Below are 109,457 nucleotides of genomic sequence, written 5' to 3'. Positions count from 1 at the left end.
GAGGACCCAGCTGCCATGCCCACGCATGCAAGATGGGGCCTGGACTCTCACTCTGGGTACCCTGCAGAGGGGACTGTGGGGACAAGGTTTTGGTAGAAAAGAGGCAAAGACCCCAGTGGGGAAGGAAGTAGCCTTGGGAGGGCCTGTGGTGATTGGCCCAGGCAGGAACAATCACCTACAGTTCTCAACTTTGTCCTTGTCCTACCACCACCCTCACCTGGCCCAAGGAGGGTTTGGAGAGACCTGGGGGAGGCAGAAAGCAAATGGGGGCCTTGCAGCCCAGTCTCAAGTCTCCAAGAACTTCAGAGACACCTCCCCCCCCACCCCGTCTTACAAGGTCCCAGACCCTGAGACTATAGCAAGATGCAGCCATGCTCTTTCCTAAGCCCACAGCCCTACTTCCCCAGGGTCCCAGGGAGGAGCAGCACTACAGAGAAGAGCCTGGAATTTTCCCCACATACATACACTACCTCCCATACTGCCCAGCTTCATGAATTTCCACTTCCTGGTGCAGGCTCCCTGTTGAGATACCACAACCTAGAGCAGGCATGAGGCCAGAGCAGGTCCCAGCCCTTGGGGGCCTCCCCTGACCTGGAGGGAAGCCAACAGGGAAATAATATGGGATGAGGGTTGTGCTGGCCCAGTGGGCAGCATGGGTCTGGGCTTGTCACCCAGGGCACTGCCCAGTCCACCACTCACTTCCTGAGCTCCATCTCCTAAATCTGTCCTCCCTGGCACATACTCACATCTCAGGTGTCTCCTGGACACCTCCACACTCCTGTGACTGTGACCAAGATCTCACCCTCTCTGCTCGCCAGCTCCCTTGTAGCTGACAGCAGGATCACCCTGGCCTCCAGGGGTGTGGCTGTGTCTTGCCTGGTCAGAGAGTGAGTGATAGCAAGGCTGCCAGCATCGTGAAGTGTGGGAAAGCTGGTACCAATCCTTATCAACCCTGAAAAAAGGTGTGGTTACTCCTACCGAACTGGGCATCTTGAGCCTCAAAAATGGCCACACAGCTAGTTCTGGATGGGGTGGAGGGACATCTGTGGCCACAGTCAAGGGAGTATGTGGCCACAGGCAAGGGAGGGCACGTTAGTTCACCAAGGCTGGGGTCTCCACATGCTGCTGAATGAGGCTTGGGGCCTCAGGAGGAGGATAGGGATGCAGCTGTGCCTGGGGTCCAGGCTGCAAAATGGCCTGGAAAGAGCTGCCTGTCTCAGGCCCAGACTCCAGGGCCATGGCCTGGGGCAGGACCTGGGGTTCCTTCAGGGTCTACAGACACACATCAGCTGGATTCAATGCACGCCAGCATCTGGGCCTCTCTACTCAGCCAAACGGCACTGAGGGGCAAAGCTCCATGCTCCAGGCTGATGACAAAGACTCCTTTGAGGATCTCAAGTTTCTGCAGTTACTGGAAAATCCGTTGCCAGCTCCAGCTCCCCCAGGGGTCTATGAGGTGCACAAGCTACTCTCAGTTGCAGGCCAAATCCTGGGTTTCTCCTTTTCTCCCTCCCTCCCAGTTGTGAAATCTGCCCTCCCTGCTGGTACCTCCTCTGGCTCCACTGGCCCTCAGCTGATCTGTCTGAATCCCTGGCTCCAGGGGGCAAGGAAAGGAAAGGGCTCAGTGATAAGCAGCATTATGACATTAGAGAGGGAGAGAACATCCTGTGGGGGTCTCAGGGGAGTGGGAAAAAAGGATTTCCAGAAGTGACCCTTGTGTGGTGGGCAAGGGGGAATCACATGGGCAAGGGTTAGAGGGCTGGTGGGCTCAAGCTGGAGGAGCTGCACATGAAGGAGAGGCAGAGGGCACATGAGGGCACTGAAGGCCACACTAGGAGAGGGCAGGGGAGTCATCAAAGGGTTTTAGCACCCTGCTTTAGAAACCAGGGTCCAGACCTCAGAGAAGGGTGACTGGGTGGGGTCAGCCAAGAGGCAGGATGCAATGTGCTGCTGAGATGTGGGCATGGGTCCTGTCGGGGAGAGAGAAAGGGGACCAGGTGCCAGGATGTGGCAGCAGCAGGCTCTGTGGTGTGGGGTGACAGACTGGACATGGGGGTACCAGAGGAGGAGGTTGCCTGCTGAGGTCCTGAGCACCTGCCTGTCAGGTTTTCCTGCCCAGGGTTTGATGACCTCACAGTCTCTATAAGGCTGGGCAGACTCCAGAGTTTGGCTGCTGGGGGAATGAACTGTTTCCAGATCCCATCATCTTGCTTGCTACAGAACCCACCTGGGCTTTGCCAGGTGCAGACTGCTCCATGGAGAGGGTAGGGTAGGGAGCAAAGCTGCCCGGAGAACATCTGCAGAGGCTTTAGTGCTGGGTCCAAAGGGCATGGCTAGAGTACCTTCATGATGTGGGGAGGGGTGACCAAGGAAAGAGAGGAGAGGAGGGTCAGGCAGGACTGGAGCCTCCCCACCAGGGACCAGCCATGGGACTGACAGCTGGAGAGCCCCTGGTCTACTGGCAGCCACCAAGGCCACCCAACACTGGCAGAGACCAAGGCAGGGGGCAGGCTGGCCAGGGTCCTATCTGCTGGCCTTATGTTGGACCCCCCTCCACCTCCCACCTCCACACCGACCCCTCATGCACTCAGTGGGAAACATGGGGATTTGAGACAGTCCCAAAGCTCAGGCTTGGCCCCAGGTCCAGACTTGCACAGCAGCAATGAGCTTGTAGCCCAGGACCAAAGCAGGGGAGGAGAGGGGGGAAGCCGCATGGGTGCAGGCAGCTAGGTGAGACTGGGCTGGTCTTAGCCAAGTCTGGCCCTGGGTCTTATCCAGCTCAGCTTACCCTCCCGCCCATTTCCCCAATCCACACCCCATCCCCAATATGAAAGATAGGTTAAGCTGCACCCTCATACTGCTCTCCCAAGAAAGTGGCCCCAGTGGATGTGGAGGAGGCCCTGCTTGTGTCCCCACCCCAAAGTGTGCACTGTCTTCTACCAACCAATGCCCCTGTGCACCAGCCCTGAGGAGCATACGTGGGGTTGGGGGGAGACCCATGCATGAGCCGGAAATAGCTCCATCCCTGATACAATGGGTCCTGAGTCAAGGGCCCTGGGTCCTCCTCTTCATCCACCACCTAGCCGGGTGACTTTGATTTCACTACGTGCACCTAACTCTGCCTCCCAAGGATGAGCCATACTCTCATGGGCTTCGTATGAGACAGCTCCACCAACTGCTAGTCATGCTGGGAAAGCCAGTGGCATGAAAACTGCCAGGAATCCCAGTTTGGCTAAGAAAGGGCAGCTCCGAATCAATAACAGGCTTGCTGGAGGACCTCAGGTAGGAGTGTGGAGAGTGGAAGAGCCTCTGGCCACCAGCCCACCTCCATCTCTCCTAAAGGGCAGATCAAGGAAGGGCAAGGGAAAATCAAGTGCCCCCAGGATCCAGCCCAGAGAGAAAAGGTTATGTCTGAGGACCCTGGGCGAAACCAATCAACCCCTGGAGAGGTCCCCACAGCATAATGGCTCCCTCCCACCTCTCCTTCCAGCCTTGCATATCTACCCGCTGGTACACCACTTCACCCAGAGTAAGGTGGCAGTGGCAGGGCCAACACACAGTACCGGTGGTCCAGGGGCTGCCTCAGTGTTAGAAACCTTACCAGCCCCCTGGAGATGAACAGTGCAGAACCTCTCTGCCCAGTTTCTGGGTCCTGCCAGGCCCAGAGCAGAAATGGGGCAGGAGACCAGGTCTTGGAAAAAACCCTGACACCCCTTGCCCCACACTACCATGCCTCTGGACCTGTTCTTCTCTGCTTTACTAAGAGCACCTGAGCCTCCTGGCAGTTCACTCTGGAAATTCCTTGGTGGCCACCCCTGACCCAGCCTTCACAGGATCTGGCAGCCAAGGCCTGGAGCCAGGGGCTCGGCTCCGCCCTGCTGCATAGGTGTTCACCTCTGTTCCTGTTACTTCTCATAACTGGCTTGTGTTGGGCACCTGCTAGCTGCCAATCACTCCTTAGTAGCTTAACAACTGTGCTGCTAAGAGGCAGCAGAGGATCACAGTTATGTTTTCAGCCACTGGAGTCAAATCTGCCTCAGTTCAAATACCCATTGGGCCACTTCCTAGCAGTAGGACCTTGGGCAAATTACTAAAGCTTAGCTTCTTCCTCTGCAAAATGAAGCTGACTATATGAATTGCTACCTCTGAAGTCTTTGAAGTGGTGCCTGGAGCACACAGTAAGCACCCAATACTGGACATTTTTATGAGGTAGACTGTATTATTCCCATTTTACAAATATGGAAACTGACACTGCAAGACTAATGAACTTGACAAATTATGCCACAGAACTAGGACATGGTAGGATAGGAATTCACATCTTGAGCACTTATCCCTTCTGCTGCTAACAGCCCTTCATTTGAAAAATGACAAACATTGCAGGGTGGTATCAGAGAGTCAGTAGCCACTCTAAAGCTGATCTTGGATTCCTAAATTCAGGTTTGATTGTGCAGTGGGCAACCAATCACTCCTCCCGTGTCTGATTAAGCAGCTCTACACTGGGACATGTGAAGGGCAGAGACAGGTGCGTGCACTCCCTAAAATTCCTGACATGATTCTAGAGTAGAGCCCTGGGTGGCCACCATTCAATTCGAAGTTATGCGCATCTACCTAAGAGTGTAGGGGATGGCAGAGTGGTCAGCAGAGAAACAGCACATGCAAAGGAGGGTGGGCCTGTGACACAGAGGCTAGGCGTCGATGCCCATAGAGGTAGGCTGAGAGGCCTTGTTGCAGAGAGCCTTGAATGCCTAAGAAGGGTGGGGGCTGGCTTCAGTGTCCACTGGACTACCAGGTCTGACCCTACCTGACCATTCCGTCATGGGGCCAGCGTATGAGGTGATGGAACCCGACAGACCCAAGTTGCCACCCGCCTTTAGGCCCTTCCAACCGAGGTGTGGGTTGGGCCAGCTGTACAGAGTCGCCTAACAATTAGTAGGAAGGCAAAAGTCTCAGGGGCCCCCATGGACATAAGGATGACTCTGTACGACCAGCAAGGGCCTGGCATGAGAAAGACCTTCAGTAGTGGCACTGATCCCAGGGCAGGTGCGGGTAAACGCTTTTCTTCCCACACATGAGTTCATGAACGTCCTTTTGAAAGGAAGGGCTTCCTCTAAAACAACGCATACCTCAGGGGCTGGTTCCAGAATGAGAGAAATGCCCTTAAGAAGGCAAAGCAAAACTGCACGAGGCATGAGAGGTCGTGTCTCCGTTCAAATGAAGAAAACAGCGGGGCAGGCGAGAAGCCTGGGGTTCCGCTCTCCCACACTGGCTCCTTCAAGCCTCCGCAGCGATGGACAACGCCCAGAGATGTCGCTAAACGCCCTATATGGCGTTACAACGCCTGCTTAGCCCAGACCAGGTCACTCCCGTGACAAAGCAGCGGGCGGAGAGCGAAGAAGAGGCAAGGGGGACCGGTGAAGAGATGAAGCCCGGCGGGAAACGAGGCTGGGTAGGGAGCGGCGATGGGCGCTGCGCAGGCAGATCCTCTAGCAGTGATACAAGCCCTAGCAACAGGCCGACCATTGGAGGAGCGGGGCACACTGGCCTGTGATTGGCTCTCGCTATTGCCTGCGATTAGAAGGAGGGTCGCGTCCCCGACCGGTTCTCATCCGGGTGTCTGGCCTGTCTTGGAACTTTCGCGATCCGACGTTGTTAGAAACCTTAGGCTCGTCAGAGAGCCGGCGCGTCTAGTCCCGCGGCCGGGCTGTGGGGCAGGCACTTACAGCGGTGCAGAGACTCGCTGCTTGGGGCGCGCGGACGTGCGCCCGCAAACTGAGGCCGGCGCATACACGCAGCCAGGCAGATCCTCTGCCTGGGGCCTGGGTGCTTGGGGAGAAGTCCGAGGACGGAGCTCAGGCAGTGGCTAGCGCGCGGGTGGCTGGGTTCGGGGGCGCTGCTGCTGTCCAGGGGCTCTGAGCCAAATCTGGGAAGTGCGGAAGCCTGCGGGAAGCAGAACCCGGTTGAAACCGGCGGCCCGGGCCTGCTGCAGAGCCACGCGGCGCCCAGCAGGAGGCAGCAGAGGCTGCACCACTAGAGTCAACACCTCGGTGAGGGCGGAGACCCAGACCTGGGCCCGGGTAGGTGCGCAATACCCACTTCCAACTCCAGAGCCCTGCGAACCACGCTGTAACCCACGTAACGGGAGAGCGGCCAGACCAGTTGTCTGTCTGGTGCGTTCCTGGATGCTGAAACCCTTAAGGTTGGACTAAGGTAGTTTTGTTTTGCTCTCCAGGTTCGTTTTGGCCCCATCACCATTAAGCTAAAGAAACCTATTTCTCAATATGCCTCGGGGAGCAATGATTATTCCTTTGCTTTCGCCCAGCAGTGGGATGTGTTTCTGATTTTGTGGAGATCTGGACAGTTCTTAGGTAGGTTACATGCAAAGAGCCTCACTCAGAATGCTGGCAGCCAGCCACAAGCTGCTCATCCTTTATACAGGGTACCCAGACATAGCCAGTTTCCTATATCTTGTCTCTGCTTTGAATGTAATCCAATTTAGGGCAACAGTATTCTGTTCACTACACGAACCTCTCCAGCCTAGAACTCACCGCTAAGGGACCCCAACATTCCCCCAAATGTTTTTAAAACAGCAGTTTCCAAACTGAGCAGGCAGAAACACCTTAGTACTTGGGGAGGCAAGGACTTTTGAAAAGAAGTGTGCTTTGATTAAAAACCTAATGGAATCCAAAATGAGCTTTCCACCAGGCACCAATAGCTCATCCCTAAAATCTGGCTTCACCCTGAGTGAAAAAGTGGTGGGTTTCAGTGTCTCCTCTTGGCCCCTAAGAGCAAGTAAGTAGTAGCTATAATTTGTCCATCACGGTGGAAAGAACAGTTAACACGAAGACTGTATGAAAACAAGTCACATTCATTCTCCTGATGTAGATTAAGTATGAAGGCAGGCTCTCGGGCGTGCCTGCTTGTTCCTGAGGAATTGCTGAGAACGTGGTGGGCTGCACTGTTTTGCCACCTCCCCCAGGCACAGGGGCAGAACAGCTGCAGACCCCCCAGGCCAAGTGAGCACATGTGCAGACCTCTTGCTGAGTCAAAGCAGTGATGATTGGGCACCTAATACTTTTTCCATCCAGGGGAGGCAAGAGAGGTTGTGAGGAGGAAAAACACCCTAGCTTAGAAGACCCAGAAAACTAGACGATCCCCATGAATGGCAGGCACTCTCTCTGGCCTGTCCTTTAGATAACAGCTTCGTCCTTGCAGGCCTGGTTAACAGGCCCTGGTGCTGGCCACTGCTGAAGACTACCTGATTCTGGGGGAAGAGTGCAGGCTGGGCCTCCATTCAATTCAAACTCAAGTCCACATGAAGCACTGAAGAGGCTGGATAGAGGGACAGAGCAAAAGCTTTATGCAAGATAAAAAATGTCTCAATAGGAATGGGAAAAATTATGACATAAGAGGAAGCAACTGGACAAACTCAGAATGTGGGGCCTTCTGTAAGACCATCTAGTAGCTGGGTCTCTTGAAATCAGACAAGAGGTGGAAGGAACCGAAGCTAAAGAAACCCAGTGAGGCAATCCAAATTAGTTTTAATTAAATCTTAGGTGAGGGAGGAGTTAGAGCTAGAAAGGCATTCTGGGGACAATCTGGAGAAATTGGGAGATGGATGGCTTTAAGGGAATTTTATGGTTGATTTCCTTAGGTGTGGTGGTTAAGAGAATTTCCTTATTTTTAGGAGAAATGCGAAGATAGGAAGTAAAATGTCATTACTTTAAGGTTTTACAAGACAGAGAAATGGAAGGCAAATATGACAAAATGCTAACTGCCCATATCAGGTAGTGGCTATTTGGTTAACACTACCATTCTTTTCCAACTTTTGATTTTGAAAATTGAAGCAATTTGGGGGCAAAGTTTCCCAATACCACCTAGATTCCCTTTAAAAGTGGTTAAATCTAATTCAGGAGACACTTACAGGGACAACCAAATTTTAATTATCTATATTTAAAATCACAAGGCACAATCTTTTGTGATCCAGGAGTCACTCAGTGCTCAAAAATGGCAAAAGTCTTTCCATCCAAAAGCCAGAGTCAAGTCTACTGTCTCAAACTGAGCCAAATAAGGAAGAATAGAGAATAATGGTTACTCCAGGAAGGGGAAACGGGTGGCTGGCAAACAGGCACAGGAGAGCTACTGATAAACCAGGGGTCACCAAACTACTAGCCAGACAGTAAATACTTTAAGCTTCATGGGCAACATACTATCTCTTTGAAGTTTTTTCTTTACAACCCTTTAAAAATGTAGAAACTATTCCTAGCTCAAAGGCAATACAAAAACCTGTTTTAGATTATACTCTTTTGTATTTTTAACATGCATGATGAACTACCTACTGAAGTAAAAAACAAAAAATTCTAATGTTCCCCCCAAAGTAACTCCTGTTGACTTTCCTCTCCCATACTACGGATAACTGAATGCTATTTCAGAGTAAACTGGGAAATCCTGACCCATTTGTCTAGCCAGGCTGATTAAGTATGAAGATGAGATACCAACAAGCTTGACCTGGGACTGAGGACTTGTCCATGTTCCCCAGCTACTCACCCCTACTCCTCACTGACCACAGGTAAGCTGTGGCTAATTGGAAGGAGGGTTTGTGGCCATTCAGATTTAACCACAATTATCTTTCCCCATACCAGAATTAGAAAATTCAAACCAAGCAGGCTATTGAGCAAACTGGTATACCACATTTCAATACTCTCAGGCTGGTACTCACTCCTAGAAATAGAGCAGGGTTATCCAGCCAGTTTTTAGGAAGTTGCCGCTCAAAGCTTGCTTTGAAAACTGTGCAATGAGGAGGTAGCTGCCATTCTTAGTCACTCAGATCAGCAGGCAGTGTGACTCAACATGCATTTTCAGCTGACCAGTGCAGAGGCCAACGCATGTTGTAATTACACATAAATAGAGTGGAGGAAAACGGCACTCATACTGAGCAGCAACTTAATTGCCACAGTGAAAGGTCCCCTGCCACTAAATCCCATTAGATGGCCCCTCCTCTCCACTCCCAAAATTCTTGGAATGAAGAACACCGCTCTGTGGATGCCCCAACCAGAGTGGATCACTCACTCTTTCACAATTACTCTCCTACCCCTACCCATCGCCTTTAATTGTCTCACACTGTCAGTTACTTTTAAATTCCAGAGTGCATCGAGGAAGAGGACTCTATCATTGGTCCCTAACCTGGGGCATCAGTCAATTCCTGAATGAAAACTTTCTTGATCTGAACTATTTAGGGCCATCCTCTTCCAGCTACTTATGGGTGATATCACATTTTTTTTCAAATACTCCAACTCAAACAATATATCCCAACAGATTAAGTGCAGCAGCAGCTATGAGAGACCCGCTGGCCTCTGCTAAGAGATCAGCAAAATTACAAAACAATGTTAACTCTTCCATTTTTTGTTTTGGAAAACCATTACTTTTCATGAAATTGTTACTTAACATGTAAAGAGTTTTCAAATTTTCTTTAAACAAATTAGTATTTGTAATTTCTATTTTTTGATACAACCCATATAAACAAAAGCTTCTAAAAGCTGTATAATAGGGCCCTGGAATGAGAAACTTTAATTACTGTTGCAAAAGGGACTTTTAAAACTGGACATAAATGCAGCAAGAGACAGCATTTTATCTCAAGAGCAATTTAAGTGTATGTGGAGATCCTCTGTGCAAATTCCAGGCACTTGTAACAGGGAGTTACACAGAAGGAACAAGAACATAAGTAATATCAGCAGCTTCTGGGGTGAAACCTGATACTTCAAACAAGACTGTTCTGAAATTGCCCAAATCCACACTTTCCTATTGGTAAAATGGCTGATTCCTCTCTCTGCCCCCAGTAACTACCACACTAAAGAGCTCAGTTGATACGTGCCAACTGCTGGCTGCTGCTCAGTTTCTTGGCCTCCTCGCTGAGCAGCAGCAGCAGCCCAGGTTGAGCAGGCAAAGCTCAGGAGGGGCAAAGACTGGCGCTGCAACACAGTTACCGGTGAGTCATGGGATCTCGGGCACACCAGTCACTTCTTTTCCCAGCTATACTGACAGTGACCCAGGGTGGCTGAGTGACAAATGAGCCAACACAGGTGAATTCACTCGGAATTTGGCAAACACCTAGTCACACAGTATCATTTCTAAAATGTGAGTTAAAATTACTCCAAATATTAAAAAGCTTTCCTCTTCTTGCGTAAACGAACCCCACCCCTCTGCCAGAGCACTCCCCTGCTTAGAGGAATCAGAGGGATCTCCTCACAGGTCACGGCAGGGTGCCCCCCCACAGCCAGGGACATGGTGCAGGTGGTGGGCACATTCGCACAGCTGCCATCTGCAACAGCAGGCTATTGAGAGCTCAGCCCAACCCATTGAGGCTGCTGACCTCAGAAGGATGAACAAACCCAGACAATTTGTTTATGAATATTTTTAAGTGGTGAACCACCTCATCTGAGACTGGGCTTATTGACCTTGAAAATTCATTGCAATTTTTTGTCCAACAATACGGGCACCTAATTGAGATACTGAGCCAGGCACATTATCCAGTTTTCACTCAGACCTACACACACAAGTTTAGGTCTTGTCAGAAGTTTAGTACTTGTCCAAGGACCAGAAGGAGCCATGATTCAAACTCGGGTCTGTGCACACAAACTGTATCCCCAAGAAAGGCTTCAGAGATGCAGCTGAACACTCACTAAGAGAAACAATGGAAGCCCAACCAACGCAATGGCTTTGCAAGGTCAATAAACCGAGGTCTGATTCCCAGATACGGGTCCTTTCCCATGTATACTGTCTGACCCTCGTCCCGATCCAACCTCATTCTTTGAGCAGAAGCGGACAGAGCACCTGGGTCCAATCAAACCTTCAAAAGCAAAGGGAAAATTAACTCATTAAATAAAGCTGAGTAGCACTGACATCAGATCTGTAAGTTTATTTGCTCAATGTACGACAGCTACATAATGACTCACATCCATGATATTCCATCACTGAGGAAAACTGCTAAGAATGGTCCGTGTGTGAAATAATTCCTTAGAGAAACACGGAGTTGGAAAAATAACGACTGATTAGACCTTAAAAATAGTTCACTGCATAACATGACAAAAAGCACAAAGGCTCATTCAGAGAACATAGTCATTGTTCTCCTACACTGTAATAGTTGTAATTTCACCATGACAAACACCAGACATTAAGATTAAGCTAACACTGGTGTTTCTTTTGCTCCCCCCCCACCCGTGAAAACAAAATATATAACTGCATGTCACTATAGCAACATCCAAAACAGATCAATTTGTTACAATCACTATTTGGTAGAGCAAACTTTACCTCCAAAGGAAAATTTAAAAAAACAAAAAAACTTTAAAAAATTTGAAGACTTAATTTTTTGTCATAGGAATACATAACACCTACAGTATAAGTTAATAAATTTCAAGCTACTGTATAGAAATACAACACTAGCATGCACAATATTGTATCAATAGATAATGGAGTAATCATTTCACTGGAGAGACAGTATCATAGGCAAGTGCATTTCTTTAAAAATAAAGAAAAAAAAACATTCAAGCTGCTTAAATATCACGTCTCCTATTCCCTCTTCTTTTTTTAGCCCTCAGGTATGATTTTTTTCTTGCATTATTCTAAAAAGCAGCCAGAGCCAAAGCTGAAATTTAAAAAGAAAAATAGGTTTTGTAATTCCAGTAAATCATTTCCAAATGCTACAAGGACACAACGCTGCTCACTGGATATGAAGATAAGTTAAGGGAAGCCCCCCTCCCCTCCTCCCCTCTCTTCTCCCACTGACTTTAAGCCCCTGCAATGCACAAGAGCTGTAAAGCTTTCTACTGTTAGTTCTTTTGGTTGGGTTCAGTTAATTGGGACTTTTGCTCTAGCATAGGGAGGGACCCTTTCTAAGGAAAGTCATGCTGGGTAAACTGTGCAATGTTAGAGTATCCTCATCGTTCTATCTTCACTGTCACTTGGATCCTGTAACACAGGTTCATTTCTTAATTGCGTAAGCTCAGTTTTGGTATCAGCAAAAGCAACTGTCAGGTTTTCCTCAATTACTACTTTTATATCTCTCCTTCCTAAATAAAACAAGTCTGGTATCATTACCTATCTCAAGAGTTCACACTGTTACTGATCTTACAATAAAGGCTGAACATATATATACACAACAGGTCATGATTTCAGACAGATTTATCCAAAATGAGAATGAAGGACCTAAGGTGAACTGAAAACAAACTTGTGGAAATAGCTAAGGAGTTTCCTTCAGTTCCAAAATACACACTGACTACACGAGAGAAATGAACTTCCAGCTTCTCTGCTTTTGTTAAGAAGAGAAAAATAGGAAAAGTTTGGTCAGGTAGGGGTTAAGTATTTATTATGTGTTAGTAATTTCAGTTATCTTCCTACAACAGTTACCTGGGGAAGGAGTGTTTTCAGGGAGGAAAAACTGACACACTTACAAGGTTCCCGGAACTGGACACATGTTTATGAACAGAGCTCTTCCTTCTGGATTTGTCCACCAGTAAGTGGCTAGCACCTGAATTTTCACACACTGCACCACAGCCTTTCTCATCTTGACCGCCCAGCTTCTCCAGCCCAACAGCTTCTCCACCCAACTGAGCGCCTTGCAGTGGATGCAGCAGCGAGACTCAGGTGAGGAGTGAGCCGGCAGTGGAACCCGAGGAAGGAGCTGGGGCAGCTTAAAAATCAGGATTTCTCTGAGTATCTCAACACAATAAATGACATACAGACCTGAATTTTCTCTATTTTTGTGGTGTTTAACGTTTCTATTAAAGTCATTATAATCATTTTTGTGGTGGATTTAAGAGGAAGGAAGGCCAAAAATCCCACAGCCACCTGCCAAGCACCTATTAACCAAAACTTAAAGAAGCTTTGATTCTCCTCAGGTAAGCCTTTTGGCCTAAGGGACAGGTAACAGCAAAACCAACCTAGATAAGGCTGAATAAGGATGAAAGCCAAAATAGCTAGCAAAGAAAAATGAACAATCAATGGCTTGGTGTTACATATGGCTGCAATGTAGAAATACTGTAAACTGCAATTTAGTGTTAATACTGTCAACTAATCAGAAACTTCGGAAAACTGGCAAGGCCTAATCATAAGGATAATAATAATATACCTTATGTTCTAAGTCTGTCAATTTGGGATTTAAACTATTCCATGTCTTGTAGAGTACACTCTGAAAAAAAAAAAAAATGCACAGCTAAACAGATGAGCCAGAAAGTACCCAAAACTTAAGAGCTTATGTACATAAAAATTCTTACTGGAACCACAGAACTTACTGACATGAGGGCCATTCTGTTTGTTTTCTTTTTCATCTTTAAACCCTATTATCTAGCTAGCAATAAGTTAAATTAAAGACAGACAGCTCCACTTGCATTAATCTTCGGAACAGTCCATATGCCAATGTGAGGCTGCTATTCCAATACCAGCACAGCTAGCCTGACTTTCCACTAGTGGTGTTTTGGCAAAAATGTCAAAGAGGCGATCAAAGACAGGACAGGTCGTGGGTTTCTCCCTAGGAAGGCCATCCCTCCTTTTCCCTCCCCCACCCGACCCCCAACTCATGGGAAAAAAATAAAGACTGCAGTAGTAGCATCAGCGTGCGCTGCCAGTCCACTTTGGGCCTTAATTGTTGCCTTCTCCACCATCGTCGTCTTGCTGATCACTTGTCCAGAGCGTTAGGTTGTCGCGGAGGAGCTGCATGATGAGAGTGGAGTCCTTGTAGGAGTCCTCGTTCAGAGTGTCGAGCTCAGCAATGGCGTCATCGAAAGCGGTCTTGGCCAAGTGGCACGCTTGCTCTGGGGCATTCTGGATCTCATAGTAGAAAACGGAGTAGTTAAGAGCGAGGCCTAATCGAATGGGGTGAGTAGGCTGCATGTGCTCCTTGCTGATCTCATGGGCTTCGCTATAGGCCTTCTCAGATGACTCCACGACAGTCGCCCTTTTTTCTCCAGTAGCTACTTCAGCCAGGTAGCGATAATAGTCCCCTTTCATCTTCAGGTAAAACACTTTGCTCTCATACTGGGTCTCACTGCAATTCTTGATCAGGTAGTTATCCAGCAGACTCAGGACATCCTGACATACTGCTTCCAACTCCTTTTCTATTTTTTCACGGTACGCACGGACCATCTCAATCTTCTTCTCATTGCCATCTGCAGATGTCTTCTGCTCAATGCTACTAATGACCCTCCAGGAAGAACGGCGTGCCCCAACTACATTCTTATAGGCCACTGAGAGGAGGTTTCTTTCTTCATTGGACAGTGGCTCATTCAGTTCAGTCACCTAATGGGGGAAAGAATGAAGAGTTGTTATGGAACAGATGCTGTCAGGTGGGGTTAATTATATCTTTATGCCACAAAAACACAAACAGATCTATCAGTTGATTAAAGTGATTAACAGAATGAGGGCTGTCTGGGTGTATGGAAGGGGGATGGATGTGGAATGGACAACAAAGGAAAAAAACTGAGGCTGGACCAATGGCGCCTGAACCCCTCTTCGTCCTTAGAAAAAGACACATGCTCATCACATAGCTGTCTTGTGAAAAAACTGTGAGGTCTAGCTGTTAGATGATCCATCACATTTTGATCCGAACTGCAAAAGGTCAGCAGTTCTCTCACGTAACATTACATACACACCAATCCTGGGGATTTTAAGTGTGGATGGCTTTTATACTACAACATTCCAGTCCCATCCCTTTTGGGTGAGAATGCTTTTGAGTACTGGGTGAACATACTGAGTCAGCTTCAGGTAGATTTCTGAGAAAGTATGCTTTTCTGCTCATGTGTTAAGATTATCTGAATTACTTCCTTTTTGAGGAAGTCAAAATCGGGAGCATGGAATTTGGATCTGACCACTGCGATACTGTGGAATCTTGGGGTACATATATTTATTGCAGTGTTTGGCTGAATACAATTAGCAATATGGAAGAATGCTGAGAATAAGCAAAGTACTTTTGAGCTGAGGTGACCAACAGACCTAATACTTCTTTCAATACGGGCATTTCTAAGGTTTCTGTCTTCATCAGCCCAAAGACTACCACTCACCTTGAGGAAACTAAGGCAACATCACACCAAGGTTCTGTAGTTTATGACTATCAAGCAAACAACTGCTTATAATAAACAAACGATATCAAGTCACTAACACTACATTTTAAAATTCCTATTAGCTGGCTTGTGGTATCAGGGTGTGTGCAATAACATGTCTGACAACCACATGAAATAGAAGATTTTACAGAAAGGTAAGTAAGTGCTCTTACTTTTTATTCCTATTCCAAGGACACATTTTAATTTGGCTAACTAGCATATCTAAATTAGAGTATATTAAGTCAACAACTAGGACACAACCGGAATCACAGATGAGCCACAGTATCTTACAGAGATGAGATACTTTCCTCATCTAATCCTCTTGGGTTCCTGTGCTCTAGTCATAACAAGTCAATTGAAAACAACTTCATATTCCTGCCCTTTGTTCTTCTGTTCCTGCCTAGAATATTTCATTTTCCTATCTGGAAAACACTCACACAACCATCAAGAACCAAGTTAATATTCACTATAGAAACCTTCCCCAACCTTTCTTCCACCCCCAGGTAACGGAGTCTTTACTGTTCCCTGTGTAGATCAACGAGAGCATCTACCTAACACTGCATTACTGACTGACAGGGGTGAAGAGAGAGGGATACTATCCAAAAAGAAAGAAAGGGGGGTTGGAATAACGAAGACTGTTTCTACATATGAATCATTTACATTAAGTATCTATTCCATTTTTATAAATTGGGGAGTGGGAGAGGGCTATGCTTAGTTAAAGTGGTTGTATAATTTAAATAGTATCTCTCAGAGATAATTAAATCAGAATGTAAACCAAATCACACCTACTAGTTTATTGAAAGCAATAAAAATTCATTCTTTGAATGAATTGCTCATACTCAGCTTACTAATTCTCACAATATCTAGCAAAAATACACATGTAAACATTTCTTACACTGATGGCTAGTTTTTCTTATGCTGACCTTCGCTATTCATTACTGATTCTCCATTATAATACCTATACTAGACATGGCCTAGGTGAAACAGACTGCAGAATGAACAGGGATTTGGGACTACTGGGCTTTAGAGCAGAAGGAAACCAAGACAGAGGTGCTTTCTGCTCCATGACCCCTCCCAACTGCTCTGGAAACACTTCTCCCGAATAGGGAGGCTTATCACCCCACCTCCAGTTCTTCATATTCTAGGTTTGGGAGACACTATCCTCAGCCCCCAGACCCCTGTCAAACCTGTTAATTTCTGACGCATATTTAAATAATCCAGAAGACTAGGATCTTCCCAATTCCACCCTTTACTAAGTGACCTTGGAGGCAAGCCATTTAAATCCCTCCAGACCTCAATTTCCTTACGTTAAAAGAAAAGAGAAAGAGACAGATATTTTCTCTTTCCTAAGGTTATAGTAAGGGTGTATCAGACAAACTGCTACAGACATGTGAGTAACAACTTCCGTGACTATCTTTAACAATTTGCCTTCATTCTCATTCTCACCATAAGTCTCTAATTTTCTTACGTAACAATCTCCTAGCTTATCTTCCTCCATCAAGTATGTCTCTATTGCATCCTGTTTTCTACTCTAAGTTGAAATTTCCTTAACTACCCTACATTACTTCTTTTCCTTACTTTAGTATCTATAGTCTGAAAAAACTCCCAGACTGGCTTTCAAACATGCTGAGGCCTCTGTAGGCCTCAGGCACTTGCACCACAGGGAGATAACTCTATCCATTGCCTGTGCAGACACCAAGACTAGAGCTCCTTAGTGCACCTGGTAACTGCCTCCAAAGCAAGTGGAAGCCAGAGTGCCTAAGGCCACTGAGATGAGTTCTGGCCTTTCCCCTAAATCAAGCTGTCCTTCTCTGTCAAGAGCCAGCAGCTATTTAAAGCTCAAATTACCTCATCAGTACAACATACTGTTAAGTCTACTGCAAATGAAGTTCAGCCACGGAGTCCAAAGGCAGCAATCTGTGCTTATGTAAAGTCTGCCTAGCTGCCTCAAACAGGGACATGGAGATTATGAAATGCCAAAATCACCTTTAGATACAGTAACTCAGCCACATTTGGAACAAACCCTGATGTCCTCTGCCACTCTAAAACTAAGTTAGAGGGAAAACCTTTAACTCTCTAAATTGTCTCCTCAAAGGGAAGCAAGCTTTCTCTAAAAACCTTAAATCAGAATTTTAAAAAATCCTTAATATCAAAATGACTTATGTGAGAAATAATCTATGATTTTTACTTTAAAATAGAGATCCCAATGTAAACTGATGCAGCCACAATGGAAAGCAGTATGGAGGTTCCTCAAAAAACTGAAAATAGAAATACTGTCTGACCCAGTAACTCCACTTCTAGGAATTTACCTGAAGAAAACAAAATCTCTGATCTGAAAAGGTATACGCATCCCCATCTTATTGCTGCATTATTTACAAAAGCTACGATATGGAAGCAACCAAGTGTCCACCAATGATGAATGGATAAAGATGTGGTACATATACACAATGGAATATTATTCAGCCAAAAGAAATCCTGCCATTTGCAACAACATGGATGGACCTGGAGGGCATTATGCTCAGTGAAATAAGCCAGGCAGAGAGAGACAAATAGCAAATGATTTGACTTGTATGTGGAATCTAAAAACAAAACAAAATGAACAAAACAGCAGTAGATTCAAACACACTGAGAAGTGACTGGTGGTTACCACTGGGGAGGGGTTGGGTGGGTGGGTGAAACAGGTGAAGGGGATAAAGAGGCAAAAAAATAAATCATAATATAAATTAGTCACGGGGATGAAAGAACAGCATAGAGAATATTGTCAATAATTCTGTAACATCTATGTTGACAGTAACTATACTAGTTGGGGTAAACTGCTGAATCACTGTGTTGTATACCTGAAACCAATAAAATACTGTATATCAACTATATGTCAATAAAAAAAACTTTTTTAACAATTACACCCTTAAAGATTTAAGAGGGTAGATCTTATGTTTAGTGTTCTTATAATATAATAAAATTTAAAAAAGAGAGACCCCCCAACTATGCTAGTTTTAAAGGTCAAAAGATAATTTTTCAGAAGGACTAAAAAATTATTCCCATAGTGTCCAAAAAAGGTTAAACCAAGACACAATGACTGTTCAGTGTGGGAAGATGTGAGATATGTACCATTGGGGAAGGGAAGAAACAAAACAGTCACTGAGTTGTTTCTCAGATTGCAATATTTGTAAATACAGTCCACAGGATTTACTGCCATGGCTGCTGGGAAATGCAGAAAGTCCATATTCTCCAGCATGTTGTATTCTGCTTAAAAACAAATTATGGCTTTTCTCAACTCCTATGATACAAGCTCAAGTACAAATTTCTTTTAGTATGAATAGAAAGGTTAGAAAAACCTGTTATTCTTACCAACAGTTTAAGAAATAGAACTCCCCAAATCCCAGATACTAAGGAATCAGATGTTAATTAGCGCTGATGAGGACAGCAGTAATTTCTACCTATGATTAGCAACCCTTGAGATTCTTGGAAGCTGTTTAGAAGCCTTTCTGACCCTAAGACTTAAAGTACCAGGTCATTCACAATTTCTTCATCTATCAAGAATCTTAAACTGTAATGAGAACAACTTCAAATGTTTAATCTTCCTAAATAAGAAAAAACCTGAATTAAGCTTATTGTATTTAAAATTTAGTTTGTCTTGTAGAAACCTGTATAGGAGTTACAAAGAAAGTTATGGTGGTGAACCTAAGACACAATAAAATAAATAAAATAAAATAAAGTTTAAATTTTAAGATTTAAGAAAGCTGAAAATCTCCACAAAGGACTGAAGTTTCCATCCAAAAGCTAAGATAGGAAAGGTGAATAGAAAAGAGAACTTTAAGGGCAATGAAACTATTCTGTATGATACTCTACTGAAGGACACATGTCATTATACACCTGTCAAAATCCACACCAGCAAGAGTGAACCTTAATGTAAACTATGGACTTTGGGTGATAATTACATTGGTAATAATCAATGTAAGTCCACTGATTTTAACAAATATACTGCTCTGGGATGTTGACAGTGGGAGAGGCTATGTGTGGATGGGGGCAGGGAACTGCTTTCGGCTCAATTTTGCTCAAAATTGCTCTAAAAAATTATCTACTTAAGACAAAGCCAGCAGACACTAGGTGTAACACTTACCCCTGTCATAAATTTTGTCCTCCTAGGTTGGGAATACTCACTTGAAAGGGCCAAGAAGCTATGAAAAAGCAAAGTGCAGTGATTGCTAATACATCAACACACTATACCAAAAATATACGAAATAAGATGATAAGACACAAGATGGGTATCAATGTCCATGGGATGGACACAGTATCTATATACTGTCCAGGCAGTGGAATAAACCATTTCAAATAAATGTGATACTGTTCTGCTAAAGTATATAATGAATCATGTATTGTAAAAATGAACTACTAAACAACAAAATAAAAATTTTGACAACAATCTGAAGTTACACCTTACATTTCTGAGTAAAATGCCTTAAACTTGAATTACAGTCTGTGCAGAAAAGAGTTAAACAGGACAGGCTCAAAGCTACTACCTTTAGAAGGTCTGCTAACAATGTTGACCCTTGGCTGGCATCTGAGACCTTGAATTTTGGAAGGGTTCCCACCATTCCCAGATAGGAATGGCTAACTGTCCCTAAACTGTTTGTGCAAACAATGTGGTTTACAGTAAACACCTGTGTTCTTTCTAGGAGCCTCAAATTTTCGTATGTGCTAGGCATAAAGTGCCTATGTGACCAGCCCCCGGTAAAACCCGTAGGCACTGGGTCCCTAATGGGCTTCCCTGGTGGACATTTCACACATGTACCCCGTATGAGTCCCCTGGGAGAGGACTCTTGGAAGGCTGCACCTGGTTTAGTTTGATCTTCACTCAAAAACCTTTTCCCTTTGCGGACTTAGCTTTGTCTCCTTTCACTGTAATAAACCATAACCATGAGTACCCCTACATACTGAGTCCTAGCAAATCACTAAACTGGGGGTGAGTCTTGGGGACCCCAATACATAATTCACTCTCAAAAACGTGATGTGACATGTCCCTTAAGGTCTGATGACCAGGAAAATATACTTAAAGGCCACTTGCATCAGATAACTCATCAGGCATTCGCTGAGCACCTACGCATGTGTCACACTGCACCCTGCTGTGCTAAAGATTGAAAATTTAGTGAGATATGCTCAAGGCACTGGTCCCTGAAGATGAAACACAAACTTATCAAGTTTATCAGTCACACAGGTATTAAGGTAGCAAAATCTGCTGGAAAGCTTAGAAAAGATTTTAATTAGAAAGTAACAGTGTTAGCTGCATTTTAAAAAACCAGCAACAATCACCTTGGCTAAATATTATACACAGCGGATACATTCCAGTAAGAGGAACATCCTAGGAGAGTCATGAAACTTCCGTGGCGTACTCAGGGCCAAGCTCAAGGTCTGAGATGACAGAAGAGCGGGCTGAGAATCTGGGTTTTTCTGACAGCTACCAAGTCCTATGTTCGTTTCACAACTACTTACAAAGTGAACAATATACTTACTTTATAAGTGTGAACCAAAGAAATGCTAAGACTTTTCCACTAACACACAACAGAGCAGGGACATAAATTCAGGTCCTCTGGCTTCAAATCCTGTGCTCTTTCTCCCATCCCGACTCTCTCATGATGTAAACATTGCCACACATCACAGAGAAAGGACCAACTTCACTAATACACAGACCTCCTAAAAAGAATGTAAGACCAACCAGCAACAGAAAACATAAGCAAAAGAAAGAGACAGTTTAAAGAAAAAAATACAGGTAGAATACCCAAACTCTTTCATTATAAATATTAAGTTTTCTGATCAGAATAGCAAAACTTTCATTCCTATAAATTGATTCACAGCGATATTTCTAACAAAGTATGGAACCACTTCAATGGTCTTCGATGCGAGACTAGTTAGATTATGATATATCCAGCCATACAATGGAATTCTAGCTAGCTATTAAAGAAGTATTTGTGTACTCTCAGGGTATTTCTAAATATGTCTGAAAACAGAGTGGCTGAGAGGCAGTCATGGCTGAGAAGGCTGATTTTTTTGACCTGTTATACCAGTAGTACCCATTCAAACAAACCCTCCCCATAATTCACCGTTAATCACCTCTACAGTTAAAGTGGAAAGCCAATTTCAAAAAACAATTTTAAAAGCCTAAAGCCTGTAGTTTTATATAAACAAGTTTATTGATGTAAACAACTCAAACTCACACCTGTTGTTTTGTGCTCACCACCTGACCTCCATCAATACCTTTAAGAAAAAAAAAAAAAACTTACTTATACAAAAATCTTTCATCATGTCTTTAACAGATTAGGGCTGGTATATGGAATATAAAACTATAGATTTCAGCTGTTCTGTTGAATTAGTAATCCTAATATTTTTTCCAGTTTATTCCCTACATACATAATCATGGTTTCCAAACATCACACTTTCCTTTCCCAATCTTAATGCATGGACAAGGACAATGTTAACAATGCTTATAATTAGCACCTTTGTTTTGTTTTGAATTTAATTAAATAGTTCCAATGTTTCATTATTAAATACTGATCTTAGTTCAAAAGACATTTCTCTATCATGGTAAGTATCCATCTATTCCACATTTTTCTAAGTAAAACTTTTAATATCAGAAATGAGTTCTTCATCAAAATTGCCATTCCTTGGTTCTCCAGATAACCCTTTATGATTTAGTATTCTTATTTTTTTAACTGAAGTATCATCGACATATAATCTTATATTGGTTTCAAGTTCTTACTCCCATTTTAAAGCTGAGAAAATTAAAGCTCAGAGCCACAGAATAGAAGCCAAATCAGATGCCTCAAAATCCCTTATGCTTTCTACCAAATAACCAATTCATAACCAAGGAGAGAGCTTTTTGTAAAACACTCTCCCAAGCAGCCCTACCCCTTAAAGATTCAGTATTGCATAGGATCCCTTGTATCTTCTCCAGGTTACAAACTATATAGGCCCATGTTCCTCAAAATGTTGAGTTACCACATAACTCAACAATTGCACTCCTAGGCATATACAAGAAATGAACACATAATGTTCATACAAAACCTTGTACACAAACGTTTACAGCAGCATTGGTCAAAACAGCCAAAAAGTGTAAACAATCTGAATGTCACCTGATGAATAAACTAAACTGTAGTATTAGCCATACAGTGAAATATTATTCAGGCATAAAAAGGAATGATGTACTGACCATGCTTCAACATGAATGACACTGAACATTATGGTAAATGAAAGAAGCCTATCACTAAAAACCACATATTGTATGATTCCAGTTATATGAAATGCCCTAGAGGCATATCTACAGAAACCAAAAATAGATCAGTGGTTGTTTAGGCTGGAAGATTTTGGGAAAGGGGGCTGAACAGTGAGACTGCTAATAGTGCAGGATTTCCTTTTGGGGAAAGAATGCTCTGGGATTTAGATAAAGGGGATAGGCAACTCTCAACATATTAAAAACCACTGAACTGTACACTTTAAATGGGTGAACTGTATAGTACGTGAATTGCACCTTAACAAACCTACTAAAAAATCACTGTGCTCAACCAGTGTATATACAGTACTTTCACTCATACCAGCAATTTAATAATCACTCACATCTGCTTGATGAGTTCAGAATGTCAAATACTTCATACTTCATAACATGGGCTTACACAAAGGAAACTCACTAAAATAGAGAACAGTCCTCTAGTTCTGATATCTAATACACCCCATGACTCAAATTCCTACGTAGGTCTTCTACAGGTTACCATTTCTCAATATTCTCTCCAAAACCAAAAACAATGTTGTTAATGTTTATTTGCTCAGGTATAGTTAAGCAAACTTGAAAAGGGCTAAGAAGTTTACATTCCGTAACTACAGGTATTTTTCATTATGCAGCATTCAATCCTTTGACTACGGCTGGAGGGGAGCGGTGTCAAGACAAGAAACATAGTAAGATAACAATTCACACCACACCCACTGAACCAGTGCTTCATTAAGGTCTTCCACCCTCTACCTGCATACCTTCAGTGAGAAATCAGTGGAACATTAGCAAGCCTCAAGGAAAGCGAAGGCTTGAAAAGTGCTTATGAATCTGGACTTCCTACTGGGGAAGCTTCCATGCCCACTGGAGTTCACCCATCCCCAGTGAAGCTGATGTAGACGAAAACTACTTGGCCAACCAAAAAAATTGTGAGAAATAAGAAATGTATATTTTGGGGTTTTGAGTAGTTGTATATAACAAAAATTAACTTAATATGCTATTTTTTAACATCATTTTTACCTAAAAATTTTACTTAACTTCTGCAAAATCAAATCGTACTCAGGGCCCCATGTCTCTTTTCCCCAAGAGCTGTTGTTAAGTGCTATTTGCACCAAGTATAATGAACAGCTGAATCTGGGGGCCAAGGTACAGGACATCAAGAAAAAATAAGGCCACCTCATTAGCCAGACTGCACCCAATGCTCCAGTCTGATACCACTTTTTAACAATCAGGATGTAAGTCAGTACTTCACAGCTTGCCACTTAACCCCACATTTCAGGAAAACACCTCACCAAATGTCTTGAAAAAATTAAGATATGCTATGTTCTAGCACTCCCTTGGGAGTCAAATAACCTTACTCTAAAATTTAGTTAAACCGAAATTAGTTAAAAAGGTTCTTATACAAACCCATATTGACTCCTTCACCATCATATCCTCTTTTTAGGCCTTTTCTTTGCTTCCACAATTTCTTCTGGAATCAATGTCATGTTCACTTTTCTGGGATAGTTTACCTGTGTCCAGACATCCACATCTGGTTCCACTTCCATTATCTAAGGCTAATCTCCAAAATTCATTATAAACAATAGTTGCATTATCTTATCACATCTGACAATTTGGCCCCTAACTTCATCCTTGACCTCCTTCAAGTCACTTTTAAAATCAAATTCTTTTAACTTCTTCTAATACCAGTCTTCACTCCCACCTACTAGACTTGCTCTCTACCCCCATCCTTGTTCTCTCAGAACTTTCCCTTTAGATTTTATTTCTTCTAAGGTTCATCAAAATTCATCAGTTCAATTATTTTTCCATTCATATAAAGTTTCCTATGTCCTCTGCTTCTGCTCCATCAGCTCTAACACACCTAAATGCTCAATCTATCCAACTACCCTGCCTTTCTACTCTTATACCCTAAATTCAGGTGAGGGCAAAGAGACCCAGGAACTACTGATTGCAGTCACAAGTTAAGGTTTTTTAACCTCAGCTGGGCCCTCAGCACTCACTGTCTGGGCATCCTTACTATCCCCTATTCAGAGGAACATGCCCACCAGATAAGCCAATTTTCAGGCCTTTACTTAACAAGTGCCGCATCTTTGCCTCCTTGTCTCTCAAAAGATTCCCATCAGTTACTCTCTTTGCTGTATTTTCCCTTCTACTCTCCTGCTCTTTTCCATTTACATAAAATCCAAGTTCAGGATTAAAATAAATTAGGCCTTTTAATCCCATCTTTCTCCAAATTTCTGAAGATAAGCCTGTAACTGTTCCCCCTTCTTCCCCTTTCATTCACTCCTCACCCCACTGCCACTGCGCCCACTCTAAAAAGCTATCAACATCTACCTCACTGACTCAACAATGTTCTCTTTTGTTGGAACCTAACACTGCTGACTACTCACCCTTTCTTGACACTCTTTTCCCTTTGTTAGCAGTCTTCTCTGGTTTTCTGTTTACCACTACAAACTCTTTTCTTCTGCACTTCACTACTTTTCTCCAGGGTTTTGACTTCATTTTGACTTCAACTCTCCATTTTAACCTAGGTGACCTTGTTATTCCTGGTGTTAACTGCCACAGATAAGACTCCCACTACAACACCTGTTCCATGAGGGCAAGGGATATGTTTTTCAGCTCTTAAACCAGAGCCTGGTCATCAGCGGGTCCTAGGTAAGTATTTGTTTACTTAATGAATGAATAATATGCAACACTGAGTGCTTACCTTGTGCCAGGTACTGTTCTAAGTACTCTTCATGTATTAACTTTTAGCCATGTCGTCTCCATTCACCTCCACTTAAATGTTTCCTCAAACTCAGGACAGTGAATTCATCTCCTCGGCTCATTTCCCTCTTCATCTTTCTCTGGTCATCAGATTCTCTTTCAAATCTGCCCTGTCTTTGTCCATGTAGGTGCTCCCCACTTCAGATTGGTGGCCCCCTACAATACTCTAGTCAGTAGTCTCTCTCCTTCCACCTCACCATCCTCCCATTCCATGTTCACAGTGCTGCCAGTGATCTCTCCACACCAAAAATCGGGTTACGGTCCTCTTCTGCTGAAAACCCTTCAATGACTCTCCATAGCTTAAGAGCAAGTCCAAATTCCACAAATCCCCCCTTCATGACTTGTGCACATTTCCATCTTTAGACTCACTTCCTACTTCCTCACACACGCTACTGCAGCATTCCCCGAGAGCAACCAACAGTAAATCAATTAGATTCTGCTCCCTGGATATTTTGAAACTAAACATACTACTCCTTCAGCCCAGGCACCCCTTCCTTCAGCCTTCCTTCCCCTTCCCCTCAAGCCTAACCACCACTCCAGCACACTCGTCTAGGCAATCTCCCGGTGCACTCCACTGCTCTGAGCCCCCTTTTCCTGTGTTTTGTGTGAAATAGATATTCCCACACATGTTCAGTAATCCCCATCACAAGTCCATCTTCCCTGTGATTCTCATCAGTATCCTTCACTTCTTATACCTGCCTATAATGTCTACAAAATACTCAAATTAGCATCTTTCCTTCTTTCGAACTTCCTCCAAATCCCCTCACCTGTTTTCCACACTCCAGTTAGGGATTTCCACGGAAGACGGTATCACTTTTGATGTCCAACAAGGCTACAGTTTCCTGCCATTTTTTTCAAATGAGGTATACTCTTCCACTCAGTTCTGAGAGGCGTCCTTTCACTTTCTGGCAATCCCTGTAAGACTCCAATGGTAAAACTAGTGTACTTACCTCTTCCTGTTGAAAAGCTCTCCTTTGTTTAGTGCTATTTAAAACACACAATCATAGGATCAATTGCTTTTTTAAAAGAAACCGGACTGCATACATATTAAGTAATAAATTTTCACACTGTCCTAAGGGAAATTTGTTCTGTATTTAAACCTGACTACATACCCATCCTCTCAAGGATAAGTAAATGGAAAGATGTTAAATATGCAGTAGTTGGAAGAATTTTCAATGCTTCCGCAAACAATGGAACATATACTGAAAGTACTGAAACTAGAAAAGTAAACAAAGATGTTTCCCAAGTGAAAGTGTATGTAAACTACATGACAGTATTTTATCTGAGAGTCTACAACTCAGAATCTCCTGTCTTCCCAAAAAAGTTTGAAGACAGTGCAGGAATCTATGGAATAGTTTTGTTTTAACTCATAATAAAAAGTACCCTTAAATTTTCCACTATGGTCTAGATGCTTAGTTTTATTCATCAATCCTTTAGAATGTATGCTGCAACAGCTTGGTAAATAATGGGACTGACTTGATTCTCACAAAAGATGTAAACATTCACTAAAAAGTTAGCCTTTAGTCAACATTTACTTAAGAAGTGTGTGTGTATGTGTGCACATACATATATATAACCACCCAGATTATGAAGAGAAAAAAATGATCAAAATCCAAGAGTACCTTAAGTTCAAAATAAGAACTAGTTGCAATTCAGGCAGTTTTTGAGAATCTATACGCTAACACATAGTTCTAAATAAGTAATGTCAGTAGAAACACATTGTATGCCAAGATTTAAAATTCAAACCATTACTATAGCTGTTTCAAGTTTACTGTATTGTTTTCCCTTTCCTCAGTAAATTTATCTAGTTCCAAAAATCTAATCTTTTTAGGCAGGACCTTCAAACACTAAATAAATAAAATAGCAGCATATCCATCTTAATCGCTGATACCTTTAAATTGATCGGCTCCATACTTACGAGCACGGATTCAAACACAGGTTGTTTATGCCTAGACAGCTAGTACATATACTACTTATTTGTATGTACACCCAATTGTACGCTGACTTTAAAGCAAACGTGATTAAAAAAAAAAAAAAAATGCTTGGCAAGCAACAAAACCAATCAAAAGCAAAACCTGCTTACTCACATGGTCCTTAACAAACCAACTGGGTTTTAGCTCTTCTCTATCAGATTAGTGATAAAAGCCAGAATAACTGACAGAAGACACTCCGTTCAGTCCTTTTCCAAAAGAAGGTAGTAAAAAGGAACAGCCCTTGAGTGCTAGAACTCCTTAACTGCGCATCTGCATCACACGACCCATCCAGCCTTCATCCCCTTGTGAGAGCGAAGGCTGAAGGTAGGCATGCCTCTTAAAATCCAGGAAAAAATTATTTACTATCTGGATCAAATGCTTTAAGAAACTACACTCTGAGGTTGCCTAATTTGGATGTAAAGAGATCTTGCTGGTTATTTGAGCATTTGTGGCAAATAAGAGCATTGTTAGGTCAGTAGGAAGCCATCCTCCAAGACAGTAAATCCCAAGAGGGCTGGAAGAGTAGCTAAGTATATAGATACAAGATTGGCAATATGCTGACAACAGAGAAGCTGGTTATAAGGGAATTCGTTATACCATTCATCTTCATTCTGTATATGTTTGAAAGTTTCCATATTCAATTTTTTTAAGGCATTCATTCCAACCACAAGAAAGCAAATGGGAGGCTTAAGCTAACAGTCAAGTTTTCTCTAGTCTCAACCTCATTTTATTTTATTTTTGGGAGTAGAAGGGCAATAGGGTATCCTTGAATTTTGAACCATGTGTAATGCCTATTCAAACAATTAAAATTTTTCAAAAGTTTTAAGGAGATAACTCTCAGTACTAGAGATGGTGTCAAGATCCTTAAGAATTCTTAGCTAATTCTTTCAGCAATTCCACTTTTGGGCCTCTGCCCCAATATATAAACTGTATTGGAAGCTTTAACCAAAAATATTTATGGCAACATTATTTATAAGTATAAACTTGGGAGCAACTTAAATGCTAAATATTTAAATTATGACACATCCGCAGGACTCTTCAGCCTTTGGAAATACGAGTGATAGAAGAAAACATCCTTGAAATAATGTCTAAGGGAAAGGGCAAGGTACAAAAGCAAGCCTAAACCCTGAAGACATGATGAAGGTGTTCCTGAATGGGGATGTGGTGATGACACTTGTCAAACTTTCTAGCATCCTAAAGGACAGACACTTTTGTCATTAGTAGTCAGTCTCCCTGATCACAGCCTTCCAAAAGCCAGACTCCCTTAGGAAATCACAGCATCCCAAAACTCAAGATATTCTAGAATATTCCTTCCCTACTCACTTGACCCTACTAGCTTTTCTTGCCTCAAGATGCTCTTTTCTGTTCTTATCTTCAAATCCTAATTCTCCTTGCCCTTCTGAATGGGGTTATTTCCAACCTAGCAGGAAAAATCTAGTGTCTGAATTTTAAAATCTATTTCTATTATATAGATGTAGTTAGAAACAACAGATACAGGTCATACATGAAGAGTGGAGTAGGATGTGAAAATATCTACCCACCACAGCCTACCGATGCCAGAAAGGCCTTCAGGTAAAAATGTGCTGGCATCGAGTATGGGATTGTTTGCAGGGCTACTACATACGTGGGGCCTCCAGGGCAAAGTCATACTCCTTCATGACGTCACCTCAGACTGCTACAAAAGGGGCACCATGTTGAACTGCACAGTACCAAATTCAAATAACTCAGTCAAAAAACAAACCTCAAACTTATTTCTACACCCTTCAAGTACTAGTACCATCAGCAACTTTGTTTCCGAGACCCAGGTTATTTAAATACAGTAGCTTAAGGATCATTATTTCTTTCAGAGAGCTGAATAAATTCAAATGGTTTTAAAACAAATCTGCACTTCTGAAAGCGGTCCTGCTGTTATCTCTTCTCATTCTCTCACTTCTCCAGACACCATGGCAGCTGCTTTCACACTCAGCGGTGGGGGAGGGTGGCTAAGGGATTCCTCTGGAGCTACTGTCATTACAGGTTCAGCTGCCTACTGCCGTCACTGTCACATTCCCAGCTCTGACACCCCTGTTCTAGTAACAGATTAAGAGGGGAAAGCTGACACTACACCTGGGTCCTACTCACTAAATCTGGCTTTAGACCTCACCAAAAATATCACTCCAAAGATTAAGAGGGTAAGACCAATGAGTTTATTTGGAAATTTATTTAACATGATAGTTAAAAACTTGCACATGTGAGAACACACTTCTATTACCTTATTTGCAACCCAACTAAAGCTTTGGGGCAGATTAACAGCTTTCAACTTAAAGAAAAATCTACTTCTGGTGGGACACACCCTTACAAGTGAAATGCTAGCAAAAATTTCACTTCCATTTCAACAGTTCTTTAAAACGGAGGAAAAAAATAAGACTTGTGCAAAGTCTTAAGATTTACAAATTTTTATTTCTGCAAAATCATGGGACCAAACCAACTATTTTAACCATTCTCTTAAAATTAAAGCTTTCTTTTGGGAATTTTTAAATCATTTTTATCATTTAAATACTCAAACTTCTAAATTAGTAATATCAAAATTTTCAGGATCTCTGCCAAGTGTCAATTTAAAGAAAGATGATTAAGGTCTGGTAGTCAACCAAAATGATAGCTGACACCTAAGAAGAATTTGGGAAAGAAAATAGGAAACTTACTGAACAAAGGCCATAAGGTAGCTTGCCTTATAAGCCACCCGAAGCCTTTATAATCTAGAGGCAAATGCAGCCTCCCATAATTAGTCTTGAATATCTGGCTAAGCACTAAGAAACAGAAAAGACAACAGAAGATAAAACAATGGTCTATATTTATGTAATTCTTTTCTCTTTGCCGGTTAAACACACAAGTGTTCTTTGCTTCTTTTCTTCTACATCCTATGGAATCTGGTAGGAAGACAGAGATAAACAGATGCCCTGCCAGATAAAAGTGTTAGGGCTGGTGATAATGGGGTGAGCAGCAGCTCCTTGCAGCCTCAGAAGCACCAAAACAATGTACCCAACATCTCCTCTACAGGAATGCCATCAGCGTAGATCTCATGCTGGCTAGCTCACCACCACTCCCTGTACTGCAGTGGTCACTGGAGCACTGCTGCCACACAGCAGTGAAGTCATGTACAACAAAGTCAGTCTTGGGGTGGAAAGTGAGTCCTAAGAATACCACCAGCAAGGTTTCTATAATCCCCTGTCAGTTAACAGTTTGCTCTGATTTCAGATAAACCGTTATTTTACTTATTTGGGTGAGCACTACATAGTTTTTAAGATCTAACTTTTAAATAGAAATACAAACCTAGCTAAGTCCCTTTTATCCATGTATGCTGAGAAGTCCAGATGTTAGGAAACAAAGATAAAAGGGATACCAATTACCACTGGCTATGAGCTGTTGTGGGCACTTCGTCATTGACACATTCCTCAATCAGTAATGTCCTGAAATCCAGCAAATTATGGCCAAACCACCATCATTTCTTTAAAAATACCATTTTCTCATTTTTTCAACTAGAGGTGATGGCTGCACAACATTGTGGATGTACTAAATGTTACTGAATGTACACTTGAAAACAGTTTGTATTATGTGACTTTTACCTTAATAAAAGCAAAACCCTTTTCTCTACTTTTTAGTAACTTCAAGTTCGGTTTAATAAAAAAATTAGGCTTTCCCCCAGAACTAGGGGAGGAAATCCTCTTCAGGGTCTGCAGTTAATCCAAAGTACTGTGATGAGGATACACACTTAGCAGTGTCTTTTATCTCAATATAATTTAAGACATGAGATTTTCTAAATAATTAGAAAAAGCACTTGTCATTTCAGTTACTGTAAAAATAACAGATAAAAAGCAAACTATTATCTGTATTCTTTCTACCCCAAAGAGAACAATTGAAACCACATGACTTAGAATAATGGCTGGCAGAACTCCACCTCTGGAGAGGCTACAGAGGTATCATTACTCCATTAGTGGTAATGGCTATTGATCTAACCTCCTGGAAGGGCTAGTAGGAAACACAGAATACTTAAGATAGTAAGAATTTTGAAGTGTATTGATTTCACCAGAAGACTTTTTTATATAATTAAGTAGACTCTTGCCACCAATGACCCCTCCAACCAGAGTTAAACTGCTTAACCCAGTCATCTCAACAAAAGTAGTAGCCTGCAACCTTTTCTCCCCACCTGAGGACAAGTACCAGTGGCCTACTTAGAATATTTTCTCCAGAGACTATTAAAATCCAAAGAATAGAGTACTGTCTAACAGGTAGGAAACATCTAGGTATGCACTCTCTCCTTAAATGCACAACTACACATTTTCCTTCAGACTCAATGTCCCCTTTCCCCCCTTTTCTAGATACTGTTTATTATTTATAGTCTGGTCACCCACAAACAACTATCATTCTGTACAGGTCCCAACAGTGTTAAAACTAGGATAATTTACTTAAATTCAAATAAAGGTAATCCTATCAGGATGATCTTAGAAAAGAGCTCACTTGAGTGCTAAGACTAAATATTTTCTTTGCATATTCTTTGTATCTTCCTGTGCTTTCCAAAATTCTTCCTGATGAGAGGATTCATAAACAGAGGAGGTAAAGTTTTAGTTACTATTTTTGAGCACCTACTACATTTCTCATTTAATTCTCAAAACTTCTTCAAGTAAGTACCAACCCATTTTACAGATGACAATGAAGGTCAGAGATAAGCCTACTCCCTTTAGTTACAGTAAACAGGTTCAATACTGCCAAGGAGCATAAGCACAATTATGGCAAAAGAGAATCTTTTCAATCCCAACCTAAAGTGTTTTGTAATGGTCTCATTCCCTAACGTTTACTGAAATGTCCCAGTAGGAAGTTGTAATTTTTTAAGGTTTTTATTAAAACCTGCTGAGTTAATAATTTGCAATAAACCCAACCACACAGCCCACCTCTGAGCCACGATCATAAAACATATTCTTTATTATAACTTCTACCTTTATGCCACCATTGCCTAATTTTAATGAGACGAAGTATATAAAAATACAAATTATCTTTAAAACTTTGTGAGAAAACTATAAATAGGGAAGCAAACAGGCCTATCTACAGATCACTGATTTGCATACTTAAGGGTAAAGGAAATTCTCATTTTTTTGGACCAATTCTTGTCTGGTGGAAGATGAAGTGCTCAACTCCACCTGCCTTATCTGTTAATTTCTGCATTACCTTGGACAAATGCCATTTGCATACTCCCTATCAGCCCTTAGGTGCATTGCAGCCTCTGTGTCATTGTGTGTGACATCACTGGGTTGCTATGGATATAGGTGCGAGGTCACTCACTTTCCTGTGAAACTGGAAATATGGAAAAATTAGGAGTCTAACACAAACTAAAGATATTTTCAACATTCAAAGCTCAACTTACATCATATGAGCTTTAAGATGTCTTTAGATAGCAACTGTGACACTGTATTAATACAGCAGTATTCCCAATGTCAGAACCAATTCCCTTCCTTAATTAGATGTTATCTTTTTGTTATCGTAGCTGGCTTAAACATAAAGGCATCACCATTGCCATTTTTATGAACTGGTAAAGTGATTAAAGAATGTATCTGTTAATAGCTATACTGCTTCATTAAAAAGACTTTAACATGCAAGGTACACTCCTGAATCCACTTCACACAGAAGATGGCATTTTAAAACCTTTGTTACATAAGGCAGTAAGTATTAACATAGTGGGAGACCTGAATCATTAGATAATTTCCCGTGTTTTATGTAATAAAGCTCAATACTCCCCTGTCCCCTTATTACCAAACTCATTGATAGTCCATTTGATAGTTACTGACAAAATGGTGCAATACAGGCAAAAATCTGCATCCCAGACAAAATGCGACAACTGGAAATCAGTTCTTTTCATCAGCTCAAGGATACACTAGCTTTTTTTAAGCCTCCGATATATCTAACAAAACAAATAAAAAAAAAAAAAGACTTTTTCCCCTTTAAAATAACTCCTCCCAGCCTCCACCCAGTCTAGGCTCTCTGCAATATGACAAATACAGAATCTTCTAGAATGACTTGATACTGCCTCCCACCACCGCTTTGTTTGCAGTATCAGATCAGAGAGAATATTTTTTCAACTTCTAGTTATTCCAATAGATGTGTGCCTGTATGTAAAAAAGATACAGCGTATGTCACAAATTGAACCAAGTCAGCTAAATTCACCTTTATTTTATAAAGACAATACCTACCCCCTTTGCAATACAAAAACACATTAGGAAAAAATGGACCTGACATGTTGAGACCAATCAATGAAAACACTAGCGAGACAAATGTTCCTCCTTTCTAAATGCAGGAGGACTTGCTTTGGGGAATGTAGAAAGAGGAGCCTTTTGTTAAGAAAAACGTGAGCAAGGTGGTTTCGGTTTTGCACCACTGAGCCCAGGTTTTCAGAGGAGCCTACATTTTTCCTGGGGAGATTCTAAATAATCTGTCAGGAGAGGTAGTGGGAAAGGAGACTGGGGGGTTGGAGCGAGTATTAGAAAACGGGGAGAGACCTGCTGAGTGAATGAAAAAGGCGCCGCCCAGACACCAGGCAGAGAAAGAGGAACCGCATCCATGCGGTCCCCCGCCCCCACGCCCAGGCTGGGAGGAGGGGAAGTGGTGCACAAAGGATGCGCACGGTCCCCGCAGACCCAGGGGCACGGAGGCCAGAGACCCCGCTCAAGAGACGAACCCTGCAAGAGCCCGCCCCAGCCCGACCCGCGGATGGCCAAGAGGGCAGCGCCCCCAACCCCGGGGACCGCTTGGGAGAGGCCCCGTCACAACCTAAGTCCCTAGCTCGATCGGGACCCTTCCCAGCCCCCTCGGAAGGTGAGGAGGGCGGCCAATCCTGCAGTCGCGACAGGCTACTAGTTCCTTCCTGGGCGGTCCACGCGAAGGCCCGCGTCCGCAAAGGGGCTGGGGCGAGGTGGGGGGAGGAGAGGAAAAACTCACGTTCTTCATGGCCGCGGCCATGTCGTCGTAGCGCTCCGCCTGCTCCGCCAGCCGGGCTTTCTGCACCAGTTGCTCACGATCCACCATCTTCACGGGCTGAGTCGGGCAGAACGAGAAGACCAGGACGGCCTAAAGAGCTCGGAGGGCGGCTGCGGTGTGGCTGGAGCCCGTGTGCCGGAAGGACGGCCCCACGAAGCAAGCAGTTGAGGCGACGGCAACGCGGAGATTGCAGCTCAAGCACCCACCGCGGGACCTGGTTCGAGGCGGCTGCGGCTGCTGTGCGTGCCGCGGGCGGACAACCCCCTGAGGCCCCGCCCACGCCACGTGACGCAACCTGTCCCGCCTACCCTCCCGCGCACCCCGCCCCAGCCCTTCCGCTTTTCGGGCTACCCCTCCCCAGCTCGTCTGGCCGTCGCCTTCTGAGTGTCCCTTCCTTCCTTGCTGGCCCCCAACACTCTGTTTTTCACTTCCCCCGGGGTCCTGCGCTCCAGCTTCTCCAGACGCCACCCAAGCGCTTCCCCTTCAGGCCTCCGCCCCGCCTGGGCTCCGGCGCATGGATCCCTGAAAGTTGCAGTTCATCCATCCGCGAGGTGGTAAGTTGGGGAGGCCGAGGACAAAGGGGCTGCCAAGACTACATCTTCCACTGGTCATAGCGCGCAGGCGGCGGCGGCGGAGGAGGGGTTCTAATTCCGCGGCCGCTGGGGACCCCTGCCGGGGACGAAGGCTGCATCAGTCCAAGCGAGTGCTGATTCACTGCCCCGCCCCATAGTCTCCGGGAAATTACGAGGGGAGGGGCCAGGGCCACTGCTCTGGACCCTGTCGCCGAGGTAAAGTAGCCGACCAAGGAGGGGCAGAGGAGACGGGGCGCGTCCACTGTAGATCCAAACTGTCAGGGTGGTGCTCGCCGGCAGGATGGCTGAATTAATGGGCTAAACTATCACTCTTCCCGGCAAAGTGCCAGCTCTTTTCCCCACCTTGAAGTTCTTGGGCCTGATGAGGTGAAAACGTGAAAGGACAGATACCGGCCAGACATACCGGTTCATTTACAGCTGTCTGCAGTCTCACCCTTGGAGAGTCCCTCCTCCCTCTCCAGGGTGGAGCGTTAGAGATTCAATTCTGTTATCTAAAGCCTGCTGTATGCTTATCACTGGGTTGTTTCCGGGGGTTAACCAACCCTTCTCTCCCCACTTAGGTCATACACACTGAGGTCAGGCTGACAAATTCTCGCTCATGTTCCCCTTTTTGACATTCCAGGTAGCTCACACATGCCATAGTTTTGACTGCGTATTTTACTGAGCATCTACTATATTCCAAGTCCTGTACTAAGCAATGGAGTACAGCAGTGAACAAAACAAAAAAATCCCTACCCAGGAAAATGGGCTAGATGAGGCGAAATATATAGATCCTTTAATAAGGATCTGGAGTGTTGTATACCAGAACCTAGAGGAGGAGTTTCAGTGAGGGAATATTCCAGGCTGTGAGCTAGATGCTGAAAGCAGAGGACATGGAACCCTGCCCTCAAGGAATTTAGAACGTGTTAAGTGCTGCTAAGTTTTTTTTTTTAATTCTTTCCTGCTGGCAGGAAGAGGTTCTGAAAAGCTCCAGGGAGGCTGATAATATTGCCAACCCAGCCCTTAAAGGATGTGCAGGATTTGAGAGCAGGCAGAGGGCTCAGGCAGCAGGACTCAGAGACAGGTTCCTCCCTGACATATCTACTGATAGGCAAAGAATCCAATGAGTTTATTGTCTTAAGAGATGGACAGTGGGGGTGGGACTGGCAATGGAATCAGGAGCCAGAACAGGAGGAGTCCTTTGCCTTTATACATTTCAGAATAAAGTCTTTATTCTGAAATAAATAGAAAGCCTGTGAGAGATTTTTAACAAGGACAGAAAATTATGAGATTTGCTTTTTGTCTTCTTCACCGTGATTGCCTCCTCAGTGCCTAGCACATAGTAAATATGTAGAACAATGAAATAAAGAAATGAATGAATGCATGCAGGCACTCTAGGGAGACTGTTCATCAGACAGGAATAGAGAAGATGGAGTGATGAGGAGAGTCTAGAAATAGCTTGCTTCTCCCACTCCTCCAACATAGTTCTAGCCCCTCTTCTCTTACTACATTACCCAGCAAAATGCAGTCTTTGCAAATAAACCTTCCCATTTCCTTCTCTCTCTTACATGAGTGTTCGCCAAGTCATTCCTCTTCCTCTCTGTATTCCTTCCTGCAGGCCAGGCCTGAACCATTCTGGCCTGGGCATCATCACAAATTCATGGGAATAAGCCCTTCCAGCCAACTCTGCTTGTCCACATGTGTAATTAAAGTGTCAATGATTCAGGCCCCAGATGCTGAACCTTGGAAACTTCCTGGCACATTTCAGGTTGCGTCTTTGACCTCTCCATCTCAGTTCCTTCCCTAATCAGCCCAACATGTGCTAGGGGAAGAAAAAAAAAAATCCAGGCCAAATCTGTTTGGAAAAGTAAAGGAGATGTAAAGAAAAGGATGTCCCAAAGCCAGACGGGAATACCATCAGTAGTCTCCACATCGAGGCTTCCCTCCAATGGTGCAAGGGAGAGCTGGCCCTGCCCTCCTTTCTTTTTAGATTTTTTAAAGACTCTAGGCTTAAAACTGCAGCTGCCCAGCAGCACCTAGCTGTTAAGAGGGCTGCTTTAGAGACGTTACACAGGAGAGCAAATAGCTTGATATGCTGGCTTCTTCCTCTTACTGCTGAAAGAAATCTGGAGCCAGGAGGTGAAGAATTATCATCCTGGCTTTTGCCTGGCCCCTAGCTCTATGTGCAAGGCCTTTCCCTTCTCTGGATCTTAATTTCCATACTTTTGAAGTGAGAGATTAAACTAAATGAGCACTAAGTGCTCCACCCAGCTGTGACAAGTCATAGTTCTAGATTTAGCATGCTCTTCTGAAATGGAAGGCTGTCGGTTCACTCCCAAGGGTTGAGAGGTTTAGAATCACCCTGTTCTTAAAAACAGGAAGCTGAGACACTGAGAGGCTCTGTGACCAGTTGAAGGTCACACAGCAGTAACTGACAGAGCCTGAATTCAAAGCCAGGCAGATTTTCCGGACTCAGAGCAGCAAGGGCACCTTTTCCTGCCCAGGCTATAAGGATTTACCCCCTGGCATCTGCTCAGGAAAGGAGGGGCCTTGCCCTCTGGTAACACGCCTGACACAAGGGCACTGGGCAGGCACCCTGTGTGGTTAACCCTCCACCCTATCTCCAGTACTAGAGGACATGACTTGTAGATGCATATTCTCCGGCTGAGTTGGTAGACATGCAGGTCAGCCAGCAGCACTAGTGTCCTGCTGTTTCTGAGCATTCGTAAATCACTGCAGTCCCATCCCCTGACTCCTGGCTTCCTCCTGCAGCTAGAAAGCTCCCTGACTGGTGCGGAGGCAGCAGCATCTTCTGAAGCAATGCTCCCCACCCTGTGCTCTGGGAATACTTCCCTGCCACTGCCCTAGTGGGCTGGACGGCAGTAGGGACAGAGCACAGGACAGATTCAAAGGCAAAAGACAGCAGGGAAATCTCCTCCTGAGGATTCTGGGGGCAGTAAAGAAAGCCTGTGTTGGGAGGCAGGACACACAGTTTGAAGCCTTGACTTTGCTATTGATCTTACCAGGTGACTTTGAGCAAGTCACTTGACCTCTCTGGGCCTCAGCATGCAGCTATAAAATAAAAGAATTGGATGGATGCTTCTTAAGATCTCCCAGCCTATAGCAATAGCCTTTCAACTGCCCTGCCTCAGTGTCTCCCCAGCCTCCCCAGTAAGAGATCTGAAAGATCTTTCCAAACGTACATCCCATCTCCTTCCCTTGACTTGGCGCTGCCATGCATGCCACTCCCACTGCATATGGACCAAAGACCCCACTCCTTAGCCTGGAATTCAGGGTCTTTCCTGAAGGCCTCTGCCCACCTCTCCAGCTGCAATTCACACAGGCACTCAACTGGCATTTTCTGACATGCAGCACCCTCTTCCAATTCTGGGATTTTTTAAAAGCTCTTCCTTCCATGGGGAACTCCTCCTACTCCCACCCCTAATTTCATCCCTACCTTCTCATCTCTTTCAGACTCTGTGAGTTGAACTGACTGCTCCCTCTCAGTGCTATGTGCTTCATTCCATGTGCTCCCAACACAGGGTCCAGACCTCCTTATTGCACTTCTATGTGTATGAGTCTGCCTTCCCTTGGAGCCTTACAAATGGATCCTCAAAGGCAGAGTCCATCTGAGTGCCCCCTGTGCAAGTGTGCAGGCCAGTTTTATTCAATGAAAGAGACTGCTTCAAGAAAGGACTGACCTGGTGATGGTCAGGACTTGACAGGTTTTGACCCAAAATAACCACGACTAAGTGGCAGCAAAAGCTCAGGACAGCAGAACTGTAGACAATCCCAGAGAACACAGGGCCACAGCCAGAAAAAAATAGTCTTGAAGAGAATCCAGAGAGTCTTTTGAAGAAAGACTTGTTGATATGAGGCTGACAACCACGGGAATTTTCTGTTCTGGCTCCCTAAGGCTGACCACCCCTCACCAAACAGGCTTCCCTAAACATAGGGCCCAACTCTCAGATCCCCTAAAAGTGACTGAGCTGGAAAGAGGGAGATATTGAAAAGTTCAATACATCTTTACATTTTAAGTTTTGCATTCCCCTATAAAGAGCCAACTGCAAAATTTACCACACGAAGGGAATATGTTACCATAAAAAATGGGCATTGTCTCAAACAAAGAGATAAAACATCCCTATTTTCAAGAGGCAGGCATTCCAAGGCAGAGGTGCCTGGGCTAGAATCTTCTCCCAAAACTCAGCTGTGTGAATTTGGGCCAAGTGCTTCACAAATCTGGACCTCAGGTTCCCTACTGAATCTTAAAGGGAAATCTCCACCCTGTCCTCTGTTTCGGACTGTGACATGAATAAATTATTTGACTTGGTAGAGGGGTCTGAAATGGTGTTTTGATGCTTAGAACTCTTAACAGAGAGCAAATGAATCATGGGAAACTCATGGGTGATGGGGAGGGATGGTGGCAGCCTGCCGATCACAGGGAATGAGGCGGGTGCTTTTGGTTCTTAGAGGGCGGCAAGCTGCACAGAGCCCACCAGTTTCAACTCATTTCCAGGAAGCAATTTCTCCATCAGCTGGAGCTGCCTAGAGGGGATGGGACAGGAATCAGAGGTCAGGGACTAGTAGATAAACAGGGCCAGAAAACTAGCTGCTCAGAGGTGATGCCAAGCAGTGGTTCTGTTCTCAACCTGGCTGTGCATCACTGCTCCCGATACTTGAGGGAATGTGTCTAGAATACAGAGTCCCAGGTCCAATTAAAACATACAGTGTCAAAATTTCCAGTAGTGGAATCCCAGAGCCTGGATGTTTTCAAAACGCTCTGGGGAATTCTTTTACCACCAGTGACCTATCAGGATGACCTCAGAAGGCCCTGGCAACTTTGAAGAAGGCCAGGCTGGGTTGCCTAATGAGGAAGTAAAGCAGCCACGAGGCCTTCTGAAAGCTGTCTGGGAGAGGTGGGGAAATGCATTTTCTCATGTGGGCCATTCTGCTGAGTCAGCTGAGCACTAATGCTTCCAGAGTGCAAATCCCACTTGGTCATGTAATAGGAACTCTGGTGCTGACGCTGCAGGCGGGCAGGAGCCCAGACTGCACCAGAGGAGAGGAGGTAGGCACAGACACTCAGCACCAAATCCTTGCCCTGAGCCTGGGCCCAGCAGGGGTAAAAGGCACCCCCTCCACACCAAGCCTAGAGTGAATCGAGATGACTTAGAGCCTGGGGCCCATGCTGTGTTCTACGTTTCAAAGCCAACTGGATTTCTTCCCTGCCTTTCAGTAGTTTGGGGTTGGTGACTGGAAGAGCTGGCAGAAGGGCCCCTGATCATCCAGGAAAGGAACCCCTTCTGTAGCACCTCATTTCCTGGGTGTCAGCCCTTGCTAGCACACCTCCAGCCACAGGAAATGTACCACTGCCTGAGGTTCCCCCTTTTCTGTGGGGCAGCCCTCATGCTCCTAGACCCTCCTGGTGTTATAAGATAAAGGAGTACCTTTCTTCTCCCCAGTAGCCTTTTAAATTTGAGGCCAGAACGTGGGAAGCCCTTTTGTCTCCACACTGGATAGTTTCTCCAGGAGTGGAGGGTAGGTTTGAGCACGTGCTTTTATCCATCCATAGCGCCTGCTGCATAATGGGAATGGAGAGATGGCCAAAGAGACGGATGGCCAGGACATGCGGTACTGAGCTCTTGACCCCCCACTTGAGAAACGTGTGACCAGGGTTATACAGGAGCTAACAGCACTTCATGACAAGTGGAGGCTTGTTCTCCCACCTGAGGGCAGCCACCCCCAACTGAGGCAGGGACAGGTGCCTGCCTATACCAAAGGCTGCCTCCAGGTCTATAATAAATGCTGTCTTCCTCCCCCTAAGTCCTCACCATAGCTTCTAACACTCAGATGGCAAAGAAAGTCAGAATTGAGAAAAAACAGGAGAGCAAATGTGTTTGCCCCCATCCTCCCGCAGAGAGTAGAGAAGCATACTACAGACAAGGAATTCAAGGCTACAGAGAGGGTAAGTAACCTGTCCAGGTCACACAGCTAGTAAATGGAGGGGCAGGGCCATAAAGGTGGTTCATGTGTCTCCTATTCCTCATCCTACCATCTAGAAACACCGCCCTCAGTGGAGGAAATTTCTTCCTCCCTGTTGGACTCTTTCCAGAGCGAGTGATGGCAAGCCTGACTTTATACACAGCTTTGTTTATGTCTAACCTCTCTTAGGGGAGGGTACAGATAAAGCTGTGGGGATAGAGGCAGGAAGTGAGTGACCTACTCACTCATGGGAGTGGGAAGGAGTGTGGTCTCTAGGGGGATGAATCGCAGTCAAGGCTATCCTGGACAAGTTGGAGGGACAGCAGTTCCCAGGTGTACTGCCCAAGGCTGTGGACATCCATGCTGGATTGAGGGGCCTGGGACAACAAACAAAACACTGGAGACCTAGCTCCACCAATGGTTTGCTGAATAACCTTAAACAAGTCATTTCTCTTCTTTGGATCTCTGTCCCCATTTTGCACAACAAGGAACCAATGATCTGTCATCTTCAAACAAGCTACTTGGGTTAATACTAAACATTTACAGTTTCTTACCTTTGCTGAAGTGATCTGAATTCAGGTTATCCTGTGCAGATCAGAAGCACCCAATAACATCGTGGAGGGGTCCTGGCTACCTATGACATCATGGGGGTTTTTCTGGGGCCTCGGGGTTGGGGAGAAGAGAATAAATAAGTGCTGAGAGGCCCCAAGGTTGGGAACCGCAGAATGGACCAGATGCTTCCCTTCAGATTCTTCAGCCAGAAGGGATCTTAGGCAAAGAAAAGATGAAATCAGATTTGCATTTTACAACACAGGCATTCTGGCAGCCAGGGTAGAGAGGGTAGATCAGATGGGGAGGAGGCCAAAGGAAGGGAGACCACTTGGGGGTTCATGTAGTAGCCCCTGTGAGAAGTGGGCAGGGGGCTGGTGGTCAGGGCAGTAGTCGTGACTGTGGGAGGAGGGAGATGCCCAACACGACTCCTAGGAGAGTGGGCGGATGGAGCCCAGAGCCAGCCTCGCTTTCCTGGATGAAACAGGTTTAAGGGAAAGAAGATGGGTTCAGTTTGGAAAGTGATGAGTGTGAAAGGAGATCCCAGCGCGATGCCCAGTTTGGGTCTGGAAATAGAAATGTGAATTCTCAATGGGAAGTAGATGTGGGGTGGGGTGGGGTGCTTGGAAGAGTATAAATGAGAAGAGGGTGAGGTATGGGGGTGAGCCAGTGCTGATGGGCTTAGGAGACATGAAGGGAGCACCAGGAAGTCCAGAGTCGTGTGCCCAGGGACCACCCAAGGATGCGACCATGTATTCCTTACGGTGCTTCAAGCAGCCAAATGCCTCCCCAAAACTCATGTAAGAACAGACAAGAAAGCTTTTTCATGAGTTAGGTCATCTTTCTTGACCTTGGCAAGTTTTGGTGGAGCCAATTATAGTGGTTCAAGATGGCAAAGGGTAGAGAAAGGCAAAAAGTGAAAACGGAGGGATTCATTTGGCAGAAGCTGAGATTCGCTTAAATGCTTATGGCCAGAGTCTGGAAAGAGAGGCTGGAAGGACGGGGTGGGGTAGAAGGGACACACAGATGAATTGAGGCAGGGGAGGCAGGAGCCCTGAAGGAGGGGTCAGCTGCGATGGAAGTTAGTCAGTGATGGACTTGAGTGGAGAGCAGGGAGGGTCCCAGGAACCCCCTTCTCTGAGAAGGAGAGTCTGAAGTCATCTGCTGAGTCATGGGAGTAGGAGGGGAGGAAGCGGAGAACAGGAGGAAGTGGGGAGAAGGTTTGAGGGAGCATCTGGGGAGGAGGGGAAGTGAGCGAGGGAAAGGCTGGCCATTTGAGGACCAGCTGGGCCCAGAGGCCCAGCACAGGGCCCCTGTCTGCTTGGCCTCCTGTCTATCCGGTTCTCTCTAGTGCGGGCCAACAGCTGAGGAGGTCGAGGTCAGACCACCCAGAGCAGGCAGTGGGCAGCTGTGGCCAAGCTGAAGAGGGAACCAGGAATCTGACACATCAAAGGAGTGTGTGCCAAGATTGGCAGCAGACCAGGCTAAGTAGGGAAAACAGAGGCAAGTGGGTGGTCAGGGGCTGGCAGCCTGGTAGACATGGAAGAACAGGTAGAGAGGAGCGGGGAAGTAGGGGTGCCAGAGGACCAGAAGAGTGGGGTGTCATCATTCTGGGAAACCCCCAAGAACTGCAGAAAATTCTGGGGAGTGGACATGGGCTAGGGTTGAGGCCCAGGAGGTTGAGTTTCCCCAAGAGGCTCTGGTAGAAGATGTGTCCTGTGGGTTCTGGAATCCCCCAGAATGTGGCAGGGCCTGTGGAAGTAGGCAAACTGTAATCAGGGGCCAAAGGCCTCAGGAGTGCCACCCAGGAAAAGGCCTTTTGGGCAAAGGGATGGTCCACAGAGCTGCAAGGCTTAAGGCCCAGGGAAGGAGGTTTGCCCAAGGTGTTTGGAAGGAATAGCAGAGACCGGCAGGGCAGCTGATGGCTTGGACCTTCCCACCTTACCATCCTGCCTGGTCAGAGGGCCTGCCACTCTCACATCTTGCTCCCCTAACTCTGATCTCTGGGCCAGCACTTCCTTCCACCTCTGTGAGATGGGCACAACCCAGCCCCCTTGAACTTCCTAACAAGAGAAGGGGAAGCCAAGGGCTGGAACAAAGTGGAGCAGCACTGCAGAGCTCCCCTGCTTTGTGATTTTTTTATCCACTGGGTCATGCAGGTGGCTGGAGGGAGGTGCCAAGCAGAGTGAGGGTAAGCGTGATTCCTGAGGGGCCAGATGTCCTGGGGTTACTCCTGAGGCAGGGGAAAGGCCAAGGAGGAGGCCCTGCAGTAGACAAAACACAGTAGAGATGAGAAAAAGGGTAATGAGAGAGAGACATTGGTGGGGACACAGACCCAGAGAGACAGAAACAAGGATTTGACAGAGGGACAGGCAGGAAGACAGACTGCCTGAGACAGACGGGGAGAGAAGGTGCTGAGCAGGCTGGCCAGGCGCCCAAGGCTCATCCGGGAAGCTGCTGGGCTGGACCCAATCAGCGCAAGATGGATGGCTGCTTTGGGAAGGCGGAGGCTGCCAGGCCAGGCAGCTGGGGTGGCTCTTCCGTCTACACAGCCAGCTGCAGAAAACCCAGCCGACAACCCTGTTCCCCCACAGGAAGACTGAGCGGGGCCTCCTGAAGGCTTTCTCAACAACAGCAGGAGGTCAGAGAAGGAGGCTGCTTTGGAGAAGTAGACCCCCATTCTGCCTCACTGTCTGTGAGGTTTGGCAGCCACTGAGCTCCTTGCTGTCTTTGTTCCCATTTGAAAAGGGAGAGTAACTATTCTAGTCCTCAGTGATCCTGACATGTTTTCACCTGCTCCACAGCGACAAGGACCGAAGTAACCTGGAGGGAGCATCCAGGGTGTCCTTCAGGTCCAGCAAGAACCTGGAGCTAACAGATGTCTTCTGTTCCTGGGCACTCTTTGAGGATTGCTCCAAAAATCTGGCCCAACAGTTTGTGCTGAGGGTGGTGAGTCAGGAGAGGAGATAGTGATTCCTCCCTGGGTTGCACAGTTGATAAAGATACCACAAATTAAAGGCTCCTATGTATCTCCAAACCCCAGTGCTTATGCTGGATGTCGGGCCCTGCTGCAACAGGGAAGAAAGGACAGGTTTCATCGCTCTGTCCTAACCATCAAAGGGACCTGCCCCAGATGGTAGCCCTCCACAACAGGGCCAGAAGAGACCCTCCTGATCACCAAGGCCACCTGCAAACTGGCTTCATCCTGCCTCTCTGCCATTCATTTGCCCCTCATTTACTCAAATGTTGAGTGCCTACTAGGTACACAGAATCTGGTAGGTGAGACATGGGATAAAAGGGTGAGCCCAGTACCCTGGGAGAGGACATTGAGCCCATCACCCTGTCCCTACTTACCCAGGTTCATTGCCTTCAACCCCAGTTAAATGCTCCCTCTTCCAGAAGTACTGACTCCTTTTTCTCATCCACCTCTGAGCCCACAACACTTCTCCAAAGGCGCCCCCCACCACCATGCTGGGGTCTGATATAAGGGTCAGGATGTATATGCATTATATCCCATAGGCTGTCTCCTTTTGGGGGATAGAGTCCATATCCCATTCATCTTTTCATCCTACAGAGCCCAGCATGGCAGCAGGGGGTCAGGGTTCAACAGATACATATAGTTGTGTGTCTTTGAACCTCAATGCAGGTCAACAAATACATAATAGTCCCTGTCCTTAGAAGCTTCAGACTCTTCACTTGTAAAGTGGGGGTAATAATTTTCACTTCCCAATGTGGCCAGATGAATCAAATGAGATATTGCATGCAAAGTCGGTAGCCTGGCAAGCTAGAGGCTGTACAGCTCTGTGCAGCTGTGGGCTGTTGCTAATAATATAGCAATCTTGGGGTTGGAACTAGACTCAGAGAGGCAGGGAACAGGCACCCCTCTGCAGCTTCTCCTTTTGCCTGACGGTGGAGTGGCTCTCTGTGCCTGAAACAACGCAAAGGTGGGCAGCCAGACTGCAGTGAGAAAATAAGCCAGTGGGGACCGGGAGATCCAGGCTCCACGTTTGCCTCTAGCCCAGAGTGCATGACCTTGGGCAGGTCAGTCCCTTCTCTGAGCATCAGTTTCTTCACTTAGCAAACAGGAACAGTAATCTGTAGTTGGCTGGCAGCAGAGGGAAGAGGCTCTAGTGAAAGTCGGAATGCACAGGAACCCTCACATCAATGCCAAACTACTATGAATTGTGGGGTCACAGATCTGCACCAATCCCTCTGCTGACATCACCCCTTCCCTTCCTGTCCCTGGGAGAATGGGCATAATTTCTGGCCCAGAGTAGAGTTCAAATCCTTGTTGAATGAGTAAGTGAACAAATAAACGTGCCACTCTAAGGCTCTTGATGCACTAGGGCTCCCTTTGGACAGGTCAACAAGTCATCCTCTGCTCACCATCTCTACCACTTCTACCAGAGTCCAAAAGCCACACCATCTCTCCACTGCACTATTGCTGCAGCCTCCAAACTGGCTTCCCTGCTTGCATCTTGCTACCCTGCTATCTATCTCTTCTTCACAGGATACCCAAGTGATCTTATTATGTCCCTGCTCTGCTTAAAACCCTGTAGTTAGCTTCCTAATAACCTCAAGATAATCTGCATAATCTTTTATGAGGCTACAAGGCTCTAGTCTGATCTCAGCTCACCGCTTCCCTAGAACCTCTGTTCCAGCTAGTCATTCTCCTTTTCCTCCAATGCCAGCTTCCTTTCCTCTCAGTAAATTATTTTCTTCCAAAAGCCTTCCCTGGACCCTCCCCCCAGACTGTGGTAGAGCCCCTGCAACCCGCCCCTGATTAGCACTCTGTTCTTCCCCATTGCAACTTTCATCAGGCTTTCCGGTAATCACTGGTCCATCTCCCACCTAGGTTGGACCTAGAGATATGGACCTAGTTTGCCAGGTGATGGGCCTCTTCACCCCTGCCTGGCACAAGGAAGGGGCTCAGATACTTGAGTGCAGAGTGAGCTGGAAAGGAAGACAGACTGTAAGGAGTCATTCTTTGAGTGTAAAATAAGCTCAAATTACCCTAGACACATCAGGAGCAGAGGCAGGGCATGGGTGTGGGTATGTAGACAGGACCTTAACTATGAGTCTGAAAAGCAAACCAGTGAGATCCAGAGACCACCCTCACCGCCTTGCCTACACTTCAAAAGCCCTCAGAGCCAACGTCGGAAGCCACCCAGGCCACATCTTCTGAGTGACCCTGCACCCCCATGCCTTTGCTGGGTCCCTCTACGTAGCTGGTTTGTTAAACGCTCAGTCTAGTGCGCATGTCTGCGAGCGTCCGGCCCGCCCTTTTCTAATCCCAGTTATTTAGAAAACTGGCTTTACAGTTCTAACAGGTCTCTTGAGATCAATCTTCTCTGAAATCAAGAGTAAAGATCCCAGGCCGACCTGACGGGTGGTGGGAGCAGGGTGGGAACGTTCCGTTAAGCTGCGAATGGCCACACAGATAAGGTCGCCTCCACTCCAGGCCCTTGGAGCCTTCCTCGACCGTCCCCTCCTGCGTCCCACGAACCCGATGTAGGCTGCACCAGGGTTCCGAGCCCAAGGCCCCGCCAGCCCCAAATTCACCACTATCACCTGGGCCCAGGACACTCTCAAAAGCCGAAGAGCCTAGCTCGCTAAGAGGTGAATCGAGGGGAGGAGCTGATTCACAAGATGGCGTATCCTTTGCCTTTCATTCGGGCCCACCCACGGTCCGCAGCTTTGTGATTGGCTGTGTCGTTCCCAGGCTCTCCAATCAGGAGGCTATCTTTGGTGGGGCCGGGGCTTCGGTTCACACGCGGGCGAGCTCCTACTCGCTCTGGGCCTTCCGCTCGCCCCGCCCCGTCCCGCCTTGCGCCCCTGCGGTGACTCAGCAGGCAGGCGCGACCCGACTGGGCCGGAAAGGTCAAAGCACTCTACTACCTGCTCTGGGTCCACACTCCTGGGCTGTTGGGGCTGCGGGTAGGATTGTGGGCTGAGGTGGGAGTCTCGAGACCCGGACCCTGATCTTTCTGTGCGATCCAGACCCTTTCTTTTCTGTACAGGGGAGATAAGAATAAACATTCCCTGGGTGGTCAGGCGAAAAAAGTACTGGTTAGCGGGAAGGGTGCGGTTTTTTGGAGGGGCGAATACCACCTTATTTAGCCTTGTTTAGCCCTGTGATCCTGGCCAATCTCTTAACTCTCCTGTGTAAAATCAGAGGACGATTTTACCTTCACCTCAGGTTGAGGCAGTGTACACAAATGGAGAAGAGAAACAAAATGACTTTGTTTCGTAGGTGGCTGCAGGTTTCCAATGAGGAGAGCCGACTTTGATTAGCAAAACAAAAAGGTCAATTTTGGGAAGTTAATCCTGGAGACTAGGCAGTAGACCAGATGGCTAGACAGTTCTGCATGAGAAATAAGAACCTAATTGAAAAATGGGCAAAGTAATTGAATACACATTTTTCTGAAGATATACAAATAGCAAGAAGAAAAAAAATACTCCACATAATTAATCATGAGGAAAATGAAAACCGTAACCGGGAGATACCACCTCATATCCACTAGGATAGCTAGGGTTTTTTGTTTGTTTTTGTTTTAAAGAGGGAGGGAATAGCAAAAGTTAGCAAGGTGTGGAGGGTTGGAATTGTTGTGCATTGCAGGTGGGAATGTAAAATGGTGCAACCAATGTGGAAAACAGTTCGGCAGTTGCTCAAAAAAAAAAGAATTGTCCTATGACCCAGCACTTCCACGCCTAGGTGTAAAAACCCAAGAGAATTGGAAACAGGTTCTCAGACACTTGTACACAATTGTTCACAGCAGTATTACTCATCATAGCCAAAAGGTGGAGACAGCCTAAGAGTCCATCAACAGATGAATGGATAAACACAATTTAATCAATACAAAGGGATATTTTTTCACTATAAAAAGAAATGACTGGGGAGAATGGGAGGGTAGGGAGGGATAAGGGCGGGGAAGAAGAAAGGGGATATTATGATTAGCATGTATAATGGGGGTGGGGGAAAGGGGAGGGCTTTGCAACACAGAGAAGACAAGTAGTGATTCTACAACATCTTACTATGCTGATGGACAGTGACTGTAATGGGGTTTGTAGGGGGGACTTGGGGTAGGGGAGAGCCTAGTAAACATAAAAAAAAAAAAGAAATGAAGTACTGATACATCTTATAATGCAGTTGAAGCTTGAAAACATTATTCTAAGTGATAGAAACCATACACAAAAGGCTATATACTGCATGATTACATTCTGTGAAATGTCTAGAGTAAGCAAATCCGGAGACAAAATAGATTAGTGGTTGATGGTGCTGGGGGAGGGAAATGGGGAGTGACTGCTAATGGGTATAACTTTTTTGGGGGGAGAGTGGATATGATAAAATGTTCTGGAATTAGTGGTGATGGTTGCACAACCCTGTGTATATACTAAAAGTCACTGGACTGTACATTTTAAAAGGGTGAACTTTATGGTCTGTGAATTATATCTCAATGAAGGTGTTAGTTTAAAAAAAAAGCAAGGAGCAAAAAAAAGGGAGAGTCAGAGGGCTTACAAACAGGGAGAAGGAAGTTGGTGGTAGGGGAAAGGAAAAGTCCCAGCACTGCGGTAGGACATTAGGGCTAAAGTGGAGAAAATCAGTAAAAATTATCTGGGAATGTGTATGTGTGGTGGTGGAATGTAGAATATACAAGGGCTTTTTAAAATCTAATTTGTCATTGTCAGTATTCCTTGGGCCCTTGCTCCAAATCATCAGCCAAGTGTGCTACATGCACAGCCTGGATTGGTGGAACTTCAGGGAAAAGGGCTTCAGTGAACAGGAAAAAGGAGAATCACAGAGGAGGCAAAGCAGATGGGAAATCCAGAAATCTGCAAAAGTCAGGGGTGCTTAGCTGAATCTAAACTCCCAAGGAATTCCTGAGGTTTTTTGGTAGGGATGCTAGGTACCCTACCTAATAGGAGATACCCAGCTGGGTCCTTTAAATAAAATCTTCAGAAGCAAAGGGCACTCAGCCAGTCGAAAGAGGTGGGAGATAGTCAGGAGACTGACATCTGGGGGGCCTATATCACTCATTGTCCAGTGGATTTTCATTGCCCGTGGAATAAAACTCCTCCCTTTGGTGTAGAAAGCTCTGAGTGGCCTGGCCCTTCCCAACTTCTCTGACTTTCCCTTAGCACATTCCTCTTTGCTTTAATCCCAGTGCTCTTCTCTCTGGCCCTTCTGCAGGACAGGCTAAATCCCCACTGGTCGACTTGGAATGGTCTCACCCAAACCTTTTCATTGCCAAAAGGTTCAGAGACAGCTCCCTCTCACTATTCAGGCCCAGCTCAGAGGCCTTCCCTGACCACCCATCCCCTACCATGACACCCTGCTCTATGTTCTTTATAGCACTAATCACCAGTTAAAATTCTCTTGGCTATTGATTTATTCAGTGGCTTATGATTGGTCTCCTCTTCCTGAAGGTAATCTCTGTGCTATGCAAACAGGAACCTGGTTCAGGTCTCTTCTTGATCTGCAGCCCCAGAGACCAGGATGGTGCTTAGCTTAGCACACAGGTGCTCCAGAAATATTTGTTCATGTCCTCCATCCACTCATCAAATATGTGAGCACCTACTGTGTGAGGTCCTGGCCGCAAAGTTGGGTACAACAGACCCACACCCAGGCCTCAAAGGCCCCTGGGCTAGAGGAGGACACAGTCAAGTCAGCTGTCCATTGAGATACAGGGGTAAGTTCTTGTCACTGGGGAGGTATAGGGTGCAATGTGGGCTCCTAGTCCAGACTGGAAGAGGGTAGTATCAGTGAAGTCCTTCTGGAGAAAATGAAAGCTGAGACGAAAGGATAAATAAGAGTGGATGAAAGGGAAGGAGGGGAGAGGGTGACTCGTATTCCAGGCAGAGAACAGCATGTGCAGATGCCCGGTGGGAAGCAAGCCCAGAGACATTAGAGGAATTGAAAGTAGTTCAGCCTGGAGACATCCTGGCAGCAAGTGGCAAGAGACACTGCTGAAAACACAGGCAGAGCCAGGCTGTGCAGGACCTTGCACACTGAGCTAACATGTAGAGGAAGAGTACTGGGGAGCCGAGGAAGGGGTCTAAGCAGGGGAGAGGCACCATCGGATTTGTAAAGTTCACCATCATGTCAGACAGCTCCCTGTTCTTGTGGTATGGGGAAACTGACTGGAGACAGGGAGACACTGAAGAAACCATGGTAAGAAATGCGGGAATGAAGAGAGGTGGACAGATGCCAGCAAGGTTTGTGAGATACAATCAATAGGATTTAGTGATAGAATTTGTGGGGGATAACACCCAGGTGTCTAGCTTAAGCTAGTGATTGGTAGCTCTACTTAACAGGGAAACCCAGATGTACATGTAGGTTACAATGTTTTGAGTGAGACAGGCTGATTCAGGAGAGCCCAGGGCACTCAAGTCAGCATGGGATCATTCTGGGAGCTTCTCAAGGGCAAAAAGCCTCTGTTATGTATCTCTGTGCCCCCAATCCCAATAGGTCCTGGTCCACAGAACACCGAAGTGTGCACAGAACCACAGAAAACAATGAATGAAGCCAGGCTTGATAACAGGCAGAAAACAGGTTTCAGGTAAACTTGAAAGGACAGAGAAAAATTTAGGAGCCCGAGTGCCTGTCAGGATGGGCAAGGTTAGGCTGCTCTGATTAACAACACTGATCACAGTAGTGTTTTTCAACGACAAAGATTTACTTCTCACTCACCCTCTATGTTTATCTTGAGTTCAGTGGAGGCTTGTCCCTCACTCAGGGACACAGGTTGATGGAGCCTCCATCACCTGGAAGGTCACTGGCCACCTTGAAGGAAGGGAACTTGGTAAATTGCACTCAGGCCCTTGAAAGCTTCTGCATGGGGGGATACTTCCTCTCCCATTTCATTGGCCAAAGCACTTCATAGGGCCTTGTCTCACTGCCAGAGGACAGGGAAGGGCAAAGCCACCAAGTACAGGAAGGGGAGAACTGGACATGTTGGACACCAGTGCTAATGGGCCATCAGGGATCTTAGGTCCTAGTCCTGGGTCCACTGTGCAAACCTGGATGAGTCATTTCCCCTCGCTGAGCCTCACTTTGCCTTGTCTGTAAAAAGGGACAATAGTACTTCATCAAAGGACTGCAATGATTGTTAACTGACAGTGTTGATTAAGCACTTTGTTTAGTAGGCAAGGATGGTCCAGGAGCGGGAAGCTGTGATTCTTCTTGGGACAATGGAGAGGCACACTCAGATATGGTGTGACCGGAGTGGCTGTGTCCGTGGCAAGCACTGAGATCTGGGGGCTGCAGGGTGGCTGGAGCACTCCTGCCCCTCTGCCTGACTCCCTCAATCCTTAAGCACTTTCATTCCTTTCACTCCTCCAGTCCTCCTCCCTCCAATGGTACAGTGGCTCTCAGAGGGCTCCCTGACAAATAGAGATAAAGCCATTACTGCCAAGAGCTGATGGAATTTGGAGCTTAAGTATCTGCTTCCCTCCTCGGCTGGGAGCCAGGACCCAGGTTTTGGAGCCTGTGGGAGGGAGAATAATGCCCCTGCAAAGATGTCCATGTCCTAATCCCCAGGGCTGGTGAATGTGTTACCTTACCTGGCTGAAGGAATTTTGCGGATGGGATTAAGTTAAGGACCTTGAGATGGGGAGATTCTCCTGGATTTATCCAGGTAGGTCCCATATAATCACAAGGGGCCTTAAAGGATGGAAGAAGGAGGCAGAAGATTCAGAAAAGATGTGATCATGGAAGCAGTGGTCAGAGTGATGCAAGTGCTGGCTGGAAGATCATAAGCAGACATGGAATGCAGCAGGCTCTAAATGACACTGGAAGAGGTAAGGAAAAGGACTCTCCCCAAGATCCTCCAGAAAGAACACCACCTGGCCAACACCCTGAACTTAACCCAGGGAGACCCATTTCAGACTAATGACCTCAAGACCTGTAGGATAATAATGTGTGTTGTTTTAAGCCACTAAGTTTGTGGTAATTTGGTACAGCATCTATGGGAGACTAACATGGAGCTTGTAGACTGGACCTGGAGGGCATTGGCTTTACCTGGACCGTTGCTCCAGGCAAGTCACCCCACTGGAGCTGAGAGAGGCTCTGGCAGGATCCCCTACTTCTCTCTAATCCTTAAACTCCAGGTGAGGGGCCCCAAGAACAGCACCTAGGGAAGCCCCAATGCTGTTATGCTCTCGCTCATCTCCCTTTCTGCCTCTTGATTTTTTTCTAATGACTACCAGCTTGCTATGTAACCTTGAGCAGACCCCTTCCTTTTGCAGGACCTATATTTCTCCATATGCAAAAAAGAAGTGGGGATGGGCTAAGGGATCCTTTAGGGACCTTCCTGACACTGTGAGTCAGCATTTCCAGGATGTGATGGGCCTGCTGAGAGTCCTCTGATTATGCTCTTGAACCGTCCTCCATCCCCAGGCTAGCTTCCTCCAGAGTCCCAACCAGTCTTTCCTGATGCCACAAACAACACACCCATGCACAAATACTGACCTCAGTTAAAAGACAGGGAGGGAAATGCTTTATTGACTTGGCACCTATGAACAGGTGGCTATAGGCCCCCTGGGTTCTTTGCTATTGCAAAGTGGAGGCTCTGTGGTGGGGCAGCACAAATCAGAGATGCTGGTCCCAGCTGCAAGGAGGGGCCACTGTCCCTGCTTTGGCCCCTCCAGTCCCCCTGTCCAACCAAGCACCATCTGAGTCTGGGCCCTCATAGAGAAGGCCAGGGCAATGACCCAGGTTCTTCTGCAGGTCCAGGCAGTCTAAGGTAAGAGCTGTAGGCCTTTTCTGCTTTCCCTCTTCTTGGGGATCCCAAGATGGGTAGGGGAAGGGAGATACCTTATTTACAGAGAGCTCCTGAACCTCCTGGACAAGGGTCCAGGAAGGCAGGTAACAGTGGCCCCTGCCAAAGAGAAGAGTTAGGAGTCACTCTTCCCCTCCCCGTTTTCTATTGTGGTTGAGCAGAAGGGGAGCTGTCATTGAATTGGGTCCACAATAGTTGATGCCAGGTGAAGTCACACAATCAGTTGATGGGGTAAAGCCAGACAGACCCCCCCCATACAGGACCACACTGTCTGAGCAGGTTCTCTCCCAGGCAAGAGGGTAGGGGAGAGTGAACTGTGGTTGTCAGAGGAGGGCTTCCTGGAGAAAGGGGGAAGGCCACAGTATATTCCCAGAAGAGATGGTGTGCAAAGCAGGCTGGGTCATGATGGCCGGCACAGGACACTGGCATCCTCACTGTGGTCACAGTTGTGGGCATCCCAGCGGATATGAGAACAGAGCAGAAGGGCACTCTCATCCCCATGGCACTTGACATTGTCCAGGAGGATAGGGCCTTGACCTGGGCCAAAGTGGGCTTCACCAGGGGCTGCCAGGGCCTGGCCACAGCCCAGCTGGCGGCACAGGACAGTGGCTGCCCGAAGATCCCAAGCATCATCGCACACAGTGCCCCACCGCTGTCCTAGGAAGAGCTCTACTCGCCCCTCGCATCTGTGGGCTCCACTGGCCAGACGTAGGTGCCCTGTTAGGGAACAAGGCCCAAGGCTAGAAGGAACTGGCCCATGCCAGGCCACTCCCAAGCAAGGCTAGGGACTGAGTAGACAGAGGCGGCAAAGAGCAGTGCCTAAGAGCCACTGCCCTGGGAGCCTCTGGAAGAGGGCAGACAAATGAGATTAAAATAGGATGGGCAACAGTCCAGACTCACTCTCCAGACTGGGAGAATGTGCAAAACCCTTTGCAGGGTGCTATGTGCAGACATGTGATTCATGTCTGCTCTCTCCTTGGTCCTCTGTTCATAACCCCAGAACCACAGCCCCAGTGCTACTGGAGACTATGACTGTGTCCTCTGAAGGCCGTGGTCTCCCCTCGCCCCTGCACTTCCCGGACTAAAGAGTGAATACTTGCATTTCTCTCCTCAGGACAGGGGCCCCATCCCCTCACTTTGATCCCATCTCTAGAACTCTCTACACTGCTGTAGTTTAAAACCCATATCCCTCTTTCTGAACACCATACCCCTATTAATGGACCTGAGACTAGCACAAAAGGACAAAGGTTCCAGGGCCTGGTAAAAATCTGCTGAGTTATGTAACCCCAGGATGTGACCTCCCCCAATTCTGGCCCTTCCTCTCCTGGTAACTCTACCTCCCTTTTGGGAGCTGTGGGCACCTACCATCCCTGGGCCGAGGAGTCGGGACCTGTGTGGTCTCAGAACCGTCCTGCTGGACTTGCAGTCCTAGCTCCTCTGGGCCTGGTTCAGGAGTACAAATTTAAAGAGGTGCTATCGCATTGGGGAACATGTTTCTTGAGGCCAGGTCACTTCCTACACCCCACCCCCTCACTCCGCAGGGAAGCCTTATCGAGGGACGCCTTATCGAGGGACAGAAAAAACTTCACAGGACACTTAGGGTGAACTGTTTCTGGCCACTTATATCAGAAATGGAGACAGTATTTCTTTCACTCCAGGACCCAGAACAGAAGCCTCTGTAGTCTAGCCCTTTGTGGCCAAGGCTACTAGGCCCGAGGCGCTAAACAGGGGTGAAAAATATTCCCACACCAATCGATGAACAGAAGCATTTGTTTCAGATTCTGCAAATACCTCTTTCCATTGATTCCTCCAAATCAGACGCTTACTCCCCAAAAGTGATCAACTTTGCTTACTGGAACTTTCAGAGTCCTTGACTCAGCGGAGAAGAGAAAGCGCCCTGCCCCACCCTTTACACAGACTTCCAGACCAACCCGAGGTTCGGCTTCCCACCTGGCCCCGCCCTCACTGCCGCAGCTATTCCCCAGGCCCCGCCCCACTTTCTCATTGCAGAGGGCGCTCCCTTTCCTGCCCCGCCCATGCCGCGCAGCCGCAGAGCACATCATTGGCAGGGCTCCGTCTCTCTCTGCGGAGTGCGAGTCCTCTTCCGGCCTGTTCACAAGGCAGCGCGGCAAAGGCCTCACGCGCGGCTCCGCCCATATCTCAACAGGCACCGCCCCGCGTGTACCGCAAGGCGTGTACGCGCGGCTCCGCCCATTTGGCAGCGGCCAAGGCCCGCGCCGCAGTGCGTGGGTACGTTCGCCCCGCTCGTTTCTCAGATGGTACCTTGCCCCGCCCGAGCCGCAGTATGCTCCTGAACGCAGCACTGCTAATTCCGCCGACCGTACGCCGCTCCACCCGCGCAGCAATGAGCTGTGCGGTCGTGGAGCTACCTCACCTAAGCAGAGCGCGCCCGCATCCTCGTGGTGGCCGCAGTTGTGCTGGCCCCAGCCCAGGTGGAAGCAGTCGCTCAGGCGGGCTTCTGTGCCGGCGCAGCCCACGTTGTCCAGAAGCACCGGGCCGCGGCCGTAGCCGAAGTGGCCGAGGCCCGTGGCGCCCAGTGCAGGCCCGCAGCCTGCCTCGCGGCAGGCCACGCGCGCATCCGCGAAGTCCCAGTCATCGTCGCACACGGTGCCCCAGCTCCCGGCGTACATCACCTCCACGCGGCCTCGGCACCGGCCCGGGCCGCCCACTAGCCGCAGCCGACCACCTGAGGGCGCACAGGCCCGCGTCCAGAGAGGCTAGACTGGGGCCGCGGGCTCCCAAGTAGAGCCCCGACCCAACTCTCTCCAGCCTCCCCACGGAACCCTGCTCTGTCACTTACTTTTCTTCCCTGAGGCCCAGGCAGCTGTGGTGAACAGTGCTGTCTCCTTGGAAGGCAGGGCACCAACTCCCGTAGCTGCAGAGACAGGGCATTTAGAGCATTTGAAGGAGAGTGGTAGGTCTTCTGGCCAGCAGGGCACAGGGACGCCTACTGAGATCTGCCAACTGTGTCACACCTGCATCCCACACTCGGCCTCAGTCTCGTACCACCATGTTGAGTGGCGTGGGGTCCTCAGAAACGTTTATTGGAATGAACTGAATCCTATATCCAGGCATTATTCTAATTTCAATTCCAAAGATTGTTCCAGCCCCAAATCCAAATGTACTTCTATTCTTCATTCAACCTTTATCTCAACCCCCACACAAGGTCTATCAATTTCCAACCTCAGCACCAACCCAAATTTTACTGAAGAGCTTTGAAGAAATCTATTTCCTCCCACCCTGCTGAACTTTTCAAAGCTCTGGATTTCATCCTTCCTCCATCTGCTCATCTGTTCTCTCACCCACCTCTACCATCTGGCCAAAAGCCCTGGCCTGCCAGTCAGGGCCCCCTTCCTATGGATCCAGAACAGCCTTCCTAATTCCGAGCCATATCAACTTTGCCCCTACCATTCCTGCCTGGAGAGCTGGGCTCCTTACTCTCTGGCTCTGTGTGCCAGGCCGAGTCCTCTCTTGTGGCCAAGGGTGGCAGTGCTGCCTGAGTTGGGGTACCCAGGACTAGAGCAGGAGAGAAGGGATCAGGATCAGAGGCCAAAGTTCTGGTTCCTGGTCAGCCTTGGGCTGTCAGGGTAGGATGGGATGGTCTACCTGGAGAAGACAACAGATTTTACTTCCAGAGCTGAGAGCTTAGCTCCAGCTGGGGTCCAGGAGGTCTGTCTGTCCAACTTTGATGGTGTAATTTGCCTGTATTCACAGGTGTACACTTCGCAGTTTATAAAGGGCTTTTACAAACAGGCTTTAATTTCTCCCCAGTGTATATTCAAGTTGGGGAGATAGAGAAGGCATTTCCTACCCGAGAGGGACTTGCATAGTCTTGAGGGACTTGTAGAACAAGACTCATTATCCTCATCTTACAGATAAAATAATATTAGAAAGGACAAGGGACATGCCCTAGATGATGCATTAGTTAGTTGTGGCTTTGCCATGGCTCAGTGTGTGACCACGGTTAAGTCTCTGCCTCACTGGGCCTCATCTTTCCCATCTCTGAGTTGGGAATGATGGCTCCTAGTTTGCCGTGAGGCATGGACAAGCACTTTGTATCTTTAGAGTGGAGTCCATCTGTGAAGTGACATTACTGACCCTATTACTCCTAATCTGCCCAGAAAACCTCTCCAAATGGGAGCAGGGCCACGTGGGGGAAAATGCTATTATAAGAACATCACAATTACACAGGACTGTGCTAGATAATTTGGAGACATACCTGAGCTACTGTGCAAGAATTCTGGAGTATCTCTGGGGCAATTCTAGAGCACTGTTACTTTAAAGGATTCCACAAAGAGTACTTAGAAATTGCTAGAAAATTCCGGAGGTGGTATTGGGGTACTGCTAGATATTTCTGGAATACTGGCGGAGCAATACTGAAATATTATACAGCAGTGGAGCCTATCCCAAAGTGTACTGGGATTTTCTGAGGCACCTCCAGAGCAGTACTGAGATATTAGAAGCAACTAATGGCCATCCTGGAGAGCTCTGGGGACACCACGACAGCTACCAACCCAGCATGTTCCCAGCGGCCACACCGTCCCCTCTTGCGTCCGTCAGGACGCGGCCCCGCCCCGCCCCGGAGCCCGCACCTGCGCAGAGTGCTCCGGCGTCCTCGTGGTGGCCGCAGTTGTGCACGCCCCAGCCCAGGCTCAGGCAGGCAGCCAGGCGGGATTCGCCACCTTCGCAGTGCACGTTGTCCAGCAGGATGTGCCCCGTGCCATAGCCGAAGAAGGCGTTGGTGGTCGCGGCCAGGGCTGCTCCACAGCCCAGCTGGTGGCAAACGACGGCGGCGTCCGGCAGCCCCCAGTCATCGTCGCACACGGTGCCCCACAGGCCGCCATGCAGGATTTCCACCCTGCCTTGGCAAGGGCCCATACCCCCGACCAGGCGCACACTGCCCTCACCTGGTGACGGGGGCACAGAGCATCTGCCAAGGGCTCTGCCTCCCAACCCCTCTGAAAGTTCAAAGCCCCAGGCCCTCCACAGGCCCACAGTGCAAGATGCCCTAGGACGTCATACCCAGGAGGACTGCTCACCCACTTACCCCCGGGGCACTGCCTCCTGACAGCCCCAGACTGAGGGTGGTGTTGGGATCAGAGGTCAAATCAGCTTAGACGTTGCCTAAAAGCAGCGCTCCTGGGGCCTGTCCTCGCTGTCCTAGCCTATTAAATGCTGCTCGCGCATTTAATACTGCAGTGAAGAAAGCCTCCTCACTCTCCAGGTGCATTGACAACTTCTCCTCCAGGAAGCCCTCCTTGATCTCTGATGGATGGACCCCTCTTCCTCCTCTGGACTTCCATGCCTTTTTAATCTGTCCCTCTTTTAGGACATTTTATTTTCTTCTACACCATTATCAGCATTTCTGTGCATAGTCTGACTCTCCCATTAGATCCATCTCCTGCCCTCATGCCTCTCACTTCCTCCAACTTTGTGCTATTTTTAATCTTCCCATAGGAATGACTCCTCTGTCCAGACTGTGAGCAGTCTGAGGGGCTGCAGGGGGCAGGGTAGGGAGGGGGAATGACCAAACTCTACCGTCAGTAATCCCTCCCTTCCCACAATTTAGGGTAGGTATGGGAGACTCCTCTCTGGATCCCTTTCCTAAAACCCAGGTGGTTCTCCGCATTGCCATACTTACCTTTCCCATTCTTGGGAGTTGTAAGGGGCACCTTACTCGTTAACACTTTCCTTGTTGGGGGCTGCATGGGCAAGAATTCTGGGAAGGAAGCAGGGTAGAAGGGAGGAGAGTGCTTGAATCTTTCTGTTCTCCATCCTCATACCCCAGGTATGAGCAGCAGGGATCGGACCTGCCATAGGGCCTGCAGCCACACAAAGGTTCAAAGCCTAGGAATCCTAGGGTGTGAGGAGAGAAAGGCTACATGAGTCCTGAAAGCAGTAGTTTTAGGGAGTTCTCTTTAGAGGAGTTCTGTTCTTAGAGCAGCACCACATTACTTGAGAACTGATTAGAAATGCAGTTCTCAGGCCCCACCCTATGCCTGCAGAATCAGAAACTCTGGGATGGAGCCACCATCTGTGTTTTAATGAGCCCTCCAGGCAATTTTCTTGAAAACTAGAATCAGTGCTTTCAAGGTCAAAGCCTCTCAGAGATTTCTGCAGCAGCTCTTCAAGTGGACCTCATGGCCAGTGTTTAACCCAATTGTCTGATTTTAAAAATGGGGAGAAGGCTCTGCCAGGACAATCCAGGCTCTACAGGCAAGGAAGGAGTGATGCTGGTTGTCTTTCAGCCAAGGTCACACAATAAACCAGAGGCACCAGTGGGACCCACAATCCTGGCTCCTCACAGCCAGGCTGGGGCTCTGTCCAGCACCAATGCCATGTACCCTCTAGCTTGGTCTTCTGCATGGAACAGCCTTACTGCTAGAAAGGCCCTTCACTTATCTAGCCTACCGCCTGTTGTCTGCTGCAGTCAGTCTGCCCACCCAGGTTGCAGACCTCTGCTCACCATCACACAGGACAGCGACGTCCTCATAATGAAAACAGTTGTGAACACCCCAGCCTCGGCTGCCACACTCGCTCAATGCAGCTTCCTGCCCCTGGCACTCCACGTTGTCCAGCAGGATGGGGCCTTGACCCTGGCCAAAGGTAAGGGGCCGAGGCACGGGCAGTGCCAGGCCACAGCCCAGCTGACGACACACCACGTTGGCATCCACCACGTCCCAATCATCATCGCAGACACTGCCCCAAGAGCCACTATGCAGGACCTCCAGGCGCCCCCGGCAGCGGCTTGGGCCCCCCACCAGCCTCACCTCTGTGGAGAAAGGTGAGCTGGCACCAGGAGGATGCCTATGCCCAACCTACAGGATGCCCACCTTACCATAAAGCCATGGGAGCATTGGGATCAGTCCTTTCTGGGCCTTATTTGCCCATTTCTGTAAAATGGGGAGACTGAAATCTCTTGGGGGTCATCCAGTGTAATGGAGGGCTGGTTCATCATTACACCCTGAGGTCTTCTGCATGAACATCTGAGTACCTGGGGGGGCAGGACACCTACCTGGAAAGCGCAGTGGGATGGGCTGCAGAGCACTGGCTGAAACAGAGTAAGAAAGAGAGTCGGCTGCTCCCTTGGCTTCCTCTCCCCATGAGGTCCTCACAATCACCCCCTCCTCTGCACTATGCCTGCTTTCCCACAGCCTGCCCTACTCTTTCCCTGACTGTCCCAGTTGGCTTCCTTGCTACAGCCATTGATCCACAGGCCACTCCAGGATATGCCTGAAACAAAGATCTGCTCATTTCACTCCTCTGCCTAATCCCTCAAAGACCCCGTTTCCTGCAGGAGCCTCAGACCCTGAGCTTTCTCTACAAAGCCTTCAGTATCTTCTGACCAGCCTAGTCTTACTTCTCAATCTCCCATCAGTCTTGTCTCCGGGCCTTTAACCCTGCAGCCTTCCCTGCTTGAAGAGTTCTGGCTAACCCTGCTCCTTATAACCCCACAGATCCTTCAAGACCCAGCTCAGTGCCCCCTCCCCTGTGAAGCCTTCCTGGATTCCTCAGCTAGAAGAGCTGTCTATTTCCTCGGACTCGCTGGGTACTATCTACATGTCCCTTTGCAGGCCTTCTGCCTGGTGATATGGCCATACCTGTCTCATCTCAGTGTCTCCCCAAGGTCCCCTGCCCAATTCCTGTTACTTAGCAGATGCTTGGTACTCTGCCTTAAGTGTGTAAATTGACTTTGGGATTCATTGATTTTCCCCTAAAGATTTACCTGTGCAAGTCCTTCTGCTTCATCTCTCGTGTATGTATATGCCAAGCACTATGCTCATTGCTCTATGTGGCCTGGCTCACTTCATCATTAGGACAATTTAGGAGGTAAGTAGGATTTTGCAGCTAGGGAAACTTCAGGTTTGCTGAGGTTAGGCAACTTGCTCAAAGCCACACAGCAACAAAGGGTAGAGCTTGGATTCCAACCCAGATAGCCCACCCTACTGCACCATGCAATTCTGAGCACATGGCCTGAGGGGTGGGGAGGAAACAGGGAAGCTGGCCTAGCATGGGAAATTGAAAACCCTATCATAGCCCTCACTTATATGCAGGGTGTTACAGCTCTCAGACACTTTCACAAACATTACCTCATAGAATCCTTACAAGGCTCTGAGGCATGTACCAGTCTATCCATTTTACAGACAAAGAAACTGAGATCCAGTTTCTTCTTTCTTAAGTTAGGATAGCTCCTGGATCATTTGATTCTGTCTATTCTACCAGCTGCCTTTCCAACAGCCATTGGTGAGCTCACCTCCTTTCCCTTCTTCCCTGTTTCTAGTGTCCCCTAACGGCCCATGCTCTGGGTGCATTGGACCCTCACCTCCAGCCCTGAGCCCTCACTCCCCCAGTTCAAACCCTTAGCTTTCATCAACGCTGGGCATATGTCAGAGCCAGAAAGAACTTCAGAAACCACCTCATTTACAAACCACCTCCCCCTATAATTTTACAGCTGGGAAAACTGGGACAAGAAGGGGGAAGAGTCAGGGATCAGCAGGGAGGGAGAGCACTCACCCAGTGGTAAGAGGAGGAGGAAGGACAGGGCTGGGGGAAAGAGGAAAGGGGCAGTGCTCCTGTCTTCCAGCCTCCACCCCCTGCTCTTCCAATCCAGCGTGGAACCAATTTGCATCTCTGCTTCCTCTTGCCTCCAGCCAGTGGATGGCTTTTCAGATGGTCCCATTCAAAGGGCCGTGGAGAACTCACAGCTGGGACATCTGGAATTAAATATCCCAAGTCACATCTTCCCGTTGGAAGGGCCTAATGAGAGCTTCAGGGGGAAGGGACATTCCCACTTGGGTTTGGCCTTCTGAGTCACAGCAGCAGCTGGGAGAAGGTTAAGGCTGGACACAGAAGAGGAGTTAGGTCTGGCTGCAGAAGAGATGGTGTGAAAGCATGTGGTAAGGGAGGAGGTGGGAGGGTTGCCTGGGCTGAACCCAAGCCAGGCTTTGAGACTCTGCCAAGGGCCCAAGGTTTCTCCTCCAGGGCAACAGGTCCTGAAGCATGGCGTTGGTACTGCTAATGGCGGCCCATATAATTTTAGAGGGAGATAGGTGGACATTTACTCTTTTCTTTTTTTTTTTCCCCAGAACTTTCTATTTATGACAGAGGATTCTGATTTCCCATTTGTTTAGAGCAATATAAAGTTTCCCTTTAACGTTAATTTAAATCAGAAGAAATAAGTCAACTGAAAAAAAAATCAAGGAATGAGAGGTCCCATAACTCACAAATATAGCAAAATGGTGAAGGGCTGAGAGAGTAAATGCTGTTTGGGATACTCTGCCTTTTTGGGGTGGAAAATCTTGAAGATTTTATTTTTGAATTTTGGATTGAGGTAGACAAACCCAAACGTGCATAAATCAGAAGTGTGGGACTCAGTGAACGTTCACTCCATGTAGCCAGCATCCCAGAAGCATCCCCGTGCCCCATCTCTTGGCAGATTTTTAGCAGAAGTCTGATGCAGGGAGTGTGGGTGGTGGTTGGATGGTTGGAGGGAGATAGGGGACTGGTTTAGAGGATGGTTGGTTCTCTTTGGGATCTATTGAGAGTGAGATGCCTGGGGACATGGGTGCCCCTCCCAGCAGGAATCCCCCGTCTCTCCCTGCATCCTGGCACATAAAAGGTCTGCTTAGGGAGAGGATGAAAACCTATCTGGACGTGGACACAGCGTTTTCAATACTCCATTCATGGGGCCCAGTACAGCCCCAGAGGAATAATCAGCTTTTGTCCTCCCTCTGCCTGAGCTGGGGACAGCTGGGAGATGAGAGGTAGAGCCGTGAGGAGGGGGGGAGGTCCAGTCTTTGCCGATGAGATCCTCAGTGAGCAGGCCTGCCCCTGCCTCTCAGGCTGCTGGACACTGGTCCCCCAGGTCAGGTCAGCCCCAACAATGTGGCGATGGGACACATAGCTTCCAGGGAACCTGGCTGGGAATCCTCATGGCCCCCACATCCCCTGCTCCCCAACCCAGGTGAGAGAGAGGGACCTCTGATCCTACCCACCACTGTCCTGAAGTCCCAGCTGGCCCAAAAGCTTACCGTGTCCTCCTCACTTCCAGCTCCAAGTCTGGCCCCTCAAGCCTGCACCGGCCTCACTCCCTGGGAACCCTGGTGGAAATGAGGCTTATCCTTTCCCTGCCTTCCATGAACTGTGACTCTCTAAAGCTCTCACACACCCTCTCCACCCTTCACTAGTATGTCTCTTGCCCTGAACTGTCCCTTTATAGTGAGGGCAGGCGGTATAACACAGTGGTTAGAAGCATCAGCTCCACCGCCCAGTAGCTGTGTCTCTTCACTTCGCTAAGCCTCACTATCCTCATCTGTAAAATGGGGTTAGTAATACACTTATCTCTAACCATTGTTGCTGGGTTAACTAAGCTAAAGTTTATGGAAGGGTTAACCCCCATTTAATGTGGTAGCTATGATTATTATTACTATCTCCCCATCTAGACTGTGTACCTCAATGGTAGCATCTGGCACAGGATGGGTGCTCAGGAAATGTTTGTTGAATGACTGAAGTTTAGAGCTGCAGAATCATAGAATGAAGCAGTCAGAAGGGGCCCAGGAGATCAAGTATAATTCCAAATCTGAGCAGGGGAAACTTACCATCTTACCATACTCTTTCTCTCTCTCTCTCTCTCTCTCTCTCTCTCTCTCTCTCTCTCTCTCTCTCTCTCACACACACACACACACACACACACACACACACCACTAAAAGAGAAGTATTCATACCTGGGGGAATGTTCTGGGCTCTTTCTGTCCCTTCTTCTACAGTCAATCCAAGGTCAAATCACTTTTTCTGCCCCCAGAAGTTTAGGAGGGAGAAGGATTCCCCAAATGCAAATCAACCGATCTTTCTTGTTTCTTTCCAAAGCTGGAAGGTGAGCAGAGATAAATTCCCCGTCCATGGAGCTGGCTGGTGGACCCAGCCTGTCCTCACCTGACCTTAGGGGCAGAAGGAGGCAAAGGGAAAGTGGAAGTGGCCTGCACGGTCCGAGCAGCCCCAGAGAAGAGGCACCCAGACAGAGGTGGAGCTGGGTTAGGGGTAGGCCTGGACTCTCAGGACCTTGCAGCCCCTCCTCCCTCTTTCCTCCACCTCAAGCTCAGGTTTCAGAAAGACCAGGATAGGTCTCCACCCCTTTGCAGGGCAGCCAAGCATCCCTGATCTCCTGGGACAGCCCTGATCCCATTCTTACTTACTCCTATTCCTGGGGGAGTCCCCCCCCAGGAAACATACTTGCAGGAGGTAGAGTGTAATGCAGTGGGTTTCCCATATAGCCAGGGCCTCTGATTTGGCTGCTGATTTTGCCTTACTATGGTTCTGCTTGAGTTCTGGTACCTTTTGTGTGTGTTTTTTTAAATTATTGCTATTGCTAACATTTATTCAGCCTTTTTTAAAAATATTTTTTATTTTGGAATTATTAATGTACAATCACATGAGCAGCATTATGATTACTAGACTCCCCTATTATCAAGTCCCCACCATATACGCTATTACAGTCACTGTCCATCAGCATAGTAAGATGCTATAGATTCACTATTTGTCTTCTCTGAGCTATACTGCCTTCCCTGGGGCACCGCCCTACATTATGTGTGCTAATTGTAATGCCCCTTTTTCCCCCTTATTCCTCCCTTCCCACCCATCCTCCCCAGTCCCTTTCCCTTTGGTAACTGTTAGTCCATTCTTGGGTTCTGTGATTCTTCTGCTGTTTTGTTCCTTCAGGTTTTTCTTTGTTCTTATACTCCACATATGAGTGAAATCATTTGGTACTTGTCTTTCTCCACCTGGCTAATTTCACTGAACATAATACTCTCTAGCTCCATCCATGTTGTTGCAAATGGTAGGATTTGTTTTCTTCTTATGGCTGAATAATATTCCATTGTGTATATGTACCACATCTTCTTTATCCATTCATCTACTGATGGACACTTCAGCTGCTTCCATTTCTTGGAAATAGTGCTGTGATAAACATAGGGGAGCATATGTCTTTTTCAAACTGGGCGGCTGCATTCTTAGGGTAAATTCCTAGAAGTGGGATTCCTGGGTCAAATGGTATTTCTAGTTTGAGCTTTTTGAGGAGCCTCCATACTGCTTTCCACAATGGTTGAACTAGTTTACATTCCCACCAGCAGTGTAGGAGGGTTCCCCTTTCTCCATAACCCTGCCAACCCTGTGTGTGTTTGTCTTTTGAATGTTGGCCATCCTAACTGATGTGAGGTGATATCTCATTGTGGTTTTAATTTGCATTTCTCTGATGATTAGCAATGTGGAACATTTTTCCATGTGTCTGTTGGCCATCTGAATTTCTTCTTTGGGGAAGTGTCTGTTCACCTCCTCTGCCCATTTTTTAATTGGATTATTTGCTTTTGGTTGTTGAGGTACGTGAGCTCTTTATATAATTTGGATGTCAATCCCTTATTGTATCTATCATTTATGAATATATTCTCCCATACTGTAGGATGTCTTTTTGTTCTACTGATGGTGTCCTTTGCTGTACAGAAGCTTTTTAGTTTGATATAGTCCTACTTGTTCATGTTTGCTTTTGTTTCCCTTGCCCAGGGAGATATTTTCATGAAGAAGTTGCTCTTATTTATCTCCAAGAGATTTTTGCCTATGTTGTCTTCTAAGAGTTTTATGGTTTCATGACTTATATTCAGGTCTTTGATCCATTTTGAATTTACTTTTGTGTATAGGATTAGACAATGATCCAGTTTCATTATCTTGCATGTAGCTGTCCAGTTTTGCCAACCAGTTGTTGAAGAGGCTGTCATTTCCCCACTGTATATCCATGGCTCCTTTATCATATATTAATTGACCATACATGCTTGGGTTTATATCTGGGCTGTCTAGTCTGTTCCATTGGTCTCTGGGTCTGTTCTTGTGCAAATACCAAATTGTCTTGATTACTGTGGTTTTGTAGTAGAGCTTGAAGTCGGGAAGCATAATCCCCCCTGCTTTATTCTTCCTTCTCAGGATTGCTTTGGCTATTTGGGGTCTTTTGTGGCTCCAAACGAATTTTAAAACTATTTTCTCTTGTTCATTGAAGAATGCTCTTGGTATTTTGGTAGGGATTGCATTGAATCTGTGGATTGCCTTAGGCAGGATGGCCATTTTGACAATATTATTTCTTCCTATCCATGAACATGGGATGTGTTTCCATTTATTGGTATCTTCTTTAATTTCTCTCATGAGTGTCTTGTAGTTTTCAGAGTATAGGTCTTCCACTTCCTTGGTTAGATTTATTCCTAAGTATTTTATTCTTTTTGATGCAATTGTGAATGGTATTGGGTTTTTTTTCTAATTTTTTTTTTGGTATCATTAATATACAATTACATGAGCAACATTGTGGTTACTAGATTCCCCCCATTATCAAGTCCCCACCACATACCCCATTACAGTCATTGTCCATCAGCATAGTAAGATGCTATAGAATCACTACTTTTCTTCTCTGTGCTGTAATGCCTTCCTCATGCCCCCCCCACCCCTGCTACATTATGTGTGCTAATAGTAATGCCCTCATTCCCCTTCTCCCTGCCCCCCAATTCCCTTTCCCTTTGGCAAATGTTAGTCCATTCTTGGGTTCTGTGAGTCTGCCCCTGTTTTGTTCCTTCAGTTTTTTGGTTTGTTCTTATGCTCCACAGATGAGTGAAATCATTTGGTACTTCTCTTTCTCCACCTGCCTTATTTCACTGAGCATAATGCCCTCTAGCTCCATCCATGTTGTTGCAAATGGTAGGATTTGTTTTCTTCTTATGGCTGAATAATACTTCATTGTGTATATGTACCACATCTTCTTTATCTGTGAATAGTATTGTTTTTAAACTTTCTAATAGTTTGTTATCAGTGTATAGAAGTACAGCAGATTTTTTATATTGATTTTTTAACCTGTAACCTTACTGAATACATTTACTAGTTCTAACAGTTTTTTGATGGAGTTGTTAAGGCTTTCAATGTATATTATCATGTCATCTGCAAATAATCAAGCTTTACTTTTTCCTTTCCAATGTAGATTCCTTTTATTTCTTTTTCTTGCCTCACTGCCCTGACTAGAACTTCCAGTAGCATGTTGAATATAAGTTGCAAGAATGACAGCCTTATCTTGTTCCTGATGTGAAAGGAAAAGCTTTTACCTTTTCACCATTAAGTATGATGTTAGCTGTAGGCTTGTGATCTATGGTCTTTATTATGCTGAAGTACATTAAATTCCAACTATTCCCACTTCTTGAGCGATTTTATCACAAATGGATGCTGAGTTTTGTCAGATATTTTTTCTGCATCTATTGAGATGACCACATGGCTTTTACCCATTTTCCTTTTGTTCATGTGCTGTATCACACTGATGGATTGATTTGCGGATGTTGAACCATCTTTGCATCCCTGTACTTGGCATCTTCTGTGTTCCTTGTTTTAACCGAACAGATGTCAGCTCTGTGCACTCGTTTGGTCAGGCCAGACATGGAGTCGTCCCTGATGCTTTCCTCCCTACTCTCCCTTCAGCATCTTTCTCAAATCCGTTCCTTTCTCTTTGTCCTTCTGCACATTGCCTAGGTTTAAGCACTCCTTTCCTATCATGATTGGCAGAGGTCTCTCCTAAACTGATCTCCTTGCTTCCAGACTTTCCTGCCAAGGCTGGCTGCAGAAAGACCTGAAGCCAGATCGATGTGGCCCCCCTGCTGAAGCCCTTCCTTGGCTCTCCATTGTGCTGAGCCCTTGCTTCCCCTCCGGCCCATCTGCCATGGTGCTCTCTACCTGATGTCCCCGCTGTAGTTGCTGCTCCCTATGCCACATGTCCCTGCACTGACAGACCGCCTGCTCTGTCCTGTGGCCATTCTGGGAAGCCGCCTCTGCTCCCTCCCTTCCCCCATCTCCCGGATGATCCCCCTCTGCCTTTAGCTTGCTGCTTGGAGACCAGGGTGGTAGAGTAGAGAATGGCTGTGTTTGGGTTTGAATTCCAGCTCTGCCACTTGAGAGCTGTCCACACCGAGATGCTATTTCCTAGGCCTGTTCTGCACAGGTCAGAGGGAGTGGTCAGGCACCTTTGCAGAGCCTAGTGAATTAGCTTTCACCTTGGCTCCTCGGGTTACCACCTCCTCACCCCTCAGGAATCAGTTCGGCAATCTCCTCCCCTGCACCATGAAAAGTAACCCTTCCCAGAGGTTACGCTTTAACAGTGCTGGCTGACATTGAGTGCCAAATTAGTGCCAGATATATTTTAAGTATTTGGCGAGTGTTAGCTTATTCAGTCCTCACTGAGGTGGGGATGAAGTCACTTGCTCACATTGCTGCTGCTGGTGATGGGTGCAGGTGGGACCCTCAGCCCTCAGGCGGACCTGGGAACCCGTTCTCCCAGCTGCTGCCTCTCTCTGATCCCTGCTTATTTTTTCATAGCAGTTATAAACACCTGTTGCAGGAATGAATAAAGTGAGGTGACATGTAAAATGTCCGGCCTGGCATGAAGGCAGAAAATGTTGAACGAATGGTTCTTACTCCCTGGCAGCCTTGAGGAGCTAAGGGCCCTCAAAGGGAAGCGTTTTCTTCTGGATCCCTTGTTGCCAGAGCTGCTTGTGTTTCCTGTCCAGACAGATCTGCACGAACATCCACTGTACCAAGCCGGTCACCTCATTCTGCAAGACAAGGTAGGTGCTGGGAGCCATGCTACTCAAGCTGTGTAGCAAAGGTCAGGCTGGAGGAAGACCCCCACAAATCAGGGGCCTTTGCAGCTGGCTCCCTCTATTACCCACCTTGATTTTGTTATTTTCCATTATACTATTGGCTTTGTTTTTACTTGCATTGTTGCCAAAGACTAAGCTAACCTTTGCTAAGCAGCACGGAAAAGATGAGAACATAAACTTCCCAAAAGCTTTTCAGGACAGTGCTCCTGAAGAATAGAACACGCAGGGACCAAATGGCGATCTTAGCATAAAGTACCGAAACCTGCTGTTAGTCAAACATTGACCACCCCGTTTCCACTGAGAATGCCCCCCTTGTTTTGCTAGTGAAACTAGTGATGGAAAGTTTTATAGAAATGGTCATGAGAAAATATTGAATAGAATAACCCCGTTGACACTTAATTAATCATTTCATGTTTTCTTCCCTCTACTACTTCTATAGTTTGTTTTTCTTCTTTCCTAATCACAGCCCTTTACTAGAATTTGTGCCTCATACGTGAAATTACCAAGTACCATAATTTTCCAGGAAGTAAAGATACCTCAAAACAAGTGCTGGGCATAGAAGCCACAGAGCATAAATCTGCAAAGAAGTAAAAAAACTAACCTTTTCAAAGAATATTACTTCTCTCTCACTTACCAGCTTTATGTCTCCCTGTATGGCCCCATAAGATGGCTGGTTAGCCAGAGACAGGTAAGATTCCTCAAGGGAGGAACAACCTAAGACAGGCACAGTCCAGCAGGTGAAAAAAAGGGGGCCAACAGAGGTGAGGCTTAGAACCTCCCCCCCCACCCCAGTTTTGAGAGAAATCTACACCTGTAGATGTTTTGTTGCCCTTGTTCAGCTTGGATTAAGACCTGGTCTGTAGACACAAACCTGATCATCTACACCTGCCTTCTTACAGTTCTAAATCATGCTTTCTATCTATATCTTGCATTTACCTATTACATTAACATTTTATTAGATTCACATATAAAGTATAAAAATCAAATGAATAATCATACATTATATTTGGCGTGATTGTTTATAGTTTAAGGTTTGTAGTTAAAACAGAAACAGTTTCTATGATATGAATGCCCTTGCATTGTTCACCATATAAGAACTTGTTTAGTCCCTGCAGTGGTGGAGTCATGGAAACCTGTGTAGCATATGTAAGGGAGATTTTGGTATCCACACAGAAGAAAGAGAAATGTAGATAAGAAGGGGAAATTTAGTTTGCTGCCTACTGTGCCCTATAAAGGGGTATAAAGTGAAAATATGAGTTTATGATTTTAGATTGATTATAAATTTATTAAAGCCTCTAAGAAAATTTTTGTGGGAAAGAATCCTAGCTAACTGTGGCACTAGGTGACCTGTATTTCACCCTGAGCTGATAAGACTCCATAGTCGCTGCTACATACTGCACGCTCCTATGGTCACATGCACTACTTAGAAACTGCGTTGCATAGAAACATAAAACACAATAGAGTACATGTTGACAGGAAAAGTTTTGGTCAAGGAACAGAAAAACAATCACCTGTCTAATGCTTGACCAACCATGAATAGATTAGAAAGTAAAAGAAAGAAAAAAGCTTGCCTATACTTATTAACCAACTGCCTATACTAATTAATCATCAGAATAATAAAAAATAATCATATCCTTGTGCAAAATGGTATAAATAAAGCTGTCATCAGCACTTTGTCGAGAGACCACCTCCATCTGACTTCGTGTCCTGTCTCTCCACGTGCCGACTCCGTCTCATCCTTTTGGGCTTCACACACCCCTGCTGGAGCTGGACTCCATCAGGTAGGGAAAATGGATGGCAAAGGGAGGAATGTGTGGGAGAGGGGACGCCTAGGATCTCTGCTCACACCGCAGCTGTGCGCTGCCCACCAGGCCAGCTGTCTGCCCGCCATGCTGCTGGCTCCGCCCCCGGGCGCCCATGTCATCGATGCATGTGCTGCCCCTGGCAATAAAGCCAGTCACTTGGCTGCTCTTCTGAAGAACCAGGGGTGAGTGCCACGGTCATTCAGGAAGGGGATGGGGTCTGATCCTGTACTTTGTAAGAAGAAATGAACTCTATTCCAGTGGATTGGTAAAGGCTGAAAGGAAGATTTTCCTTAAACATTTCCTCTGGGCCTGGGGCAGCTTGTGCCACGGCCCCAAACTAAGCTTCCCCGTGGGTCGCAGGTGTGAGATGTGAATCCCATAGCCCTTGGAGCAGAGGCTCCAGGCCAGGTACCTCTAACCACTGACCCTCACAGGCCAGGTGACTATTTTCTGTATCTTGACTTAATGTACATGTCATCTATGAGCTGTGGGCCCTTAGATGCTCCATGAATTCTCTGTGCACCTCAAGTCTGCCCTCTTCCCCAGGAAGATCTTTGACCTGGATGCGAAGCGGGTGGCGTCTATGGCTACTCTGCTGGCCCGGGCTGGAGTCTCTTGCTGTGAGCTAGCTGAGAAGGACTTCTTGGCAGTTTCACCCTCAGACCAGCGCTATTGTCAGGTCCAGTACATCCTGCTGGATCCTTCCTGCAGTGGCTCTGGTGAGATGTGGATAAAGTGGGGTGAGGAACCCGGAGCAGAGCAACCTGAGTGGAAGGGACAGCAGTTCGTTTGGGCCTTGGGTTTAGTTCTGACTCCATCATCACGTAGGCACTCGTTCTCACGCAGAAAGTGGGGATTCCAGTATGAAGTAAAGGCAATCTGTACTGAGAACCCGGTTCTTAGGTATGCTGAGCAGACAGCTGGAGGAGCCCGGGGCAGGCACCCCCAGCCAGGAACCCTTGCGTGCACTGGCAGGGTTCCAGCAGCGAGCTCTGTGCCACGCGCTCACCTTCCCTTCCCTGCGGCGCCTTGTCTACTCCACATGTTCCCTTTGCCAAGAGGAGAATGAAGATGTGGTACAAGAGGCCTTGCAGCAGAGCCCGGGAACCTTCAGGTAGTGGGGCTCCACCCAGGGTCTTGGGGAGGGAGCTGCTCCCTTTACCCAGAAGCCTGTCACTTCTCCTCAGGCTGGCTCCTGCCCTCCCCTCCTGGCCCCATCGAGGCCTGAGCACTTTCCCCGGTGCCGAGCACTGCCTGTGGGCCTCTCCTGAGACCATGCTCACTGGTGGCTTCTTCGTTGCTGTTCTTGAATGGGTAGACGTGCTGAGGTGAGTGAGAAGGGGGCTGCTCTGAACATGCTGGGAGATAGGGACACATCTCATCTGAGGACTTTTCTTCCAGCTCAGTCTCAGAGTCTGAGGCACTGGCTCCAGAACTTCCACCCAGTCCAGCCCCAAAGAGAAAGAAGAGGCAGCGAAAAGCAGCGGCCGCTCTGAGCACACCACCCTGCACATAGCAGGTGCTCAGAGCCGAGTCTTTGTGGGGAGGGAAGAGGCCACTTCTTCCCTCAGTTTAACCTTGGGTCCTTGGTCCCAGGCAGCACTTTTGTTTTGAAAGGGTATGTCCTTTTTATTGGTACAGGAAGGAACTGGTAACCCTGTTTCTCAAGCTGGAGAGACATGGATTTCTCTGTCTGTTGGGTCCCTTCCCTGGGTCATATTCATGCTGCTGAGAGAATTCTGCTGCCCACAAAAATAAAAGGCAGGACATGATCTTCAATAGGTCACAGTTTTTAAAATTCTTAATGACATAAGCAAGGAGAAAAATGTCACATTTTTACTAAAAATTGTTGGCAGCCGCGCTCAGAAAATAGCGCCCAATGCAGGGCAGCCGGAAGGCCCCGAACTTCCTAATGACAAATCATCCCACACCACTAAACTACATGCTAATTGCGCCTTGGCATAAGGACCAATGAGACCCACCAAATGGTTATGCTAATAAGGCATATGGAGCCGCACCAACCAGGTCAGAGCATGAGAACTATATAAGCAAGCCTCTCCTTCCCCTCTGGGTCCTGCCCAACTCATTTGTTTCACAAAGAGCTGAAGAATAAAGCTTTCTGCAGAAGAATCCTGCTGTTGTTGCGTGCTGTTCTTGCCGGCGAGGACGGGGCGCGCGACAAGTGGTGCCGAATCCCGGGAACCAGAACATCACCGGCACAGGGAGGACCCTTCAGACGTCTGGAGAGGATTCAGAACTGCAGGTCAGAAGAAAGCCCGGAGGGGTAAGTTCCGAGAGGCCCCTGCTTTTTAGGATGATGGTTGATGGTTCTCTGTAAATAAGGAGGCACCATGGGGAATGCACCGTCATTAGTCACGGCGCTGCAGACAGCTCTCAAAGAGCGAAACTTGAAGGTCTCCAGCAAAGTCTTAGGATCTTTTGTGAAGGAGATAGACCTTGTGGCCCCCTGCTTCATTTGTTCAGGGTCCCTCTCAATCCCGAGCTGGGACAAACTGGGGAAAGATCTTGATAGAGAGGAGGAGGAGGGTAGCCTGAGGGGAGGCACCAGGTCCCTCTGGAAACTGATTAGAGCTTGTCTGCAAGATGAGAGATGTGAAAAGGTAATAAAAGAAGGTCAGAGAGCATTGACAGATATCCAAGAGAGCATGTCAGAAACGGAACGGGAAACAGAGAGCGCGCGCGGCCGAAAAAAGGCCACAAAAACGAAAGTAAAGAAACCTCAGAGTGAGGGAGAAAGCCCGCCTAGGGCAAAAGCGAAAGAGCCCCGAGAAGCGAGTGACGATCGCCTCGGAGAAAATAGTAAATACCCCTGGAAAGAGTTGAGGGACCTCCAACTCTCCAATAGGGAATCTGAGGAGGAATTAACGTCCGCAGAGGAAGGGGAAGAAAATAAAACCGCAGAGTGTAGAAGTAAGGGAACCAGCAAAGTTGAAAAGCGGACCAAGGAAAAAATGAAAGCAGGGTGTCCCCCGACGCCCGTTGCCCCGCCACCTTACGTGAGTGGCGCACTCTCCTTTTGCCACCCAGATACTCTTCAGGCAATTAGACAAATGTTTCCTGTATTTGAGGATAATGGCGTACGCTCTCACCAGCCCCTGAGCCATAAACAAGTTAAGGAGTTAGCAGAATCCGTTCGGGCTTATGGAGTCAGTGCTAACTATACCATAGCACAAGTTGAGAGATTAACAGAGACAGCCATGACACCCGCAGACTGGCAATATGTAACTAAGGCATGCCTTTCTAGTATGGGCCAATACATAGAATGGAAGGCATTGTGGCATGATATCAGCATGACCCAGGCACGCGCAAACGCGGCCGAAGGACAGCCTGCATGGTCATATGATATGCTGACGGGCCAAGGACAGTGGGTAGCCAACCAGACCGCCTTCCCCTTACAGGTATACGCACAAATAAACACGTGCGCCGCCAAGGCATGGAAAGCCCTCACCAACAAAGGAGAAGTATCAGGCAATTTGACAAAAATTATTCAGGGGCCGAGCGAGCCATTTTCTGACTTTGTCGCTCGTATGATGGAGGCCGCAGGCAGAATATTTGGAGATCAGGAACAAGCAATGCCCCTAGTGGAGCAATTAGTATTTGAACAATGTACCAAGGAATGCAGACAGGCGATAACACCCTGGAAACAAAAAGGGATACACGCCTGGTTGAAAGCCTGTAGAGAAATAGGAGGGCCACTCACCAATGCGGGCCTAGCCGCAGCCATATTACAGAGCCACAAACAGGCCAGGATCACTAACAGAAGTATTAAATGCTTTCACTAATCTGTCACGAGGCCTGTCCCAGTATCTTTCAGGAAACTGGTCCCAAGACTTCGATGGGACACTAGAAGAGCTGCGGCGAGAAATTATCCACATCAACTCCACCCGTCTAGATATCTCCGTAGCAGAAGGACTCTCTTCCTGGTTCCTCAGAGCTCTCTCCCACGTCAAGGAGTGGGCGGGCATGGCTGGGATGGGCGTGTTCCTGCTTGGAGGTCTCATGCTCTTACTCTGGTTGTTATGCAGACTCCGCAATCAACATAAGGACAAGGTGATCCTTGCTCAAGCCCTAATGGCGATAGACATTGGCGCCTCTCCCCAAGTGTGGCTCAATATGCTTAAGAAGGAAGCTCAGCTTTAGCTTGAGGTAGCTCTTGCACCCTGAGCCCATGTGGCACTGCACCAGGCCCGAGTACCTCAATGCTTAATCACAGCTTTCTTTAAGAAGCTCATGGTGCAAGAGGGTTGAGAAAAAAGGTCCAAACCCTTTGTACCAAGCGGTCCCAACGCCAGCCAGAGGATGCGAGGCAAAGCACTGCAAGAGGTCTTGGACCCCTCTGAGAGGCATGCCTGACTGCATAGGGGTAGATGCCCAGAACCCCTCTCCAAAAAGGGGGCATCAGGAAGTATGATGGAGGTCAGGCCTCTGTCTCCACCTCTGCTGGCAAGTTCTGCCTTGAGCTTCTGTTAGACAAAAAAGGGGGAGATGTTGGCAGCCGCGCTCAGAAAATAGCGCCCAATGCAGGGCAGCCGGAAGGCCCCGAACTTCCTAATGACAAATCATCCCACACCACTAAACTACATGCTAATTGCGCCTTGGCATAAGGACCAATGAGACCCACCAAATGGTTATGCTAATAAGGCATATGGAGCCGCACCAACCAGGTCAGAGCATGAGAACTATATAAGCAAGCCTCTCCTTCCCCTCTGGGTCCTGCCCAACTCATTTGTTTCACAAAGAGCTGAAGAATAAAGCTTTCTGCAGAAGAATCCTGCTGTTGTTGCGTGCTGTTCTTGCCGGCGAGGACGGGGCGCGCGACAAAAAATTCCATGTAGACTCACAGGAATTAAGTTTTTAATGAAAAACCCCAGCCTCCCATTCCTGTCCAGTGCATGCACACATCCCCACACACTCACACTCACACTCAGGCTGGGACAGGACATCCTTTCCTGGCAGCTACTAGACCAGACATCCTGCCTGCAGATGGAGGTAAAGTAGCTCCGAGCACTGAACTAAGAGTCTCTTCCTTATGTAGGTGATAACTAGAAGTTTAATTGCAAGACCTGTGCCCCGCTCCCGCCCCTCTGACCCTAACGGTTATTTGGGACTTGAGATGCATGACCCTCCTCAGTGCCAGAGTCTTACTTGTGTACAGACTGTCCATAGGGGCAGGAGGAGTCATTCCCATGGCAGAATAGTCCACCTGAGCCACACAGTGGACACACGGGAAAGTAACTACATCTATATGACATCATAAAGTAAGATGAAATGTTATGTGTGAAAGGAAAGGAGCGACACATAGCAGCAATTCACCGGAGAGTTCCGCTTTATTAGGGAAAGGTGCTGGGTTATATAGGAAGGGGCATGAATTGATTGAGGTGTCACTTATACGGGGCTGTTGGCTGTTGGCTAGGTGCTGGGATTGGGAAGGAGGCGAGAGGTGATTGGGCTTCAGGTGGCGCCGGTGGGAACTGAGGACCCCGAAGAGAAGCTGGAAGTTTGCCATCTTACTGGTGGGGACCCTTCATTCCCCTCTTTCTCCTCTATGGGTTTGTGGACGTTGCTTTCTCTCTGACTACTTCTTGCTGAACAGGGGCGTAGAAGGGAGTGAGGGTTTGAGGATCGGGAGGAAAGGGTTGATAGGATTCCACGCAGTAAGGATGAGTAGATGTGGACTTCTTCAGGTTGGAAATCAATGAAGGTTTGCTGTAACCATAGGTCGAGGACTTGTTAATTCTAATGGTGGTGCCAGGAGGATATGGGTGCCAGAAGCCAGGCATCTGCGGCCATTGTTTTCAGGAACAATTTCCAGCGGAGAGAGGGGTCCATCTCAGCGTGTGGTGAGGAGGTTACGTGAGGGTGAGGGATCTTCTGTGGTCAGAAGCTGGTAGTTCCTGAGTAAAAGCTGGTTGAAAGCTTGATTAGAGATTTTTCTGACTTAGGATTTGATGAACTTTATTATACAGGCTAAGAAGAGACAGGCGAGAAGAATGATTATTATGGGGCCTGCAATGGGCCAGAGCCAGGTGAGGAGGGGGTTTGTTAGTATTGAAGAGAATGGGTTGGAATTGGAAGCAGAGTGGAGGCAGGAGGCAAGGTCAGTGAGGTTGGTAATGTCAGTTTCTACAATGCCAGATTCGTTGATGTAATAGCAGCACTCTTCCCAGAGGAAGACGCAGGTGCCGCCCTTCTTGGCTGTAAGCAGATCTACGGCCCGCCGGTTTTGAAGGGTGACCTTAGCTAGCGAAGTGACCTGTCTTTGGAGAGAGGCTAGGGAATCGGCAGTGGATGTCAGGGCTCCCTCAAGTTTGGCGTTGAGAACTCTAACTGCCCATAGAGAGTGACCCAAGGCTTCTCCCGAAAACCCTGCCCCAATGGCTGAGGTGATCAAAGAGCTACTGACCATGATGGGAAGGAAAGCAGCTCTTTTTGTGCGCAAGGGCAAGGGAGGTTGGAGCTCAAGAAATTCTGCCATGCTGTAAAGTGTAAACTGTGGGATTACAGTGACGAGAATGCAGCATGTATCAGAGTTGAGAGGCAGTGAGTTGAAAAGACTGCCATTACACCAAAAGAAGTGTCTTAGAGCCGGAGGTAGGGGTGTAGATAGAGAGGCAGTGAAGTGCACTGGAGGGGGGTGGAGTTGGGCCTACACAGTGGTGGATGGTGAGATTATCTGCGTATTCTGGTTTCCATAGGGGTATGTCTGCCAGGGGGCAGAGGGGTTGTCCTTCTGCATGGAAGGAGTAGTTGGAAATATTAAGAGGCACGGCGGCCAGCTGTGGGCGCTGTAGTGATGCACACAAGAAACAATTGGCTGTGTTAAGGGTGTGGTTGAGAAAGATGGTGGTGTCCTGAATGAGCTGTAATGAAGAGTAGGAGAAATGGGAAGAGGGGTGGGGATAAGAAGATGAAGAGGCGCCGTCAAGAGTTTGGATAATGACTTTTTCGGAATGTCTGCTATCTGATGCAACTTGAGAGATCTGGGAATGAGAGGGAACATACTTTCGAGAGATATGAAGGGTACCGTGGGGGGTCGAGGACCCCCCGTAGTAAACTGAGGCTGTGACTTTGGTGACCCATTGAGAGTCCCAGGGATCTGGGATTGATAAGGAGAATGAGCCATTCGGATATTTCATGAAATGGTTGGAGGAGTGATACTGTGGGTACTGGAAGTTACTCATGTAGTGAATGGCGCAAGACCAGTAGGGACATCTCCTGTAGGTGTCTGGCCATCGCCTGCAATAGGTTTGTTTTTGGTCATAGAGGAAGCAGAGGTAGGGAGAATAAGGGTAGCTGCTAGTGAACACTTCGGTGGAGGGAGGAAAGTGGAGGTATAAAGGCTCAGAGCAGCTTTTCAGAGGGCAGTCTGGTGTGGCAATGAGGGCAGTAACTTTTGTTTGATGCTGTGTGTAAGTCTGTCTGACTTTGAATCGCCATACAAAGGAGACTGGGGTGGTGGGGAAGACAATAGGAATGAGGGGAAAAAAAGCGAGAGCGCAGTAAAGGAGGAAAAAGTCATGATTCGGGTATGGATGGCAAAGGGGGTGAACGGGATTTTGGAGGAAAGAGGACAGTAAGGTCAGGAGTCTGGAGGGAGGGAGAGTCTGTAAGCTTTTGTAGGTTAAGAGATCTTTTAGGTGATGTGGGGACAGAATGGTAAGGAGCGCCCTGAATATCAGTTTATGACCTTCTTTCTGCAAGAGCTGTCTAGCGGCTAATGCTCGTAGGCAGGGGGCCCATCTCCAAACTGTGGGGTCTAATTGCTTGGAGAGATAAGCTACTGGGGCAAAGGATGGGCCATAATATTGGCTTAGAACTCCTAGAGCTTGACTGGACTTCTCATGAATGTATAATGAGAAGGGCTTCGACAAATCAGGAAGATGGAGAGCTGGGGCTTCTACAAGTGCTTGACAGAGCTTAATGAAGGAGTGCCGGGGTGAGGAGGATAATGGTATTTTAGGGGTGCTCTTGCTGAGGTCGTATAGGGGTCTTGCCAACAGGGAGCAGGGAGAAGTTAGGGATCTATGTTTTAAAATATCAAGCCAGGCTTAGAAAGGGCCTAGAAAGGAAAGGATTTCCGTCTTGGTTTTGGAAATGGGCAGGTCAGAGAGGAGCCATTTTCTGTCTAAGGTAATGGACTTTCTTTGTTGAGATAGAAGGAATCTGAGGTAAGTGACAGAAGGGGAAGAGATTTGAGCTTTGACGGGGGATACTCGGTAACTTCTGGAAGCTAGAAGGTTAAGTAGGGAGGCAGTGTCAAGTTGAGACTGTTCCCACGAGGGACTGCAGAGTAAAAGATTGTCTGTGTATTGTAATAAGGTGGACTCGGGGTGATCATGATAAAACTGTTTGAGGTCCTGAGCTAGGACCTGTCCAAAAATATGGGGACTATCTTGGAAGCTTTGTGGCAAAACTGTCCAAGTGAGTTGTTCAGAATGTCTTGTGTATGGGTCCATCCAGGTGAAGATGAAAAAATCTTGGGAGCAGGGGTCTAGAGGGATAGAAAAATGGGTCCTTGAGATCTAGGACTGAGAAGTGGGATGCTGAGGCAGGGATCTGCGATAAAAGGCTGTATGGATTTGGAACTAAGGGATGGATAGGGACAGTGGCTATGTTGATGTGGCGAAGGTCTTGGACGAGGCGGAAAGATCCGTGGGTTTTTTAACAGCTAATATGTGGGTATTAAACGGGGAGTGAATGGGTCTGAGGTAATTTTTGTTTAAGAGATCTTGAATGATGGGTTGGAGGCCTATGAGGGCCGAAGTGCTTAGGGGGTATTGGGCCTGACAGATATACTGAGAGGAGTCACGTAATTTGATAGAGGCAGGAGGACATAGAGCCACAGAGGGGCTTGTAATGTCCCAAACTTTGGGATTTACAGGGTGTATGAGGGTGAACCGGAGCTTTCATTGGGTAGAGGGGTGTCGTCGGCTATGAGGGCCATCAGAAAGGGAGTACTGGGGGCTGTGGGAGTGGATGGAGGAGAGAAAGGATGTCCCATCCTAGTAAAGGGATGGGACACTGGGGCATAGCCAGGAAGGAGTGGGGGAAAGGTATGGGATTGTCTTGGATTGTGCATAAAAGGGGGGGGGTTTAATGGGAAAATCTGTTTACCTCTTACCCTGACTATAGGAGTAATGGCTGGCGTGGTAGGGCCCCGATATTCTCGCAAGACTGAGAAGGTGGCTCCTGTGTCTAGGAGGAAGGAGATGGGGTGACCGTCTACTGTTAAAGTAACCCTGGGCTCCTGTTTGGTGATGGAAATGGTCGGGCGAGAAGCCCCCGGGCCCGGTCAACCTTCTTCTGCCAGCCCTACTACGGCGGGCTTAGGATGGGGGTTGTTTGTCCAGCCTCCCTTTCGGGTGGTTGGGCAATCAGACCCCCAGTGGCCCTTTTTGTGGCATCTGGGGCATGGGGTGGTAGGAGATCTGGGGAAGGGGCACGCCCTTGACCAATGTCCCTCTTTTCCACACTTGAAACAAGCTCATGGGGGGGGGCTTGTTTGTAGAGGGGCACCCAGGTTGTGGTTTTATCAGCTGGGCCAACATCTGGAAATTGGCCTGATCAGCCTTTTGTTTATGGCATTCTTTCTCCTCCTCCCGGTTATGGAAGACTTTAAAGGCCACTGTTAGGATCTCAGTCTGTGGGGTAGCGGTGCCCTGTTCTAACTTTTTGAGTTTAGTTTTAATGTCGGGGTAGCTTTGAGCTAGGAAGTATGTCATAAGGACATGTTTTCCTTCAGGTGTTTCTGGGTCTAGGCTGGTATACTGTAATAGGGCTTGAGTGAGGCTGTCTAAGAACTCGGAGGGGGTTTTGTCTCTCTTTTGAATTATGTCTTGGAGCTTTTGAAAATTGACTACTTTACGAGCTGCCTTTTTCAGACCTGCTATTAAGCAGGAGGCAAAAATATCTCGAGAGCGGAGACCCATGGCGGTGTTATAATCTCAGTGTGGGTCTTGTTCGGGGACAGCAGTGGGGCCAGGGGGATAGGTGGGGTCAGTCCTGTGGGTTTTGGTAGCCTGCGTTTGGGCGAAGTCCCAAACTCGTCTACGCTCTTCAGGGAGGAGAGTATTGGCCAGGAGCATGAAAATGTCATGATGTATGAGTCTTTAAGACTGGAGGGTCCATTGAAACTCCCTGATGTATGTCATGGGATCAGTGGAAAAGGAACTTAGGTGTTTCTCTAGTTGGGCTAAATCTCCTAAGGAGAAAGGGACGGGAACGTGCACGATGCCTTCGGATCCTGCTACCCCCCAGAGGGGGGCGATAATTTTGGGAGTCCCTCGGGACCAAGTCTGAGGGGGACTGAAGGGTTCTGGCTCAGTCTGTGGGGGAGTGACATGTTCTAGCCGTGCCTAGTCCGCAGGTCCTGAAGTGCAGAAGCGGGGCAAAGAAAATAAAGAGAATCAGACCCACGTGTCGCTAGCTAGCAGCCCAGCTGCTTGCCCCTGCAGCTCTAGTTGGGCTTGAACTCATGACTCTGAGATTAAGAGTCTCATGCTCTACTAACTGAGCTACAGCAGGGCTTCGATTAATTGCTGATGGAATGCGTAAACAGAATGTTCTTTGTTCTCCATTCCTGTCACATCGGCAAGTGGGGGAAGGGCATATTTAGAAGCAAGGGCGGTGTTTCTACACATCTTCAAGGTTTCCCTATTTTCAGAGTGAGGAGTCTTGGCTCGTCTTCGAGGACAAGATATGTTTTTGTGGACAGATAACTTCCAAGGACTGTTTTTGTGGACAGATAACTTCCAAGGACTGCACCGGTCGTTCTCTAGCTTGTGCTTTCCCATGCTGCACTCAGACATGGGGGAAGGTGCTTTCCCATTCTCCCTACAAACATGTGAGAAGACAAGGGCGGTCCTTAACAGGGGAGAAATAGGTGATGAGGGCAAAGATGGAGGAGGCCCCCAGGACTTAGTTAAAGGGGGGGCTGAAAGGCTCAGGCTTAATCTGCGGGGGACGAAGGTGGAGGAGGTGAGATGGGAGAGGAGATGGTGGGGAAGGAAGGGAGAAGGGCTGTTGTAGGAGAAGAAGGGGAAGGGAGTGAATGGGAGGCTTCTGCGGGGGCGGTGGCTTGCAGGCTAGGAGAACTTGGGAGGGGGCGGGGGGAGGAGGAGGCGGAAAGCTTCGATATAGGGAATCTCCTTCCATTTTTTCAGGCGCTGGCAGTAGTTAAAAAGATCGCGAGTCATGTTAGGATCAAGAGTTCCCTCTGCGGGCCATTGGTTGTTATTGTCTAGGGGGTATGTCGGCCAATCTTGGGAGCAATATTTACGGAGAAGTTTTGGTTTTATATCAGGTGTCAGGGAGAGGGTAGCCAGATGCTTAAGCAGGCATTCAAGAAGTGAACTTTCAGGGAGGGATGAGGAGGCTCCCATGGCTAAAGGACAGAGAAGGAGACAAACAGGGGAAGACTAACGGGGATCCTCGGACTGGAAGCAGACCGCAAGGAGACAAAGGGTGTCCCCGATGATCCTTGGTGGTCTGTGGAAACTCGTATACGAGTCGGAATTTCTTAGAAAGTGTGGGTCGTCACCCAGACTTCCCTAAGAAGGCAGAGTGCCGGAGTCACGAGGTACCTAGCGCTAGGATTTCGGCAGACAGAACAGATTTCAGCGGACGGAACAGAAGGAGGAGGGGGCGGGGAAAGGGAGCGTTCTCATCCGCAAAGGAGTCACCTCATTTATGGCTGTTGGAGGGGGGGGCCTGAGAGTCTGCCGCAGCCGTGAAGGCCTGAGGCAGGGATTTATGGCTGTCAGAGGAGGGGCCTGAGGGTCCACGGCAGCCGTGAAGGCCTGAGGCGGGGATTTATAGCTGTCGGGGGAGGTGCCTGAGGGTCTGGGACGAGGGCAAGCTGCTGCTGGTGTGTGTGTGGGGGAAGACGGGGCCCAGTTGGGGTGTCTGTCTCCCGGGTTTCAGCACCAATGAAAGGAAAGGAGCGACACATAGCAGCAATTCACTGGAGAGTTCCGCTTTATTAGGGAAAGGTGCTGGGTTATATAGGAAGGGGCATGAATTGATTGAGGTGTCACTTCTACGGGGCTATTGGCTGTTGGCTAGGTGCTGGGATTGGGAGGGGGGCGAGAGGTGATTGGGCTTCAGGTGGCGCCGGCGGGAACTGAGGACCCCCGAAGAGAAGCCGGAAGTTTGCCATCTTACTGGTGGGGACCCTTCAATGTGTGTCCAGATGGAGGTCTAGTCCCTGAGGAAAGCTGCCAGGGACAACATTTGAGCCTCTTCACACAAGCGTAACCTAACTATATAGCTAATTCCTAGTCAATAGCATTTGTACTTAACCACCTCAATGAAGCAAGCTTGAAGGAATTTAAAAGACAATTTAGTTTAAATAAAAAATTTTTATTTTGTTAAAAAATGTTTAAATATTCTTTTATAAATTAAGACACACACATTCATACTTCTCCCAAAGATGTCGGGCATGGCAGCATGGCTCCTGGGCCCAGGATGTGTGGTTTTGGAATGATGGAAGATGGGGAAGGGCTGGAGGCCCTACAGGGAAGAAAACTTAAATTTTTAAGTGTGGTTTTCTAACACATACTCGGGGCAATCTGGCCTACAGTGAGTTCAGGTAGGTGGGAGCAACAGCAGAGGGAAAAGGTCTTTGCTACCCCTTGGCCCCATGCTCCTGGGCTGCCAGCCCTTAAAGTCAAACACCACTTAATAGCTGTAAAGTGGTGCTACTTTCCACATTCAATTCTAAACTTGAAACAGTTCAGAAACTTGAAACAGTTAAGTCCAGCATTACCAACATGCCACCACTCATACAATTTGATTCTTCCTCTAAATTCGATTTGAAGAGCAAAAGACAAGCATCAGACAAAGTAACAGGACAAAGCTTTACACATACAATCCGGAGAGGCAGCTGAGACTGGTGAGGCCAGTGGCAAGGTGGGCCAGGTGGCAGGTGAAAGTGGCCGCAGGCACCCTGCCTGCCCCAAAGGCTTCCCTCCATGGATTGAGGCATTGCCCCAGGATCTGCCAGGCTAACAGTCTTGAGCCATCGAGATTTTAGGGGCCAAACTGGCAGAGGGTTGGGGACAAAACACTGACCTGGACTTGGCAGGAGGAAGCAGAACAGCACAGGCAGCACCACCCACAGGGGTCTCCAAGGCAAAGCCAGATTCAAGGTCATTTAAAAAGAGATCCTGCAAGGACCCAGTGAGGGGCAAAGCAGCAAGAAATGGGGAAACAAAAGTCCCCTTAAGGGACCAGAGGAGAACCAGTTGCTGGCCAAGCATGGTAAAGCTTTAGGGATAACCCACTTCTCTGATCCCATCAGATGCACACCAGAGCTGCTGCAGGTGGGCCAGGGCTGGACCCACTACCCTCCAGCGAAGACGGCTCTGGCAGGTGGGGAGAGGGAGACCACCTGACGAAGCTTATACACTAAACAAGTTGGGGAAGTAAACTGGACCGTATTACAGATGTTTCTTGGATTCTGTCCAGCCTCACCAGTGGAACCATTCAAGTAAAGAAAGGTATCAATCAGGCTTCTGCTCTGCCACATCCTGCCTCCCCTCCTGCCCCTCCCTCCCTGCAGGCTGAAGCCAGAGATGTGCTGCAGTCAGTTTGCCTTACAGAACTGGTCAGCTCTTCCCAGCAGGAGGTGAAGTCGATCTGGGTAAGGAGTCCTGGGTGGGGTGGGGGTGGGGGTGGGGGTGGGGGTGGGGGTGGAGGTGGGGATAGGGGTGATAGTGGTGGGGGTGGGGGTGGGGGTTGGTTGGTGGTGCAGATGGAGGTGGGGGTGGGGGCAAGGGATGGAGGCTACTTCTTGTGGATGGGCTGCCTCTGGGCCTGCATTTGCTGGGGTCCTGGATCCTGCACCAATGGAAAAGGATGGGGCCAGCAATCCTGAAAAATCAACAAGACCTCATCAGGGCAGCTACTACCAGAGACTGCTTCTCTGGGTGCCCTAACCTGTGCAGGGCCAGGCCAGAGAACACCGGGTGCTTCAACAGGACTTCCCAGGCTGAGTTCCTTGGGGGGCGGGAGGCCCAGGAAGGTATGTTTATCTGACTTCCCAGTTGTGTGAGAAAAGGTCTGCCCGAAACGGCTCCTCTCTGAGCTCTGCAGCCTATCTGCAAATGGCTGAGCTGGACTGCCCGCGACTTCACATCTTTCCTGTGCTTATGAGCCTTTTTCCCAGAGGGGAAGGGACCCCACCCTGTTAGGCAGGAAAGTATATATGAGTGGGATGGAAAAAAGAATAAGGCCAGGAAAAAGCCCACTAAAAAAGACCCAGAATCAATCAGTTAAAGCTCAAAAAGCCAGGAGCAACTTGGCCTGGAATGTTTGAATATTCCCCAGAGAAAGGAGGGTACCTCAGCAGAGCCCATGGCTTTATCGTGTTAATCATGCAGGCCCAGCTTATTTTTCTAACTTTACCTATATGCTGTTTTTTTTTCTCCTTTGGCCCTAATCAAGTAGTTTGCAATCTGGCCAATTAATAATGGCAAGCAAGCTCAGCATAAACAACATAGTAACAGGCAGGAAGGATTCCATCTTAATAAGATTGCATTTTAATACCCAGGAAGTGAAGAAGTAAGATTCTTAACTTGCTCTTTAACAAACAGACAATAACTCAGCCCACCGTGGGGACTGAGCAGGCAGCCTTGTTTGATCTGCTCCCAGACCAAGAAGGCCAGGATCCCAGGGAGAAATCAGAGCAGGAAGTTCCTTGTGTTAAGTTAATTCTAAGTATTCAAAGACCACCTGTGGATAAAATTGAAACATTTCCAGAATTTCTCACCTGGCTTTGGTTCATCTGCATATAAACAAGTAGGCTTTAGTGCATTTGCATCTTTCCTCAGGGATGGAGAAGTTTGTCTTCATATCAATGGGTAATTACCTGGGCAACAGAGGGCTTATCTGTACCTGAGAGGTGAGGGGGAGGGCTGGTGTTGTGGCTGCTTGAGCAGGAGACAGAGATGGGCCAGACTGCAGTTTTGTAAGCAATAAACGGGTTTTAAACTTTATTTCTCCCTTTGATTTTGGTTTTTAGAGGTATTTTGCCCCAGGATTTCCTTTCCCTGGACTTACAATTGGCAAGAGTCTGAAGGATTCCTGTGAACCCAAAACCTGTCATAATGGGTGCGACCTTTGGGAGGGCCGCTCCTAGAAATGATGGGGAGAAGTGGCGCTTGTGCCGAGGGACATGTGTCTACACTCGTGTGGTTGTGGAGGCACCACCACCGCTGCTGGCCACACCGACCCCGACCCATGGCCCGAGCCTAAGGCTACTGCTTCTGCCACTGCTGCTGCTCTTGCTGCTGGCCGGAGCCTGGCCACAACCATGGAAAGGAGCAGAGGTCTGGGTCACCTTGATAGAGAAGCAACTGGCTGCTGTGTACCACGCCTTGCTGGCTACAGAGCCCATCACTGGAACAGCTCCAACCAAAGTAATAACCTCCTATCCCATCACGGGATGGGTGCAAGACTGGACCCACAGGCCACAGAGTGGCATGGCACAGACACCTCAAAAGACAATGTGGGCCCATCGGAGTGGCTTGTCTTTCACATTTGAAGAAGTCAGCCAAGCCCAGAAAGAGTGTCCTGCACGTTGTGCAGATAAGTAAACCACCAAGAGGGGCCTAGAGTGTCTCTCTGCAGCCTATGGTAGGTTGCCAGTTACTGAGAGTGATCGAGGCACCCACTTTATTGGACATGTGTTGCAAGGATGGATGCAGCAATTAGGAGTAAATGGATGTTGCCCTGGACATTTCAACACATGGATCGGCGATAGCCGGCTCTTCTGGCACCTTGGGGAAAAGGCCTGGAAGCTGGCCTTCTGTGTATTCCTGTAATAACAGCAAATTGGCCCCCGACCATCATGGTCATTTGCTTCTATGGTCTTTGTGTCCTGGATGTGCCCCCTGGCTGCAGCTGCCATGTGATGGCTGGAATGGACAAGCTTTGGACTTAATCTGCATGGGACTTTGAACCTAGCTGAATCCTCTGGCTTGAGAATTATGATTATGTTGCTGTTGTCAAGAAAATAATGTTTAAGGAGAGGCTTGTCTTTGTCTAAAGTTTGGTAAAAGTCTTGTGAGCAATCTAGCATGATTGTTAAGAATGAGTAAACAAGTGTAGAAACTTACTTTGTGCTAGTGAGAGATTGTGCTGTAAAGTACATTTGCTTAATCTGCATAGGCTGAATTTTCTGGCTTGAGGATTATCAAGATTTTATTGCTTTTGTTATTGCATGTTACTAGATTGATTGGAAGAGGGGGATCAAGTAAATTGTAAGGCAATATTTCTGGAGTGGTGGACTGGGTAAAAGTGAAACATATCCAGAATTTTTCACCTGGCTTTGGTGCATCTGCATATAAACAAGTAAGCTTTAGTGCATTTGCATCTTTCCTCAGGGGTGGAGAAGTTTATCTCCATATCAATGGGTAATTACGTGGACAACTGAGGGCTTATCTGTACCTGAGAGGTGAGGGGGAGGGCCGGTGTTGTGGCTGCTTGAGCCACTGAGAGAGATGGGCCGGACTGTAGTTTTGTAAGCAATAAAGAGGTTTTAAAGTTTATTTCTTCCTTTGACTGATTTTGGTTTTTAGAGGTATTTTGCCCCAGGATTTCCTTTCCCCGGACTTACACCACCTAACAAGTCTGAACCTGCCAGCCCTTGGTCACATTCCCGAAGAATCCTTAAAAGGAGGAACCCCCACCTTACAGGGCACTCCTCTCCCTGAGGTCGCCCACACTTTCTGAGTGCGTAACCTTTTCACTTTAAACTCTTTTTTCAACTTTTCCGGGTGCTGCTCTCTGAGTAACTTTAAATAAAACTTTTACTCTGCTTCACTACTGTGTCTCTGCCTTTCAATTCCTTGTTGCGGTGGGTACGAGGACCTATGAAGATACACCGCTCCCCCAACAACCCCACCCCATCTTCAAGGAACATGCAGGTCATCCTGACTACAGAGACACACAGCTTACCAAAGGTTCCAACTCCAGCAAAGCCCTGGGCAGGTGCTGAGGACGCCCCAGAGGGGAGGCTGCTGCCTGATGCACCCACCCCAGGGGCAGGGGTGTTCTGACCAAAGGTGGGTGTGGATGTGCCTGAAATGGAGAGACCACAAAGAAGTGTGACAACTAGGCCCAGAAGCAGAAGGTGCTAAAGCAGGTGGTAATGAACTGGGGAGGTCTGCTTGCAAGCGCATCCCCACAGGATCCCTTAGCCCGCACCACTGTCCAGCTCACCCTCGGTAAGGAAGCACATGGGGTGACTGGGTCCTAACCCCTGTGCTCCAGGTGAGCCTGCCCCTCCCCCACCAGCTGCAGCAGAGCACAAGCCGCTGAGCTGCCTTTTGGCCACCTGAGGAGTAGAACCTCTGCACTCCCTTGGCCACCAAAGCACAGCTGAGGGGGACAGCGGGCCGCCCTTCTCTCAGGACTAATGTTATGTCTCATCCCCATTTACCTGCACCCTCTCCTCTAATTCACCACGGCCCCACCCCAGAGTCAGCCCCCATCCTCCCGGGGGCTCACTCCAACTCGGTCTCCTGCGCACACTTGCCCTCCTGGAACCTCCTGCCCAGCGCTGGGCTGCCCTCCACAGCCGCTCTCCAGGAAGATGCTCTCACATGTATCTATCTGTTTAAGCCTGAGGTGGGGTGGGTGCCCCCCAAGGTGCTGACCTTGCATGTAATCTCCCCTACCTGACCTCTGGGGGGGTCACACCTTATCACAACCAGGAACTGCTCTTGCCCCCCAATCTCAGTTGCAACACAGTGCTGTCCCTGCTCCTGTGCCCACTGCACCCACCACGCCCAGTCCGATCCTCTGCCTCATTGGGGCCTGTAGTCAGTCCCCTGCCCCTCCTGCTCCCTCTGCCATTTAACCAGGCTGGGTTTACTCTCTGTCCACTTATTTTAGGTCCACACCTCAAGACTGAATGTTGCTGGGGAGACACACAAAATAGTGCTGACCGGCCTTGCTTCAAACTCCTAACCACAATTTCCCAGACTTCAGAACTACCCAGCATGGCTCTCACACGTCATTTTCTTCCTGTCTCCAAAATGACTACTGAGAGAGGCCCTCCTTGGGACACATCTCCCCCTAACCCGCTCCAAAGGGCTCTTTTGGTCAGTGAAGAAAATGGAAGCTATCAGGGTTCAGAATTCCTTATCATGCATCTTCCACATGGCAAATAAAATCACTTCCTTCTGCTTGAAATTCTACAGTGATTGCCCTTAGTACTTTAACAAAAACATTTAAAAAGGCCATGAATGATCTTCCCTTCTGTCTGTCTATTAATGTCATTTTATCCCACTTTGCTTTTTAAGCCTCTGGCCACACCTGGCTCTTCTCTGCTCCTGAGCACTTCAGGCTCATCTCTGACTTCAGGCCTTTGCTCCTGTGCCTGCAACGTCCTCACCCCCAGCCTCTGTCCCTAGTCCCAACTCGGGTACTGTGGCCATGGCCTCAGTTTGCTATTGTCTCAGAAAGGCTGCCGCTGATGACCTAAATAGCTCCTCCGGTCATGAGTTTACACCGCTACCTGACACTGTTTACAGAGAACATCTGTGATGACATCTGTCTCTTCACGACAATGTATAGCTCTGAGAGTGGAGACTGTCCCGTGTCGGCACTTAAAACAGCACCTGGCACTGCAGACCGAGCCCATTCCAAATCTTACCTGCAAACACGGATTTGTTCTGAGGCATGCTGCCCATATGGAACGCAAAGGGTGTGTTCTGTCCAGCTGCACCCAGGGAGTTCTGACTCAAGCCTCCCCAAAAGGGGCCGTGCTGCTAGTGGTCCCACTCTGTCCTGCCCCAAAGCCAAATGCCCCAGTGGTGGAGCTGCTGCGGGGGGCAGCCACATTCATCCCAAAGCCCCCACTGCCAGCGGGGCCTGCTGACACCCCAAACGTGAAGGGCAACAAGGTGGTGCTGCCAAACACTGAGCTACTGGTCCCGCTGCTGGTGGTATGGGTCATAGCTCCAAAGCCTGAGGTGGTGGCTACAAAAAAGGGGGAAACAGCTGTGGTGCTGCCAAAGGCTGGCTGGGTACTGGAGAGGGTATCAAAGACAAAGGCTGTGGGTTTCAGGCCACGAAAACCTGACCATGCAGTGCTGCCAAAGACTGGCTGGGGTGGGATTGGTGCTGAGCTGCAGGTGGGGCCAGGGCTGCTGAGCTTCCCAAAAGAAAGGAGCTGCCAAAGCTGGGAGCCAGGGCTGGCTTGGGAGCCTCCATCTGCTGTCCCTCAGTGGCCCCGAATGTGGGCTGTAGGGCGGCTCCGGGATAGGATGGGACAGGGGGGCCCAGTGTCGGAACCAAAGGGAATGTTGAAGGCTGGGGTGCTAGTGCTGCTGAATGTCAGTGCAGGTGATGGGGGCAGAGGTCGTGAGGGCACCACCGAAGCCACCGAAACTGGCAGTGCTGCTACCAGCAGCTGTCTGGACGGCGCCGGGCAGGGACTGGCCGAAGGTGATGGCTGTTGTTGGAGCAGGCTTGGCAGGTGGCTTGGATCTGGTGTCTGAGGATGGGCCTGGGAGGGGCCCTGGCTGTGAAGAGCGAAGAGGGCCCAGAAGGCCAGGTGTCTTCAGGGGAGAACAGGCCATGGTGGCTGCCACTCCAGCAGATTCTGGGAAGAAGAACAGAAAAAGTGAATTCTGGTACCTCAAATGTGATGGTATTTGGTGCTCTAGAAGCCTTGGTGGGCCAGGGATTCAGGAGTCAACAATGTGACTCATCTATACCACATGTTCTTAATGTATTCATTCCCAAAATCAAAGAAGTGCTCCTTATTTCTACCCTTCACAGATCTTAAGACAGACAGCAAGGGGTAAAACTTGGCCTAGCAGGGGTTAAATGTGTGGATACTAAGGAAAATCCAATCATCTGAACTCAAGCATGGCTCAGAGCAGCTAAGGAATGGGGCTGCAAACCAACAGCCGTGTGCCTACCAAAATGAGGCTGCCCTCTCCACCTTTAAGGGCGGCAGCCCCTTCCCTACAATCTGCTCCTGATGAGAGGGTTCTGAAGCCGTCAGGCTTGCACCAGCTCAGGTGTGCTAAGCCAGAGCAGCTTCAACCTTTCTAGTGACTGACTGGCACACTGCTTTCACTTTAGCCTAAGCAGAGGCTGATGGCACTGTGCGATCCACAGAAGGCTCTTCCCCTCACCTGGGAAAGATGGTAGGCTCAGGGAGTTTGGCTTCTTTGTGACGATGATATACTTGGGGACAAACAGCGGGTTAGCACTTGGGGCTGGGAGGGAGGCTGAGGAAGCAGCAGTCCCAGCAGCAGGCAGGGCGAGAGTAGAAGCCGGTGGATTGGCAGGTGGGCTCTCTGTGACAGAGCTCGAGGCCATTTTTAAGGAAGAAACAAAGAAAGGATTGTTCTCCCTGGTAGAATTATTTCCAGGGGCATTGCAGAGCACGGGGAGGCTCAGGGACTCGGGGGAACTCTATCTAGCCTAGTTTTTAATACTGAACTTTCACTAGGTGTCTCTGAGATTCTATCTTCCATGCTTTGGGCTCTTGGATGGTGTTGGCAAGATTATTCCTAAAAGTCAAGAAGACATGAAGTGGTAATTGCTCCAAATGCGTGTGCATGGTTGCTTGCTGGACAGAAATTGCCTGGACTACTCAGATTCCCCCACCTAGGCTTACCTTACCCCAAGCCCCCCAGGTGGCCTAGATTAAGCTATACGAGTCTGGGCCACCTTTCTCCCTTACCAGACCATAAATCCCGAAGGACAGGAACATCTATCTCTGTAACTACCAGGCCCCACACAAATCAAGGCTCAGTACATGTTTCCAGTGGGTTGTGGTCCATGCGCCCTCCATACACACTACTGCCAACACATGCCACGCATTCATCAACTTACCCTGTTCTCCCTGGGACTCCTTGTCTCTTACCAAGGGAGCTGAGGAGCCAGAATGATGAGAAAGCTCCTCTTCTCTGTAGGAGGAAGAGGCACAATTAAGTTTAGAAAAGTGCTGGATAACTTCTTATACCCTCCTAACTACCAACTGGCCAAAGTCTAGAACAACCGTGACTAAGATCTCAGTGTGTCAAGACAACAAAATAAAGAAGTCAAAAAAAATTCCTAAAGAAATGAAGGGAGGCAGTTTACAGAAGCCACAGAGACACCTTTGTCTTAAAACAAGCACAAAACAATCTTCAGAACCTTACATACCACCTGCCAAATTTCCGAGAGTTCTAATCACACCTCTAAGAAAGCGGCATTCTAGTCAAGCACCTAGAGGGTCAGCTGAGGTCTAGAACATGAAGCCTGCTGCCCACTCCCATCAGTCACTCTGTTCACTCTGTCCTGTGCGGCCCTTCCCCTTACACCCCAGCCCCTCACACTGCAGCATGAGGGGGAGCAGAGGCCAGTGTGGTCAGTATGTGACAACTGCAAGAGACGAGAGGAATACAGGGCGGCACCGTCTCTGCCCTTTAGATGTGAACCGCTTTGATTCTCCAAATAAGCCTCAGAAATCCTAAGAGCCAAGGTAATTTCCCTCCTTTCCTACCTGTTGGCAGCCGCGCTCAGAAAATAGCGCCCAATGCAGGGCAGCCGGAAGGCCCCGAACTTCCTAATGACAAATCATCCCACACCACTAAACTACATGCTAATTGCGCCTTGGCATAAGGACCAATGAGACCCACCAAATGGTTATGCTAATAAGGCATATGGAGCCGCACCAACCAGGTCAGAGCATGAGAACTATATAAGCAAGCCTCTCCTTCCCCTCTAGGTCCTGCCCAACTCATTTGTTTCACAAAGAGCTGAAGAATAAAGCTTTCTGCAGAAGAATCCTGCTGTTGTTGCGTGCTGTTCTTGCCGGCGAGGACGGGGCACGCGACTAGTGGTGCCGAAACCTGGGAACCAGAACATCACTGGCACAGGGAGGACCCTTCAGACATCTGGAGAGGATTCAGAACTGCAGGTCAGAAGAAAGCCCAGAGGGGTAAGTTCCGAGAGGCCCCTGCTTTTTAGGATGATGGTTGATGGTTCTCTGTAAATAAGGAGGCACCATGGGGAATGCACCGTCATTAGTCACGGCGCTGCAGACAGCTCTCAAAGAGCGAAACTTGAAGGTCTCCAGCAAAGTCTTAGGATCTTTTGTGAAGGAGATAGACCGTGTGGCCCCCTGGTTCATTTGTTCAGGGTCCCTCTCAATCCCGAGCTGGAACAAACTGGGGAAAGATCTTGATAGAGAGGAGGAGGAGGGTAGCCTGAGGGGAGGCACCAGGCCCCTCTGGAAACTGATTAGAGCTTGTCTGCAAGATGAGAGATGTGAAAAGGTAATAAAAGAAGGTCAGAGAGCATTGACAGATATCCAAGAGAGCATGTCAGAAACGGAACGGGAAACAGAGAGCGCGTGCGGCCGAAAAAAGGCCACAAAAACGAAAGTAAAGAAACCCCAGAGTGAGGGAGAAAGCCCGCCTAGGGCAAAAGCGAAAGAGCCCCGAGAAGCGAGTGACGATCGCCTCGGAGAAAATAGTAAATACCCCTGGAAAGAGTTGAGGGACCTCCAACTCTCCAATAGGGAATCTGAGGAGGAATTAACGTCTGCAGAGGAAGGGGAAGAAAATAAAACCGCAGAGTGCAGAAGTAAGGGAACCAGCAAAGTTGAAAAGCGGACCAAGGAAAAAATGAAAGTAGGGTGTCCCCCGATGCCCGTTGCCCCGCCACCTTACGTGAGTGGCGCACTCTCCTTTTGCCACCCAGATACTCTTCAGGCAATTAGACAAATGTTTCCTGTATTTGAGGATAATGGCGTACGCTCTTACCAGCCCCTGAGCCATAAACAAGTTAAGGAGTTAGCAGAATCCGTTCGGGCTTATGGAGTCAGTGCTAACTACACCATAGCACAAATTGAAAGACTAACAGAGACAGCCATGATACCCGCAGACTGGCAATATGTAACTAAGGCATGCCTTTCTAGTATGGGGCAATACATAGAATGGAAGGCATTGTGGCATGATATCAGTATGACCCAGGCACGCGCAAACGCGGCCGAAGGACAGCCTGCGTGGTCATATGATATGCTGACGGGCCAAGGACAGTGGGTAGCCAACCAGACCGCCTTCCCCTTACAGGTATACGCACAAATAAACACGTGCGCCGCCAAGGCATGGAAAGCCCTCACCAACAAAGGAGAAGTGTCCGGCAATTTGACAAAAATTATTCAAGGGCCGAGCGAGCCATTTTCTGACTTTGTCGCTCGTATGATGGAGGCCGCAGGCAGAATATTTGGAGATCAGGAACAAGCAATGCCCCTAGTGGAGCAATTAGTATTTGAACAATGTACCAAGGAATGCAGACAGGCGATAACACCCTGGAAACAAAAAGGGATACACGCCTGGTTGAAAGCCTGTAGAGAAATAGGAGGGCCACTCACCAATGCGGGACTAGCCGTGGCCATATTACAGAGCCACAAACAAGCCAGGATCACTAACAGAAGTATCAAATGCTTTCAATGCGGGAAATTAGGACATATAAAGAGAGAGTGTAGGAGCCCAGCTTCAGAACAAACAACCCAAAAGACCCCTGGGTTATGCCCTAAGTGTAAGAAAGGTAGGCATTGGGCCAATGAGTGCCGATCTACTAAAAACTTAGAGGGGAAGCCCTTAGAGTTGCCAAAAAACGCCCAGAGGGGCCCCCGTCACCAGGGCCCACAAATATATGGGGCAACCAGCACGCAAGTGTCATTCGGGAACAACCAGGCCCCCCAAGGAGAGCCACTTCAGGTTCCGCGGGATTGGACATCCGTGCCACCACCAGAATAGTGTTGACTCCACAGATGGGAGTTCAGCCTATCCCTTCAGACTTCAAAGGCCCCCTACCACCAAATACCATTGGGTTACTCCTAGGGCGCTCTTCTGCTGCATTGAAAGGCCTGGTAGTTCATCCCGGAGTTATAGATCAAGATTATGAAGGACAGGTAAAAATCATGTGTTCGGCCCCTAGAGGAATCTACCCTATATCTCTGGGAGACCGCATAGCCCAGCTCTTAGTTTTACCTAGTCTCCACGCCAATTATCCTGCTACCAACACGGAGAGGGGAGAAAGGGGCTTCGGCTCCTCTGACTGGGATTCAGCCTTCATAGTATTAGATTTAGCAGACAGACCAAAATTAACTCTTCAAATAGAGGGAAAGAGCTTTGAGGGAATCCTAGACACTGGAGCAGATAAAAGTATTATCTCTGCAACCTGGTGGCCCTCCAAGTGGCCTGTGACCCAATCCTCACATTCATTACAAGGTTTAGGATATGAGTCAAGCCCTTCAATTAGTGCCAAACCATTGAAATGGCGAGCCCCTGAAGGACAAGAGGGTACAGTCACCCCTTATGTACTCCCTCTACCGGTCAATTTATGGGGGAGGGATGTCATGAGAGACTTAGGCCTCAAATTCATTAATGAATACTCCACCCCCGCCCAAGGCATGATGATGGACATGGGATACATCCCTGGCAAGGGGCTGGGGAAACACCAACAGGGACGCATAGAGCCCATCCTGCCCAAAGTAAAGAATGACCGTCACGGCCTGGGATTTTCATAGGGGCCATTGAAGATGCCATGCCCATACCTTGGCTCACAGAGGAGGCCGTATGGGTTCCTCAGTGGCCCCTATCCTCTGAAAAATTAGAAGCAGCTCATTGCTTAGTGCAAGAGCAGCTCCAAGTGGGACACCTAGAACCCTCTGTGTCCCCATGGAACACACCCATATTTGTAATCAGGAAAAAGTCAGGATCATGGAGGTTGCTTCATGATCTGAGAGCAGTAAATGCTCAAATGAGAATGCTTGGACCTGTACAACGGGGACTGCCACTCCTCTCTGCCTTACCCAAAGAATGGAAAGTGCTCATAATAGATATTAAAGATTGTTTCTTTTCCATACCCCTAAGCTCCAAGGACAGAGAAAGATTTTCTTTCACTCTGCCAGCTATTAACCATGAACAACCTGACGCCAGATTTCAGTGGAAGGTCCTCCCTCAAGGAATGGCAAATAGTCCCACCATATGTCAACTGTACGTTCAGCGAGCGCTAGACCCAATTCGTAAGACCTATCCCGTGCTAAAGATCCTTTAGCTCCCCTTCCTTCTTTGCTCCCCACAACCAGCGGAAATAGAAGAAGCATATATAGATCTCACTAGATCCCTAGAAAATTGGAGACTGAATATAGCAAGCGAGAAAGTCCAAAAATCTAGTGTTAGCAAATTCCTAGGAGCAACCATTTACACAGATGTAATTTGCCCCCAAAAGCTTGAGATAAGACATAATCAGTTGCGAAATTTGAATGACTTCCAAAAACTCCTAGGGGATATGAATTGGTTGCGCCCATACTTAAAGATACCCACCACTGAGTTGACACCATTGTTTAAAATCCTAGAAGGAGACCCACAACTAACGTCACCGCGCTCCCTCACACCTGAGGCATTACAAGCCATTCGCGAAGTAGAACAGGCTTTGATGACAGCACAATTAAATAGAGTGCAATCGAATGAACCCTTTGAGTTGTGTGTGCTTCCCACCCCGGAGCTGCCAACAGCAGTTTTATGGCAGCATGGCCCACTGATCTGGATCCATCCCCAAGCCTCTCAGGCTAGAACAATAGAGTATTATCCGGCAGCCGTGGCCAAACTTGCTTTGAGAGGAGTAAAAACCTCCATGACTCATTTCGGAGAGGCGCCAGCTAAAATTATAACCCCTTACAGCGTAGAACAGATACAAGTATTATGTGCTATGAACGATGATTGGGCCATACTTGCTTACAGTTTCTCAGGAACCTTTGATAATCATTTCCCTAAACATCCCCTCATCAACTTCGCCAAAAATCATCTCCTAGTATTTCCTCAGGTCACTAGCCTAACCCCGCTGCCTCATGGAAAAACAGTTTACACGGACGGGTCTAAGACAGGCACAGGTGCCTATGTCCATGATGGCAAAGTTGTGACAAAAGGCTACACGCCTGACACTCCACAAATAGTGGAATGTCGCATAGTCTTAGAGGTCTTACAAATCTTTCCTGAACCTTTAAATATTGTGTCTGACTCCTGTTATGTAGTTAATGCAGTCAAATCTCTAGAAGTGGCCGGGCTAATCAAAGCGTCCAGCCCAGTAGCTACTTTGTTCAAACAGATACAATCAGCACTACTTCATAGGCAATCTCCTTTGTATATAACTCATATCAGAGCACATTCAGGCCTTCCCGGGCCTATGACCCAAGGCAACCACTTGGCAGACCTCGCAACCAGAAGCATAGCTTTTCCCCTGCTAGACCCTATCACCACAGCTTCAAAATTCCATACACAATTTCATGTCACTGCCGAAACACTGCGCAAGCGGTTTAGCATAACCAGGGCCGAAGCTAGGAACATTGTCCTTAGCTGCCAACATTGCTGCAGCTTCCTTCCCGCACCTCATGTTGGGATCAACCCCAGAGGTATTAGGCCTTTACAAGTCTGGCAAATGGATGTGACGCATTTTTCACCTTTTGGGAAACTTAAATACGTACACGTATCCGTGGATACTTGTTCAGGAGTCATCTTTGCCTCCCCATTGTCAGGAGAGAAAGCTTCCCATGTCATCCAGCACTGCCTTGAAGCTTGGAGCGCATGGGGGTTACCACAGATTCTGAAAACAGACAATGGCCCAGCCTATACCTCTACAAAATTTGCTCAATTTTGTCATCACATGGGGATAAAACATATCACTGGCCTTCCCTACAACCCACAGGGTCAAGGGATTGTGGAACGCGTGAACCGCACGCTCAAATCCTATTTACTTAAACAAAAAGGGGGAATTGAAGATATACCCCCCACACCAAAAACTGCCATAGCCCTAGCACTTTTCACTATAAATTTTTTGAATCTGGATGCTCAAGGCCATACAGCAGCGGATCGCCATAATCAGTGGCCAAAAGACCCACAAGAACTAGTAAAATGGAAGGACGTGTTATCTAACCAATGGAAGGGCCCGGATCCAATCATAATCAGATCCAGGGGAGCTGTGTGTGTTTTCCCCCAGGGTGAAGAAAATCCCTTCTGGATCCCGGAGCGCCTAACGAGGAAAGTCCTAAACAAAGGAGATGACTTCGCTGTACCTCCTGACCCTGCTCCTGACACTGGAGACCCCGACTCAGGGAGTATTGAGATGGGGAATCCTGTCTGCCTTTCCTAAGCCTATGCCTGTCCGTTTCAATGCAGCCGTTTTTCCCCGCTTTTTCACCACCAACTCTAGTATGAACTTGCCCTACCTAGAAAAGGACACCCTAACAGCTCCGTTGGGAGAAAACCGATCCTTCGTAACTAATGGGTCATTATGCTTCACCACTCAGAATCTAGCTGGCTGTATCTCCCTGAAACGGAGGAAATACGGATGGTTCAGTGACATAATTCTAGAGGCCAGTAGCCTCCCCGTTATGTCAGCTAAATTTGAAGGGCCTAATAAGGAAGGGAGCCCGCCCTATAAGAACATGACTATCCACCAGATGGTTCTCTGGATCAATGGCACATTTGTACACTCTCCCAGGAACAATTCCACCGACAGGCCTCGTCAACCCAAATATGCCTCCCATTGTGTGGGCGACTATGAGGGAGAGCTGTGGCCCTGGACTGACTGTCAGTCAACTGTAGTAATGTGGGCAACTGAGAGGCAGGAGTTTACCATCTCCCCAGATATGGAGGGACGGCCAGCCAATGAGGCTTGGTGGCCAGTAAAGGTGCTCAAAGGCGAGTTTCGTCAGCAGCTGAGCATGAACCCCTTCCATAAATGGATGCTGTGTGGAGTCAATGGCTCGTGTACTGACCTCTCCCCCTTTTCCGCCCTCCAGGGTGGGGGAATCGGTGTAAAAAATATCACCTTTTGGTGCGAGAACAACCACACGCGCGCACACTGGAACATGACCATGACCCATAACAACGAGAACTACACGTGTTCAGCAAAATCAGGTCCAGAGTCACCTAATTCCCTTTTTCCACCTTCTCCAGTATGCGTATACCCCCCATTTCTGTTTATCTTATCCAATAGTAGCTTTGACTCCTGCTCCAATGAAACCTGCTTTCTGTCTCAGTGTTGGGATGCGCGTAACTTTACCAATGCTTTGGTAGTCCGCATCCCCCGTTGGGTCCCTGTTCCCGTAGACGCCCCTAACACCATGACTCTGTTTTGAGAAAGGCGCGATTTCGGCGTTACAGCCGCCATAGTGCTCCTGATCTCCGCGACCGCGGTCGCAGCCACCGCCGCTGGTATAGCTTTAGACACCTCCATCAAATCGGCTACAGAGCTCAATAACCTTGCAGCCTCAGTAGCTTCTGCCCTGGACCAACAGTCCACACTTGATGGCAAACTGAAAGGAGGAGTAATGATCCTCAATCAGCGCATAGACCTTGTAGAGGAACAAATGGAGGTGCTTTGGCAGATGGCCCAATTGGGATGTGAGCGGAAATATCTTGCCCTCTGCATCACTAGCATTCAATATGAAAATTTTACACGGGCAGCTAATCTGTCACGAGACCTGTCCCAGTATCTTTCAGGAAACTGGTCCCAAGACTTCGATGGGACACTAGAAGAGCTGCGGCGAGAAAAAATCCACATCAACTCCACCCGTCTAGATATCTCCGTAGCAGAAGGACTCTCTTCCTGGTTCCTCAGAGCTCTCTCCCACGTCAAGGAGTGGGCGGGCATGGCTGGGATGGGCGTGTTCATGCTTGGAGGTCTCATGCTCCTACTCTGGTTGTTATGCAGACTCCGCAACCAACATAAGCAGGACAAGGTGATCCTTGCTCAAGCCCTAATGGCGCTAGACGTTGGCACCTCTCCCCAAGTGTGGCTCAACATGCTTAAGAAGGAAGCTCGGCTTTAGCTTGAGGTAGCTCTTGCACCCTGAGCCCATGTGGCACTGCACCAGGCCCGAGTACCTCATTGCTTAATCACAGCTTTCTCTAAGAAGCTCATGGTGCAAGAGGGTTGAGAAAAAAGGTCCAAACCCTTTGTACCAAGCGGTCCCAACGCCAGCCAGAGGATGCGAGGCAAAGCACTGCAAGAGGTCTTGGACCCCTCTGAGAGGCATGCCTGACTGCATAGGGGTAGATGCCCAGAACCCCTCTCCAAAAAGGGGGCATCAGGAAGTATGATGGAGGTCAGGCCTCTGTCTCCGCCTCTGCTGGCAAGTTCCGCCTTGAGCTTCTGTTAGACAAAAAAGGGGGAGATGTTGGCAGCCGCGCTCAGAAAATAGCGCCCAATGCAGGGCAGCCGGAAGGCCCCGAACTTCCTAATGACAAATCATCCCACACCACTAAACTACATGCTAATTGCGCCTTGGCATAAGGACCAATGAGACCCACCAAATGGTTATGCTAATAAGGCATATGGAGCCGCACCAACCAGGTCAGAGCATGAGAACTATATAAGCAAGCCTCTCCTTCCCCTCTAGGTCCTGCCCAACTCATTTGTTTCACAAAGAGCTGAAGAATAAAGCTTTCTGCAGAAGAATCCTGCTGTTGTTGCGTGCTGTTCTTGCCGGCGAGGACCGGGCACGCGACACCTACCCTCTCATTAATCCACACAGCAAATCACCGATTACCTTATTTTCTTTGCTGGCCTCTCTGCTGTCTGTGAGCAGGACAAGGCAGGGCTGGAGAAGGGTGAGGTACTGGGACCCCTTCTCTTCCAGAGCTAAAAGCCAAACACAAGTCACGAGACTGACCCTACGGAATAACATAGGATCTGACCTTCAACATAATTCTGTGGCTCTAATCCATCACTGTATATAAAGTCTCCTTTTCAAGTAACTAGAAAACATTTCTTTGTGAAGAGGGGCTTCTGAAAAGTGAGTCAACTGCCAGTATTTGAAAGGGCTCTCATTGGCCAAAGTTGTAAAAGTTACATCCGAAAGAGTAGCTAGCTACAATATATTGAGGATCATGAAATGTTTATAAAATATCATCAGTTTATAAAGATAACACAGCAAGAACCTCATTGGTCACCTTTGGAGTTAGCTACGGCATCAGTGCCTGCTCATTATCTTGCCATTCCTATAGGTAGGGCATGTTCTTCTATCTAGAATTACACAGATCTTCATCTAACAAATGCAGACGGAAGGATAAAATTAGGACATCACCATTTTGCCATGATGGACACAGACAAAGGTGATAAATGGCCGCTAAAATCAGCAGCTGAAAAGCTCATAGGAACAATAAATGGAAGGATGAGACTGACACCTGAGCGCAGGGATCAACATTAACATCGCAAAAGGGAGGCAACCACACAGCACGTGCTCCCGACGTGATGCCATCAGAAATGCAGAGCACCACTTGCCCAAGAGTCTGCCCAAATCACGGAACTTGAAACTAATCAAGCCTCAGGAACCAACTGCCCATTTACAGGGAAAATAGGGATAGAGTACATCTTAAAATGACACCATGACGATGAAAACAAACTCCAGAATTAGTAAATTCTATAGAACAAAATGACTCAGTGTTTTCAAAAATGAAAGAAAAAGCTTAGTAGCAGTATCATAGATTAAGAGCCTAAGAGAGGCCCGAAGTCCCCGCCGGTGGGGAGGGGGCGCAGCTGCCGCCCCAGCCCGTGTGCTGCGCGCCTCTGGCGGCGGCGGCGGCCGCGGGGACAGCGCACCCTCGGCTCCCGCGGGGGGAACCTGACACCTGGAGCCGCCAGGGAGCGCCGGCCGGGCAGCCGCGCCTTCCGCGGCCATCCCCGCAGCTGCCCGCGACGCGGGGGCGCCTCCCCGCGCGGCTGAGTGGCCGGCCGACCGTGGAAACGCGGACCCCCCCCGGGACCGGCAGGCGGCGGCGGGGAGCGCGAGGCTCGCCCCGCCCCCGGCGCCCCTCCCCGCCCCCGGCGCGCCTCTCTGAGCATCCTCGCTCCGCCCAGGCCGGGGCCCGCGTTTTCACTGGATGCTTCAAAGTCAGACGCCGATGCGGACACCGGCTGGGCTTGCGGGGCGGGCTCGCACCCTGGCCGAGCCTGCGCCGCCTGTGCCTGGCTTGTGGCTCCCCAGCCGGGAGATGGCAGCTTTGCAGAAAGAATCATCAGAAGCTTCTTCCAGATACAAAACCCAGCTGGAGAACCCACTGACCCCGAACGAATGACACAGGCCTGTGCTGAGAGGCAGCCGTGAAAGGCTATGATCTTCTGTGGATGGTACCCTCAACACCCAAGCCTGCCTCCACATGAAGAGTGTGAGCACAGAAAGGACAGAGTTGCCTTTCATTATTTTGTCAACTACTGGTGTTTTCACAGTACTTTAATGCCTGATTTCAAACTACAACAATACCAATATTTATTTTGAAAGGTAATCCTAGGTTTCCATATAGCAGATATTAGCAACTTCCAACACAATCTCTAGGAATAATTCACAGTTCAAAACCGTGCTTTACGAAAGCATTTCCTGTACAAAGAGTTAAGTATTTAAAAAAGCACAAGGTATCTTAACATTCCAACAATTATTATATACAGCAAAGTAGAAAAGTACAGAAGCTCAGTCATTATCAGAACCCAATTCCATGCCCTTTATGGCAGGTCCATCTTTGTCTCACATCATTGCAACCCTTTAAGTAAGCCACGGAACAGTTTAAGAACACTAGCCACACTGCTAACAATACACTCAGCAAGTAACAGTGTAAATTAAGTTAACCATCAATACTTGCTTTAATACACAATAAAACATTTAAGGAAAGAAAAAAAATAGTTAAGTCTAAATTACCACAAGTGACATTTAGAAACCCAACCTGACCTGTTTTCATTCAATTGCCTGATGAATTTTTCTTCATGCCGCATGAAGAACACAATTCAACTTGCAAGGGTAATGTTACAGGCAACATGTTAGAATAAGCAGTAATTCAAATTAAGATAAACTAATGAACATTTCTAGAATAAGAAAAAACAAAACCTATATTGAAAACCCATTTAAAGGCATCTATACAATAAATACCTCATGATTTTCAATGAATAAGCTTTTTAATAAAATGATATGTACATTAAGCTACTGGTTAAAGTGAAGATAATTTACAATTATAAGTCCTTCATTTTCTCAATGACTGAATTTCAATCCTATGAGGACAACGTAATTTTGTTGTGATACAAAAGTATTTTATAATAATTTAAACATAACTACTGCTCAAGACTGAGGTTACACTATGTGAAAACATGCTTAATTTCAAAGCAATATAATTAGATTATAAGCCAAAAAGGGTACATCTAAAAAATATAAAATGACCTGTTAAAAAGTTTAAGATTATTTTTACCCTGCCTGCTTGTTAGGCCATTATACATAGCATTGTATAATGCTAAGTCTGAAGCTCTGAGTGTGAATTAAGTCTCCTGAAATTCAAATGACTGTATTTATTTAAAACAATAGTAATAGGTGGCACTTTTTTTTTTTTATGCAGACTATTCTCAATTTTTAATATAATTAATTTCTGGAATGCATGCTACTAAATAGATTGTCATGAGAGTTTTTATTTCCAAAGTTACATTGTAGTGTGCATCTCTGATCAAGGTCAAGGGATAATTAAACCAAAGAAATAACTAAATACATATATTTAATAATGTTTAATAATGCTATGGTATGTGTCTTATATAGGTTTGAATATATGCATATATATTCAAATGTACATGATCATAATTAAAATTAATATATACTCATATGTTATATGTAATAGAGAAGTTCTAATTTATTATATACATACATTTTAGATGAAGTTCTGTTGCATAACATACTTATACTGTATTTCCAGTGTATTATACAATATAAAGAGTATGCTTTTATATAATATAAAATGTTATATGTAAATATTTTACCTGTTTATATTTGCATATATATATTTACATATAACATTTCATTTTAATCCATAAATATGACAGGGTGATCTTGCTAAAACTAATTCATCAAAGCTTTTTGAAACTTTGATTAGGAGAAATTGAAAGACAGTTACCAAATCTCAATGCAGCCTGAATTTGAACTGAGCCAGTAGTATTCTGTGTAGTGATATTTTTTTTAAATAATTATTTTTCATTGAAGGGTAGTTGACACACAGTATTACATTAAGTTTCAGGTGTACAACACAGTCATTGAACATTTATATACATGATAATTCTAGGTACCAGTTATCACCATACCAAGTTGTTAAGTTGTTACAATATTTTGACTATATTCCTTATGCTATACATTACATCCTGGTTACTTATTTATTTTACAACAGCCATAAACGAGGTGACTTCTTTGCGGATGAGAACACTCCCTTTCCCCCTCCTCCTCCTTCTGTTCCGTCCGCCGAAATCCGTTCTGTCTGCCGAAAATTCCTAGCGCTAGGTACCTTGTGACTCCGGCACTCTGCCTTCTTAGGGAAGTCTGGGTGACGACCCACACTTCCTAAGAAATTCTGACTCGTATACGAGTTTCCGCAGACCACCAAGGATCATCGGGGAAGCCCTTTGTCTCCTTGCTGTCTGCTCCCAGTCCGAGAATCTCCGTTCATCTTCCCCTGTTTGTCTCCTTCTCTGTCCTTTAGCCATGGGAGCCTCCTCATCCCTCCCTGCAAGTTCACCTCTTGAATGCCTGCTTAAGCATCTGGCTACCCTCTCCCTGATGCCTGATATAAAACCAAAACTTCTCCGTAAATATTGCTCCCAAGATTGGCCAACATACCCCCTAGACAATAACAACCAATGGCCCGCAGAGGGAACTCTTGATCTTAACATCACTCGCGATCTCTTTAACTATTGCCAGCGCCTGAAAAAATGGAAGGAGATTCCCTATATCGAAGCTTTCCGCCTCCTCCTCCCCCCGCCCCCTCCCAAGTTCTCCTAGCCTGCAAGCCACCGCCCCCGCAGAAGCCTCCCGTTCACTCCCTTCCCCTTCTTCTCCTACAACAGCCCTTCTCCCTTCCTTCCCCACCATCTCCTCTCCCATCTCACCTCCTCCGCCTTCGTCCCCCGCAGATTAAGCCTGAGCCTTTCAGCCCCCCCCTTTAACTAGGTCCTTGGGGCCTCCTCTGTCTTTGCCCTCATCACCTGTTTCTCCCCTGTTAAGGACCGCCCTTGTCTTCTCACATGTTTGTAGGGAGAATGGGAAAGCACCTTCCCCCATGTCTGAGCGCAGCATGGGAAAGCACAAGCTAGAGAACAACCGGTGCAGTCCTTAGAAGTTATCTGTCCACAAAAACATATCTTTTCCTCGAAGATGAGCCAAGACTCCTCACTCTGAAAATAGGGAGACCTTAAAGATGTGTAGAAACTCCGCCCCTGCTTCTAGCTATGCCCTTCCCCCACTTGCATATGTGCCAGGAATGGAAACAAAGAACATTCTGTTTACACATTCCATCAGCAATTAACTGGTGCCCTGCTGTAGCTCAGTTAGAAGAGCATGGGAATCTTAACCTCCTCGTGAGTTCAAGCCCAACTAGAGTTGCAGGGGCAAGCAGCTGGCCTACTAGCTGGTGACACGTGGGTCTGATTCTATCCTTATTTTCTTTGCCCCGCTTCTGCACTTCAGGACCTGCGGACTAGGCACGGCTAGAACATGTCACTCCCCCACAGACTGAGCCAGAACCCTTCAGTCCCCCTCAGACTCGGTCCCGAGGGTCTCCCAAAATTATCACCCCCCTCCGGGAAGTAGCAGGATCCGAAGACATCGTGCATATTCATGTCCCTTTCTCCTTAGGAGATTTAGCCCAACTAGAGAAACGCCTAGGTTCCTTTTCCACTGATCCCACGACATACATCAGGGAGTTTCAATGGACCCTCCAGTCTTAAAGACTCATACATCATGACATTTTCATGCTCCTGGCCAATACTCTCCTCCCTGAAGAGCGTAGACGAGTTTGGGACTTCGCCCAAACGCAGGCTACCAAAACCCACAGGACTGACCCCACCTATCCCCCTGGCCCCACTGCTGTCCCTGAACAAGACCCACACTGAGATTATAACACCGCCATGGGTCTCCGCTCTCGAGATATTTTTGCCTCCTGCTTAATAGCAGGTCTGAAAAAGGCAGCTCGTAAAGTAGTCAATTTTCAAAAGCTCCAAGACATAATTCAAAAGAGAGACAAAACCCCCTCCGAGTTCTTAGACAGCCTCACTCAAGCCCTATTACAGTATACCAGCCTAGACCCAGAAACACCTGAAGGAAAACATGTCCTTATGACATACTTCCTAGCTCAAAGCTACCCCGACATTAAAACTAAACTCAAAAAGTTAGAACAGGGCCCCGCTACCCCACAGACTGAGATCCTAACAGTGGCTTTTAAAGTCTTCCATAACCGGGAGGAGGAGAAAGAATGCCATAAACAAAAGGCTGATCAGGCCAATTTCCAGATGTTGGCCCAGCTGATAAAACCACAACCTGGGTGCCCCTCTACAAACAAGCCCCCCCCCAGGAGCTTGTTTCAAGTGCAGAAAAGAGGGACATTGGTCAAGGGCGTGCCCCTCCCCCAGATCTCCTACCACCCCATGCCCCAGATGCCACAAAAAGGGCCACTGCGGGTCTGATTGCCCAACCACCCGAAGGGGAGGCTGGATGAACAACCCCCATCCTAAGCCCGCCGTAGTGGGGCTGGCAGAAGAAGATTGATGGGGCCCGGGGGCTTCTCGCCCGACCATTTCCATCACCAAACAGGAGCCCAGGGTTACTTTAACAGTAGACGGTCGCCCCATCTCCTTCCTCCTAGACACAGGAGCCACCTTCTCAGTCTTGCGAGAATATCGGGGCCCTACCACGCCAGCCATTACTCCTATAGTCAGGGTAAGAGGTAAACAGATTTTCCCATTAAACCCCCCCCTTTTATGCACAATCCAAGACAATCCCATACCTTTCCCCCACTCCTTCCTGGCTATGCCCCAGTGTCCCATCCCTTTACTAGGATGGGACATCCTTTCTCTCCTCCATCCACTCCCACAGCCCCCAGTACTCCCTTTCTGATGGCTCTCATAGCCGACGACACCCCTCTACCCAATGAAAGCTCCGGTTCGCCCTCATACACCCTGTAAATCCCAAAGTTTGGGACATTACAAGCCCCTCTGTGGCTCTATGTCCTCCTGCCTCTATCAAATTACGTGACTCCTCTCAGTATATCTGTCAGGCCCAATACCCCCTAACCACTTCGGCCCTCATAGGCCTCCAACCCATCATTCAAGATCTCTTAAACAAAAATTACCTCAGACCCATTCACTCCCCATTTAATACCCACATATTAGCTGTTAAAAAACCCACGGATCTTTCCACCTCGTCCAAGACCTTCGCCACATCAACATAGCCGCTGTCCCTATCCATCCCTTAGTTCCAAATCCATACAGCCTTTTATCGCAGATCCCTGCCTCAGCATCCCACTTCTCAGTCCTAGATCTCAAGGACCCATTTTTCTATCCCTCTAGACCCCTGCTCCCAAGATTTTTTCATCTTCACCTGGATGGACCCATACACAAGACATTCTGAACAACTCACTTGGACAGTTTTGCCACAAAGCTTCCAAGATAGTCCCCATATTTTTGGACAGGTCCTAGCTCAGGACCTCAAACAGTTTTATCATGATCACCCCGAGTCCACCTTATTACAATACACAGACAATCTTCTACTCTGCAGTCCCTCGTGGGAACAGTCTCAACTTGACACTGCCTCCCTACTTAACCTTCTAGCTTCCAGAAGTTACCGAGTATCCCCCGTCAAATCTCAAATCTCTTCCCCTCCTGTCACTTACCTTAGATTCTTTCTGTCTCAACAAAGAAAGTCCATTACCTTAGACAGAAAGCGACTCCTCTCTGACCTGCCCATTCCCAAAACCAAGACAGAAATCCTTTCCTTTCTAGGCCTGGCTGGGTATTTTAGAGCGTAGATCCCTAACTTCTCCCTGTTGGCAAGACGCCTGTACGACCTCAGCAAGGGCCCCCCTGAAAAACCATTATCCTCACCCTGACACTCCTTCATTAAGTTCCATCAAGCCCTTGTGAAAGCTCCAGTTCTCCATCTCCTTGATTTGTCGAAACCCTTCTCATTATACATTCATGAGAGGTCCAGTCAAGCTCTAGGTGTCCTAAGCCAATATTATGGCCTATCCTTTGCCCCAGTAGCTTATCTTTCCAAGCAATTAGACCCCACATTTCAGGGATGCGCCCCCTGCCTACAAGCATTAGCCGTTAGACAGCTCTTGCAGAAAGAAGCTTATAAACTGACATTCAGGGCGCCCCTTACCATTCTGTCCCAACATGACCTAAAATATCTCTTAACCTACAAAAGTTTATAGACTCTCCCTCCCTCCAGACTCCTGACCTTACTGTCCTCTTTCCTCCAAAATCCTGTTCACCCCCTTTGCCATCCATACCCGAATAGTGACTTTTTCCTCCTTTACTGCTCTCTCCCTTTTTTCCCTCATTCCTATTGTCTTCCCCGCCACCCCAGCCTCCTTTGTATGGCAATTCAAAGTCAGACAGACTTACACACAGCATCAAACAAAAGTTACTGCCCTCATTGCCACACCAGACTGCCCTCTGAAAAGTTGCTCTGAGCCTTTATACCTCCACTTTCCTCCCTCCACCGAAGTGTTCACTAGCAGCTACCCTCATTCTCCCTACCTCTGCTTCCTCTATGACCAAAAACAAGGCTATTGCAGGCGATAGCCAGACACCTACAGGAGATGTCTCTACTGGTCTTGCGCCATTCACTACATGGGTAACTTCCAGTACCCACACTATTACTCCTCCAACCATTTCATGAAATATCTGAACGGCTCATTCTCCTTATCAATCCCAGATCCCTGGGACTCTCAATGGGTCACCAAAGTCACAGCCTCAGTTTACTACGGGGGTCATCGACCCCCCACGGTACCCTTCATATCTCTCAAAAGTATGTTCCCTCTCACTCCCAGATCTCTCAAGTTGCATCAGATATCGGACATTCTGAAAAAGTCATTATCCAAACTCTTGACGGCGCCTCTTCATCTTCTTATCCCCACCCCTCTTCCCATTTCTCCTACTCTTCATTACAGCTCATTCAGGACACCACCATCTTTCTCAACCACACCCTTAACACAGCCAATTGTTTCTTGTGTGCATCACTACAGCACCCACAGCTGGCCGCCGTGCCTCTTAATATTTCCAACTACTCCTTCCATGCAGAAAGACAACCCCTCTGCCCCCTGGCAGACATACCCCTATGGGAACCAGAATACGCAGATAATCTCACCATCCACCACTGTGTAGGCCCAACTCCACCCCCCTCCAGCGCACTTCACTGCCTCTCTATCTACACCCCTACCTCCGGCTCTCTAAGACCTTTACGCAACCGGGACACTTCTTTTGGTGTAATGGCAGTCTTTTCAACTCACTGCCTCTCAACTCTGATACATGCTGCATTCTCGTCACTCTAATCCCACAGTTTACACTTACAGCATGGCAGAATTTCTTGAGCTCCAACCTCCCTTGCCCTCGCGCACAAAAAGAGCTGCTTTCCTTCCCATCATGGTCAGTAGCTCTTTGATCACCTCAGCCATTGGGGCAGGGTTTTCGGGAGAAGCCTTGGGTCACTCTCTATGGGCAGTTAGAGATCTCAATGCCAAACTTGAGGGAGCCCTGACATCCACTGCCGATTCCCTGGCCTCTCTCCAAAGACAGGTCACTTCGCTAGCTAAAGTCACCCTTCAAAACCGGCGGGCCCTAGATCTGCTTACAGCCGAGAAGGGCGGCACCTGCGTCTTCCTCTGGGAATAGTGCTGCTATTACATCAACGAATCCGGCATTGTAGAAACTGACATCACCAAACTCACTGACCTTGCCTCCTGCCTCCACTCTGCTTCCAATTCCAACCCATTCTCTTCAATACTAACAAACCTGGCTCTGGCCCATAATAATCATTCTTCTCGCCTGTCTCTTCTTACCCTGTATAATAAACTTCATCAAATCCCAAGTCAGAAAAATCTCTAATCAAGCTTTCAACCAACTTTTACTCAGGAACTATCAGCTTCTGGCCACAGAAGATCCC

At 47.6% G+C, this 109,457-nt stretch overlaps 3 protein-coding genes and 1 long non-coding RNA gene across 7 annotated transcripts; 2 read left to right on the top strand and 2 right to left on the bottom strand.

The window, feature by feature from the left end:
* Positions 1 to 10,897: 10,897 nt before the first annotated feature.
* On the bottom strand, positions 10,898 to 34,322 carry YWHAG (tyrosine 3-monooxygenase/tryptophan 5-monooxygenase activation protein gamma). Its single transcript, XM_017654033.3, has 2 exons — positions 34,044 to 34,322; positions 10,898 to 14,286 (listed from the first exon to the last, which is right to left on the bottom strand). Exons 1-2 carry the CDS (start codon positions 34,128 to 34,130, stop codon positions 13,630 to 13,632), a joined length of 744 nt encoding a protein of 247 aa, XP_017509522.1. The 5' UTR covers positions 34,131 to 34,322; the 3' UTR covers positions 10,898 to 13,629.
* Positions 34,323 to 34,499: 177 nt separating this feature from the next.
* On the top strand, positions 34,500 to 38,984 carry LOC140844054 (uncharacterized). Its single transcript, XR_012122190.1, has 2 exons — positions 34,500 to 34,636; positions 38,129 to 38,984. It is a non-coding gene; the product is annotated as an uncharacterized lncRNA (long non-coding RNA).
* Positions 38,985 to 52,666: 13,682 nt separating this feature from the next.
* On the bottom strand, positions 52,667 to 61,782 carry SSC4D (scavenger receptor cysteine rich family member with 4 domains). Of its 3 annotated transcripts, none has more exons than XM_073215173.1 (10): positions 61,501 to 61,782; positions 60,002 to 60,037; positions 59,453 to 59,758; positions 58,628 to 58,705; positions 57,579 to 57,893; positions 56,395 to 56,502; positions 55,787 to 55,861; positions 55,361 to 55,672; positions 54,331 to 54,408; positions 52,667 to 53,682 (listed from the first exon to the last, which is right to left on the bottom strand). In XM_073215173.1, exons 1-10 carry the CDS (start codon positions 61,664 to 61,666, stop codon positions 53,366 to 53,368), a joined length of 1,791 nt encoding a protein of 596 aa, XP_073071274.1. In that variant the 5' UTR covers positions 61,667 to 61,782; the 3' UTR covers positions 52,667 to 53,365. The 3 variants fall into 3 exon arrangements, with proteins under 3 accessions (XP_073071274.1, XP_017509518.1, XP_073071275.1); XM_017654029.3 differs by having other exon boundaries at positions 56,425 to 56,502; XM_073215174.1 differs by lacking the exon at positions 56,395 to 56,502.
* Positions 61,783 to 68,146: 6,364 nt separating this feature from the next.
* Positions 68,147 to 86,008, top strand: LOC140844053 (putative NOL1/NOP2/Sun domain family member 5B). Of its 2 annotated transcripts, XM_073215176.1 has the most exons (6): positions 68,147 to 68,615; positions 70,523 to 71,175; positions 71,360 to 71,570; positions 71,644 to 71,784; positions 83,778 to 84,119; positions 85,500 to 86,008. In XM_073215176.1, the coding sequence occupies exons 2-5, from the start codon at positions 70,956 to 70,958 to the stop codon at positions 83,869 to 83,871; spliced, it is 666 nt and encodes a 221-aa protein (XP_073071277.1). In that variant the 5' UTR covers positions 68,147 to 68,615; positions 70,523 to 70,955; the 3' UTR covers positions 83,872 to 84,119; positions 85,500 to 86,008. The 2 variants fall into 2 exon arrangements, with proteins under 2 accessions (XP_073071277.1, XP_073071276.1); XM_073215175.1 differs by lacking the exons at positions 83,778 to 84,119; positions 85,500 to 86,008 and adding an exon at positions 71,858 to 72,210 and having other exon boundaries at positions 68,226 to 68,615.
* The last annotated feature ends 23,449 nt before the right edge of the window (positions 86,009 to 109,457 follow it).

Source organism: Manis javanica, chromosome 10, assembly GCF_040802235.1.
Source record: "Manis javanica isolate MJ-LG chromosome 10, MJ_LKY, whole genome shotgun sequence".
Classification (NCBI taxonomy): domain Eukaryota; kingdom Metazoa; phylum Chordata; class Mammalia; order Pholidota; family Manidae; genus Manis; species Manis javanica.
The sequence above is the reverse complement of the archived record's forward strand: the minus strand, read 5'-3'. Positions and strand labels throughout refer to the sequence as shown.

What these genes read in the sequence shown, in the direction of transcription:
- YWHAG (XM_017654033.3), bottom strand. Translation starts at nt 34,130, where the DNA reads ATGGTGGATCGTGAGCAACTGGTGCAGAAAGCCCGGCTGGCGGAGCAG. An exon ending in TGGCCGCGGCCATGAAGAAC is followed by an intron (nt 14,287 to 34,043) that starts GTGAGTTTTTCC and finishes TTCCCCCATTAG; the next exon opens with GTGACTGAACTGAATGAGCC.
- SSC4D (XM_073215173.1), bottom strand. Translation starts at nt 61,666, where the DNA reads ATGGGACCATCTGAAAAGCCATCCACTGGCTGGAGGCAAGAGGAAGCA. An exon ending in AACTCCCAAGAATGGGAAAG is followed by an intron (nt 57,894 to 58,627) that starts GTAAGTATGGCA and finishes CCCCGTCACCAG; the next exon opens with GTGAGGGCAGTGTGCGCCTG. An exon ending in GACTCCTCGGCCCAGGGATG is followed by an intron (nt 53,683 to 54,330) that starts GTAGGTGCCCAC and finishes GTTCCCTAACAG; the next exon opens with GGCACCTACGTCTGGCCAGT.
- LOC140844053 (XM_073215175.1), top strand. Translation starts at nt 70,956, where the DNA reads ATGCTCCATGAATTCTCTGTGCACCTCAAGTCTGCCCTCTTCCCCAGG. An exon ending in TCCTTCCTGCAGTGGCTCTG is followed by an intron (nt 71,176 to 71,359) that starts GTGAGATGTGGA and finishes CCCGGTTCTTAG; the next exon opens with GTATGCTGAGCAGACAGCTG. An exon ending in GAATGGGTAGACGTGCTGAG is followed by an intron (nt 71,785 to 71,857) that starts GTGAGTGAGAAG and finishes CTTTTCTTCCAG; the next exon opens with CTCAGTCTCAGAGTCTGAGG.